Consider the following 132,891-nt stretch of genomic DNA (forward strand, 5'->3'; position numbering starts at 1 on the left):
CCTGTTTCATCCCCATCAGCCCCGGGCAGGTCCGAGGCCACGAGGAGCCCACAGGGTGCAGAGCAGAGCGCAGGGTTTTCAGGTCCTGGCCCCCGTGAGCCTGCACACCCCCAGCGAGAGCGGCCCCTCGTCTTCTCCCCCTTCCCCTCCTGCGCCCCCCCCGGCTTTGGCACCTTTCCACGCAAGGGAGTTTCCACTGCTCCTCTCAAACCGCAGCCCGGGAACGTGAAACCTGGGCTCGATGGAGAGAAGGAACCAGATTGTAGGAAACGCAGCACATGGATAAAAGGGGAGGGGAGGGGGGGGGGGACGGGGCCGAGAAGCCGGTTTTTATTGCTCCCAGAGTCTCTCGCCGTGGTTAGGAGCGTGCTTCTCATTCCAGCACACAGCGGGGCACCGCGCTGCACGGAGCAGCCTCTTCCCGACGCCTCGCAGAGGCTTCAGGGGCAGCACTGGGTTCGGCTGGCGGTGGCGGGGGGGCTTGTGTTCAGCTCCGGGGTCTTCCCCCCCACCTCCAGCCCTGCTCCTCTTTATTTACTTCCTGGGATATTTCCTAATCCCTCCCTTTTTCCATGGCTGTCACAGCCCCACTTCCATGGCCAAGACACGACGGAAAATATGCTTTATTTTTTTCCTGGCAAGTACCTGATTTTTATTAGGGAAAAAAAAAAAAAAAAAAAAGACGACCAGACGACCATCCCTCCCTGCCCCCAGAAGCACAGGGAAGGTCCCCGTCCTCCCTGCTCCCTTCCCAGTGCCGTGGTGCTGGGGTGCCCAGCGAAGCCCCGTCCCTGCCCCATGAATCCGGTCCCCGGGGCTCCCAATGCCCCTGGACCTCCGTGTCCATCTGCAGCACCAGCGCCCTCCCCTCTGCTTTGCATCCTCTTTTTCTTTTTTTTTTTTTTTTTTTTTTCTGCTGCCAAATGATTCAATACCCTAATTACAACACTTCAGCAGGCTGTAAAATTAGCAGGCATCCAGCAGTGCTCCGCTCCAGAGGCCAAAGGCAGAGGGGCCTAATCCTGTCCCTGCTGAGGGGCCTGCCCTGGCTCACAGGGGATGCTCTGCTCACCGAGGAGGGAAGGGGAAGGGTCTTCGTGCCAAAAAGGTGGGGGCCAGCACAGACACCCCATGGCCCCACACTCTGCAGGAGCTGGGGTCTGAGGATCCGGGCAGGATGGGCGCACCGGGGGCTCCCTGTGCCTTCCAAGGGGCCAAACCAGGTGGCCAAGACCCCCCCGAGTCCCAGCTGAAGGAGGCTGGACCATCCGGGGAGCCAAATTGGAAGAGACAAGCTGCGAAAGAGGTCTTTGAGGAGCCCGCAGCGGAGCGGCGCTATCGGATAGCAGCGGGGCGCAGGGGGAGGCTGCGGCTCCGGCAGAGGGGCCAGGGAGGGGAGCGCAGCTGTGGGGCTGAGCCGCAGGATCTGGCCCCAAGGCAAAGAGCTCCGGCTCCATCCCTGCAGGGCATCGCACCTCGCAGAGCACCTGCAGGTTCAGGAGTGTCCCCGGGGAGCGAGGGTGCCCTGGGCTGCAGAGCTGCCAGGAGGGGTTGGGGGAATTCTCCCAAAGCCACAAGCTTCAGCTGCGAATTCTGAAGAAAAAATATTCTCCATGGAAAGCAGCTGGCATTTCTGCTCATTTAACCCAAAGAGCTCCCACGTGGGGAGAGCTGGCATGGCCAGCCCCCCTTCCGAAACAAACATCAGGAGGAAGGAGATAAAATCAAAATAACAGATTATAAATTTGGGTTTTCCTCTCGTTTTGCCTTTTTTTTTTTTTCCTGCAGGGCAGCGCTGCATTTGCACACCTCGCGCTGGGAAATGCTGGCCTGGAAAACCTGGGGGCATTTGTGGGCTGAAGCCCACCCCAGCCACGCTCTGCAGCAGCCGTAGGCATGGATGGGTGACCCTCGTGTCGCTGCTGGTGCTCAAAGCCGAGCCGCACATCGGCGGAGGCTGCACAAAACCCAGGCGCAGGCTGCGTGCACGGACCCTCCCCGCAGCTCCCTCCTGCCCCCCGCCACCCCGCTGCGAGCCCCCGGCCTCCAGCACCACCCTGGCTTCTCACAGCCCTCCCTGGCCATGGCAGCGGGGTAGGAAGCAAAAGCTTTACTGTGCTTTTCCCACCGCGCACGCAGGGCCGGGGGCGACGCGGAGCCAACGCGGGGTCTGCGCCAAGCCGGCGCTCAGCAGCCCCGCTGCCGTCCAGCTGAGCTGGGTTGGGGTTTCAGCCGCAAGCCGCGTGAGGAGGAGAAGCAAAAGCAAGGGGCAGCGAGGCCACGACCTGAATTCAACTCCGGGCAGCGAGCGGGGGGCTCCCCAGCCCCGCATCCCCTCTGTTCCTGGGTTTTCTCCCCCATGGGGTGGCCGCCGCTGGCTGGCAGGAGGCGGTTGTGCTGGGGGCACTGGGGACCCCCATGTTCAGTGCCTTCCCCAGGCTGATGGCCCAGGAACTGCTTTCATTTTAAATAAATAGAGAGCCAGGGAGCGGTGGCCCCCTCGGAGACAGCTCCCTTCCCCGCTCCCACACTGCAGCAAGCTTTAGATCAATCTCAGCTTGGAATAAACCTCCTGCAGCTCACGCGGGCTTTTTTCTCCGTTTCCTTTCCCGCCAGGGCTGACAGCATCAGATCCGTATCTCCCCAGCAGACCGTCCTGCTCCTCGTCCTGGAGCCTGCCCCCAGCTCCCCGGTGCTCCTGGGGAAACTGCGCTGGTGCCTTCCCTGCCCCTTCCCTCACCTGGGGCTGCTGTAGGATGGGAGCAGGAGGAAATACCTGGCATTCCTGCTCCCTTCCCTCATCAACAGGCAGGGAAAGGAAAGGAAAGGAAAGGAAAGGAAAGGAAAGGAAAGAAAGGAAAGGAAAGGAAAGGAAAGGAAAGGAAAGGAAAGGAAAGGAAAGGAAAGGAAAGGAAAGGAAAGGAAAGGAAAGGAAAGGAAAGGAAAGGAAAGGAAAGGAAAGGAAAGGAAAGGAAAGGAAAGGAAAGGAAAGGAAAGGAAAGGAAAGGGTGTCAATTCTTTGTTTCTTTTTCCCCTCTGCTGGCAGGCAGCAGCTGTGCACAGCTCCTCCAACATCTGAGCTTCTTGGCCACCGGCTGGGGCTCTTGGAGGACGTGAGCGCTCGTGCACACTCTGGCTGGAGGCGGCACGCCGGGTGAGGGAGCGATGTGCCTTCGTGTGCCTTCGGCCGGGGCAGCAGGAGGGCCACCAGCTCCGGAGCATTTCCAGCCCCATCCCTCCCTCTCCTGGTTCACAGCCCCTGCGGGGTGCTCCCACAGCAGGAAGGGGGTGTTTAGGGGTCCCCATGGGCTGAGCCAGTGGGGCCAAGCCCAAATTTCCATCTCCGGCCCTGCTGCTCCTCTGGAGGTCTCCTCCCTCCCTCTGCCATCGCTGCGGGTGGCTGCCAGGTGAGGGGGCAGCAAGGGTGCGAGGAGCTTGGGGGAGCCCCCGGCACCCCCAGCCCAGCACCCTCGTCCCCAGCTGCTGGCGCTACGAGGATGATCGCAGGACCCCAGCACAGCATGGGCAGCTCCTGGGCAAACAGGAGAAACCCATTGGGTCTGCACCAGCGGGGCTGGCAGGGAGCTAGGCACTGAAATTTGGGGTATGGCCCCGGCCCCCACGCTGCCCAAGGGGTTCCCATCCTGTTCTCTGCCCAGGGCAGGAGCCAAGGGCAGGGAGCGTTACGGATCCGCCGCTCTGCTGGTGCCGGCCGAGCCAACCCTGCCTTGGCCGGGGCTGGAGACTATTTTTGGAAGCTCTCGAGACTTCCAGGGAGGGAAACGCCTTTTTCTTTCCCTTCATTCACAGACAGGCTCGGTTTGATTTGTTACGTGGGGGTTTTCGTTATTATTATTTATTTATCCTCGCTGCTGCTGACCCAGGATTTGGGCTGTTTGTCCCCTGCCCCCTGGTTTCTCAGCCCAGCCCCTGCCTCGCAGCCCCGCTGCTGGGGGCTGCCTCCTCCCCGGCCCACCTCCCATTTCTGGGAGCCCCCAATTCCACAGGAACCCCCCCAAAACACCACGCAGCTTTTCTTCCTTGCACGCGGCACAGGACCCAGAAAGCTCCCGAGCTTTTAGGAAAATTTGACCCTCTGCTACGTCGCCGCCTGGTTTGTGCCCCGTGGCCGAGGATCCCTCACGTCCCCAGCTCTGTCCCACCCAGCACAACAGGGGACACCACCACCACAGGGGGGGCAGCCCCCAGTGTGGGGACAGCCCGGGAGAGGAGCAGTGCCCCAAGGGGGGCACTGGAGGCCTAAATGCGCTCCCTTGTCCCCCTCCCCTCCTTCCCCTGGCTCACAGAGGGCAGGAGGGGCGCCGGGGGAGGATGGTTGGGGTCCCATGGCTCCAGAGGGGAGCAGGAAGCCCCGGGGGGGCCCCACACACTGAGGAGGCTGTGGGGAGCCCAGGGGGCAGTGGCCGAGCTCCTGAGCTCTGTCCAGAGGGCTTGGTGACACGTGAAAGCCTTCATTGCACTGATGGAGATGGAAAAAAAAAAAGGACCCAGCAGAGGCGGTGGAATAAAATCCCCCAAAACAGCCCCCGGCTGGGAGATGCCAGCTCCAATTCCTGCAGCGCTTTCCCTGCTTGGGACCCGGCTTCCAGCCTGGCCAAGGAAACAGCAAAAAGCAGGAAGGGCAGTAATGAGCCTGCGAGCAATTAGCACACATGGGGCCGGCTCTGCTCGGCTAACCTTGGCGTAAAGCTGGGGCTGGCGGTGTTCCTCCAGCCCGACGCCAGGGAGGCCGTGAGCAGGCTTTGGTCGCGAGGAGCACATGCAATAAAACAGCTGAAATCTGCCTAAAATAACGGTATGGGGTGGGCTGCAGGCAGGTAAATCCCACAAAACGACACAGCATCAACATCTGATAATGGGCAGCCTACATGGAGCATCCCCTTGTCCTCCTGAGCTGGGGGCGGGCTGGTGTGGGTGTAGGGACTGGACTGGATGGAGGAGCCCTGAGCAGGTTTGGGATCTCGCAGCTTTTTGGAGGAGCAGCTGTGGTGAGAAGCAGGCTTGGTGCAAGCGAGCACCCAGGCGTTGGAGCAGAGAGAGGCAGGAGGCAAGGCAGAGCTGAGCTGCCTCGGGGTGGTGATGGGTTCCCGGGCCAGGCACGTTTCTGTCCTGCCTGCTGCAGGTGGGAGCACGGACGGAGGCTCTGGGTGAGCAGTGCTGTCGGTTCCAGCCCTCCCGATGTGGTCCCACCGTGCTGCCCTGGAGAAAACCTCCTGGAGAGGCAGGGGAGCAGCGTGGGGAGACAGCGAGCATCTTCCTCGCCTCCCGAATCGCTGGCTGCTCCCTAGACACGTGGGTCAAGTGAACGCTGCCAAGGGGAGCGCGGGTGGTGCCTGGAGAGGGAAGGAGGCTGAGAACAGCCTTCGGTTCCCACTGCTGCAGAGCAGCAGCTCGACATGTAACGTGTCTGGAAGCTCGCGGGGAGATCCGGCCAGCGTGGCTCTGCATCCCTCCACCAGGCACCTTCCAAGGGGAGCTCTGCAGCAGCCTGGGATGAAACGGTGGCTCCCAGGCTGAGAAACATCTTCCAGCCCTCACTGGGCTCCCTGCTGAAGCCCAGGCTGCTGTGCCGTGCCCAGCTGGTGTGGTTCAGACCTGCCCTCCCTGCACAGCCTCACCCCAATGATGAGCCCAGCAGGAGAGCTACGGCGTGGATAGTTTTGTTTTCCTCTGTCCATCTGGAGGAAATCCATCCAGGCCACTAGACCTGCCAGGGTGCCCCATCTCGGCCCATGAAGCTTGGTGCTGACACAGAATTTTGCCTTTCTGGGTGCTGCAGCCATGGAGCAGAACCAAATCTGGGTCTTTCTGGCTTAACTCCAAGTATCCCAGCCCCCCCGTCCCTCCCTGTGCCAGGAGCACGATCCCTGCTCAGCTCGGGATGCTTCCCTGGGTGATGGGGGGGAGGAGGGTGGGAAGCGAGGTAGCTCCATTCCCCTCTTGATCCCTTGGCCGTGAGTCCTGCTCGGCTCCCCTGGGGCCACAGGGCTGGGCAGGGGAGGGCGGAGTCCTGGAAGCATCCCGGGGATGGACAGAAAGCCAAGAAATTCTCCAGGATGGAAGTCATCCAGCGTAAACACAAGGGTTGGGCATGTGTGTGGTCTCCATAAATTAAAGCTACTAATTGGCTTTAAAGTGCCGTTAAAAAGAACACGGTCAGGGCTCGTAACAGAAGCTGGGAAAAGTGAGCTGGGCAGGGCCCTACAACTGCGCCACGAGAGCCGTGCCGTGCCCCGCTGCCACCGCTCGCCGCCGGGCAGGCAGCCGGCAAAAATCCTCCCTGACACCTCCTCGGAGAGCTCCCTCCTCAACACCCTCGAGTGATGTCTGCCCCTGTCAGCACGCCCTGGCCGAAGAGAAAAATCCCCCAAAGTAGCAGGTGTGCTGAAGGCCTGTCAGAATGCATCAGCGCCGGCTCCGGAGCAGGGCTGGCCGGTGGAGCTCAGCCTGACCCCAGGGTCCCACCGGTCCCCGCAGCACCTCCGCAATTAGGGGTGGGGAAGGAGCAGCACCCGGATCGTGAGGTCCCGCTGCCTCCAGCACCTTGCTGGGTGCAGAGGACGGCACAGGGGTGCGGCTACGTGCAATGGGGAGAGCTGCAGGAACATAAATAGGAACCTGGTGTCCCACCAGGATGGGACCGGGGCACTCAGCCGGCGCCTGGTGCGTTCTCACCCTTATCTAAGGGGGCAGGACGTGCTGGGGAACATCCCTCACCCACAGCCCAACATAAATCTTCAGCCACTGGACTGCCAAAGAGATTGAAAAGGGGTTAAGCGCTCATTTCTCAGAGGCTGACAGATTTCGGCGCATGTAGCCTGGAGGTTCTCCAGGGGGCCTGATGTTTTATGTCTTTGGGATGTTTTTGCCTCCTTCCAGTTTTGTTCAGTGCTGGTATTGTGTTTATATCAGCAAAATTCTGGATTATTGCCTCTTCTCCTTTTTTTTTTTTTTTTCTTTTACATGCATCTGCTACTTCTGCTTGTACATTGCTGTACCACTGTGCCCTGCTGGTGGGGAGAAGCAGCCCCCAGCAGGACTGGGATGCCCAACGCGATGCTCCATGGCTTTTGGTGTGCCTCAGCAGGGCGCCCAGGGTCTGCCCCTGCTCTGGGTGATGCACAGCAAAGCATCTCCGTGCCAGCTGCTCCGAAAGGAAAGGCACAGCTGGCTCATTTAGGGAATTAGGTGAAGTTCCCTAAAGTGATGGAAGGTGAAGCCACAGGTCAGAGAGCTTGAGCAGGAACCACTCATGGGGACTGAAGCCCTGAGCCCCAAGCTGGCACCTCCAGCACCTCATCTGTGTGCAATGGATGCACACGGGGTGCAGGACCCATCGTATCTGGGGGCCTGCAGGACCTCAGCGAGGGCACTGCTCCCCGCTGCCTTTCAGGGGATGGCACAGCCCCTTTGGCACAGCCAGGGAGCGGGGACCCCAGCCCAGGCTCCTCTACTCCGTGGCACTGCCTCCCAGACCAGCATGAGCCAAGGGAGCGTGTGGCCCTGCAGGCACCTCCATCCCCTGCTTCCCCCAGTTTCTTCCATCCCGAAACTTCCCAAAGAGGAATGTGAGCAAACACGGACCCGCCGGGCCCCTCCTGCCCCAAATTCCTGTCTGCACCAAGCAGATGGAGCAGTTTCAGTCACACCAGGGGTTTGCTTATGACTTCCAGCCAAAGGGGTCTGGAGACCTCCCAGCCCAGGGCTTTGCACCTAGCATCTCCCTGGAGGGGAGAGGCTTCTCCTCCCCGGGGTACATCTCCCTTTGGCTCGTCACCTTCCCCTTCCCTCTGGTCTCCTGCCCTTCTCTCCCTTCCTTCCTCTCTGCATGTACTGGAAAAAAAAAAAAAAAAAAAGGGTTTCTGTAGGGGAAAATGTAATCAAATAAAAAGAGAAATGGAAAGAAGCGCCTCAAAACTTGCTAGACAGGCGTTTTCTTTGCGAGATCAAGGGCCAAATTCTGCTTTCATCACATTGGAGAAAAATCTGGCCTACCTCCCCTTGAATTAATGGCATTCCTTTGTAAGGGGAACAGAATTTCATTCATTCGCGCCTCGTACAGCAGCACCGGGGCCATCAATCCTCGCAGCTTCCAGTCACGTCTCAGCCCACAGCTCCAGCACGGCCTGCTTGGGAAGTCCCAGATCGTTTCCCTGCATCCTTCCTTGACTTGTCAGCTCATGATAAACAGCATCTCATCCCGATCCCAAGCGTACGAGCACACTGAGTGCTTACATCACCTCCGAACCCATTCCAATGAGATAAAATGTAGCTCAGATCCAGTTTGAATAGCTCGGTATTCCCAAATGGGCTCTCCCCGCTCATGCGCAGCGCTCAGGGGCCAAATCCTGGTGTCTGCTGCAAGGCATTCGACCTGGAGTCCCTCCTTGGAAGTGGGGGCTGTGAGCAAAGGCTCCCAGAGGGCAGCAGACCCATAAATCCACCCCCAGCATCACCACACAGGAGGGATCCCTGGGAGCCCTGACTTTCTTCTGTGCCGTGTGCCGTGTGCCAGGGAGGGGGAGATGGACACAAAAATGTTTGGTGCTTCTAAACCACCTGGGCTAGCCTCCCCCAGGTACATCGGTGCTGTACCTACATCCGCCAGGTGCCCTGAATGCTCCTTCAGATGCATCTTAATGACGTTAATTGTCTCGGCCAGCCTCACCTGGGCCCCGACCCACACCCCTGCCCTGGCCCCAAGCTCTATTTGAGCTCAGCCCCAGCTCTGAATCCTGCTTGGTGCTGTGCCCTGCTGGTGCTGGGACCCCTCGTGCGGGGTCACCTCTGGCCCTTGCCCCGTGGGGTAACGCAGTCGTGCTGCTCCCTGGTAGTGCTGTGACTTCTGCCTGCTCACACATCTTCCTCCTGGGCTTCACTACCGGTAGGACAAGAGAATATTTTGTTACTGCTGTGCTTTTTTTCTAAAAAAAATATATATATATATATATATATTACTTGCACCAAGAGCCCCCCAAGCAGTCACATCTCCAGCCCCTCTGGGATGGGCACAAATGACAGCCGTGACCTGGAGTCACTTGGACCAAGGAGCGTTGAAGGTTTTTTTTTTTTCTGAGCAAATGCTTAAAATACAAAATCAAATCTCAGCCCATCTGCACCGGATGGGCAGCAAGGTGCTGCCAGGGAGTGAGGAAATCACTCTTAACACCTCTGAAGAGCCTAGCATGGAAAACCAGAGGTCTTCCAGCAGGAAGGTGACTGCCGAAGCAATGCCCAGGCTGCTTTTTAGGACCTCCCTTCCCAGTGCATGGAGGGGAGCATGCATCAAAGTACCCCAGCCCCTGGGAGCAGGTATGGGGCTGAAGCAAGGGCAGGGGGATGTGGCAGGCTGTGATAAGCCTCGGAAAGGCAGTACAAAAAGTACTGGGTACGAAAAGGAGCTGTGAGAGGAGAGCTGCCTGCCAGCACTGCGGTGCAGATGGGGAGCAGGCAAGCAAGAGTGTTTGGTTGTGCTACACCTCTGGGGCTGCCACGGGGAAATAAACAGCTCCAGCTTCCTGCCAGGTCTCCAGCCTCTGCAAGAAGAGGCTTTTCAAAAGAAGTAAATCCAGGGAATTCCTGCTGTTCGCTGTCCTACTGTGGGACATGCTTGGCATAGAAAGGAGCCGTAACTGGTGCCAGGCCAAGCGCTGCTCCGGCGTGCATCCTTGATCGCGAGGGTGGAGATCCGCATCCCCTGAGCCTTGCAGCGTTTCCCTTCCAGAGCACAAACTCGGCTGCTTGCTGTGAGCTGGGACTCTGTGAGAAATGGGTTGAGAAAAGCCTGACCCGAGCTCCGGAGAGCCCAGCACCTCCCCACCAGGGCCAGCAGGGATGGGGCCGTGGGATCTCCGTGGCCCGTTGTCTGCTCTGGGTTTGGAGGTGATGGTTTTTCTGCCCTTCAGCAAGCACACCAGCCCAGAAAATGGCCATTTTCAGCGAAGCCCCTCGAAGCGCTTGAATATTTGAACAGCAAACGGGGTCTGGGAGGAGCCCTGACCCCAGCTGCAGACGGGTCCTTGGGCTCCCCTTGGTTTTTGTTTAACTTGATCGATTTGCACGTGAGACAGAGCAGCCTCCCACAGATGGAGTAACCCTGTTGATTTACACAAATTCCTCCAGACATATGCTAGGGTTTATGCTCTACTGGCATTTGCATTTCTACAGTCTGGACTGAGGCTGGGAACTTTTATTGGGTGGATTCTAGGAAAACAGAAGCCAAGGAATAAAAATAACCTTTTTTTTCTGGGCTGGGTTGATTGCTCTTGCACCGGCATGAATCCAGGCCAGCCCTATTGATTTTATTTTTCTTTTTTTAAAGGAGTAACTGGGTTTATGTTGGTGTAACTGTGTCCCAAGAGCTGCATGAAATGTTCACAACAAAACCTGGAATTATGTGAGACCAGCAGAACTTCACTGTTTGGGGGTTTCATTACAAATTTGAATCTCAGATCAAGCTCGTCAAAGGATTCCTTAAGGTTCGTGAACCTTTCAGTCAGGCCTTGGCCTCGAGTCAAGCCAAGGCTGAGCTGATTTATAGCTCGGTATTGAAATAATGTGAAATCGGTGGTTTTGTTTGGTCTTGAGACTGAAGCTCAACACTCACAGCCGAGCTTGGCTTTGGAGAGGTCAGTCCTCTTTGAAAGCCGAGCTCCAAACTCAATCAGCGGTGGGAGCTGGAGGAGAGGCTATCTGGATGAAAACCACGGGCCAGGTTTCTGAAGGTAACAAAAATGAAAAAATCATTTCCAAAGGCAATTTCTGCCCAGCCCCCGAGCACAAAATCAGCACGGCTCGGGCTGCGAGCGGCACCTTGCCGCTCTGCGCTCGCGGAGCGGGGCGAGGAACCAGACACAATTCGTTAGGACGTGAGGGCAAGTAAGGATCACTTGCTTCAGCTGGCTGCCGCAGCGAGCTAAGTGCTGTTAGCGCTAAGCTGACAGCCCCTGCGACCGCCCCGCGGCGAGGCAGGGGATGGGAGCACTCCTCTGATGTCCCGCTTGGCGCTCCAGAGACGGTGTTGTTCCCGCTGGTTATATATTGCCTGCGGGATTAGGATTCACAGGCAGCAGCAAAGCAGTTGACAATGTGGTTTGGCAGCGCCGAGACGGCAGCACATTGCCTCCTCCCCGGCCAGGGCTGGATGTGAAGCGCTCGCGGCAGCCCCGGGAGGAGAGGAATTTCACATGCGGCTCCTTCAGCCGCGCAGGGCCGTGCTCGGAGCTGGCCCGGCCCGCCTCTGTGTTTGGCTGCTTTTCTTGGCCAACTTGGGGCAAGGAAGGCCAGGAATGGGACGTTCCCCATCCTCTGTAGTAGGAATGGCCGTGGCAGGGCAGGGCCTGGCTCCACGTGCTGTGCCAAACCTGCTCCTGGCGTGGCCCCGTGGCAGCAAGGGCCCTGTGTAGGCTCGGGTTTGGCTGGAGAAGGTGCAAGGCCTCTTGACGGCAGGTGGGGAAGGGCTCAGTGGGGCAGTGGTGACAGCAGCCACCACGAAGCCCCTTCCTCAGGCTGCTGGGATGGGCAGCACGGCCTCCCCTGAGAAGCTCCTGCTCGGACGGTCAGGCTCCTGTTGTTGCTGTTCTTATTTTAACCTTCTGGCAGTAGTCAGGGCCTTGTGACGTCCCCAGCCCTTGCTGCAAAGGGCAGAGCGGCCTGGCCATGGCCCCACAGCAGAGCAGAGGCACTTCTCAGAGGGGTGTGAAGGCAGGAGACAGCTTCCCACTGCTGCTGGAGCAGCACCACCGGCCTTCCTCTAGGACTAGTTAGATGAGCATCTTGGAGAGCTCACGAGCAGCTTGCTGAGCTCTGCCTTTGAATACCGTGATTGCTGTGTCCCGGCTGATTAACAGCATTCTAGTCTGAGCATTTTGGGGGCTGGAAATCACCGGCCAAGCCGTGTTTACCTAATCTGAGACCAGAGAGAGCAGCATGTAATCTTGCTGGGCAATCACAGACAACAAGTGCTGCTCGAATGTTAACTTCTGGCCAGCCACGCGCAGAGCGAACCAGCCAAAAGGAGATTAATTGAAAATCAATTGGAGGGACTTGACGTGCTCACAGAGATGGCCCAAGCAAAACCAGGGGCTAAATTCAGTGGATAAATAACTCACTGCGAGTTATTTGCTCAGCTCTACTTAAGTGGCTGATTATGTGGGTCTTTGGTTAATTGACTTATTGAGTGGCTGGCGTGGGTTTTTGGCTGCTCGCTCACTCCCTGCACGTTTTTGCTATTAACTCAGCTGTTTGATGGAACAAGTGGTCTATTGTCTATTTTTTGCTGGCTAGGTTGGTGTTTGGTTGGATATTGGCTCTTGGGCTAATTGAATACATCTGCTGCTGGCTGTACGGTGGCTTTGCCAGGTTCATCACTGCCTCTTTGTTTCATTCCCTGCTTGACATCTTGGTGGCACAGTTTGTCACAGACCCGATGCTTGTCTGTCTAACTTCCTCCTCCTTCCCACTTGCAAACCAGGCTCTCATTTTTTCCCCTTTTTCATCGGGGTTTGCCATTGCTTCTTCCATGGTGCTTGGGCTCCCAGGCCATAGCAGGGCTCCTTGGCAAGCTGTGTTTGATGCTTCATCTCTGGGACATCTGAGGATGGTCCCCAGGAAGGATGGGCCGTTTTCTGGAAGTCTGCTCCCAGCTGTAGCTGCAGTCTGCAACCCTGGCACGGCTCCATCCTGACCTTGTACTTTTTCCATTGAATTCCTCGTCTCCTGTGCCACACTTCCCAGCAGAAGCTTTTGGTTTAGAAACAGGTGGGTCGCTGGCTCGGAGCAAGGCTCCAGCTCTGGGAGACAAGGGGAGGGAGACAAGGGGAGCAGGGGAGAAGAGACCTGGGCAGGAAATGATCCCTGAAAACTTAATAATCTCGGTCGATTTGACAAACACTTTTCATGCTTTTGGCCCTGATGTAACTTCAATTTGGGGGGTGAAAGCATATTTTTCTGCTGCGTTAAACACGACTCCTTAGAAACACATGCTGTGTAGGCTTGATATCAGCATCCCGTGGCGAAGGGTATGCAGGAGAGCAGAGCCAGGAGCCAGCTGAGAGAACTTTGCGAGGGATCTGGGTGGGAATGAGGGAGGGAGGGAGGGAGGGAGGGGGGGATGTTCTCCTTGCTTTTCTTCCACCTCTTGCTGAAGCACCTGACAGCAATTAGCACGAGGGTCCCCGAGGCAGCCTGGCCTTGCTGGTCTCTGGCTGACATGAGGTGTTGACCATAGCTGAGGCTGACTTGACAAGGCCCTGGGGAGATGCTCAAATTAGCTTGTTTACAGCTCTCCTGCCTTCATTCTTTTGCCATGCTTGTAAAATGCTTGGAGAGGACAGCAGTGCTCGTGTCCTGCTGGGCCTCCCCCGCTGCTGCAGGGGGCCCGGGGGAGCACCAGGTTCTGGGCAGCTGAGCCTTGTGGAGGGGACGCAGGAGCCCCAAGGTCCTGGGGGATCCTTTCACGGTGTACCCAGTGCCACTGAGGGCTTTGAGTCTGGATGTGATGTATGGAAGATGCTGGTGGTGCCTGCCATAAGGAGCCTTAACCCTGCCCTGGAGCATCCATCCCTTGGTGGCCCTGCCCTGGGCTCTGCAGCCCCCAGACCCCATCCCCAGCCAGAGCAGCGGTGGCTCAGGGAGTGTCTCCTTCACCATTTCAAGGCCCATCCCTAGGGATGCTTGTTTCTTCCCCCAGACCTATCTGGTCTAGGCTGGTTTTCTGCCCCGCAATACCCAGGTAGGTCTGGCTGCCCGCAGGGGAAGGTCTGTAGCCCGGAGTGATTCCTTGGCGGTGTGATGGAGGGAAGGAGCGGGACACAGAGGAACTGCTGGGGACGAGCCATCTGTTTCAGACCTTTCCTTGGATATCTCCATCCCTGCTGTGGCCCAGGTGAACACAGTGAATGCAAACCTAAAACTTGGGTGTCCCCGTGAGCAACCAGGCTCCCTCGGCAGCTTTGTGTGCCCAAAGAGCAAGAATTCATGGCCCTGTGAGCACAATGCTCCCGGCTCCCACCACAAACCAGGCAGCAGTGCCCACCCTGGCATCTCGGCTTCCCCATCCCGGGCTCCCCACTCTTTCTCTCTGCATTCCTTTGGCTTCTTCCCCAGCAGGCTCGGGGCTGGGGCTGGATGGGGAGCGAGGGAAGGTGCTGCCTGTCTACGGCTCCACGAAGGTCACTGAAAGGTAAGGGAAGAGAATAAGCTAAATTCTGTACATTTTTGCTGGTCTGAAGCTTCTCCTGTCTTGGAAAATGCCTGCAGGGGCATCCTGCTGCAATCCTGCAGGAGAACACAGGGCTTTGAGGGGGGCAGATGAAATGAGGTGGCTCGGGGCTTGGGGCATAGTTTGTCTTCTTTAGCTTATTAGAGGGGCAGTGAGGAAGAAGAGTGGGATGATTCCCTGCTAAAGCAAGGGGGAGAGAGACAGGAAGAAGTAGAGCAAGTGGGGAAAGAAGAGACTTAGACCAGCCTCGGATTTATTGCCTCCAGTTCTTGGATTTCAGTGGGCTGGGGTGGTGAGGGTACAGGGTGCTGCATGCCCTGGCACCATTATCAGTTTGGGAAACGAGGCAGTAAACAGGGATGCTGTGTCTATAAATACATATAAATATACATGCAACCATATATATATATATATGGGTAAAGGGGAAGCTGACAGGCTGGGTTCTCTCCTCGTGGGTAGCTTTGGTGGCTGCCCAGCCCTGCCTGCCTCCTGGCAGCTCCCTCCTGCCTGGCTGTGGCTGGCACTGCTTAGTTTTGACTTGCATTTGCAAATCTGTCCAGGTCTGTGCCCCGTTTCTGTAGCACCAAAGCACTCCCGGTGATGTTCCAGCTGCGGGGGGCTGCTCCGATTGAGTGATCGGTGAAGAAAACCAGAAGGATCTGCCCAGGGGGAGGGCTTGAATTCCCTTGCACGGTGCCAGCTGCCCCCAGCCGAGCAGGCAGCCCTGTGCGTGTGGCACCAGCTCTCTGCAGCCTGCTGGTGTCTGAGCAGCCCTGACCACATTTTGGGAGCCAGCTGGGGCCCCGTGGAGCTGCCAGGCTGCTCCTCGAGCTGCTGCATGGCCAGGTGCCTTGCTGTGGCAGGGACACGCAGCACCTCCAGCCCTTCAGCCCCTGCCAGGATCTGCTCCTTAGAAGTTTTCCCAAAGCAGCCCAGGCAGCAGCACCCCAGCTGGGTTGGGCTGAATTAGGAGCTGAGCTCCTTTACAGCACCACTTTCTCCCATCAAAAAATGTCCCCAACAGAAGCCTCTGGGTACACCTGAACTCCCCTGGGGAGCCTTTACACAACCCCACAGGACACAGAACTCTGCGTCTTTGCTCTTTCCAAGCAGCCCTAACCGTAACACTAAGCCTAACCCTACTTAGGACCCTAAAAAACATGTACGGTGCCTGTTTCTCCCATCCAAAAGTGCTCCCAAGGGCCATCCAAAAAGATGCTGTAAGGATGGAAGATGCAGAGTGGGAACAAAGGAGCTCCGAGGGGTCCAGAGATAAATGCCTGGATGGCTGCTGAGTGCTCAGCCTGATTTCACGGCGCAAATATTGGTTACCCTGGGCATCCGAACCGGCCTTAACCCCAGTGAGGTGAGGACAAGTATCATTGTATGGATTCCTGTTGGATAGCAAGGAAGAATTTTCTGCATGAAAGCTTTAATTAGATTTGTTTGGACCGTGTTCATGTGCCTCCTGGGTTCGCTTTCTGTGAATACTTTAAGTTTTGTTGGCAGGAACGCTTGTGCAAACTGCAAATTTGGGGTCAGCATCTCATCTGATATAAATCAGTGCAGGCAGCAGAAGTCCACCAATTTACACCCACGGAAAGGCAGACTCCCTAAATGAATAGTGAGAAATTAGCCTTGGAACATAAATTTGGAGTGAAAAACTCCCAGGACTTGTGCTGAAAGCGTTACCCTGAGGCTGCAGCAGCTTTCCAGTGGCAGCAGGGAGCATCAACCACTGGCCAGCAGGAATCCTGGTGCAAAGGTGGAGCCCATCACCCTCCTGCAGCCCCTCGCCTCCTCCCTCATGCCTGGCGCAGGGTCGGGAGGGCAGCTGCATCTCGTGGTTCCTCCCCAGGCTGCAGTGCTCTGCTCCCACCAGCCCTTCCCAGTCCTATTGCCACCACGTGGAACGAGCTCCGTGCTCTCTGGACTTGGTGATTCCTCCTCCCTCGGGGTACGTGCAGCCCTTGCCCCTCTAGGGCCTGATCCAGCCCTGCCTGGGGCTTTGGGGGTGTTGAGTTTGGATGGGAATTGTAGGGGATGGGGCTGAGCCTGAGGACAGCGGGAGGAAAAGGAGGAGAGGGGCCCTCTGATTGCTATCTCCTGGAGGAACTGGAGCGTGCCCAGAAACAATAAATGTCCAGCGATGATTTGATGTGAGTTAGGATGGAAAAGCATCACAGGGCGCGCCCGAGACGAGCTCTCCCTTCAGACTCCGGTGAACTCTTAAACAAACTCTTGTGCGCCTGCAAGGCTGGGCTCCAGATGGGCTGGGGCTGGGGGGGCTGCTCCTGGCCCCACGCCTGGAGGTGCCCAACCTGCCGGGGGGTAGGGGAGGACAGGGCTGGCTCTGCACAGACGCAGACGGAGCAGCAGGACTGGAGCCCCTTGGCACCCTGCCTCTCTCCCAGGAGCATCACAGCTCGCTTTTCTCAGCCCTTTTTAGGCAAATTCTGCCTGCCCAGAGCCCCTGGCTCAGAAACCCCCTCTGCAGGGCTGCAGGTGGATGGTTTAAAAGACCAGCAGAGGGTTTTAATCCCCCAGTGGTGTGAGCAGATTATCCTTGCTTCCCAGGCCAAGCGTTTTGGAAAGGTCGGGTGGCTCAGGTCTGCTCCCCGGCGGGGAGGGCAGCTGGTTATTCCTCCCCCCAGCACCTCCCTGCTGAGAGCTGGCAGCGCTGCGATGCAAGCATCATCTGGAGGTCACCTGGACTTCTCTCCCCTCCTGGCTTGGAGCACGGCAGCTCTGCAGGCTTCTGCAGCAAAGCATCAGCAAAAAAAGCATCAGCCACTGAAGCCAGCGAATTCTCCTGCTCGTCGCTTCGGTTCTGCACGTGGACAAGGGGAGCTGTGACCTCCCTTCCCCTCTGCTCTCCCCAGAAAATTGCAGGAGGCACCTGGAGGAGTCACCCCGTGAGGTTGGGGTGGCTGAGCAGGGCCCCAGGGATCCAGGCCAGGGCTTGTCCTTCATCACCCGTCCCGATTTGGGGGCAGGTAGGGGTCTGGGCGGTCAACAGGAATAAAAAGGAGAGGAATGCAGGGGGCTCGGCCCCAGAGGAGCAGGTTTGGGGTAACAGGAGCAAAGAGGAGGCTGAGCTCCTCACTAGGGTTTTATGAAGGAGCAGTGCTCCTCTGGGAGGAGGATTTCAGTCCATAAAATAATGAAGTGGAGGGAAGATGAAGCACCCCCTCCTCCGAGGCTTGCATGGCGCTGGGGGCCCCAAGTCCCATTTCCTTGGCCCTGCTTCCCTCATCTCTCTGTATGGGGCAGCTGTGGGGTTCCCTGCTCGTGTATACATGTGTACGCGTGGCCCCGTGTACGCTGCTAACCAGGAACATCCCCACAAGCAGCCAAAGGCCTCCGGTTCCACGCCGGCATCGTTTTGGGGTGAGCGCAGGGGAAGGCCGGATGCGTGGTAGCCCTGCCCTCACACCCCATAAAACGGCTCTGTCTCTGGTTTGTGTCTGAGGGGAAAAAAGGAGAGGAGGGGGGGCGGAAAAAAAGCCTCTCCGAAATGAGATTCCTGAAATGACAGCGTGCTGACACGCTGCGGGGTGATTTTGGCAAGGAATGAGAAAGCTCAGTGGGAGCGGGGGGCTTGCGGGGTTGTGCAGGCCCCCTGGGGGCTGGGACCCCCGGCACCAGCACCCTGCCTGCCTCTGACCTCGCTGCTGCCGCGCTCCGGCCCTGCTGAAAAGCAGATTCTGTAACTCGGGGTTGGATTTTTTTTTGCTTTTTCCCCTCTCCAGCACTGCTCTGTCTCCATCCCTGGATAAGCCATCAGAGAGGGGGTGGAGAGCAGCTGCAGCTCCCGCACGTAGGGCAAGCAGCTGTGCGTGGCCCCGGGGGGGGGAGAAATGCCACCCTACAGCAGGCACGAGACCCAGCCGGGTGGGTGAGCGCCCCTACCAAACGTGGTGGGGTGGAATGGGATCAGGGAACTGTCGGGGTCACCCTCAAAAAGCCCTTCTGCCTGCGTCCCGCTATGGGAATCCCTTCGGGTTTCGCTCTTGAATGGCGAGCAGACCCCTGGGGGGCACCTTCACCCCCATCGCCCTCTGAAAGCAGCAGCCGGGTGCGTGCGGGGACCGGGGGTGCTGAGCTCAGCCCTCTCCGAGCTGCTCCATCCCGGGCTCCTTCTGCTCGCGGGGCCGGAGGAGCCGTTTCAGCGCGGGGCTGCTTTACGAGCTGCCGGCCTTGGCCGCCTTCTCCCTCGGTCGGGGCTGGGGGCTGGGGGCTGCTCCGAGCCGCAGGCGGGGGCCAGGGGGGATTCACGGGCACGTTTTTTTTTTTTTTTTCCGAGCATCTGGCGCTTGAGTGTTGATGAAGGAGAGGAGCAAAGCGAGCTCGGGCAATCCGAGGTGACCCAACCTGACGCTTGCAGTCGCAGAAGGAGGCAGGAGCCGGCTGCTTCCGCGGCGGGGGGAGGCAGCAGGCAGTGCTCTCCCGGCCGGCGTCGTGCTGCTGTCACCTGGCCCCGCTCCAGCCATGGATTTACGCCCTGGCCCCAGCTCCTTCACCCCTCTTCAGTGAGATCCTGATCCTTTTTTCTTTTTTTTTTTTTTTTTTTTTTTGGAGAATGAAACGCTCTCGCTCCACACCGCAGGGAGCCTGGGGGGAGAAAATCGTCCCCACTGGGAATCCTTCGCCCTGCAGCCTTGGCACCAGGCCCCGGGGTTTGTCCCCAAATGCCATCCCGAGGGGGGCTGGAAAGCCCCAGGCAGCCCCCGGTGGGTGCTGTGACCCCGTCAGGGTTTTGGGAAGGGCCCTGCTGGCTCGGCAGGGCTGTCAGCATGGGCAGCGCAGGGGGCTGGAGCTTGCACAGCCGAGGTTTATTTCTCCAGTCTCTCTGTGTTTATTTATTGTTTTATTTTAATTATATTTAATAGTTTCTCTGAGTGCTCCCTGGGGCCTTATTCCTTATTTATGGGCTTGAGGAAAGCCGGAGCAGAAGGGAAACGCTATCAGCCAAGCTGGGATGTCGACCACATGCACGCAGAGGCAGGTCCTCCCCCGTGCCCGTCACTACCTCCGCCCACGCTCGGTGCTCCAGCAAAGCCAAAAAAAGGGCTTTCTGCAGGCACTCAGCCCCGGGGAGCCCCGTGGCAGTGACTTGCCTGTGTCCCGTCCCTGGGTCCATCAGGAGGAGACCTATTAAGGCCCCTCCGTGGGGGCAGAGGCAGTCTGTAGGGCAGTTTCTGGCAGCATCCCTGCTCAGGTGCTGCTCCAGGGGGAAATTTGGGGCAGGCGAGCCAAGGCGGGCCAGACCAGCGGGCTCATGGCTTTGCAACCATCCCAAAATAAGGCAAAAGGCAGCTTCGTGCGGCTCATCGTACCAGCCAGATGGGAAGCATTTGGGGCCTGGGGGGTGAGATACGTCCCCACCGAGCCCTCCCCGAGCGCAGGGGGCACACAGCTCCTCCCGGCACGCCTTGCCAAGCGCTCTCCCCCTGCTTTCCATCCAAACAAGCTGTCAAGCTTTCAGCAGCCACCCCTGCGCGGGGCCGGTCACACTCAGGCAGACGCGAGAGAAATGAGTCCCACCTTCCCAGGGGCCAGGTGGGTCGGGGTCACCCCGTCCCCAGCCCCACGTACCAAGATGGCCCCGCAGCCACCCGGGGCGACGTGTCCCGGATAACCGGGCTGGCGGGGCTCTGTGAGAGGTTGGCAAATGCAGAGCTTTCTGAGCTGGCACCGCATTTGCTGCAGAGCCCGCATATCTTTGCACACTCCTCTATCCACCCAAAAAAATGTCTGTGCCCCCCCAAACCTCTAAAGCAAACCCTGGGGCCCCCACGCTGCTCCCCACCAGAGCTGGGCTGCAAGGGGCCAGGCTGTTGCAGGGGGGCTGGGGGCTTTTGGGACCCCGTGACCACTGCAGTGGGGACAGAAGAGGTGGGAAAACCCATGGGCAAGGGGCACTTTTTCAAGAGGAAGACAGTTCACCTGTCTGTCCAGTGAGTCTGATGGGTGGAAGGGAAAGCAGGAGGTGGGTGCAGACAGAGAGGTGCCTGAGGGTGCCTGCAGTGGGATGCACATCCTCTCCGTCCCTCCAGGCCGCACTCAATCACATTTTCCTGCCAGCTCCTTCTGGTGGGTTTTTACCCACGGTGGGATCTGAAAAGCTGCCAGGAAAATGTCTGGTCTTGGTATGCCAGACAGGAACGGGAGCTGTGAAAAGCCGCGGGGGCGAGCCAACGGTGTTTAACCTGTCTGCGCATCCCTTTCATGTCTGGAGGCGAGCGGGGAACGCCAGGACCCCTGCTGCCCCGCAGCCTGCACCAAGCTGTGGCCGGCTTTTATTTGGGAGCAGGAAAAAAGGAAAGAGCCAAAGAGGAAAGAAATGAGGACACGGTGCCAGCCCCTGCCCACTGGCAGCATGCGACAGAGCGGCCGGCAGGGAGCTGTGCTGCCCTGGGGGTGTCCCCGCTGGGTCCTCCCCACCCCCAGCTCCGTGCTGCCTCCCCCAGCCCATTTCCCTGCTCGCTGCAGGAGGATCTGGCGGAGCAGCACGGCTCTGACATCATCCCAAGGAAAAGGGAGAGCTCCAACGTGTGACGGGAGCGGTGCAAACACAACCCAGCTGGTGCAGCCGCCGCATGGCACCCGTCCCGTGCCCGGCTCCCCCGATGTCCTCACGGGGGTGACCCACGCTGCAGCTTGTGGTGGGGGCAGGATTCGGCACGTCACTGCTGCTGGGGGGGTGCTGGAGGTGCTGCCACTGGAGGGACTGGGATAACTGGGAGAGCCCCCGCAGCAGTGGGACACCCAGGGGTGATGCCCAAGAAGAAAGGTTGGGTTCGGGTGCAGGCACCAACAGCCCTGCAGAAAATGCGTATAAAGAATTCAATGAGATTTTAAAAGGCCTCCCAGCTGGGATTCATCAGGGAGAGCTTTCCAGGAGTATGAATAAGGCGAGCAGAGCCCAGTCAGCACCGCAATACCTTCGTGCCAGCCGGGGCGAGGTGAGCTCCTGGGAAAGCAGCTTGAGCAGCACGGGCTCCCCGAGGGGCTGCGCCAGGAGGGGTCCCTGCACTGCCGGGGCCGGGGGCTGATGGTGCAGGGAAGGGCTGTCCTGAAAAGCCGTTTGCATGCAGCCTGGGAACGTGCTTTAGCCCCAGAAGCACAGCACAGGCTCAGAGGTTGCTTGGCAGCGGGTTCGGAGGGACCACGGCAGCAGCAGGGAGTGGGCTGGGGGAGCGGGGAGTGCTCCTTCCCAGGCTGGTGCTATTGACCCTAAAAAGGGAATTGTTGGAGTCTTTACCAAAGAAGGCAGGGTGGCTGCGGGGCAGAGCGGCATGGAGGAGCGCTGCACTGTAGCCTGCAGGTCTGGGGGCTCGCTGCTGTGCTTGTTGCAGGCTCCTCTTGAAGGCACAGGGGTCAGATCCACCCCAGCACTGCTGCCTCAGGGCCATGGCAGGGACTGAGCTGCCCAGGTCCTGTGAATCCTCATGCAGCAGGTGTGGGGAGGCATCCGGGGCATGAGGCCCATGGTCCTTTCCGTAAATTCCCCCCATAAATTCACCCCGTACCTTCCCTGCTTGCACCTGCACGTGTTTAAGCGAGGATCCCACAGGGGGAGAAGCAGAAGCCATCCCACCAGCTTGTCCCAGGGCCCTCCTCCATCCTGCATCCTCCCTGCTCCATCCTCCCTTGTTTACCCACAGCTCTCCATTACCCACCCTCTGTCCTCCATCTCCATCCTCCACCCTGCATCCTCGGAGCTCTTCTGCCCTCCATCCCCTCTCCTCCCTCCCCCAAACCACGTTGCCCCCAGCAGAGCTGCAGAGGAGGCTCCGTGCGGGGCCATGCTCAGCCCCTTGCCCACCCAAGCCCCAGGAGGGGATCCTGACACCGCCAAACGTTCAGATTTGTTCCACACCTCCCCATTTCTCTGCCTGGGTCACCATCTGAAAAGCACAACCGTGGAACCCCCTCCCCGGGCACTGGCCAGTATGGACCAGGCTGGTCCCAGTAAGGATCTGCCCGGGGCGAGGGCTTGAGACTGGTTTTGTAACGGGAGATTGCAGCTCTTGAAGGGACACGGGTCAGATGCTATTAGAACTCAGTAAATGTGGTTTTAACAACCATCTGGCACTTCTTTTATATGCAATAACCATCCCATTACATCGAAATAAAATCCACATTTAAGGCGCTTAATTGCACCAGTGGCCCTTAGCTCCTCTCCCATCCCATAAAATACTTCCCATTCCCAGCAGCCACAGCAGAGGAGCTCAGCTGCGGGTCTCCAGCCTCCCCTTCAGGCCGGGCAGGTGCACAGGGGGGTTTCGACCCCTGGGTTTTCAGCCCCCACGGGGATTTTGTGAGCATCCGATGTGGACTCGAGCCCATGCCGAGCTTGACCAGGAGACAAATGCCATTTCTTGGGGAATTTTAAGTCCTTCTGCTTGGCTTCGCCCCGATCCTGGACAAAACCTGCCCAGGAAGGGCAGCGGGATGGGGAGCGGCACCGCAGATTGCCAAAACGTGTCACTTGTTGAGCGCCAGCTGTGAGGTGACGCAAACCCAGGGTTTTGTGCAGAACACAAGCCCTTTCTGGGCCGAAATATCAAAGAATCAGACACCACGAGGCAGCACGGTTCTCCTTATATTTCTCCCAGTGAAGTTGTGGAGGCACCACGGGGCGTTATGGGGTGCTTGGGAGGGACCCCACCCCCAGGGGACCCCATCCCCGGGGATCTCCCTGCGGTGCCCGGGGGCTCCCAACACGACCGCCCAGTGCCCTCTGCAGGAGGCGGCCCAGCAGGAGGGCAGCCCGGCCCCGGCCTCAGCACCCCTCCGGGCAGCCCGCCTGGGGGATTTGCTGCTCGCCTCTGACCCAAATCTCCCCTTTTTTAGCTTAAAATAACCCCCCCCCCCCCCATCCTGTCATCGTGTGCTTGGGAAAAGGGGCACTTTGTCTTTTTTTTTTTTTTTTTACAAGCCCCCCCTTATAAAGGCAGGGCCTCGGGTGGCACGGCGCGACAGGGCATGTCGCGACACATCGCGGCATGTCGCGACACGTCTTGTGGCTTTGCCGCCGCGTCCCCTTTAAGGCGCCGTGGCGGTGCAGGGGCCGCGGGCGGCTCAGCCAATCAGCGGGGCCCACATCCCCGCCGGCCGCCAGGCGGCACGTACCACTGCGCTCCGCAGGGGGGGCACCTCTGCCTATACCATTCCCCCCTCACCCCCTCTCCGCCTCCCACCCCCCACCCACCCCAGCCGTCTCCGCTCCCTTTTCCACCCTCACAGCGTCCCCGTTCGCTCTCTCTGATGCAGGCAGAGCTCCGCGGCAGCAATCCCCATCCTCCCTCCCCCCCCCGCGATCAGCATGGGTGGTACGCTCCGAGCCGGAAGCGGCGCGGCGGCGCCGGAGGAGGGCCACAAGATGGCGGCGCCGTGCGGGGCGCGGGCCCTGCTGCTGCTGCTGCTGCTGCTCGGCGCCGCCCGCGGCCTGGCCCCCAGCCACCGCCTCACGGCCCGAGACCTGGCCCGGCTGCGCGCCGCGCTGGAGCGGCCCTTCGGCGATGTGCGGGCCGCCTACCACGCCGTGGTGGGGCTGAGCAGCCTGGGGCTGCGGCTGGAGGACGAGAAGGTGAGCGGGGGGCGAGGGGCGAGGCACGAAGCCCCCGCGGGGCAAGGAGGAGGCGCCTCGGGGCTGTGGGGCCGTGGGGAGGCCGCTGCCGGGCAGCGTTGCCCTGCCCTGCCCTGCCTTGCCCTGCCCGCCTGAGCTGAGGCTGGTTAAAAGGTAGAGGTAATAAAAAATAACAGCTAGGCATAACATTTGAACGTATATCGTTAGTTTAAAGCATTAAAAGTTTGGTTTAAAGCATTAAAATCCTGTCTTACTTGAAAGGCCTGTTCTTCCCATGCGCAAAGACCAGCGATTTATGTACCAGCAGTTAAATTCTTGGTTATTTTCTGGTCAGAAGGACATGTGGGTGATGCACGTATCATGGAGGCAGTCAGTAGTATTCTGGCTGCTTGTCAGTGAGTAATCTTCATCACTCGCCTTCGTAGTTTAGCTGCTTACCTGGTTTATCTTTCCTTATGCTTTGATATTCTGCATCCATAAATGTGCGTGTGTTTGTGACGTACAGCTGGGAAGCAAGATTCTTGTCTCTGGAAGATTTTGCCTATGAAATATACACGTGGGCCTTGGATGTTGATGAATGTCATACTCAAATTTGAGCTGGTTGCAGTAGAGTCAGTGTGAGAATCACTGATCGCTTTGAACAGGAACCATCTTTGTTACTGTGCACCATTTAGTAATGTAGGGTCTGGGGTTGTAGGTTCTGCTACATCATAATATTATTTGGATTTCTTTTGCCTTTTTAAATATATGCTGATGTGCGTTTTTATACTGAAATTGTCTTAGAGTATCATTTAAATCAAGTCAATCATTAAAGTCAAGGTTGTTGCATAATTTAACTTCTCTTTCCTTGCAGGCTGCGTGTAATTTCATCAAATCTCACGTAGACTCCAGCAGCGTCGACTCCCTGTTCTATGCTGCACAATCCATCCGCGTCCTGTCTGGTTGCGAGGTGAGTTTGGGGCCGTAACCTCTGAAGACAGATGCTGCGAAGTCAACATTTACCTTGATACGTGTATAAGCATAACTTCTATTTTACTTTCTCTTAGTACGTGTTATTCTGTTGTGTCTTAGGTAAATAGCTTACAAAGCATCTGGGAGTACTCCCAGACAAGGCAAAGTGAACAGGTATAAAGCCAGCATTTTCTTCACCACAACTCTGAGTACCTGATCCAATACTGGCTCCTCAGCCACATTCTGATTTTTTTTTTTTTAAGAGTAGAAACTTCCAGTTCTCTTCTTTGTTAACTTTCTGGTTTGAACAGCATCTCATCAGTAAATGACAGGTCTAGGCACAGTTGTAAAAAGCCTTTTTTGTTATAATGTCTAAAAATTGTTTTAAACCATGCTACTGTGCTGCATCTTAGACACGTGATATTCTCTCTCTGTCCTGACCGATGTGGGGATCTAGCAGAGAAGTTTTCTTGTACATACCTGATACCAAACGATTGAAATAGAACAAGTAAATACCCTCTTAAAATGTTCCTCTGCTGTATTTCACACACGGTATCCAGCAGCTGATCGTTTCCTACCCCAGCTGTTTCCCCTTTACCCACCAAGTTCAGGTATCCTCTGTCCTTCTCTGTGATGGTGCTGGCTCTTTCAGCCTATGCACAACAAATAAATTCTCTGAACAGTCACATATTTTCCTTCAAAAAAGTAGATCTTCACAGAGCTGATTGTCAGAAGACCCGTGGTTGTGAAGGCTGTCTCCTTCCACTCCCTTCCTTCCCCAGGTACCCCTCATGTTCAGTCATGATGTGAATGCAGAGCATTGTGTGGGGCAGAGCCAGCCTGTAGGTATGGGAGATGACAGAGGTTTGGATGTTTCGGTGCTTTCTTGATTGAAACATCAGTGGCTAAGAAAAAAGGGAGCCAGTGCATTTTAATAACTCCACAAAGCAGCATCAATCATGCATTCTCTGGACAGACAGCACACTGTATGGTTGAAAGCCCGGCAGTGAACACTGCAACAATGCACGTGCAGTCCATGCTTGCTAAGTTGTGGGTATCAGATGAAAAGCAGGTAGTATTACTAGCAGGCTTCCAGGATAAATCTGAATTGTGGATTATCCTGACTAATTGAGAGTTGACAGCAAATCTTAGGGACTTAATTGAACTGAAAGGTGATGAATTATAAATGCTTTTTCCCAGATATAGCTTACTGTTCACCAGTCACGCGTGCTGCTCCAGAAACAAGTCAGCAGTGACTAGGAAGCTATGTTCTTCGGTGTGAATTGGTGTTTTCTTTGTGCTCTTCCTCAGGTTACCATCTCAAATGAGACCAGGGAGCTGCTGCTTGCAGCTGTCAGTGAGGACTCCTCGATCACCCAGATCTTCCATGCTGTCGGGGCCCTGAGTGGCTTTGGCCTTCCTTTAGCTTCTCAGGAAGCACTTAGTGCCCTTACTGCTCGTCTTAGCAAAGAAGAAAGCGTGCTGGCGTAAGTCTTTCAGGCAGAAATGTTTCACTGTTGCACACTTATCTGATAGCATTTGGGTTGTAGAGTAAAGGCTCTTTTAACACTTGAGGTTTTGCAATGTAGTTCCAATAGATTGTGCTGTGTTTTCATTTGGAATATTTGTTTAGGTCATTATCGTCTCTCTGGGAGAATGTGGAAAATGTTTCTGAGCTGTTCTCTGTGATTTTAGCAAATGAGCTTGTGTGTTCAGTGTAGTTCAAGAATAATGGTCAATAAAGAGGATGCGTGCCAAAGAAGCCTCTTCTTTTAAAAAGATTCACAACAAATCTTTGACTTAAAATCCAGCCATGGTTCCGCATCATTCCAGCTTGTGGTATGCTGGATGCTCGTCCTCAGACCTTTTGTTTATGGGCTGGGATGTGTGTGCTATGAGGTGGAAAAAATGTGCCAGTAAGCAGAAGGAATCCTGGCACTAATCACCAAAGAATTGGTTAAGTAATTTTTACTGTGAAAGGAAAGAATAGAGCTTTTCTTTAAAGCTAAGAAAGAAAGGGAAACTTTTTAAAGGCTTGTTTTCTAGGCAAAAAAAATCCAGATTCCTAGAAGCATTAGTAGCATGTCTGGGGATCTGGGCAATGCAGAGATAAAAGTTTGGTTTCTTCTCCGCATTCGAATCTGAGCTTATTGCAAAGCTGATACAACTAAAGCAGTCTTCTCTAATGAATTCTAAGTTTCCACTAAATACCTTCAGATTCATTGCCTAGAGTCAACTAAATGCAGTAGTGGCTGCCTTACACCTCATTTGGAATAGAAACTGTAATTGCTTTGAAGGATGTTTGGCTTTTAAGGAACAAAATTCATACACTTGTTTTTTTGTTGTTTCAGAACCATCCAGGCGTTAGAAACAGCATCTTACTTGTCCCAGCAGGCAGATTTAAGTGCCATTGTTGAAGAGATAGAGGTAGGAACACGCTATGGTCTCTAATTATTCAGGATTATTTGTTAGATGTCTGTGATACTAAAAGATGTGTTAATAGGAAACGCAATGAAAAAACAATCTGGCAAATTCCTTGTCTGCATCAGGTGGGTTGGCTTGGCTCTTCCCTTCAAGCAGGTATTTCTCATGGAGTTCAACTGTTTCACAGTGGACTGTGACACAAAGTCCACTGATGTAAATAATATACTTAAATCCAGTAAAGGCTGAAGGGTTTTTTTTATTATTATTTCTAAATGATGTAGAAAATAATTCAGTGAATCCTGTACCAATTCTCATGACTAGAGGTCAAATTGTAGAGTTACCTTCCTTGGATCTACTAAAATGCAACCTAAATAGAATTTATTCTTTCTGTCAGGATCTTGTTGCTCGCCTGGATGACTTGGGAGGAGTATATCTGCAATTTGAAGAAGGAATTGAGACTACTGCACTGTTTGTTGCTGCTGCCTATAAGCTGTCTGACCATGTGGGTACAGAGCCAGCAATGAAAGAGGTCTGTATCTGCCTTGTCCTGTCTCGCACGATGTAACTTACAGAACGGATCTACCTGGTCATCATGGTGCACTGCAAGAGGCCAGTTTAATGAGGTGGAATTTCTTCTGGAAAAATGAATATGCTCAGTGAAAAAGGAGATCTCAGAGTGAATGTTAAATAACAGAACATAGGAGGAAATTCCACCTTTGAGATCACATGCTGAATTTTTTTTTTTTTTTTATGTACAGAAGGAAATTGCAAGTGAGGCCTAGGTTTTCTTTGTTTATTGAGACAAACTGCTGGAAAAAAAAAACTTGTTTCAGAGTTTGTTCTGGTATTTGGCACTTGCCTAGCACTTTACAGCATTTCAAAGTGTTTTGCAAGTGTTATTTACCTGTGAGGAAATACAGACACCCTAGTCAGGAGTATCCAAAAGGGAGACAACGTTAGTACTGTACTCCTACAGGAATTCAGGCACAGAAACTTGTCACTGTACTATAATGAAAGATCGTTTGAAAATTCCTTTAGAGCTTGATTAAGCTAGAAATCACTGCTGCAAGCTATCCATTTAGTATTTTTTCCATAACAGGTTAACCACAGTAGATGCACTTTTGATTGAGAATGGCATCTCCCTAGAGTACAAGGCAAAGTGACAGGGTTGAAACAGAAGCAAGTGTAAGACATCTGAGTTAATTCCTGGCTCTCTTCCATGCTGCTGCCAACAAACTAACTGCGAAGTAATTTTGGTGTCATTTTTGAGGTGGTGATTCTCCTACACACAATTCTAACTGTCAGCATCCAAGTGATGTAAGGAAAAAAGAAAAAGCCCAATTAAGGAAAATTGTTTAGTGTTGATTCAGAATTGTGCTGTCAGAAGTGCTATTGTCAGGGCTTTAATGCTCTATCTCCTGTGAATGGCAAAGGTGCCTCCTGAAAACAACAAAATTCACTTTAAAAATTAACAAATGAAGGATATGGAAAAATAGCTTTTTAATTTCTACAAGTTAAATGTGTGTGTAAGTTCTGGTTAAGGTCTAGAGCTATGCCATGCACTTCAGATGAAGGAAAACAGTTTGTACTATGCAGGAGTTCTGTAGCATCTGTCTGGATGCTTTCTATAATCACATGATGCATTAATGAGCACTGATGTACAAGCATGAGGTTGAACATCTGAGATGCTGTGGGTTTCATTTAGGGTACGTCATCTGCAAGTTACTAAATAGCATGCCCAGTGCTTTATTTGGGGTTGTCTTTGATTATTCTCGTTTCTGGTTAGAATTTAGCCCACAGTCCTTTTTTGGATCAAAGTACAGGTAGTGAAAACTGCCATTTTCCTGACTAGCAGGGGGTACTGGAAGAATCTGTATCAGATGGTGCAGTCTGCTCAGTGTGGTGCTGGTGCACCAACCCTACAAGGTCAGGTAGGAAAGCCAGCTGGGGAACTGTCCCATTCCTACTGCCAAGAGAAGAAATTAGTTTAGGCATGTCCCAGAGCTGGCTCGGCGTTCCTAGTGGCACTGCTTGGCAGTTAAGCCTCCTAGCCTGAAGATGCTGCTATGCCCCAGGGGCTAAGCCTTTGAGGGCCTAGGCTGGCTGCTTCCAGAGTCGTGAGGATGCTTGGCATCGCCTCTCTGTGGCCTTCCCACTTTGTTCGGTAGCCAGGACGTGTAGCCTAGGCCTTCTTCACAGTAAGAAGGCAGTTTAAATCCTGCTCCTGGAGCCAAGCTGTCTGTTTGCAACTGCACGCAGTGTGGACTGGTGAGCTAAAGGCACCTTCCCTTCTTAAACACATAGTTTAAAGAAGTAGATCCAAATCCTATTTTTGCATGATTTTAGCACAATTACAGTAATTGTGGTTGGAAACTCCCAGCCAAGAATAAAATGCTAACGTGAAAGGTAGCTAATTTTGGGTTACCTCATAACTTGAGTTATTTTTAAAGCAAATGGGGGAAATTAAACTGTCTGAATGAATGATATTTTTGTTAATACCACCGTACTGTTATGCAGTGTTGTGGTAAGCTGCTGGTGCTCATGTGTCGTTTGCCTTTCTTTTTCAGGACCAAATTATCCAGCTGATGAATGCCATTTTTAGCAAGAAAAATTTTGAGACACTCTCAGAGGCTTTCAGTATTGCTTGTGCCACGGGTGCTTTATCCCGCAACCGCTACCACTTGCCTGTCATTATTGTCCCTGAGGGGTCTGCAGCTGTGTCTCACCATCAGCCTGTGCTCAAGGTAAGTCCGTACCCTAAAATCTTAATTCATCTCTTGGCCTACTCTGTAGTCTCGTAGGTCTGGGTGAACTGGATGCCTAAGGTGATGCCTTTCATTTTAGGCTCCATGACATGCTCCGTTTTGCTAGGTCTGGGATTTTAGTGCTTTTATATCAAATAATTGTTCGAAACCTCTGCTTACCCAGGACTTAGACTCTGCCTTGACAAGGCGCCTTGTAGTAGTCAGCTCTTTTACAAACTTTACCTTTCCCCGTTATGTTAAGAAGAACTAGGTCAATCAGGGATTCTGGGCAGGAGAGAACTCCAGGTACATAATACAGAAGGGGTAGAAAGTTGTGCTTCTACATTCCTCCTGAGACAATGAGTTTCCCAGAAATTTCTCTTTTGCTTTTGTAGCTTCAAGTGACCAATGTTATGTCCCAGCCACTTACTCAAGCTTCTGTAAAGCTGGACTATGCCAAGTCTGCATCTACCAAAGCCACCGTCCTTCAACAGACACCATTTGTTCTGTCAGGGTAAGAATTTTATCTTATTTTAGGCTTTGTAAAGCAAACGGCTGTTATTTAGACAGTGTGGGATGTGCTTCCTATGCTCTTCCACCAGAAAAATGCCTGTGTGATGGAAGACTCAATGCTGTAGTTGCATTTTGTTGGCAACAGGTGACAGCATGTTCTGTACTGATGTTGAATTTGTTGCATGGGTCTTTTTCTTTTGGGAGTGGGGAGTTGCAACATTCTTCTGACTTCGAGGGAGCTTGAAGATATTTTTCACCCTGTGCTTAGTAGTAGTGTTAGTTTTGTGTCACATTTCTGCTTACCTGCTTAATCTAGCATATTTGGAGACATCTTGGTAGCAAGATATTACCTGCTTGTAGGTTGCTTTGTTAGTGTCCTAGAGGATGCTTAATACATTGCCTTTTTTTATTACAGAGATGTCTTTGAGCTGAACTTCATGAACGTCAAACCTGCGAGTGGATATTATGATTTCTCTATCAGTGTCGATGGAGATAACCGATTTATTGCTAACAAAGTTGAGGTGGGTGTGTTTGTCATTTCAGTTCTGTGGTATTTGGTGAAACAGCTTTTTATTTAAATATGCTAAGCACGTTGTACAGCATCTTTATCACGTTTTTCTATAAAGTATTGAATTTTGACTTGAGACTGTGACCAGTAACCAGATTAGTATATGATCAAAAAAAATTTGTATAAGTTTAAAAACTGACTTATTGCTTAGATGTTTACTAACTTGACAGCAAATGAACAAAGGCTAATGGTGGAAATGTTCATGTAGCAGCCAATATTTTGAATTAGCTGTGCAAAAATGATTACTAAGAATGATGTTCTTCAGAGCATTCAGAACTTGAGCCTGTAAATCTCAAAGCTTGGCTAGTGGATGACTGATTGGTGATTGCCTGATGCATGGAGGTTAAGCATTTGAGAGCTTTAGAAAAGAGCTTTAGAAAAGAGCTGTGGGGGTCCTTCTGGTTTCTAACTGGCTATGTGGTGATGTTTTTGTAGCGGAGAAACAGTGACCAAAGCAAGTAGAAATTAATTCTTCATTTCTTGTGTTCATAAACCCTTTTTGGTGGCAAAAGCTGTTACAGCACACCTCTCGGAAGAAGAGTTTTTTGTATAAAACACTCAGAGCTGTACTTTCCCAAGTTTGTTACTGTGAGAAGCGTGCGACCCGGCTGACTACCAGCATAGTCACTGCAGTGTCAACAGCTGAGAATGCTCTTCTCCAGTGATGTCTGTTCCCGGGTTAATTTTTGCCCTCAGTTGCCTATTTAAGGAAAAGCTTAGCTTTTTAAAGTCTTGCAACGTAGTCAGCTCGGAGCAGAGGAAGACACGTATTTACAACTGCTGACCTTTCCTGTATGTATCAAATTGATGTTGTCATTGTAGTAGTAATGGCACTTAGGAGTGTCAAAAGGGCAGTGATTGGTCCTGCTTCAGCTCGCTGCTGGCACACAGAGGTACCAGGGGGAATGCATTAACGCCGCGGTGGCTTTGTGTGAGCCGCTTCTAATAAGACACATTGTTATGGGGGAGGACTGCTGGGGGAACTGCTTTTTTTTTTTCCTTACTGTTATTAGCATTAATTGTCCTTAATGCACCATCGTTTTTGACAGTAATGAGCTAAACCAGTGGGTTATTATTCCAGGCAGAGCCTGCATTTCCTGGCATTAAAATATTTGAGGGATGTTTGTGTACTATGCAGTTGGAGGGGCTGTGTGCAGCAGCTCTGAGTTGCCTTCACATAACTCTTTTTTAATGATTATTTCATTAGTCCATCTTTCTTTGCTCCCATCTTGGAACAGAGAAAGATTTTGCTAAAGTTAGCCTAAAGAGTCTGCTAATGGATCCAGTTTCAGTAGTAACATCTATATCAAATCATGCTTTTTTTTTTGTAAAGGAGCTCTCAAGGTTATTGTGTTTGAAGTCTGACCTGAATAGTTTGTTTTCACGTATTCTTCCCACAGGTTTTGTGGGAATTATTTTTCAGGTTGAGGGGGTGGGGCTGTTTCACATCAGCAAACCTGCAGTAATAAATCGGAGTGTGTGTTGAAAAATGTCTTGGCAATGAAACTAATTCTCCAGGGGAGCGTTTGTAAGCTGTGAGAACAAATGTGCTAATTAAATCCTATGGACTGCAGTAACCGCTTGTGTTTGGGAGAAGGGCTGAAGTCAGTCAGACCCGCTGAGGTTCGCTGTCTGGGTTGGATGGTCTGAGGTTTGGGACAGGGGAGAGGGCAGGAAGTCATTCCTCTGCTCGTAGTTTGTAGGGCGCTTAGCACAAAGGAGCTGTGATAAATGGCAGGGCCTTAACGTCTGCAGTGCCCTAAATGATAAATAGCAAGCCTTCCTATAGCAAGCCTTCCTTCAGAGGCACAGTTAAAAAAAAAAAAAAAAGTGAAAGTGCAGACCTGCAGGAATGCTTTGGCTTTTGCCTGCTGGTAATAAAATCAGCAGAAACCTCCTAGGGTTCAGGAGCCAATGCAGGCATAACTGGCTGCTGTCTGGAGACATCTCTCATCTCAGATTGCTGTCCAGGGCACAGAAGTACAGTGCATGTGCAGTTTGAAGTCGTGTTTTATATGATGTCATATTTAATAGCAAGCTTCTACTAGTGTAAAAGGAAAACTAGTTGGATCTGGATATCTGGACTGTTTCATTAAAAACAGTTCTGCAAAGTGGAGCTAACTCCAGTGCAACTGAGGGATTGGTGTCTTTAGAGACAGCTGTTAGTGAAGGGGAAGGGGTTGGTTTGGGGCTAGTAATGGATGCAAGAGCTTTGCCAGAAGGCAAATTGGTGTAGACATGCTTGTTCAGGCTAGGTTCTGTCTTGGTGTAGAGGAAGATTCTCCGTGGGGAAGGGGACAGAAGAACGAAAGCTTCTGAAGTGAACATGACCATTGTTAGGAAATGTAGGAGTGGTCCCAGTAACTTTCTGTTGTGTTTTGTTGCAGCTGAAAGTCAAAGTTTCCACAGAAGTTGGGATTACTAATGTAGATCTTTCTACTGTGGATAAAGATCAGAGCATTGCACCAAAAACAACCAGGTAAAACGACTCACTCTGTGATCCTTTAAGGGGCAGTGCTGGTTCTAGACTAGAGGTCTTCGGAGCTTCACCTACTTGGATCTTGTATTGGAATGCCAACAAAATTGTACTAATGCTGTTTCTGTTACACCTGTGAGCTCTTTGCGAGAATAGATCTATTTCTTATAAGTGGTTTTCCTTATTACCAAAATAATTTCTAACAGAAAACAGGTGACCTTAGTCTTCTGTTCCTTTGGTACCTCTCTGTAGCAAAAGTGCGTTTAAAATGTTTATTTTAAGGTTTCTATTATTGTTGAACTTTGATAGGAACTAATGCAATCTGTACACTGTATTTTGAGGTTATGGCTTTATCACAGCCTGGTGTGCCTGATTCTCAGTTGCTCTTTAACTGACATCAATTAAAATGAAATGCTTGTAATTTAACTTCATTTGCATTGCTTCTCTGAGGTCCATCCCTGCGTATTGATAAAGCCTTTCTGTGCTGAAGTCTGATTGTGTTACATCTGTTATGCTGCCATCACACCTTTTTGTAGCAGAGCCTTGTGTAATGAAAGGTGGGGTGTAGTATTAGCCTTGTTCTTCTTGTTCCTCCAAAACCTGCAATGAACTAATGTTTTATATGAAAACGTATGTAGCTTGAAAACAAAATGAAGACTTTTGTTCCTCCTTTTTCTTGAATTATGGTGGAACAGAATGAATTAGGTCACCTGACTTCTTGTTAAAATAGACCACTTGAGTAGATAGCCGTGCTGTTAGTTAGGCTTGCTTGCCTCAGTTTCTTTGAATGCCAGGCCATCATTTGGAAGATAACCTCAACTCTGTTTTTTTTGTTTCCTAGGGTAGCTTACCCAGCCAAAGCCAAGGGCTCGTTCACTGCTGACAGCCATCAGAATTTTGCTCTATCCTTCCAGCTGATAGACGTGAACAGTGGAGCTGAACTCACCCCCCACCAGGTTAGGACAAATTCTTGTCATTCTGTGTCACCAAAACGTTCCATCTTGAAGCATCCAAGGTTACAGTTGCTTCTGAAAAGGTTTGGTAGGTTTTGAGAAGACTTACGTTTCTGACATGGACTGTGGAAAAAACACTAATCTTGGTAGGAGGGAAGTGGATTTGGCTCGTTCATGTTTAAAAAATAAAATGCATCCATCCCTGTTGTGTGTTGTTGCACATACCCTCTCCAGTAGCATTCAATATGTTGCCCTGTACCCCACGTGGGCATCTGAACAGAGTTGGTCCTGTGTTAATGTGGTTACTTGTAGAGGCATTGTACAGGGCTGGCTGTGTAGGGATCTAGAGAGCTGGCCTCTCAGTTTATTTTCTAGCTTCTGTTAAATGTTGCGCTTTTTGTTTGGGGGTAAATCTCTCATTTCAGTGGCATTTATAAACACATATATAAACATATTGTGAGATACTCCAGCAATTTCACAATCTTTCCTTTCAGACTTTTGTCCGACTTCACAACCAGAAGACTGGCCAGGAGGTGGTGTTTGTTGCAGAACCAGACAGCAAGAATGTGTACAAGTTTGAGCTGGATACCTCTGAAAGAAAGACTGAGTTCGATTCTGCCTCTGGTACCTATACTCTGTACTTGATAATTGGAGATGCCACTCTGGAAAATCCAATCCTGTGGAATGTGGTATGTAGCTGGAAGTGCGGGTGATATGGTTCTGAGATAATTGACAGTCTAGCAGGAGGGTGGTGTACAGGCTTGGAAGAAAAAAGCTCATTTTTTTCTTCGTAGTGAAGCAGAAAACTTTTGGCCATTTATGGGTTCTAAGGTTTGCTGTTCATTTCTAAGTTTTCAAACTCCATGTAAACATCAAAGTGGGATTGAAATGTTTATTTCATCACAGGGTGAAATAGAAACTTCAGTGTGTTTGTGGGTTCAATTGTAAATTCACAGCAAACACTTCAAGGTTTAGCTTTTCTGTGCTTGCTGCGCTGGAAATAAGTCCAACCTTTAGTGATGAATAAAGGGCGTTACTGCTTCTGTGTAGGAGAAATTTCTTTTAAGATGTGGAGGGTTTATTTTAGATTCCTTTAAAAAAATCTTTCAATCTGATAGGCATGATAAGCAAATTGGTCACAGTAATGTAATAAAACTTTTCATACATTACAGTTAAAGTTCATGAAGTTGTGGTATTTCATTTCAGGCTGATGTTGTGATCAAATTCCCAGAGGAGGATGCACCATCCACGGTCCAGTCCAAGAACCTTTTTGTTCCCAAACCTGAAATCCAGGTACAACCAAAACCATGCTCTGTAGATGGGGGGCTAGTCTTATTTTTGCTTATCTAGTCTTTGCTCTAATCGTAACTTTTTTTGATAAGTAATCTGTCATAAAAATAGTAACTGTGCAAGTAGTGTAATTAAAATAACACCAATTGTACTGCTTAATGGGAGGGAATTAATTGCAGTCCCCTGCAGTATGAATAAATAGGCAGTGTCCTACCTGTGAAAGAGCAACTGGTGTCAATGAGAAGACTCAAACAAGAAAATCTGACCAGGTAGGCACCACAGAATGCGCTCTGCTTTTGGAGATTTCTCTTGCATCATTCTAGCCATCTCTGCTGATGGCAAACTAACCAGTGCTTCTGTGAGTACAAATAAAAGTTAACTGAGCAAGAGACCAAATGTGCAGAGACTGGAATAGGTGTTACTTTAAAGAGGCATACTCTTCAGCCAGAGGAATGCCTAGAAACAGCAACAGGGCTGAAGTTGGTCCTGTGTGGAGCTGAGAAGCTGTTCTGTTGGAATGCTTTCTTACAAGCTGGGTTTGTGTGTTTGCAGCACCTCTTCAGGGAACCTGAGAAGAGGCCTCCCACTGTGGTATCTAACACGTTCACGGCATTGATTCTCTCACCACTGCTCTTGCTGCTCATTCTGGTGAGTGAACTGGGCCACAGAATGACATTTCTTTCCATTTCTTTTTTTTTTTTTCCATTTCTTCTACAGGAGAAAAGCAGTGATTCTGCTTCGCACTCAATCACAAAAATCTGTGTTACTTAATCCCATCAGACTGATTCCCATTTATGGACTTAATTGGCATTTGTGTGTCAGTAGTTGAAATGTCTAGCACTAGTTCAACTGTAGCATAAGCTCAGTGTTCTGAACTTAACGTGAAAGAAAAATCTCATCTAGTCAAGTTAAATTACCTTATTTAGAAGATGAAACTGATCCCTTACTGGCTTTGCAGTAATTTCCCATTAGCTATTCTTGCTGGAGGTTGACTTTCAGAAAGCTGTGTCCATTGGTCTCTGGAATTTGCAATATATTTGTGGATGAGAAACCACTTGGAGAAATTTCATTGCTCCTGGTTCCCATCCTTCATGCCTTTTTCTTCTGTATTCTAAAAACTGAGATTGTTTTTGTGAGTAAATATCATGTATCTGTAATTGGTCTTTTGCTGAGTCCAAAACTACATAACTGATTGTTACCTATTTCATCCTTTTAAATTAATTCAGCTGGAAATAAATAGCAATATTTTTCTGGAAAATGTAGATTTCAAGCAATATCCTCTCTTCACTTTAAAGTAATTGAGGAACTGCCTTTAGGGAATCAGAAGCAGTAGGAGAAATTTCCACTAAAGGAACTTAACAGCGCTGTCTTTGACAAAATTACTCTTCTGTCCTCTGTACTAGAAGACAATGTGCTTCTGTAGAGAATACACTGTGTTCATTGAAGAACTTAACTATCTTTCAACTCTTTTTCCTTTAAGTTTAAAATAAAAGCTTGTGTTTACAAGACCTTTTTTATTCAGGTTTTGTTTCTTTTCCTTTTAGTGGATAAAGATCGGTGCCAACATCTCCAACTTCAGCTTTGCTCCCAGCACCATTGTTTTTCACATGGGACATGCTGGTAAGTGTCAGAGGCTTTCTGCTTTGACCTTCTCACCTGGGAGTTACAGATGAGAGCCCTGGTGGTAAATGGGCTTGCAGCCTATTAACGATAATGACATAATAGCATAACATTTGTTCTCTTGTTTTCATCTGCCTTCCTGCTCTTCATGATTGTTAATATGGTGATAAACCTGTTTTGGCCATCAGCTTATAACAGCAGTCATTACCTGGGCTCCTCTCACACACAATTTATCTGTACTTGATAGAACTTCATATTTCCAGAGGTCACGCTTTTGTTATTGCATGTTTGTCCTCTTAAGCAGGGAGTTTCTGTGGGGACTGAAACATGCAGGGCTACCATCTACATCTTTTCCTTAAAACTCTTCCTGTGGAAGTCTTGTTCTTCAGTTGGACTAGACTTTGTCATCAATATTATCACACCTTTGATTGCATAGTTATTTACAGTCTTGGTAGACTTTCAGAAACACAGGAGATTGGGAGAACATTGGGTCTACTGTTTCCTGTATGACAGCATGTTGCTTATTCCAAACCAGTTTCCTTGGAGGCTTTATAAAGCTATAAGTTCTTAAAAGTGAGTAAAGGTTAATATCCTCTGTTGAAATCCAGAATATCCTCCTCTTTTTAAAAGCCTTCAATGTCTGTAATAGCTCCATAATTATGCCACAGGAGGATTGGTTGCATGTTGTCCATCATTCTTCTACAATATGAGGACCCAGATGTCGTCTTCCCTTGGCAATAATGTATAGTCTTTAAATCTGTCATTCTGGAGATTCAGAAATGAGTTAGAAACCAAGTGCTTAGGCCTGGCAGTACAACATAACAATTGTTCTGGGAATAGCTAATGGTCTGTCTTTGAAGTGTAGTTTGAACTGTGGGCTGTTTTTTTTCACAGCAATGTTGGGACTCATGTACGTCTACTGGACTCAGCTCAACATGTTCCAGACTCTGAAGTACTTGGCCATTTTGGGTGGTGTCACGTTCCTGGCAGGCAATAGGATGCTGGCTCATAAAGCAGTAAAACGGTAAGCCAGGCACGGATGCCTTGGTGGGAGCAGCTTTTGAAGATGTCAGGGAGGAGATCGTATTGATGCTATCGTATGTCAGTAACTGATACAGTGATGAATGTTGCTTTCAGTTCTTAAATCTTGGGAGGGGGGTCTGTTCTTTCCCCCTCTCATGCCTGTTTTCAGATTAAGTGCCTGAACTAGGGTGATGAGGCGCTGTCACTGAGGTGCAGCTAACTGCTGCTTCAGAGAGAATAGCCCATGTGGCCACTTGCTGAAGTGGTCAGGCACAAAGAGAAAATGAGTGGAAGCACGTCCATATTGGCATGGGGAGAGCCACTTTTGGCAAGATACATGCCCTGACAAAATTGCTTTACTATGTGGCGTATCAACATTTTATAATATTAGGTAATGAGAGCTGCTATAAACACAGAAGAAGCTGAACTTCTATGCAGCTGTGCTTGCGGGATAAGTTTTAAGAGGAAGAATGTTAAAGTGAGGGTTGCCTTACTGCTGTCTTCTACCCGAAGAAGGATTGCAATGAAAAAAAAAGGAGCAGCTGCTTTTTGAAAGAGGGCAGTCACAAACAAAAGGCAATACACACAAGCAACAACAGGTAAAATTCTGATAAATGTTAGGGACACAAAATTCAATGAAGATTGTTGGGCACTGTACAGGAGGATTCAAAGAGGTTGTGAAACCTTTATTTCTCTGGAGGTGTTCAGAACTTGGCTGGATATCACCTTGAGTGCTCTGCTCTGACCTCAAAGTTAGCTCTGTTTTGAGCTGGCGCTTGAGCCAGATCTCTGCAGGTGTGTTCCAACTCAAACTATTCTATGATTCTGTAATAAATACACCGAGGAATCTGTATTAGGCACTGTGAAACACAGGCAAGCCCTGAGCAAGTTTTCTCTCCAGCTAGAAGGTGTGCAGCCAGTGTGGTTTTGTTCCTAGACTGCTGCTGAGGCAGGGCTGTCAAACCTGACTGCAGTGCTGGTTCTGAACCTGTGCTGGAACAGCTCAGCAGCACTGGATCGTGCCCTGCCCAGCTGGGTGGGTGCCTCAAGCATGGCATAGCAGTGAGTTGCCCCATATGGGCATGGTTTTTGCATGGGTACATACCTCACCTGTACTTTCTGTACTGGCATAGGACTGATTCTTCACGTTCATGCCCCGTGCCACAGGGTCTCACATGTGTGCCATGGCTTAGGCAGCCCGCAGGCTGTTTGCTGACCCAAGCTTCCAATATCGTGCATCAATCCAAAGTCAGACCTTCACCCCTCCTTCACTACTGCCATTTCTGCCACGGAGTCTCCACATGAGATACAAATTTTAGCCCTTTTGTACTCTGCAAATGTGGAGTTTGGCTCTGAAGATGATCTCATGATCTGCTTTACCATCAGACCTGTGCTTTTTTTTAATTCCCCTTTTTGAGCCTTTAGAAGTTTATCCTTGCATGCCTATTTGCATAAATATTCCTGGGTTCTCACATTTTTGATCACACTATTAAAATGAAGACAAGCTGTAAAAAAATAAAACAGCAACAACAACAAAACCTCACAAACACAGAGTAGAATTTTCAGGGGTTTCACAGGGATTTGTTGCATTTAAAGCATTTCTATTTGCATGGGTATAGAAGGGGGCACAATTATTGTAATCAACCCTTTCCATGCTGTTCTTTCAAGTTCTTCAGACTTGCTCCCTTGGATGCCCAGCCGTCCCTGGTGTGGTACTTTACTTCGTTAGCATAACAGTTCCTACCAGGAGCTTGTTGCCAGAAGGGCTATGTTATGTCACTTTAATAGTGATTCATTTTTAACTTAAAGAGTAATAATAAATCATTATCAACAACATGTTTCCTAATGTACAGATGTGGGGAGGAAAGAATACAACAAACCTTATATTTTAAGTGTCTTAGCTCAACCAGGGCTTCTGCTAGCACAGAAATGCAGATGGTTGGTTCCTGCTTCAAAACACTGCAGGGGGTGTCTGTGTGCTTTCTCACTGTAAATGACACGAAGCTGCAACTACAATGGCAAATTTGAAAGTAAAACTTCTACCTCAGGCTAAAGTTAAACCCTTTGTACATGACTTTAAAGTTCAAAAAGATGTATCTTTTTGTTAACACGCAGCTAGTCCGTCTCAGATGTTGAAGTGCACTGGTAATTAACTAGATTGCACTTTGAGGCAAAGCTGCTGTTGCGCTGTGGAGAGCGCTGGTAGAGGCTGGGGGGGAACTGTATTTAAACCATGTTTTTACAGAAGTTACCAGAAGGCCTGGTTTTGCTTTTTGCGTTTCTATCGTTGGCTCTGGTTCTTGGAGCAGGGCTGCTTTCCTCTTTCCTATCTTCTCTGAACCTTTCTTCCTCTCTCCTTTTGGCAGGATCGCTGCAGAGCAGAGCAGTAGGTTGGCAAAGTATAGGACGCTGCGATAAAAGGGGGTTTTGCTAGTGACCAGCTCTTCTAGAAGTAAGGGTCTTTTTGGAATTTGCCTTTCTTGGGCTTGCTGCCTGCTTCATTTCTCTTCATCCCTCACTTCTTGCACAAAAAGATACGAGCTGAAGCTGCTTCCTTCCAACATTGTTTACTTGGCTTTCAATCAGTCCTTGGGTGTCCTTGGCTACCGCTGGGTTTGCATACTAGCAGTACATGTCCTCTGAGACTAAATTGCCTTCTTGTGATTCCTTAATCATCTTGAGTCTGTGTGGTGATACGCGCACATGTTAATACTGTCTGAGGTGTAGAAATCAACCTAGTCTAAGCAATATTGTTCCTGTAAATGATTAACAGTGTTAGCTAGAGGAGAACATAATAAAGATGCCCCGTATCCCATCCTGCTGTTGATATTCCCTTTCCCATGTGCAGTATTCTGGTTATTCAGCTGCTAGACACTCTTTACTGCTGGTGAAACTGAATTATGTCCTTGCTTGGATTGACAAGAGCTCTGTATGCAGCAGAAACCAGGTCAGCACCACCTCATTCAGCTGAGAACATGACCTTACCCAGGGTTCACCCTTGGTTTAGACTGAACCGGTCATGATGGCACAGTCAGCAGCAGCAGCAGCAAGCTCCCCTTGATTGAATACAACTATCTGAGAGGTCTCCATTATCACTTGCTGGTGTAAAGCCCATCATTTCCTTTGATTCTGAGCAGGAAAGGTCCCAGTTTGCTATGTCTGCAGTGGTGTGGGAGGCAAGACTACCTGCTAACGCTGTGTTACCCAATTCGCTGTGCGTGGCTTCATTTCTTAGCAGCACATTATTTTATAAAGTAGAAGGGAGAAAGAATCTGGGACGAGTCCTGCGATGGGACTGAAATTGCTGAAGAATGTGCAGCACTGCTGTCTCATGAGCATCTGCTTTCTCTCATGTTCGTAGCCAGTGCTGCAGGCACACATGCAGTGTGCTCGGCAGAGCTCAGTTCTGCAGCGCAAAACAAACCAGCGTGGCTGGCTGCGTCTCAGAAACCACGTGTGCTGTGCTCTGAGCTTCTGTTTGCACATCTAAAACCGTCCTCCGTGCTATCTGAAAAATCACCTATGGAGAACTCGGCATTGTGTTCCATAGGAAAAACACCCTGGTACTGCCTCATCCCTCCCTGGGGTGCAGGAGGGATGTTAGCACAGCACAAGCTCTGACAAGGAACTGGAGAGGAACAGGAGGTGGCTGTCACTCGTGCTGGTGGAGTGGTGCTGACTGTAGCCTGGCTGTTTGCTGGTGCTGTGCTGGTTGCTGGATGCTTCACTTTTGACCAAAACTTTGAGCCACTGGTTTTCAGCTTTAGTGGTCAGTTGCCAAATACCCAGGAAGTGTGTTCTCCACAGCTTGCGAGCTTTTTGCTTCTTAGCCTGGTATTTTAATTCCTGAATTCCCTGTAGGCTGTGAGTATAATCCTGGAAGATGTTAAGATGTTAATATCCATGGTCCATATGTTAGGTTTTCCTAATCCGTAAGTGCCGTCACAAGCATTTTTCCTTATTGCTGGATTCTCTGATGCCCCAGATGTCATTTAAGACTGTATTGATACCACTATCTGGGGAATGGCCTGTGAAGTGCACCCAGCTATGCTTGTATCTGGCATCTTGGGAGAGAGAAGGACCCCAGAAAGATGGACCTGCTGTGCCAGCTTTTTTGGAGGTCTCTCCTTTGTGTTTACATGGACCACCTGATTCCAGTTGGATAAATTGTCCCTGTTTAAAGTAGAAGAATGGTGGAGTAGCTGCAGGCTTTGCATTCAGCCCTGCTTTTTTTGTCCAGTTTTGTTTCATAAGGCTCGTCCATCCCTTTGTGCCAGACCTTCATGTTGTCTGAACATTTCCATGCTACTTGAGTTCATTCCTCAGTTACATTGCAGTACTGGTTTTATTACTCTCCTGTCAGATGAACTTCCTTTGAGAGAGAATGAGGGTTCGGGGGACACTTTTACTCTTCGAGGAAGTACTTTGTTGTGTGGAAGAGTTAATTGTTTGGATTTTCCTTTCCAGGACACACTAGCACCAGAAGAATGGAAGAAATGGGGAAAAAACAAAGCAAATGCCTTCAGAACAGAAGTGAATAACTGAAAGAGCAGAAGAAGGAAGGCAGAAGATTTTTTTTATATATAAATTAAGTCAAGAGGGTTCCAGTTATACTTTTTTTAAAAAAAGTTTTGATTTTCACTGTTGTGTTCATGCTACCTGAGTGGTTTTCATATGAATCTCAAAAATCCTTTCTTCCCTGGATCCATGCCCCACTCCACTCTTCCCTTTTCTTCTCCTGGGATATTTGAATTTCTTTTAGAAAAAGAAGAAAAAGGAAAACATAATTCTACCTTTCCCCAGGCGCCCTCTCCTCGTACTAAGTGATTTGTGAATAAAGAGGAAAGAATGGTCCTGAATCTTGTTTTGGCTGTTTCAGTCTCGGACTGGAAGTTGAGCTCACATGAAAATGAAATGAGCTTTCTGGCTGGGCAATTTTTCTGTGTTAGTCATTGTGGTGCAAAGGTTCCTCTTCTTTCATGTCCTTTCCCAGAGGTACGTGTTTATTTGGGGGCGTTTCCCACTTCTGCCCATCGTTTGTGATGCTGTCATCTGCATTTCTCTGCAAATTGCTGTTCTCTCAACTCAGGATGGCGCCAGGCTCTGCAGAGCTGCCACGGGTGCTCAGAGCTCAAAGAGGAGGGGTCCTTGGGCTCTGGCCCTTGTAGGCCTCGTGCCTGGCGTGTCTGCCCCGGCAGGTTTGGGGTGCCCTTCTGGTGGGTTTGTTTTCATGGCAGCCTCTGGAAGTGACCTCCAAATATGAGTTTGATGCCTTTTAATTCTATGTCATTGGCTGGTGTCTTCAGGCTAATGGCACATGCACTGCTTCTCGCTCACCATCCTCCTTATAACCCTGAACTTTGTATTTAATAATTTTGTATCATCAACAAATTAATGAGCTGGGGAGGGGGAAAGATGAATGCTTGGAGGAACAACTGATTTCTGGGGAGTTCTCCTGATGAACAACTTGCATGTGGTAAACTTAACGGTTGCTCCTGGCTCCCTCCCCTGTGTCTGTGTGTTGGCTCCTGTTTGTCCCGTGTCAGATGGGTTTCTTTAAAGACCTCTTGGCAAAGGAACTTTACAAACTGTCTTTTGGAAATCCAAGGAAATTATATCAACCAGCAAGCATGTGGATAAAGGGTGTGGAGCTAATTCCTCCGAAGAACCTCACATGTGTGAGGCATGACTCCGCTTTATAAAAGCCATCTTGCCTCTTCCCCGCTGCAGTTGTTCACACTTAGCTCACTGGTTCTGTTCTTTGTAACACCAGTTCCTACCAGTTTGTTCGTGGTGAACACTGTACTGAACACCATGCAGGCTTGATGAACTAGTCCCTTGACCTCCTCTGCACTCCTTCAAAGAACTGATCTCGTGCTAAATTCGAGCCTTCTGGGAATAAAGGGGTTGTAAGCAAGAAATAGTTAAGCCACTATTTACACTATTTTACCCTGCAATTCCTTTTCACTCTTGAGTTTTTGAGCTTTTTTTTGTGTTGTTACTGCACACCTATCCGCTTTGATTTATAACTTTGTTTTATAACTAATCTGCTGATACTCACACTGTGACAGATGCTCCGGTACACCCCCTGTAGCAGATCTCTGGCATGTTCTCCAATGACAGTACAGATGCAAAAAGAAAATCATGCAGTTCCGTGATTCATTTTCTCTGAGCTCTGCTTGTTGCTGTTGTGTTTTTTTTTTTTCTTTTTTGGCTATATTTAGGAAAGGATGTTTTTTCTTCCAGTGGCCCTTTATTCTTAAGACACTTTCTGATTTGCTTTTTTTTAAACATTTCATCTCCCAGAGTTTGAGCGTTTGCTTCTTCATTTTTATGCAAACCAAGCTTTCAAAGGAATCCCTCTTATTCCAGATTGGTACACTCACTCAGCTGTTTAATCATACAGACTTAGGTATTTCCAAAGTATTTTATGATACGTCTTTTGATTTAAAACTATTGAATGTAGTATAGTGTTTGAGTATGGCTTTCATGTCGCTTGTAATTTTTTTTGCTACCTTGTTTACTTTCTAATTTATGAATATGTTTTTGGATAGGGGGGTTCCTTTCCTTGGAGCAATTTGTAATGGCTTCAGGCACGTTGGCTGGTGTTAGACAACAGCTTTACAAGCCCACTTTGAAGCAGTCCCGTTCAGGTTTCTTTTGTTCCAGCTGTACTGCGAAGCAGAAGGATGACGTGTCTCACCGTGACAGTTCTCTGCCTGCGTAAGGGTAACGGATCGCCCATTAGTGGGCTGCTGCTGTCGCAGCTTTACTGATGGACCTCAGCATCCCCCTGTTGCTTCCCCCCCTGCTGGGCAGTCGATAATGTTTTTGTAGTGCTACAGTTCTAAAACTTCAATAGGGAGAATGTAATCTGTCGGGATTTGGTGCAAGTATGAACTCATTTCCACGTGTGCTGGAGCCTACTGCACTAAGACATGATCACCTGAGGAAAAAGGAGATGGTAAATAGTGTGAATTACCAGGGAATTATTTGGGTGCAACGAGGGATACTTTAAGACGCCCTCATATGTTTGTTTGCAGGTGTACTTCCAGCCTGGTCTGAAGTGGTTGGCACTGGATGCAGTGCCTTTGTAAGCACAGCTCTGAGTTGCCCTCTGTGCTCTTGCTGCTGTCTTTGAGCAACATCTCCCATTTCCATTCTGTGCCTGGAATCAAGAAACTAACATCTCGATAGACACAGAGCCATCTTGACCTGCTGTTGGACAGGTTTATTTAGAACAACTTTTATTCCCTGCTAATGATGGGAAAGCGTACCCCATCCTGACACTATTTACATTTCTGAAGACATAAATATTACATGAACGATGGGATAATTGGGGTGACAGAGAAGGAAGTAGTTACGTGAGAGATCACTGGGTTAATAACTTCTTGTAAGTGGCAGTGGGAACATTTACAGCTGTAGCCCTGGCCGTGGTGGTGTTCAGAGCCTCTGGCTGGCACCCTGAATTAAAGCAGTGTCAGCCCCATCTGATGCACAGGGCTCTCCTTTTGCTCTTGCAGAGCAGAGCTGTAGCCTCAGCATAAACACCTCGAGGCTGAACAGTAACTGCTTGTCACCAGGCTTCTTAGAGACCAGGTTTGCTGCCAGGGCTCTGTGCAGGGGCTGGGCAGTGAGAGCCCCCAGCGGTGTTTGGGTGGTGGGCTGGTGGAGTCATGCGTTGCCTCGCCCTGCTCTGTGTGTGGCTGTGCCATCAGCAGCTTTTTGGAGGAGGCTGTAATCAGTTCACTAAACTGCCAAAAGGTGCCTTTTGGTGGCCTCAGATTTATTAATCAGGCCCTCAAACAGAATGATGACTTGGCAGAAATTTTGCTGCACTTCGTGATTTGAAAGTCTTAATTAGTAGACAATATGTCTCCAGGATTACAAGTGTACTCGTTGTTTTAGCCTTTATATGCAAAGCAGCCTGAGGTTAAACCACAGAGGTTTGTTGTTTTTTTTCCTGGTTCAGTACACAAACCAATGTTTAGAGAGGGGAATTAAATTGTAATGACTGAAGTAAATTAAGTAGTGCATCAGAATTGCATTCCTTTAAACGGGTTTGAGGACTATGCTTCAGTTCCAGCTGGTCACCTCCAGGAATGTCTTCATGGCTGTGAGTGGCTTACTGTACAGTTAGATCCGTGAGCTCTGAGTTATTCTGTACAGAAGCAGGAGGAAAAGAGAATTATGAAAAAGCTATTGGTGAGTGCGCACTCTTTTCTTTTTTTGAGGCTTTTCCTGGCTGACCTCATTTGTGAAAAGAACTGCACGTAACCAACTCAAACACGGCAAGAGATGCTTAAATGCCATGCTTTCCTAGCTGAATCCACACGTATGATTTATGTACGGTTCTGGTCTTTCTTCCCTCCTCCCCCCCTTTTTTATTTAATATTCTCACAGATCTCTCCACACCGCTTCATATTGTGCTGACTAGGGCTAGACAAGCTTAATTTCTGAGACAGGAGTAAGATGGAATTGCTTCATGGAGGAAAACACATTTGTATGAATGAAGGGATTACCAAGGATGGCCTGTGTGCTGGCTCTGAATCCCCCAGAGCTGGCAAGGCTTAGAGCATATTTCAAGTTCCAGGCGACTAATTTTAGGACTGAGGGGAACAGAAAAATAAGGTTTCATTTCCTATCCAGTGCAGTGAGGGAAAACCTGAAATGTACTGGGCATCTAGAGGAACTTTCTGCGCCCTGGGAGAAGATTTTTGTCTGCATTTAGGTTAGCTTCAGCCATGGTGTCTGTCAGCTTTATGAGGATGTTTTGGTTGCTACCAGCCTGGTCCCACATATCCAAAAGGGTGCCTGAGTCCTGCTGGATTTGCTGATAGATCTGAGAGCTGTGGTTGTGGTCAGGCTCAGGCCAGAGCAGTTAGACCAGGGGGCGTTCTGTGGAGACACGTGCCTAGGTGTCTGCTCTGACTAACAGGTCTGAGTGGTACTAATGTCAAGTACCTAAATAAGATACTTGACATTAAAAAAAATCGGTTGGGAGCTTTTTTTCCCTAAATTGCAGCCTACACCCTTTTCTCATGGGCAGTGGTGGGAGTTGGCTTTGCTAAGGGAAAGCCTCCAAACCACTTGTTGGGTGCAGCGTCACAGACATGGTTGTGCAGGGAATGGTACTCACCAGAGCACAGGGAGGTGGAAAAGGGAGAAATATTTACATGAGCTTAGCCAGGGTGTTGGGAAACCCTTCTAACTGGCTGCTGTTTACGTCCCGAGGCCTGTGAAAGAAGAGAATAGGACAGTGATGATATAACTGGGATTGAGATTTGTTTTTTCTGCTGCTGTTTTACTGAATTATGGGGGTGAGGAGGCAGCACAGTGATGTGCTGCTGTGTGCTCCGGGCTCAGGACAGGCTGATCCTTCTGTGCACCCTCCTTGCCCATGAAAGGGAAGGGGTGGGTTATGGGGTCAGGTAGGAGCTTTATTTTTTTTCCCTGGGTGTATCTGAAAGGTAGTACTTAATCCAATAGCTTCACAACTTAAGGCCAGGTCCTTTCTGCTGTCTGGCTTTATTCCTGCGGAGAGCAGGCTCCGGACCGATTCCCACCTACCTCTGATTCTGCAGGATGGCTCCCAGGAAGTCCCTCAGCACCATCCGCTGGTGGTAGCGGCTGTCCATCAGGATGCTGTCGGACTGGCGCCTTGTCAGAAGCTCGGGCACCCCTTCTTCTGGGCTGCCTTCACTGTTCCTGTGATGTGAAGACGGGAACCGTCTTGGTTTCAGAGGTAGGTTTTAGTCCCTCAGGCTGAGCAGCAAGGAGCCTGCTGGGCCTGGGGCTGTTCTGCCTCATTTCAGGAGGAAATTGGGCAGCTGTTTGTTCCTGTGATAGGAGTGGGGTCAGAGCTGGCTTGCATATGACTAGCTGGTCGTATTTAGTGGCAATAATTGATGTGTCTAACCACAGGTGCCCAAGGTGTAGCAGAGAGGCTGTGTTCTGTGCTCAGACCAGGCGTAACAGTGGGTGTTTCCTAACGGGGAACGATCATTGCAGCTATTAATCTGCAAAGACTGTTGCTCGTTGCTAGCATGGTACAGCTCGCAGCTGATCTGACACTGATAGCCTCCGAGGGATGGATTAATTAGGCCGTTTAATAATTGTTGTGATTAGAGGGATCTTAGAAGTGGGGATATAGGATGCCCTTTGGGGTGTGGAGCAGCAGGAGATTGCTTCTGTTGCAGCGGAAGGCAGCTGTTCCTGCTACATGCATTAAAAAAAAAAAAAAAAGCAGTACCAAAGCATCGTCTCTGGGACAGCAAACCCCCAGGGCTTACCTGAGCCGCTTGCCAATGATGGTCTGTAAGAATTTGCGGGCAGAAATCTGCCCCAGGAATTTCCGGTAGTTGTCGGTGAATATGGCATCTGCGTGGCGCTGCATCCTAGGGGTGAAAGACAAGCACGAGGTGTGCTCACTGAGCTAGCAGAGAGTTTTCTAGGTAAGAAGTGGACGTTTCAGGTGTCAAAATACACCAGATATAACTGCTGAGATCAGGGGTGTAAAGGTACCAAAGGCTTCTTAGTATTGGACTTGAGTTAGTGTTGGAGGGTGAAAAGATTTGAGGGATTTGGGGTTCTGAGAGGGAGGCAGCCAGGAAAACAAAATGTATCTGTTAATCAGTATTTGTACTGAAATGGCTAATGAGAAGTGCCTGCAGAGCAGCAGCGAGGTCAAACCTTTTCTCTGTAGGGTCTGTTAACAAACCCTCCTCGTCCTGTTCCTCTGTTGAGGGGTTATGGCCCTGCAGTGGGCCACGGTCCTGTAGCTGGAAGTTCACGGCCTTGCCAGTAACGGGCCCTGGGCTGTACCTGCAAAAAATAAAAAGGAAAAAGGCATATTGCAAAACGTGGTCAAATGCTGCTCAGGGTTCTTGACTGCTCCTCCTTGTTCTGCTTTTTCCTTTCTCTGTCCCTTTCCATCCCTCCCTCACCACTAACACAAGCTCTGTCTATCACTCTCCCCTGCCAGAAACTGCCCCGAAGCTGTCCCAGCAGTTAAAGGGCAGGTAGTGAAGCTGCCCCAAATGTGTTTTCCCCTCACTGAGCTCCCAGCAATGTCAAGCAAAGCTCCAGTGCTTGCAGTATCATCATGCCCTGGCTTTGGCACAAGGCCTGAAGCATTTTCTGTGGGGTGTTGTGAATCCACTTTAGAGAACCCTATGCCCAATTTTGTACATCCATCAATTTGTAATAGTGAGGAGTAATATTAACTTCAAACAGTTGGCAATATTAATATTAAAATATTAATATGCAGCTGTTGAGTTCATGTAATGATATATCTGTGGGTTCAATTTCAATGCAGGTAGCCTGCAGGCACAAACTTTAATCAGTGATGGTGCTGGTGGTGCTGGCTGCTCTGGAGTTTGCCAGATTCCCCTTCATAGGATCCAGCAGTCAATTCCACAGCCAACTGTTTGGGCTGAAATATCCCATGTTAGGTGTCTGCCTTCTTTGGAAACCACTCCTAAGCTAGTGGCATTCCCAAAAAAAAATAAGCCAGGGTAAAGAAACAGGTTCACCAGAGCGCACACAGTTTATCTGGCTTTCAAAAAGGCTGGCAAACTGAATTTGGCACGTGCTCATTTTGCAGAAGGTCAGAGCTGAGGCAGAGAGTTCCAGCATGGATGAAGCATTCAGTATCTTACCTGAGAGCTGGGTAGAGAGGAGAGGAGATGGAGCATGCAACCAAATGCAGGAACAGGAGCAGGGTGGCCTTATCCAGCATCTTCCACCCTCTGGACTCACCTGAAATGCAGAACTGAGTCAGTGGCGGTGTCTGCCTAAAAAGCTCCTCACCAGCCCAGCATCGCTGCACAGGACCTTTGCAATCTCCATCTGCAGCTGTCCCCCAGGACCTCTCCTGCCCTGCTGTGTCAAGAGGAGCCCCTTCTCCACCGATCAGAAATGCCTTTGGAGCTCTCAGGACTTTGGTGCAGGTGGGATGGATTTCACCAGCAGTGTGTCTGCCCAGAGACAAACACTGCAGTGTTTTGTACCCTGGGGCTGGCTGAAGGGCTGTGCATCCACCACCCCAGATGGATGAGTCAGGGCAGAGAATCACCCGAGGTCACACACCATCGGGAGCTGAATGCAATGCTTTTGTCACTGGAAGCGAGAGATGGTAGGAGAATATTCCAGTTAACGCTCTTCCTCACTTTTGATCAAAAGCAATTGATCTTCAGCTCAGAAAAGGTTCTTTAAGAAAGTAGAATGTGGATGGAAATCTTTAAAAACATCAAGTTTCCTTGTTCTGCTATGTTATTTTACACAAGAAAAGAGCAGAAAGATGTTTGATCTCCGTAACAGAAAAACGTTCATTTTTTAAGGAGAAAAAAACCTTCCAAACATTTAACAATACTTAGTTGAAAAAAAGAAAAGAAAAAAAAAAGAAAAAAACACCCCCACATTTCCAAATGGAAAGGTTTTGGCTGGGCTTCTCATTTCCCCAGTGAACTTCCAAAGCAGTGAATTTTACTGACGGTGGTGGCAGGAGGGGGCCCGTTCTGGTGGAAAACAGCAGCAGTGGGGACTGCTTCGCTGCTCGGATATAGCTGAATGTAGATGGCTAATTAAGGGAGAATGTCTAATTAAGAACTTGTGTGGTACCCACGCAAGTGGTGTGATGGTTTGATGTCCCACATGCCTGGACAGACATGGGCAAGGGGACTACGAATTCGGGTTTCTTGCCACAAGCCTGTGCTCAGCCAGCTCCCTCTTGCCAGCTGCTCACGCTCTGAGCCCGCTTCCCACCCGCTCCCTGGGAGCTGAGCCGATGATCCCGACCCAAGCAGAGCTGACTTCTGGCAGCTGCAGGAGGAGCTCCCCTTCCCTCCGAAACCTGGTCTGCTACAGAGCTGCTCTTGCCCCTCGGAGAGCTGAGGAATGCCCAGAAGCAGCAAAGGAGTGACAGAGGCACGCTTACAGAGCTCCTGGTCCTGCTGCTGCTTTTCCCCTCTTGCATTTGAACTTGGGAAAGCATGCCCCTTCTGTGCCTCTCTCCCCTAAACATCTCTGAGACAAATCCCAAACCAGATCTTGTTCTAGATAAAGGAGATGATCTAAAGCACATGTTGGAGGGTACCAGGAGGCCACGGCACCAACATCTGAAGAAAGTGCCAGTCAGGAGACTTATTCAGCACCAGGAGAAGCTGTTACGTGAGCTGTGAAGTGAAATGCCACTAAGTGAAAAGAAAACCTAGCCCAATGTTGGCTGCTTCCCTTTTTAATTCCTAGGATACAGCCCTGATTATCTGAGTGCTGGGTTTTCCTCCAGGAATAAAAACGTTTTCCTCCTCACATTTTGTCCCTTTGAAATTTTTCCTTTCTCTGCTTTTAGTTTTTGTGATTACTTTTTTTTTTTTTTTTTTTTTTGGTTTTGCCTTTCGTCTCCTGACTTGCTTTGTCTTCTCTTCCTTTGCTACAGCCTGCTTCTCATCCCTTCAGCTTTTGGGATATTTGTCTCCATTTCTCCCTTGTGAAGGAGCCTAAAATGAAAGTCCTTCTCCCCTTTCTAGAAGCGCTTGCTATTTCAGAAAAGAGCCTGGAGAATTTAAGCGTCACCCTGCGTGCAGGCAGCTTGACAGCTCTGCAAAAACCTTGTCACCTTCAAAATTCTCCAGGGGCGAGAGATGCCTTCTTTTCTATTCTGGCAGCATGTGAAAGAAAATGATTAATAATTTCCCCTTAAGATGAAGAGCTCTTACACCATTCCAGCAGATAAAGCACAGTAGCTTCGTTCCAGCCTGTGCAACGTTAACACGGCAGCGTTTGTGGAAACGACGTTGGAGAGATTGGGTGACTGCTTCTGAAACCTCACCTGAACGGTCTCAAAAATACCTCTACAGAGATGAAATGGAGCTTTTACTGTGCCGGCAGGTTTATGAAGTTCAGACTTTCATACTAGGATTTCTGCTTTTCTCATGCCCTGTTTCAATTTCAGTGGCTTTCTCTGCGCCGTTGGGGCTGGCTTCGCGTTACCCGTAACACAGCTGCCTTTCTCCTCACACTTGGGGATGGTGCAAACACAGTTTTACCGCTGGGTGAGTAAAGCAGCATTCATTTTCCAGGGTAAAAGGAATTTGCATGGGTACGGCAAGTGAGGAAATCTCTGCTTCCTCTAGTAAATGCCTAAGAGTTTTACAAGGCTCACCTCCGGCACAGCTCCATTGATGTGCACGTAGCCACAGCCCAGCTCCTGTTTCATTCTCTAACTTGGTACAAAAAAAAAAATCCCGTTTGCTACGAAGGGCACTGTATCTGGCAAAGCTAATTACTGATGCCAGCTTTGATTGCATCTCGCTGTAGTTTAATTGCCTCCGGTTTCCAAACAGACATTATCCTGTTAAACCCACGCGCAGAGACCCGCTCTTACCGTTCCCTCAGACCACAGCTCGTCCTGGATCGGCTCCTGCTGAGATGTCCCCTGCCCCTCTTGTGGACACAACTTCTCTGGTGCTGCTTCTGAGAGCCCCGCTGGCTGCGTCCCCTCCACCGATGCCCGGGCAGGACCCCACGAAGCCGCTGAGCAGGGACAGGCGGCTGTGCCCCCAGCTGTCCTCTAGCTGCCAGGGAGAGGTGCAGCTCCTCCTTTTATACCTGTGCTCCCTCGGGAGCCCTGTGGTCTCCTACGCGTCAGAGAGGCAATTATCCTCCTGGATTTCAAAGGCTGCGCTGAGCAGCCCCTTTTTTGTGTGAGCAAGGACGCAGGCAGGAGGCTGTGGGGAGGGGGCTGTGGCTGTAGTTGAGGGGTGTTTGCGTGTTTTCTCGGCATTGTTCACAGAGTGAAGAGCAAATAACAACAACGATAATCTGCCGGGGTGAATGACAAATTTGCTTTGCAGGGTAAACTTCTTTCCCTTTGCGCTTGCATTTTTTCCTCCTACCCCACAATAAGGAAGTTAACCATTAATACTTTTTCACGCTGCCTGCTCAGGAGGGTTTATCTCTTTGCTATTTTCTTTTTCTTTGATTATCAGCGTTTTCCTCCTTCCCCTTTGTTGCACACACCTGCTAGCGTTAGCGGGGCACTTCATGCTTCAGTCCCTCACAAACATCACAGCTTCGCATCGAGCTCACAGAGCAGCTGGGGAGCCCTGCTCCGCTCGTCTGCTCTGGAAAAAGGCAAGCAAGGGTCTCCCCTGGGGTGCTCCGTGCACCAGCAGCTGTTTTCATTCTTGGAACAAGGAATGAAACCCCCCATTAAAAAGAACACACCGCTATGATGCCAGGAAGACCGGGACAGTTCAGAGGAGTTAATAAAAAATTAAAAATGAGGTGCCAGCACGAGTTCCACCTGCCAGATTGCTAGCGTTGGTTTTATAATGCCCAGAACTGCTGGGGACCCAGAGCTTCCCAGCTCGGGGCTTGTGTGACTTGGTGCTGGAGGGAAGTTTCAGCAGGTGAGATGACTCAGAGCCGCCTGCTGCAGAATGCCTTCACCTTGCACCAGGGAGCTCGTCACAGCTCCGGCTGGCAGAGGCGGGATGCGGGGCAGGACGCCGCATCTGGTGTGTGCAGGGGGCCAGAGCGTTCAGCACGGGTCTCTCTGCCATTGCTCAGGTGAGGGATCAGCACTGGGATTAGGGCTTGCTTCTCACCAGAACAGTGTCCCTCCAAACCGTGTGGCCTTGGCAAGCAGCAAGCCAACGGTCAGAAAGTCTCGAAGGAGCTCAGCACGCCAAATAACGCCGTGAAATTAAAGAGCAGCCGCTCCATGCCTAGGCAGATGTGCACCGTCACCTCTGGCTCTGCCTGCTTTGAATGCTCCAGGGGCCTCACCTTCCCTTTGGTATCACATCAGTGCCAGGCCACTTCCCAGGGAAATCAAGAAAAAGGGCTGCATGGTCCAAAGCAGGAGCTGGAGCTGGCCCTGAAGTGAGCAGCTGACCAGGGGACTTCTGATATGATCCCGAAACAGCCACGTGAAGAGAGAGCAAGAGCTGCTGCCTGCTTCGCAGCCATAAGAAGTGACACCAGCCAGACAACGGGGAGAGGAGCTGCTGCACAAGCCAGGTGATAGATGTGTCTCATCCTTACTCACAAACCCCAGAGAAGACTATTTCTAGGCAGTACAGAGCAGGCTTTCCAAAACCACTGGTGCACACGGCTGTGCGCTCTCTGCAACTGGAAAGGGATTTTTGTCTGTATTTTTGAAACAATCTGTTCATGTTCTCTCATGTGTGAGGCTGGCTGCATCAATTTTTCAGCATGACTTATTTTTCTGCCGGTCTTGGTGCTACACTGGCTGAACAGATGAATCAGACCACGTTGTGAAACCAGTTGAGAGCCAATGCTATTCCAAGATATTATCCTATAGCTTGTTTTTGAGCTAATTCTCTATCTGCCTGGCCCATTGCCTTACACAGAGCTGCTCTAAGACCTGGGGCAATCTCTCTCAGATCAAGAGGAATCGGTCTATAATTGATTTGTTTATAGCTGCCTGCTGCCCAGCTTGGATTATGAGGGCTGTGCTCTGCATTCGTATCTCAAGTGAGCTGCTGTCAAAGAAGGCTATGTAAAACCCCATGGTCCTAGGGGTTTCCTTGTTCTGCCCAGGCTGGGTTCCTGTTGTGTACATCTGGACCAAGGAGACCTACACAACAAAAAGCTCTCTTTATGACCAGATTAAATGTGGGAGGCAGCAGAACTTTCTGAAACCCCTTCAGGCTCCATTGGGTGGATACTGCTTAGGAGTTCTTAAATAGCATAGAAAGAGCAGCTTTTCTTTCCACAGAATTTTGCTGTTCTAGCTTTACTCGTAGCCTTGGTGTCTTCTCAGGGCCGATAGGGGTCAATTCTGGAGCTCCTCCAACAGGCTCCTTCAGCTCTCCCTTGGCTAGCGAGGCCGCTCCTGGGGCAGCAGCGGTGGCTGTGATCCCTGCTGCCGGCAGCTCGAGTCCTGCCACGGGGGCTCCAGCTGCTGACACCTCAGGACAAAGCTGCTACAGGCTGCGATAGGATCCAGTGCTGTTTGGAGCCAGTTCTGCACCCATCTGTTTCCCAGCAGGGTGGTCACCCAGGTGGATCCGTGCCCCGTGCAGGTACACGTGCAAGCAGCGTGAAAGCTCTCTTCATGGGAGCTTCATTTTAGGAGTAGCAGCAATTATAATTTGGCACAACAAACGACAAATTTACCTTGTAAAGGGAGCAAACGGCTTTTTCCCTCTAGGGCATCTCTTGATTTGTTCCTAGAACCTTCCAGCTCTTTCCCACCTCTCCTTCCTCCTGCGGCTGGTTCTGTGGGCATTCTGCTGGCCCCCAGAACACAGGGTACGTGACTTTGGGATTGCCCCCACAGGTCATCACTTGGGGTCAGCAATGCCCACTGAATAGCTCTCTATTTGCCTAAGCCTACATCATTGCTGTCTGTGGCCAGGTACAGGGCACCACAGGTACCTTCTCCAGCTGGAGCTGCCGCATTTTGGAGTCCCACGCATGTAAACCAAACCTCCCTGGGTGAAGCACACACCAGGTAGAGTTATATTTCACTGCTGGTCCTTCGCTGATGAAGGACACGGTGTTAGGATCCTGCAGCAATTTCCCAGGTATTGATTTCCTCTTAGCTTTACCTCCTCCAGTCCCTGTGCCATGCTTTAAAAAATCGCCCCTGTCTGTTCCAGGTGCAGAACGGGTAGCTCCAGATAAGCTGAGCAGCATGTGAAATGGTCCTGCTCTCCCTGGGAGGCTGAAACTAATGACAGGAAGAAGTAACCCATCAAATGACAAAAACATCGCTTCCTATTCTCAGCTGTCAAGAGCTTTTCTGCACTCCTCCAGAATGGCACAGACGGGGACTGTTGGCCTCCAGTTTCTCTAAGCCCCAGTACTCCTGATGGAGCCACACACAACTGTTTCCTGTGGGTTTCTTTTACTCGAGAAATGTGGTGGTGGCCCACTTATCACAAGTGTCCTAATGGTACATTACACAGAACTAAGAAGATTAGGAGCTTTATTTTCTGCCTAAGTTTGCCACCTTAGAGATAGGCTGGGACATATCTGAGTTCAAATTTCTTATCCCGCATAGCAGACTGATGACATGTTATAAATAAATTGACCATTACTACATTGTCTGTTGCCGGTACATACCCAGTATTTTTAATTCCAAAGGTTTTTTGCAAAGATGCAATAATTTCTGTGGAAAGCAAACAAAATGAGAGGAGAAAGACAAGGCTTGACTTGTGCTATCAGTTACTTCTAAGGAAGAAATGGAGAAGCCAAATCTCAAACACAGCAGGTGTGGTAAGACTTGCCTTTAGAAAATTATACGAGACTGGGTTTTTCCACCTTGGAAAGATAAAGTGCTGGGATTTGGATCTTCAGAGCCTCCCGAGTCGATCCTTTGAACAATAGGTATCCTGGGGAGAAATTTCCCTTGAAGAATTCAGATTGGTAGGAACCTGAATACAAACAATTATCAAAATAATCTCTCGGAAAAGGTCCCTCCGGATGGGAGCACAGTTTGCTCCGTGAGAATGAGTCTGAAGCAAGGGATCCGATTAAAAATAGCCAAAATAAATCGGTAATTCAAAACGTACAAGGAAGTGCCATTAGAAAAGGCTGTCTCAGAGAGTTAAAAGCTTGCTTGAAAAGCCTACTTAATCTTCAAACATTACCGTATCACTGACACTACAATAGAACAAATGGCACCAGCCAGCAAGATACGTATGTGTCAGGAGGCCTGATGTGCTCTGCGGGTGAGAGCCATTTATAGAGCTGCTACCTGTCTGGCTCTGTTTATCTCCTGGTGGAGCGACAGCAGCATTTCAGCATCACCCAAGTGAACTGCCAGGAGTTTCAGCCAGATGTCAGCATCCTACAGTCACCTGAGAGTCACCGGTTCCTGAATTTCGAGCTAAATACCAGCTCCTTCCTCTTCCTACCCAGGCAGACAGGGCTCAGATGCCAGCAGTGAATTCATCTTTGGTCTTCCACTCTCATTTCAGTTTGGAAAGGAGCTTTGGCTAGAAAGTTACACAGCACAATACAGCCACGCTCTGGGAACAAGGAGAGCTGGTGTTAAAATCCTAACCCTGTCCCTGGCTCACAAAAGTCCTTCATCTGCCAGTACCCCTCCTGAGGAAACACTGCTTTAAAAGCTTCTGATGAAAAATCAGAGTTTAAGTAAGATGTGTTAGTTTATGGAGAGGGTGTGAGGAAATCCGTGTTTCCATTAAGGACCTAAAAACAAAGCAGTTATACTTATTTTTTTCTGGCTTGATAATAATAACCTGAGGATGAAAAGATCATGGTGAGCAAGGATGTATGTGGTGTAGTGTATGGTAATAAACAGGTCTCACGGCAAAGACTTGCAGGGAATACTGCAGTGCAAACCAAACACGAAATTTAGAAAGAAATAAAAAAGCTAAGGATGAGTTGGGTTTGGAAAAAGACTTCATATCTGAGCTCTGTCTCTGTTCAGAATTGGGTGCTGACAAGATTGCCATTTCTGCCTGTTGAATCAATGCTAGCTTTGAAACCCACACAAATCTCACAGGCTTTGGAAAGTCATCCACCCAGCATACACCTACAAACAGCTTCCTTTTTCATCGTTTCAAAATCAGGGAAATGAATGGGTCAGCGCGGTGCAGGTGGAAGGCGCACAGCCAGGGCGGGCTGATGGCACCACCTGCTTGCAGCTCAAAGGCCACTGCCCTTGTGCAGAGCCTGGCACTGCCACCAAGGCGTTTGATGGTCTGCCAGGGGGTAGAAGGGATGGGTGGGAGCTGTATAAAAGCTGCAATTTTGGTCTGCCTATTTCTCCTGTCCATAGCTAGTGCCAGTTTTGTCGGCAGAGGAAATGGAGGGGCTTTAACCTGGAAGGCGGACGGTACTGATGTGAGCCCTGTGTGTGCTCTGCCCTCTGCCCGCAACCCTCAGACCCTGAGGATCAGTGCCATGAGGGTGTACGTGGATGGCAGCACCCCCAGCTCAGCGTGCTGGTAGCATGGAAATAATTTAACCTGGTCGTTTAAGCCGCACTGACAGGGGCTCTCCTTTCACAGGAGTTATTTCTCCATCCTCAGGGGTTTTGTATCCTCGATGCTGTGTTCAGACCTTAAAGGCCAGGGTTTATTGCTGTTCCTGAGCTCTGGGTTTATCCCTTGGCCGTCACAGGTAGTGAAAGCTCTGATCGTTATTTAAGAGTAATTTTTTCTTAATTTTTAAGCCAGAAAAAATGCTTTGTAAAGTGTCTTTGTCCTCTGCAACTCACAGCTGTGCACATTCCCTAGTTGTCCGTAAAGTCTTATGCACTAAAATAAAAAGGTTTTAAATCCAATTGCTCAAAACCTTTGAAATTGTTGTTGTTAATACCTATGTAACCGAAATGCTTGGTAGCAGCCTGAGAAATCCTTTTACTACAAATGCCGCACCTTACGCCCTCTGTGCAGAACTGATTCTTTATCAGCAAACCAATAAGGGTTCCTCAAAGCATTTAGACTCCTGGACCTGCAGCAAAACCAAGCTGGCGCTACGGACACGTTAGGGCTAGGAGAAGGGCCAAGAAAATCTGAGTTTTAATACCACAGAGAAACAAAGCGCAGCACGCGCTGCTTTCCCCTTTACAGATCACATTGAGGCGTCTCCATTTGGGAGCTGGGCAGGGGGGAAATAAACAACCAAAGAACCAAAGAATCAAACAAATAAAGCCGGGCAGCAGCAGAGGGCTTTAATTAGGGCCGCTCGGGCGCTTCGGGGAAGCAGGGCCAGCCCCGGGTGAGGGGCGGCCTAGGGGGGGGGCGGTTCGGGGTAGGCCGCCCTTAGCAACCGGGCGGCCGCGGGCGGTTGCTAGGGGCGGGCGGAGGCGGGAAGCGCTTCCGGGGCGGCGCGGCCTGGCGGAGAGCGGCCGGTGAGGGGTGGTGGGGACTGGGGGGGTTCGGGGGGTTTTGGGGGGCCTGAGGGGACCCGGGGAGACCCTGAGGATCCGGGGGGTCCGGGCAGAGCGGGTGGGCCCGGGCCTCGTCCAGCCCGGCCTGCAGCGCCCCCAGGGCCGAGGCGCCCGCAGGCTCCCCGGGCAGGCTGTGGCAGGGCCCTGAGGGAAGGATTCTCCTACCCGCTAACCTGGACATCCCCTCCTCCAGCTCGGAACCGCTCCCCCTCGTCCTGTCGATATCTGGTTGAGGAAGGAGCCGCTCTCCTTTTTTATCAGCCCCCTCCAGGTACTGGAGGGCTGCGGTGGGGTCCTCCCAGAGCCTTCTGCAGGCCCTCAGCCTCCCGTGCTCTGTGCTGAGCGGCCTTGGCGCCTCGAGAGGAGCCCGGTGTGTGCCACCTGAAATGCTCCTGCAGCCCTGCCTGTGTTAGTTATTGTACGTGGAGATGGGGCTTGGGGGTGCCAGCTGGGAAGCACGGGGCAGCAAAAGGAGAGGTTTTATCTGCCCCTGTTGGGGTGGCTTGTGTATGGCCCTGAGCCTGAAAGCACGAGGTTCTTTATGGTGGGGCCTGTTTCTGTCCCCAGGAGGACAGCTACATCGGCTTCCCCTGGTGGCACTGAGCAAAGCCTCGAGCCAGAGCCCTGCAGCCCCACGCTGACTCCATGGTGTGGCTCTGTGGTTCTGCTGGGTGGCAGCAGCTAGCTTGCTGTAAAACCCTAAGAGTAGTTTTAAACCAATAATCAGGTCAGTTCTTTTAGTGTGGTTGAGCTGTGTTTTTACCTGCTTCCACCAGAGTGTTCTAGTGAGCCAGCAAGGCCTGGGGGGAGAGGCAATACCTGCTGGTAAACCAAATGGGAGAGCTGGGGAGGGCTGTGCTGTCATATACTTAGGTCTTCTGCCAGAGTATAAACCTTTAAATACAGCCTAAGAACATTTATTTTAGGTGTAGGTAACAGGCTACGTCTGGGGAAAAAGGTGGCTGAGCCTGTGGAGAAGAAGAGATATTAGCATGGGAAGGGATGGTGAAATTGTAGCTTCTCTGGAAGAGGGAGGAAGACCCGACTGTCACTCAGGGCCCTGTTGCATTGGCACCAGGCAGAGTGTGATGAGGTAGCTCCCTGGGTGGGAAAACTCACTTCTCGTTTGGTGTGTGCTGCAGGAGGCAGCGTGCCTGGTATTGAGCATGGCTCCCTGCTGCTCGTTGAGCCTCCTGACACATCTACCTCAGAGGTTTAGCCTCCTTCGGCGTGCAGGTCTGGGAGTCTTTTCAAAGCAGGGAATTTTTTTTTGCCTTGTATTAGTTCAGCTCCGCTGATAGCAGCAAAATGAGAGGCTCTCCCGTGGGGTGCCGGCTGTGACTGCTGCGATAGCTGGAGCGTGGTGTCAGCGCGGGGCGTGCTGTGTGGGTTGTGTTCGCCACCTGGGCGCTCGGTGCTGCTCACGTCACTGGGGATATTTACACAATTAATAACGCCCTAACGAGAGGTGAAGTAGGAAAGGGAAGGGTGACTGGCGGAATACGAGGACGGGGATTTTTGGTGTTGTTGTCTATGTGTCAGTTCCCTTTTCTGATTTGTGTTGGTGTTTCAGGTGTGTGAATCAGGACTGTCGGTAGCAGCTTGTGCCAAGAAAACCCCAGGTGAGGAGAGAAGCAACGTGCCTGCCTGCTTTGTTTACAAAGACTGGGAGCAAGAGTGAAGTTTTCTAAAAGTGTCCCAATAAGTAAAAATCCAGACAAAATACAACTCAAGGCTGAAGTTTTCTGTGATTCTTGCTTAGGAACTGCTGCCTTGATAGATTAGAGGAAGGGGAATTTTAAAAGCTGAGGGTAGTTAGGAGTGCATTACATTTATGCATGCTTTACTCGTGCTGTCCTAAACCCAGTCCCAGCATTGGGTCTGCACTGGGACTCTGTGAGCCTGCATGGCCCAGTCCAGCTTCATGCACAGATCACGAATTCAGTCAGAATTTGAAGTGTTGTTTTTTTCTTTTCACTGAAGTATAGACTGAAGGAGGTCACCTGTTCCTATCTCCTGATTCAAAGGAGATATTAAATTGTATCCTGATTCAAAGGAGATACTAAATGCAGTTGGGAATACTTTTGCTGTCTTCTTCAATCCAAAATTAGATCCCATACTTCAGCTGAATTAAAAGAAAAGAATTATTATTGCTTGTGATTTATATACCATGTCTTTTAGTTTGTACCCAGATTTGCCTCTGTCTGTGACAGCACAGAGTTGTGTGGTTTTCTCTTCAATGTATCAATTATAACTTTATTCAAGTTAGCCTCTATGTTTACCATCTTTCTGGATGCGGTCACATCTGCAGACTGTAGAAATCTCCTAGCATAAGAAATGCAAAGCTTGTTTGGGTGATAGAGGAATTGTAGGAGACAGGTTACTGCCCTCCAAGTGAAACGTGCGTGCAGCACCATCTTGCACCCAGCCTAGTCATGCGAAAGGCAAACGAAAGCCAAGAGAGAACTGTGTATAAACAAGGAGTGCTGATTCAATAAGCACACAACTGAATCATGCAGATCAGGAAAACCGAGTAAGACAATAATCACAGCTGAGTTCTGGTGGCATCTCGCAAGAATTGAATTTCCCTTTTGTGACTTGCTGTGGCGTACTTGAGCAATTCTGGAGGGAGAGTTCTCAGTCATTATAGTGAGCCATTAGTCATTTGTAGAATGAAGCGATAACTCCATTAGGAAAAGGAAGGGAGGGAGTGGCTGAAAATCTAGCTGGGGACCCAGGAGATCAATATTTAACTCTGACACAAACTTCCTGTGTGAGCACTGCGAGGTATGTGGGGCTTCCTGTAGCCATCCACTAACTCACTGTTTGTAAACATTGAACTCATCCCACTGTCTTCAGCAAATCTACTCTCTGTGTGCTTTATTTAAAACGTTGGGTTTTGTACATCTAAAACAACAAGGCTGTGATTACATGTACAGTGTAAGTGAAAATGAATAATTGGCATTCATCTTGCATGCACAATCAGCCTCAGGGAGAGGTATCTTCTTGCTTTTTAAGCTTTCCTTTAGTGTGTTATGGCCATCTGTCATATTTTGCTTGTTTTCCCCTCACCTGCAAACGTACTAAAACTCATATTTGAGGGCTGCTTTCTTAGGCAAGTTAAGGAAAAGACAAGCATACAAAAGAATGCGAGTTTCATTTCCCTCTTTGTGTTTGGGTCTGTATCTGTACCAGTGTATTGTGAAGATATCCAAAGGTTATCTTCAGAAAACCCCATAAAGTAGCCTGTAATTTTCTGCTGCTGGAAAGTAACGCCAGAGCACACGATGTAAATAATTACTCTTTTTTCTTCCCTGTAGAAACCAGTCTTCCTGAGAGCACTAGAGGAGAAAGGTGTTTCCACTATGGCTGCTGAATTGGATTTCTCCCCACCTGAGATCCCCGAGCCCACATTCATGGAGAACGTGCTACGCTACGGACTCTTCTTTGGAGCCATTTTCCAGCTTATCTGCGTGTTAGCCATAATCCTGCCAGTTTCAAAGTCCCATAAGACGGTAAGTGGTGTTCTTTAATGTTGTAGATACACAGAATCACAGAAAATCGGGTGGGAGGGAACATTTCAGAGCTGGTGGAGACACAATAGTCTGCCCCAGAACTGATGATCCATAGCTCATTCTCTTTCCTTCCTTCTAGCTTTCCCACCTCCCGCTGGGTGTGCGTGCTGTTCCTGATCGCACGCAAGAATACTTCAGTCCCAAGCCCACATTATCATCCTACTGCTGATTTGCTCTATTAATTGCCAGGCAGGGCGCCCCCTTTGCAGGGATTGCCTGTCAGAAAATGGTGTAGGGCTCTTGTTTGTGTATGATTTTTGGAAACAAGGTGAAATGTTGAGTGTATTTGATTGCCAAGAAGGCAGTTTTCAGTCCTGGTGCCCAATCCTGTGCCAGCATGTAGAGAGCCCTTTGCTGTTTGTAGAAGAGAATGTTGAAGTCAAAGGTTGAGGTGAGCTACAGAGCTCTGATTCTATCTTCTGTTTACTTTTAAACTGGGCCACAGTGGGGTGACCCACATCCACCCAGCTGTTGTGATACAAGAGCCCCAGGTGCTCGGTAACGCTCGTGTTGGTGGAGCTGGCAATATTTCAGGCTGCAAGTTTGTTGGTTTGATGTAGGTTTTCTCTAAACATGCATGGTATTTGGTATTATTTTCAGTAACAACTCAGAATGGAAAGCTTTGATTTCAGGCTCTATTGCCATGTTTGCACCCTCTTGTGCAGAGGAAGCATGGAGATTTTCAGCAGCACGTGGAATTGATGTTACCTGCCTTGTAAAGGAGCTTGTAGGACACAAAGTATGCCTAGGGTAGCTGGGGAAGGGAACGCCTGAGGGTGAGGCACAGTGCAAAGGAAAAAGGCTCTGGCAGATGTGTTCTGATAACAGCAGTCTGGGGGGTTAAAACCATACAACAGAGAGGGCAGAGCGAGATTTTCCTTTCTAGCTCAGGTAGGACAGTTCGTGGTCCAACTTTCACCTTTAACTGTCAGTGGGATGTGGAGGTGCGTTGATGCACTGGATTCCTGATGCCCTGGCCTGGGTGCATGCTCCCTTCTGATAGTCCTGCTGCAGCCACCAGAGCCCACCCATCTGCGTCCGTCGTTTCCCTTTATATATTTATGGCTGTTCTTGAAAGCTGGGAAGAGTGACAGTTTTAGTTTGAAGTGGGAAGCTGAAGACCAAGCCTCCAATTAAAGTGATAAAGCTCAAGGACCTGTTCCTGTTTAAGGTCATCCTTTGTTATTTGCATGCTCTTTTTTTTTTTTTTTCCTCCATGCTGTCCTATTGACGTTCTGCCCTTGTGATTAATTTCCGAGACAATAAACAAGAAAGACCATCCCTCCAAACCTTGGGAATGGTGCTCGAGTCCAGGTAGGGTACAGATCGGCTTCTCTGTTTTGGAGGCTTCAGGTTTTGGAGACTACCTTGGTTTGAACATTAGAAGGCAGCAGTGTTCGCTTTATGGCAGCACCACGCTGCATCCTTGAGTAATAACTGCGTGTTGCTCCATTTCTCCGGAGCCTGCCAGCTCCCTGTGCGCTGATTACAGCCTTTGGAAAGTCAGCCAAATCTCCTTCCTTGGAAAGCCACGCAGATGTGAACTGTAATAGCCCAGTGACTTGAGAGGTGTTTGAACAGAGCTCCTTGATTAAAAGGATCCTGTCAGATACTTGCCTTCCCCTCTGTTATCTGGAGCTCTGTCTTGGAAGCTTGAAACTAGCACGTCTTGCTCTGCCATTTTTTGTGTGTCCTTTTCCAGTTGGCAAGCTCTGACTGATAGAAACCAAGATGCTAAAGCAATATTTGTACTCAAATGCATTTAATGGAAGCAGGCAATCTGCGTGTGTGTGCTTTCTCAGATGAGACTGGCGCTGCTCCCTTATGTTTTTACAAGATAAGTAGACTTTATTTCCCATGGCTGAAGTATTATCTGTCATCTCCCCTGAAGGAAACAAGCTGGATGCCTAAGGACTCCTTGTTAGGCCAGGTGAAGAAAGCTTTGCCTTTGGTTCCCTCCCTGAATTTCAGGCTTGACTTAGTGGCTCTGAACTTGACATTCGTACTGCTGTTTTGAGGATTACCTTTTGTCTTGCACAGGATGAGGCTTAACATTTTGCAGAAATACCTATGGCATGTTACCATGCATACTGGTGATTTTTATGGTGTCTTTTCATTTTCCTAGTTTGAATAGTTCTCATTTAGTGTTGATTTTCTTTCTGCCGTTAAAATTGGAGTACTGTGTTTCTCCAAAGCCTGATTTAGACACTTACACTTACAACAGCTTCTCTGGTAACAAGCTGTTTCTGGGCATGAACTTGCACTCCTCAAAAAGCACACGCAGAAGAAGCAGACACGGTGCTGCTCAAGTCTCATTAAATGTCGGCTCGGTTTGATAAAGACGTGTTCCAACAGAGATACCCAGCACTTGTTCCTTCGGCTTGCACACAAATTCCCAAAGTGAGCTGTCAGCAAACTGTTAAAAAGTTGCTGTTTCTTGATTGATTCCTGCAGGACTCGGACAGTTTTGAGCCGAAGACGTCAGAGACAGTGAAGAAGCCAAAGGCAACTGCTCCGCAGATAAGCAAGAAACCCAAGAAAGAAACAAAGAAGAAACGATAAAGGCTTGACCGATGAACCTCAAAAGACAAAACAATCACCTGTAATCATGCTTCCTCAGAGATGACATCAAAGGCAACTAACTATATTAAATGGTTTTCTGGCATTGCTTTCATAGCTTTCAGGGACAAGGGAGAGGAACTTATAAAAGTGGAAGGGAAGGGCTTCTGCCTTAGATTTATTTTTTTTTTAAAGCAAAGAGGACTTCACATATCCAGGACTTCATTTGACATGATTAATTTATCAGTCACCATCAAAGTGACTTCTGTCATTTTTGATGGGTGGAGAGGCTTGTCCTATCTACTCAATGCTGGCCAGGATTTGTAGAACAGTCCCCGTGGAAGGTGGAGCATGGGTTTGCTACTTTGGATACCGGTTTGTGTTGTGTTTTTTGAAGGCAGAAGGATCAAATGGATCAAGGATACCACACTACATAGCTTTGCATTCATCTCTGTTGTCATCTAGTCTGAAATACATAGCTGCGTTTTATGGCTCAATAATAATGGCTTTGTCATATTCTTTAATTCTTTAGGTAATAACTCATCAGATGCCAGACTGCTGTAGATGAAAGCTTTCATTTCCTCAGCGTCGCTACCTCTTTCTTATTCCCCACCCATGTACTCTTCCTTTCTATTCCCTTTCTTGAAAGCAGGAGTCTTTCAGGGAATTGAGATTGTGGTGGAGACTGCAGTGACTACAGGAATCACCATTCTGGAAGGTGCTTAACGCCTAGAGTAATGGGATGTGCTTGGGAGCTTGGAAGGACCAGATACTGCCTGGTGGAGAAAAGCTGCTCTGAGGTGGGGGACTTGAAGCGCTGCATTTGTCGTGCATCAGCCAGCACTGCCTCGCCGTGCTGTGTATAAACCTTCCTGTGAGCTAGCTGAGCCTTAACCGTGTGCTCCATTTCAACACAGCTGGGGTTTGTTGAATTTGCAAACACCCTCCCAGCCATACCTGCTACACAGTGCGCTGCGTCTCCTCCTGTTGATTTTTTTCCTGAAGTTAAATAGGATCTCAGCCTGAGGAGATGCGGTAAGCTGGCTGTGTAGCATGACTCTATGGCAAGAGACATGTACGCTATGTTCCTTCAGGCTCTGGCTCTCCAGGGCCAGGGACAATCTAGTATTAGATTTAAATATGGCTAGACAGGACTGGAAAGAGATAGGTGGTGACGTAGCCACGGAGTCTCTGTAGGGCAGCTCAAGCTTCCTGATGCCAGCTCACATCTTGGTTTGTTTGATCACGAATGAGTCAATGGGAGGAGAACCTGCTGTTTTAGGCGCACCCAGGGTTCAGAGCGGCTTTGAAGGAATGGCTTCTCTGGCGGGGCTGCAAGTCTGCGATCCTTTTTGCATACGTAGACTCCCGTCCTCGATTCACAAATGCCTTGTGAGCCTGGGTACGGCAGCAGCGCTGTGCTGCGTGCGGGCTCTAACAGAAGCCTAGCAGCACGTCTGCAGAAGCCATCGGTTTGCAAAAGGGCGCATTTTCTGCTCCTTCCTACTTTTGGTGGGTGAGCCAGGTGGATCCCAGTGCCAGTTTGATTCCAGCCCCTTCCTGCTTCCCTGCTCCACGTTCTCTGCTTCTCTGAACCGGAATGCTGATGCCATTGCGCTCCTTAAAATCCAGCTTAGAGTGCTGCTTGAAACTCAGCCCTTTTTCTTTTTTTTTTTTTTGAACTACTTAAAGGCAATACTAGGAGAACAGAACTAAGCATGTGAGACACAAGCACTCTAAAGATGCTTTGAGTTCTCAGTACAAAGAAACATTACAAAAATTTCCCACGCAAATAACAAAGAACAATATTGTGCTATGAGTTTCCATTATGGGCTTGTGCTCCTGTCTGTGATCTGCAGGGGAAAGAAAAGTGTTGCCCTTCCCTGGATAGGTACTGTAAATCACTTCCTTTTTAGTAGATGAGGATGGTGGTTGTTTTATCTAACAACTCGGTCTTTCTGCAGGTTACCTAAAGGTGGGTTCTATTGCTTTGTTCTCACAGAACTGTAAATATTGAAAGAGTAGTGCACACATTACCCAAAATACAGAAGTGCTTCCACAGCCGAGAACCAGTTAGGGATGAGCCCTGTGTGGTTACCCTGGAATGGCGGGCTACTACATCAACATCTTTGTCTAGCTGTCTAGAGGCTTAACTGCTCATTGCTAAGTGGAAATCATGGACATTGGGGGTTCATTTTGTCAAGGGGAAGTGGGATTGTGTTGTATTTTCACTTTGTTTCTAACAGCTTGATACCTATTTCAATGTATTTGTTAATTGAACTTACCCTATGTCTTTAGAAATTACCAGTGTCCTGTGTATTTTAGTTTTTGTTGAAATGTGTAATTAATACAACCTGAATATCTTTCTTTACAAAAAACTCTTTCAAATTTTGCTGCCTCTTTCTGTGTGTTTTCTGTGAAAGCTGCCAGAGCTCTCAGAATGTAGGAACACAGAGACATAAATAACCTATTCATAAAAAGCGATCCATTAAGGGAAAGCCTTTGAGATCCTTTAATCTGCGAGAAATTGGTTAGTTAATACTTTCAGGCATGCGTCTATTTGTGTTTGACTTGGAGGTAGCGAGCTATCTCCCAGAACACCTTCACCTTCCTGGCAGGAGGAAATGGTGCAATGGCTAAATTAATTTGCCTCTCATGAGAGAGTTTGGCTCCAAGAGCCCACCTGAAGGTTCCAAAATAAAGGCAGCATTTGTTAGTAATATGAGCAGGGGATTAGGTGGGGATTCAGGAGATTGATAATGGGGATTTTCACAAGCTCCGTGGTAGCTCAGGTTTCTGTGGCTGGAGCAAGGAGCTGCCCGGTGGCCGCTCTTGGGCTGTGGGAAGAGCAGGCGAGCTCTGGCAAGTGCCACTGTTGGTTCCCTCACCAGGAAAGGAAAGGACTAGTGTGGTAAGTCCTTTAATTCCCAAGCACTTTTCTCCAGGCTGTTTTGTAATTAACATCCCAAAGGGAGCTGAAGACTTCATTAAGTCCCTTTTATTGAAGGGGAGGCTTTCAGATGTCTGCCTCCAGATACCAGGCAGCCAGCAGCGCCTCTGTGAGCTGCGCCTTGTGCTCCTGGCCAGAGCCGGGCTGAGAGCTGGGCTTCCTCTGCTGATGGGCAGTACCACCTTCCTTTCCCTCAACAGGCCAAGAAGAAACATGGCTGGGATTTGAGACATCTTTTTGCTTCGTTTCTGGTTGCATTCAGGCAGCTCTCCTTTTCTGGCCACCCATCTCGAGAGCTGTGGCCATCGCTGTCCCCGTGAGCTGTCTCATTCACAAAGCATCCTTGTGCTCCTCCGGTGCAAGCAGCACAATCCCCCGAGACAGCCTAATAAGTAGCTCGTGACTGGAGTTCCAGTTCACATAGTTCAATTAAATCCCTGTTAATCTTGTTCAGACCTAATTTACTTTCCTTCTCATACACACGTTTCTGCTTCAGAGGTACTCCGGTGAGGTTCCCTGCTGACAGGAGCTGAAGAGCCCGAGGCCGTATTTGAAGAGGACTGATGTTTGCCAGTCGGCCCGTGAAGAGGCTATCAGCTAAGATGATTTCCCTGTCATCAAGAATGCGAAAACATCCCTTCGGTGCCTGGATTTCAGGGGGCAGCGAGGCTGTATGTGATACTTGAGGAGAAAACGAGGCTGTAGGAGAGGAGCTGCTGGGTACCTCTGTTTCCCAGGGCAGTGCTGAACACGCACATGTTAATTTTTGGCCAGCCTAGGTGGAGATGTCCGAAGAGCTGGGGTGCTGGCCTTCCCTCTCGGGAGCCCCCCTACCAGGCAGACAGTTTTTCCAGGCAGACATTCTGTTGTTCACAGCCCGCGGCCTGTGGGGATCAAGATGAGCGTATTGATTTAGTTAGTTTGCTCATTAAACTCATGAGGCATCAGGGACTGACTACAGTGAGAAAATGGGATGATGAATGGCGAGTGATGGCGTAGGGAGAACGCGTGCTTGTTTGGTGATTAGGTTGACTGCCAGATTTGGCAGTTTGGAGGGATCTGACCCTCCTCATCCTCCCCAGACCAGGAGGGATTATTTGGCTGGGGTTGTCTTGCAGGAGATGCCGGTGCTAGCCAGTGTTTGCTTGGGCGTTTCTTCTGAAATTGCCAGTTACTGCAGGTGAAAGCTCCTGCTCTTCTCTGGTACCTGGTAGTTTGTAACTGTTGTTGGGGCTGTTCTGTGGCATTTGCTGTATGGACTAGTGCAGTAGCTGGTCTGTCTAAAATGGCTCTTGCTTGGGCTGGCAAGTGCAGGGCGATGAGCTGGGCTTCCCGTCCCTCCCTTGAAATTCAGCTCACGGTCCCATCTTTCAAGTTGTTCTCCCCAGTCTGTGGCCTTTCTGTCACTTCATTTCACCCCCAAGCACCCCCTTGGTGTTTCCACCCTGTAGGCTGATGTCCATTGCAGTTCTTCAGTCCTTGCAGCCCAATTTCAACTGCCAGTGACAGACTGTGAGAATCGCCTCGCTTTGCAAGGACTGATACAAAGAACGTGGAGAGAAAGCAGCCCAGGAGGAAGAAGGGTGTCACCTGTGATCAGCCCCTTGAGCTTGTTCCCCCTTCCCTGACTATTTTTTCAGCATAACAGGGGAAAAGGCAGCTCTCGGCCCTGGGAACCCCAGGTGCACCCAGGGAGCCGTGCCACGCACCTCAGCCTACCCTTGAGCTACGAGGAGTTACAGCAATTAAACATTACGCTGCCGAGCTCTTGCGCTACACCAGCGCGATGCTGTGCTGCTCAGATCCGTTCCTCCAGCACGCACGCATCGGCGTTGTGCAACCCCAAACCTCTCGCCGTGTTTGCTTCCCTCCTCTGAGCTTGCCCAGTTCCATTTGGCGCCCGGAGGCCTCTGTGTGGCTTTGATGCTCTTTGCACCCTGCGCGCCGGAGGCGTGAGCAGCCACGCAGCAGACGCCCGCAGCCCCTCGGCGCGGCGCAGCGGGTGGTTGGAGCGGAGGCTGACAGGTTCCCCCGTGGCTCGGGGCCAGCCTGCCTCCCACCCACGTCACCACGCTGCTGGCTGAGGCGCGATCAGCCAGCCCGGAGAGAAGGAGCCTGGTTTTAATTCTGGTTTCTCTGCTTCATGGTAGCTTGTGCCCCGTGCGCTCTGGCGTCTTTTTTGGCAGGTAGGTACGAGGCAAGCCCGCTTTGGACCACATCGGTTTTGCTTCCTTTGTAAGGACCTCTCCTGCCTGGCTGACCGCTCTGCAGCACCTGAAGAGCTCAGCTCCCAGGTGTGGGCAGAGGGGCTGAGGGTCTCTCAGTTCCTCATGCCTTTTCAAGTCGAGGGGCCGTCATCCCCAGTGCTAGGCTTTCCTGATGTCCTATTTCCGTGCTAAATGCAGCACTCCTTATTTGTGGGGCCTGACCCTGAACTGTTCCCTCCTTCCTAACCAAAAGGCCCCGGGGGTCTCTGTGTGCCAGCTCTGCACCAGCACTGGCCTGATGTCGTGCATCTTGTCCGAGCTGAGGCTACAGCCCAGGTGCCCTTGGCTCCAAAGCCAGTTCCCACCACCTTTCCTCTGGCCGCTGCTTCTGCAAAAGCCACCCCGAGCCCATAAATGCCTCTCACACAAAGCCAAAGTCCAGAGTGCAGCAGGCGGCGCGGGCCGGGCGAGCTGCTGCAGGGCACAGGCGCTCCCCTCGCTCGGGGACCCGGCGGCTGTGTCAGTGCCAGGCTCCGGCCACTTCCCAGAGGTGGCTGCGCCCTGCTGGGGCCAGGAGCCGGCCTGGTCACCTCCCCCCGGCTTTGTCCCTGGGTGCCCGGGGCTGTGGGCTCCACGGGTGGGTGCTCCTGGCACTGCAGCTGCTGCCTTGGGTGGCTGGAGGAGATGTCCAAGCATCCCTGGGGGTCTACTGCAGGGGAACAGGTTTTGAGAGACGCGGGGGAGCTGCCAACTGCTCCCCGGCCTCCCTCCTTGCTTAGTTCACCATAAACCGAGCGCGGATCCGAACGTCATGTGGTTTAAATCTGTCAGACTCAGACTTTGGCCTCCTCGGCCCGTCCCTCGCTCAAAGGACCAGCGCTGGGCGATTCGGGGGAAACTCCCTCGTGTCTGCGCCGGCTCCGCTTCACGCAGCTCGCAGCCGCTTGCCGGACCTCGAGCAGCCCAGACGGGTGCCCCGGGGGCTCCTCTGCCCCCCGGGGGTGTCCCAGCACCATGTCCCCACACACGCCCTTGGCTCCGGGGATTGTTGCGCCAGGGTGGCTGCAAGAGCTTTGAACCGCCCGGCAGCTGGGAGCGTTCCCCAGCTGCTCCGCTCGCAAGGTGGCTGGAAAGAGGGCCGTAAATCTCATCCGGACGCTCCTCCCCAGGCTCCTCTGAGCCGCTCTCTGCTGTTGATGCCGAGGCTGGCCAAAAAGCAGAATTTCCACCGCTGGGAAATGCTAACGTTTCGTGGGCGGCTTTTCTCCTGGACTGAGGCGAGACGTGGAAAGTGCTGGAGTTCGGCCTGAGCGAGCTGTTCCAAGATGCTTGGTTCAGCTCTTGGTGAAACGTTGTGCGTTATCAGCCCGAAGCCCGACGGGGAATGTTGTGGCTGCCCTGGGCACGCGGAGCTGCTGAACTTGGTGCCTTCTTATCAGACAGCAACAAGCCAGTGGCTTCCAGCGGTCCTGGTCCCCGGGGCACTCTGCAGGGAGGTTTCCTGGCTCGTGCAGTTCGGTGCCAGGGTTGAGGGTCCCCAGCGCAGCAGATTGTCACCGTGCCAAGGGACAGGACGGGTCCTGAGCCCTCCTGGTGACTTCTCCTCCACTGCCCCCTTCATCACGCAGCCGGCCAGACACCGGCTCTTGCTGCCCCAGTGCTTGGTGCAGGGCAGAATGGCCAGAATTCGTATTTCTGCCATGAAATATTGCCAAGTAGCTCGTGCCTTGACAGTCCTTCTGCTCAATCCCCCTCGGTACGCCTAAGTCAGCCCCTGAGCTCGTCACTGCAGCTCTCCTGCTGCTGGCCGGCTGCTGCCACGCACACTCACTCTTTGCAAGACTGGAAAGCTCGGGGACGCAGCCGTGGCTGCTTCTGCGCCTGTCCAGCATCTCGAACGCAGCCATTGTATTATTAATAGTAATAATTCATGCAAATATATTAGGGATTTGCAGCGTGCAAAATGCAGCTAGCCTCAGGAACGGAATCCATGAAACAAAACTTATCCGTGCTTGCCAAAGGGATGCTTAAAAATAAACCTGGCTGGAGATGAATGGCTGTTCTGTTGTAAATCCCCGGCTACGCTGGGGAGGGCAGGACTCGGATCAGTGATGGGACCCCAGCGGCACCCTTTTGCCTTGATTTTAGGAGCCCTGTGGAAGGTTTGGATGGGGCTCAGGTCGTTCTGGGAGCTCGGTGGCTTCTGCAGCCCCGGGCAGCCTGCGTGTCCCCAGCAGTGGGGCCGAGCCTCGGAGCTCGCTGGGGAGGAACATGGCAGCACCGGGTGCTGCAACGCGCCCTCCGTGCACAGCACGCCTAAAGGGGGAAAAAACCACGTGCAGTTATTTCTCCTGCTGAAACTTGCTTAAAGGTCAGGAAAAAAAAAAAAAGTGCAAGCAAACCTGTGCTTGTCTCAAGGTGGAATTCTAACAGGGAACCAAGATGTGCAGCGAAGTGAGCCACCAGAAATACTCGGTGATAGGTACAAGGAGTGTTTTGATTTGAAAGAACCCGCTTTTCTCCTAGTTTCGGTCCCTATAACCTTCCTCCCCTCTCCCATGTGTTATTTTCTGGTGGTGTTTAAAGGTGAGAAGGAGGAGAATAGTTTCAGGAAAGAGGCTGGAGTCCCGAGCTGGGTAAAACACCAATTGTGGCTCGGGCTTTTTGAAGACAAATATTTGGAGTGCGGCAGAAGGAGCAGGAGAGCAGCAGGGCTGCAGGTGAGCACCGTCAGGCTCAGGGCTTCAGCTGGGAGCCAGGAAGGCACCGGGGCGTGCTGAGTTGCTTAAACCCAAATGTTTTAAATCGCGTTATCGCCAGCGCTGCATGCTTAATGTCAGAGTCCTGCGAGGGCACATTCCTGAACGGGAGCCCAAAAGATAAGAGGCTGGTTTTCAAGAGTGTCTGTTTGCCACGTGAAATTTGCACGTTGGCATCTTCCTGCGGGAGGCTGCGGCGCGGACCCGGTGCAGCGTTGAAGGCGCTGCCGCCTCGCGCTGCCTCCGAGCCACGGCCCGGCGCTGCCAGAGATGGAAACGCGATTGCAGGGCCGCGGGTGGAAAAGGGGCCGATTGCAAAAGAGGAAAACAAAATTCAAATATTTATAAGTCATAATTGCATCTTGGGCTCGGGTCTGGATCCGGCAGAGGCTGAGTCACCCCCAGCAGCTCCCCGGGGCTGGGGCTGAGCCGCCCGTGGGGCTGCCCCTGGGCTCCCCCAAGGGAGGTGGCGCTGGGCGGCTGGCGGGGGGCGCACAGCCCTGTCCCCTTGGGGTAGGGACAGTGGGGACACGGCCAGGATACATCCCCCTGGGAGACAGCACGGGGGGCCCATGGTGTGATTTATGTCCTGACATGTGGCACGCGCAGTGCCCCCTCCATCAGGTGGAGGAATCCCTCCCTAACACCTCCCTGTGCCTGCCGGGCTGCCCAGTGGCACCCCAAAAAGCCTCGGGGGAAACCCAGGCCACATTTCGGGATGGTCTCAAGGGCTGCTGCCCCAAAACCAGCTGGCACGGGGTGCGCTGGCCCTCGCCAGCTTTATCAGCGGCGGCTCCTCCCAGGTAGGGCCCCTCGGCGCTGCGCTGGCCGGCGGAGATGGATCAGTGCGTGCGTGACTCCTCACTCCGGGTGACTCATGGACTCGCTGGCCTTCGGCTGTGTCATAGGAAATATTTTTTTAATAACTCAAACGAACGAGGGGGGAGGATTGGAAACAGAAAGGAAAGCTCCGCCGCATGGTTCCCTGAACCTCCTTAACTTCCCAAATTGCTTCTGAAGTGCCAGGGCTCGCTCAGCCAGGGGGGGGCTTTCCAAAATCCCCGCTCGGGTGGATGTGAGGTTCCCTGGGGTGGGCAGGGGTGGCGGGCGAGGTGTGGATGTGGAAATATGGCCTGCGGATTGCCACGGCCTCATAAAACAGGGCAACGGGTACGCAGGGCTTACGGAGCGGGCTGCTTCGCCCCGCTGGTTTGCGGAGCACCAGGAGACGCCGTGGGTGGCTGATGGGGGCCGTGGGGGGGCTGCCAGCTGCCCCACGGGTCGGGCAGCACGGGGGCAGCCGTGGGGGTGACACGGCCAGACCCCACTCATGTTTGTTATGGCATGGGACACGGCACGGCCAGCGCTGCGCCCACAGGGCCTCCCCGCTGAGGTTTTGCCTCCTCCTGGAGATGGGGGGCCGGTGGATCGCAGCCCTCCGGGACAGCCCGGGGACGGAGGTGCCCGGTCTCGGTTCCAAGCACAAAATCTGCGCCCAAACAGCCGTTTGCTCCGGGGCCGTACACCAAAACGCACAACGGCCTGGCTCTGACCTCCCCAAAAAATCACCGCTCTCTTCTGGTGCCACCTCCGGCTGCCAGGTCAGCACCACCACCACCAGCTCCGTGCTGCGCCCAGCCCGAGACCCCTCGGCCCCGAGCCCCCCGGGCCCCAGGACCCCCTGACCCTGAACCCCCCTCGGCCCCGAGCCCCCCAAATCCGGGGCCGCGGCTCCCACGGCCGGGGCGCGCCCCCAAAGCCGCAGGCGGGGGAGGCTCCGCACCCCGCTCCGCACCCCGCGGAGCCCGGCTGCCCGGAGCCTTCTCCCTTAAAAAAAAAAAAAAAAAATACAGGGGAGGGGCTGCATTTTTATTTTTTTTCCTATAGCCGTTTCCGGTTTGCTGCCATATTCCTATTTTATTTTTTATTTTTTTTTCCTCCCTGTGGGTTGCCCCCCCCCAAACACACCCCGGAGAAGGTGGCGGGGGGGGGGGGGGGAAGGTTGGAAAGCGAAGCGGGGGCGGGAGCGAAGCGGCGGCGCTGCGCGATGCTGCCGGCGGCGCAGCCCTGAGCGCCCGGCCCGGCCCGGCTCGGCTCGGCTCGGGGCTGCGGGGGGGGGCACCGGGGCTGCCACGGCTCGGGGGGGGGCGGCGGCCGCGCCCCCGGCACGGAGACAAAGCCGCGATCGAGCCCCGGAGGGCGCGCACGGGGGAGGTGAGCGGGGGGCGCACGGTTTTGGAGAGGGGGGGGGTCCCCATGGGGCACGGGGGGGTCCCCATGAGGTACGGGGGGGTTGGGGAGGAGCCCCCCCGAGCTGCTGGGGGTGTCCCCGCCGTGCGGTGGGGTCGGTCCGGGCGGCGGTGCCCGCGGGCGGGTTGTGGGGTCTGTGGGGTTTGTGGGGTTTGTGGGGTCGGGGGGCGTCCAGCGGAGGATGCGCGGGGTTTTGGGGGTCGGGGTCTGCCGGGGGATGCCGAGGGTGGGGGTTTGGGGCGGTTCTGAGCCCGGCTGGGGGTGCTGAGGGTGCAGCGGGGTCCGGCGGGGCGGCACCGCCTGCCTGCGCTCCCCTTTGTTGTGCTCAGGGGCTGCGGGGGGACCCCCGGGAGCGCAGGGCGGGGAGAGCGGGGCCGAATGTAGGCCAGGACATGAAATATTCATCGCCCCCCCGCTCCTCGCTTTGATGTCTCCCCATCCCTTTCCCTCCTAGGGTTCGCTCGCCGCTGATTTTTGGGGGGCTCGCGTCCAGCCCCGGGGGGGGCCGCGTGGGGCCGGGGCGATGCTGCGGGGAGCAGCCCGGCGGGAGGCTGCGGTGCCCAGGGTGGCCCCACCGAGGGCTTTATCCCTTTATCCACCCGCCGAGTTCCCCCATGGCCACCCAGGCGACACGGTCGCCACGCGTGGCTGGGAGCCATCGTGCTGGCGCGTCCCCACTGTCCCCACCGTCCCCGTCGCAGCAGCACGGGGTTCAGCAGAGCCAAAGCTGAAGGGCTGGGCTCCTCTGGCCGTATCGGGGTGCCGACCCGGTGTGGTGTGCAGCGTCACCCCAAAGAGCTGCAAAACCCACCGGGGGGTCCGCAGCATCCAACGTGTTCGGTCCCCGTCTGGAGCCGGGCGGTGACCTCGGTCCCCTCCCCGCGCTGCCCTAGGGGCTCGGGGTGCTGTTCCCATGGGGTGTTGGTGCGTTGCTGTGGCCACCCCAGAGCTTATAGGGCCACGGGGCTGTCGCGGCTTGTTCCGGACACGACACGAGGGAAGGGGACGTGGTGGGGCCGCTCGGTGCAGGGGGGTCCCCAGGACAGGTCCCAGCGCCCGGTGCCATTTGGGGCCGGGGTGCGGTGCTGGCATCGCGGGGACGGGACAGCGCGCGCCAGCAGTGCCGTCCGCCAGCCGAGCTGCACGAGGGTGGCAACAAAAGGCTTGGTTTATTTATTTTTTTTCCCTCCTCCCAGGCTGGTGCTCCCCGCAGGAGGAGGAGGTGTGCGGCAGGCAGGAAGCTGGAGGGTTTTGTCCCTCCTCTCCGACCTGCTGAGGCGCCCACCGCCAGCGGTGACGAGCGCGCGGGCGTGGGACCGAGCCACGGCCACCTCCCCCGAGGTCTGGCCTTTGGGGCTGGGGGCCGTTTGTCCCGGGGAACCCCATCAGCACCTCAGTGTGTGCCTGGGCTCCCGTGCGGCACCAAAATGTCACCGCCAGTCCCTGGGGAGGTGCGATGGGGACGCAGGGGGGGACGTCGCCAACGTTGCAGGGCAGCTCCCAGCACTTCTGCTGATGGGGAGCCCGATCCTGCGCTGCTCCCCGTGCTGCCACCCGTTGTTCTGTGCCACCCTGTGCCAGCTCAGGATCTGGACAGACCTCGGCTGTTTGGGGTCTCCGAGATGAGGCTGCTCCACAGGGAGCCGCGTCTCCAATCATTATCCAGTCGGTGCTGGCTTCTCACAGGAGGGCACCTCTGTTTCAGCTCATGGGCTGGCTCCCAGGGCCAGGCTTTGAGCCCCGAGCAGTGGGGCAGGGGCTTGTCCAGGGAGCTTCACCAAGCCCCAGCCCGAGGATTTTGGGGACGGGGTTATTTATGGGGACGGGGTTATCCTTGGGCTGACACGGCGGTGACGGGAAGTCCGCTGTTCCCTGTCTGGGTCTTCAGCAGCCTCACAGAGCGCTGGAGATGCCCTAACGATATCTCTGCCCTTTAATGACTTTGTCCCACGTGAAGGCAGATCACCTCGGTGCTGTGGGGAGGCAGCGAGGGCTGGGAAGGGGAAGGAGCTGTGTGTGGCTCACGGTGGCCGAGAACCGCAGAGGCTCCACTCATGGACAGGAAACTCCGTGGTGGCACAGAGGGGACATCGGCGCTCCCCAGGGCAGGCTGGCCCGGGGTGAGCAGCAGCATTTTGCCGGGCTCATGGAGGCGAGGAGGGAGCAGAGGGGATGGAGCTGGGGGCTCCTGTGCCCCCCTGAGACCTCTGCCCCTCCTGCACTCCCCAAGCTGGGGTTGTGCCTGGCTGGTGAAGCCGCTCACACATGAAATTGGTATTTGGTAGGGGCAGGGAGGACTTGGCCACTCCTTATAGCCACCAGCGAGTGCGTGTAACGCCTCGACAGGGGAACAGCTGGAGCGAGCCCAGCTGAAGCAACAGCCCCCGCTTCCTCCCGGCGTGTTCAGGGGGGAAGAGCACGAGAGCATCGCTTCCACCAAGCGCTGCCCGCTCGGCCTCGCGGGGGGAAGCGCACAGGGCTATCTGAGGCACTATTGTTTCCTGCGCTGCCTATTCTGCTGCTCGGCTTCTAACTCGTTCCTTTATCTCCTGGAACAATTTCCCGTCTGACCTCGCTTCCTCAGCACTTTGCCTCTCAGCCCCGAGCCCTCGAAACCCCGCCGGAGCAGCGCGTGTGCGCCTGGCACGGGCAGGCTCCCTGCGGCGCGGTGCTCACCAGCCAGCTCCAACCTCTTGGCGTGGAAATTGCCCTCCTGGCCGTGCCGGCCGTGTGACTGCAGCGCGGGTTGTCACCCTTTCCATTCTGCCACCCTTCTGTTTTCCACCTCCTCTGACTTGGGGGCACTCGGAGCTGTTCCCCCGGGGCTCGCGTTGTGCCGGAGCCTCCGTCCGGGAGCAGAAACCTGCGTGCCTCGGAGGGGGGGAGGAAAAAGTGATGATTCTGGCCCTTGATGTTTTAAACTGGCAGTGAGCCATGAGATAGTCCACCCTGAGGTCCAGTCGGGAGGGCTGGAAAAAGGGGAGGGGTGTTTTTTTGTTTGGCTGAGCACAGCTGGACCCGCGTGGGCTGCGGTGCAGCTCAGGTGCGCCCAGGTCCTGTTGTGGCACGGGCGGCCTCGCTGCGAGGCCCTCGGCGGCGCTTTGCACATGCCTCTGCCGTGCACGGCTCGGAAAAGAAAGCGCCGAAACAGATTTCGGGAACGAATGTGGTTTGAACCTGGGCCAGGAACCAGGACCTGTAAATCTGCGTCTCGCGCTGACTTCCCTCGAGGCTACGGATCTCCTCGCTGCCCTCTGCCTCCCCGGGAGCTGAGCTGGGGAGCGCTTGGGACTCTCTGGGGGCTGCTGGGGCTGCTGCAGGGCACGGGGGGCACCTGTGGAGGCAGCGCCCGAAAACCAGCAAAGGGACCCTTGGGTCTTGGGGAGGATGAGAGCGGTGCACGGAGCGAGGAGGAGAAACCCTGGGGAAGGGGGATCCGGGTGGAGGTTTTGCCTCAGACCCTACAGAAGCCTGCCCCAGCCCCGCAGCTCCAGGCTGCCTTGGTGTTGCGTGGAGATGTGGTGGAGTAGCCGAAATCCCCGTGGTGTAACCCGAGGGTCAGCAGGCTCGTCTCGGTGCCTGGCTGCGTGGGAGAGGGCTTTGGGGAGGAAAATGAGGAAGCGCAGCTCTCAGCAGCGGGGCGGTCTCGTGAGCCTGTGCTCTGCGCCCATCCCCTGCCTCTCCCTGGCACCAAACCCCTGCTGTCACCCTGCTGCCATCGCCGGATGGTGACAGCCGTCCTGCCGTGCCTGTCCCCGGGCGGGGGCACAGCAGGGCTGCCCTGCGTGACTCGGGGACACTTGTGTCACTTTCCCTCGGTGCTGCCACAAGGCACCGAAACACCACGGGGCAGCCGGGCTCAGCTCAGCCTCGCGCCCTCCTCCCCGTGGGGTCCCCATGGGTGCCCCAGCTCGGGGACAGGGAGCTGTTGGGAAGGGCAGGGTTTGGGGTGCTGAGGTGGGAGAGGACGGCTCGGGGCAGCCTCGGGTGGGCTGAGCTGGGTGGTGTCCGCTCGGCCGTGCGGGGGGGATGGCAGCGGGGTTGGCACCGCGTAGCCCCTGGCACAGCGACGTTGCCCGGCCCCAGCAGCTCCCCGTGCCTGCGGGCTGCCGTGTGTCTGAGCAGCCACATCCTAAAAGTTTCCCCCTCGCAGCCTGCTCGGCAGAAGCTGGGGGCTGCAGGGCTGCCCGAGTTTCGCTGCTCCGCCTCGCTTCCCCAGCCGCCTGCCTCAGTTTCCCCATCCAGACCCATTGCAGCTGGGCAAACGCGACCTTACGCACGCGGCGTGCCGCTGCTTCCCCGCCAGCAGCCCCCCGGGTGGGACTTTTAAGGGTTTCCCTCCCCAGCTCAGCTGGTTTTGTGCTCGGCTTCTCCCTCCCCAGCTCTGTCCCCGCGGCCGCAGGCTTGGGCTGCGCCTTCTGGGGTCTGGATGCTCCTGGGGTGGAGCCGTGTGGTGGGGAACTTCCCCAAAATGAAACAAAACAGGGGAAAAAAAAAGCAAACGTAACAGCTTTCGGAGTCACTCCCTGCTCTGCCGTGCCCTTTCCTTTCCCCGGCTGCCTCCAGCGTGAGATAAGGGCAGCCCCAGCGGCCCGGGGGGGCTCGGGAAGCTCTGCGTGGGGCTGGGCCCTGCCACCACGGCAGGGTGAGAGGCCAGGGGACGAGAGGCCAGGGGACAAGAGGCCAGGGGACGAGAGGCCACGTCTCATGAGTTGGGGACACTGAGCAGTGGCCGGGCTGCTGCCTGGGGTGAGTGCCTGCGGTGCCGAGGGGGGGCCAGATCGGATGGGAAAGCCCAAATCCCACCAGATCGGGTGGGGAGGACACGTGTGTGACCCCAGAGACCCCGCGGTGAGGATCGGTTTGGTGCTCCCAGCTCACTGCTGGGTCTGAAAGCCCGCGGGGAGGACGGGCTCAGGGTGCCAGGAGCGTGTGCGCACACGTCCGTGCGTGCTGCAGCTCCTGGGAGCCTTTCTCGCCTTCCAGGGGTGCTGACGGCCGCAGGGCTCAGGGGGTCCCGGTGCTGTGCTGTGGCCGCGCCGTGTCCAAGCTGCCGGGGACAGGAGGCGATGGAAAGCAGGAGGTGCTCGAGGTGCCCGTGTGCCCGCGGCTCGTCCCGTGCCAGCAGCCCCGGGCTGGTCCCTGCCACTCGCCCAGCACCCAGCCGGGCTCTGGGCACCCAAGTGAGCGGTGCGGGGCCGGGACGTGCACGGGGCCTGGCTCTCCCCTCCCGGAGCGGCAGGATGAAAGACACCAGCTCAGCGTTTTCCTTTGTTTTGCATCTGTTTGCGGCGAGCACCGGCTGGGCTGCACCTCGCGGCTGGCTCCGAGCATCCCCGCTCACCCCGGGAGCAGCTGGGGCACACCTGGGGAGCCCGGCACGGGGTTTTTTGGCACAGAAACACCGTGTGGGTCTGGCTGATCTCAGCTCACCCCGAGACCCTTCCAGTAGCTGTGCCGAGCTTCCTCTGGTGCCCCCAAAGGTGGTCACCTCGTCCTGGTGACGAATGGTGCCGGAGATTGGAGTGGCCGTGGGGGCTGCTGCCCCACCGGAGAGGTCCAGGCTCCCCGGGCACGTCTCGGGGCAGAGCGTGGTGGTGCTGAGAGCTGCGCTGTGCTCCCAGGCTGTGCCCGCTGCCCTGGGCACCCGCAGCCACCGTTCCGCTTCTTGTTCCACCTCGGAGCCTTTTGTGCCGCCGGGGTCCCGCGGGGGCTGCGTGGGGCAGGGGCCGTGCGCCCCGAGCAGCGGCCCCCAGGGGTTTGGGGGGGCCCCGGGAGCTCGGCTGCCGGCCGGACTGGCCAGGCTGGTTCTGCTCAGCGGGGAAATGTTTTGGCGGTGACGCCAGCATGGCCGGGGTGGTTGCAGCTTGCTCGGATCTGGAGCTTTTCAGCCTGAAAAAGCGTCCTCAGCCTGGGGCGCCGGCCACACAATGGGGACGCCGGTGCGGCACCCCCTGAGCCACGGCACCCGCAGGCAGCGCCGTTTGGGGCCGATCCGTGCCGTTTGCTGCCTGCCTGCCCCTTCCCTTCCCCAGCAGCCGGGCTGGGCGCTGGGTGTCCCACGGGGAGCCCCGGGCTCTCTCCTCGCAGAAAGCAGAAGCGAGCTCCGTTCTCTGCAGCCATCCTGGAGCCGGCAGCTGGGAGGCAGCAATGGGGAACTGAGCTCCCCGGCCTCGTGCTCCTCCTCCAGAGGCCAGCCCGGGTCACCCCGCTGCCACCCGGCCTCTTTTCCCCCGGGGAGGCTCGGGGGGAGGATGGGAACAACGTGCATTTAGGGGGGCTGCGGGAAACGGGAGCTGGGGGGGAGCCCCTGGGGCTGGCACTGGCAAGAAGCGTTCTGGGGGTCTCTTTGGAGGGTGGTTTTGGGAAGATTTGCCCCATGGCTCCATCAGTCCTGGTGCTGGTCCCGGCTCCCTGACAATGCTGCCTGGCCCCGCAGGCGTTCGGTGCACTTGGGATCATTCCCTCTGCTTCTCCCGGCCTTGGCAGGAGGAGAGGGGTGCCCTCATCACCTGTCTGGGAGAAGCACGCTTCAGGTGAACGCACGCCAAGGGCTTTGGAAAGCATTTCTTGGAGCTGGTTTGGCAATCGCTGCTTCTGGCTCGTGCCCCGACGGGGATCCTGGAAGCACGGGGTGAGCTGGGCTGGGAGGCACCGGGAGGCGATGCGGGGCCGTGCCCAGCCCCAAACGCTTCCTAACAGTGCCCTGAACCCTGGGACCTCCTCTGGGACATGGGCACGGGGCTGGTGGAGCCCTGGAACCTGGGCTGGCACCTTCCTGGCTCCAGGTCGGTGGTGGCCTCAGCTCTTAGCCCCGGGGCTGGACTTGTTGCCCGGTTTGAAGCTTTGGAGACGTGGCTCTGTCGTGCCCGGGTCTGCTACAGGTGGTGTCCGAACCTCTCCCAGCACAGAAATCCCCCGAGCGCCTCGTAACCGCGCCCGAGGTGCTGCGGTGCTGGGATTACGCCCAGATCCCGCTTTTCTTTAAGGAAAGCCGCTGCTCTGCCCTTGCTGGGGAGGAGCCCTTGGGGCAGCAAAAGGCTTAAAACACCAGAAAACACAAGGTGCTGGCACCCTGCTCGCCCCGGGGAGCTGGCAGGGAGTTTGGGAGGTCAGACGTGTGATTTTTTTCTTGCCAGCCTTAAGCAAGATGGAGCTTGCAGGGCACCTGCAGTCAGGGTTTCCCTGCCCTCGCCTGGCTTTGGGGTGCTCTGGGGGACACCGGGGGGCACCGAGCTGTGTGCGGAGCCATCCCCTGAAACCCTGCCTGCCTGGGCAACTTGCTTCACATCGCCTCGAAGAAACAAAACCCAAATCTGACTGTCGAGGGCTGGCCCTGCCGCTGTAGTGGGGGCGGCACAGTGTGTCCCTGCCTCCCTGCACACCTCTGTGTTGTTTTTTTTTAAGTTTCTGAGTTTCTTGGCCAGATAAACATCCAGCACCTGCTTTGTGCCTCTCAGGGCTTTGGTCTGGTCTCTCACTCGTGTTTTGACACGTTCCCAAATTGCTCCCGAACGTGACTCTCCCCCGTGCGTGGAGTGTGGAGGGGGAGGGGGGGTGAATTTGTATGGCTGATTTAATTATCCTTCGCCCTGTCACGACCCGCTGGCCCCTGCTAGGTTGGGCTGTGCAGCTTTAATTAAGATAGCTCTAAATTTAACGGGAGCTGACAGGGTGCTAAGGGAGGGGCCGCTCCTCGCGTTGGGCGGCTGCGCGGGGCCGGGCGCTGTGACCCCCCCGCGTGCATCCCTCCCTGCTGTGCCACGGCCCCGACCTGCTCTGTCCTGGAGGATTCCTCCTGGGGGAGGCAGGGGAGGGTGGCCGGGGTGCTGTGGTGGGGAGGGATGAGCTGGGATGAGCTGGGGGAGCAGCCCCCCCTTTTTTCACCAGCGCGTGGGACTCGGAGATGTGCTGCTGTGCCGGGGCCTCGAGCTCCAGGCAGGGCAGCGAGGAGCTCCCGAGTGCACCAGGGGCTGTGCTGCTGTTTGCTGGCCCCCAGCTGCGTGCCCTGCTGCCGTCCTGGTGCCCTACAAGGTGTCCGTATCCCAGGATTCATCCCCAGCACTGGGATGCCCTACAAGGTGTCCGTGTCCCAGGATTCTTCCCCATCCCCTCCGTCCCAGTGCCACCGCTCACGGCCGGGCTGGCGAGGCTCTGGTGCCGCCTCTGCAGCGGGAGGAAGCAAAATTTCGGGGGCATCCCTGGCACCGAGCCCCCCATTTGGGGGCAGCAGCTGCGTGTGCGCGTCTGGGGCTGCGTCTCCTGCCAAAATCAGGGAGGGGGCTGCTGGAGGACGGGCACGGGAGGCTCACAGCAACTCATCGGCCGCCTCCAGCCGCGGCGCTCCCTGCCTGGTGGCACACCCAGCAGGCGATTTTTCTGTGCCGTGCGTGAGCCCATCCCTGCTCCTGGCGTGGGCAAGGGGCGTGAGGTGGGCTGGGGGCCGTGTCCAGGGATTTTTGCTCCTTCCCTCAGGTTCTGCTCGCCCCCGGTGGGCTCGGTGCTGCGCCACGAGGCGGCTTTGTCTCGCGCTGTGTCCCCGCCGCCCTGCGCGCTTCATTTTTCAGTCTGGCAGCAGACAGGTGCCGTTACTCATCCCTCGGGGGCTCTGCAGGGCGCTGAAGCGGGCGGGTGTGAGGGGGGAACCTGCCTGGGGCTGCTGGCGGCCCCCTGCCCGCCGCCCCCCGCCTGTACCTGCGGTGATTGCTCCGATTTCGGTTTGTTTGAGCTGGGTTTCAGGCAGTGCTTCATGCGCAGCTCTCCCAGGCAGGGCTGGCAGAAGCCTCCCTGCAACCGTGCTGCAGGGAAGGGAAGCATCACCTCTTTAGGGGGGGCGTTAAAGCCTTTGGGGGGGTCACTGCGCAGATGTCCCTGCCCGACGTGGTGTCCCCATGCCTGGAGCACCGTGTCCTGCTGGGCACCCACCCGGCCCTCCAGCAGCCCCAAGGCCAGAGCCTGTTTTGCCGGAGATTTCTCCCTCCCCAAGGCTCCCTGTCTGGCCCCGGCCCCCAGCGTGTCGCAGAATTTCCCAAGGTTTCTGCTCCTGCTACACAGAAGCCGGCAAACGTCGGTATTTCTGTGTTTTGTCTGCTCCCAATCAGTGCCTTTTGTTAGTGTCTTCGGGAAAAAAAAAAAAAAAAAGAAAGATCGCTTCGCCCTGCGTCGCCAAGCCTGCTCTCGGCGTGGCTTTTACAACTTGTGCTGTATCCTGCAGCCATCCGGGTGCAGCCCCCTGGCTGCAGGAGACGCCTTGGCCCCCGAGCTTCCCCCCCTGCTGCTTCTCCAAGAGCATCCCTGCGAGGTAGGGCGGAGGAGGCAGCCTTTTCTTGCGTCCCACCTCGCCGTTTAATTTTTTGGGGGGGGAGCAAAACCCTGGGGATGCGGGTATGGGAGGGCTGGGGGTGTCGGGCAGGTCAGGCGGTGTTCCCAACCCCGGCTGTGCTGCGTGGGGGCTCTGCTGCCCCCGGCACGAGGGGAGGGGGAAGCCACGGCCGCGATGGGATCCGAGCTGAGCGGGGCAGCTCAGGGCGCTTCCTTCAACTGCGGAGCTCGGTGCTGAGCACCCCTTTTGGGATCCAGGAGGGCTGCTGTGCCTGCTGCAGGGCAGAGCGCCTCGCCACCCGAGGGATGCTCCCACGGGGCCACCGTGGGAACGTGGCAGTGCTTGGGGACACGGCGCGGGGCGGTGGGGACGCCACGTGCGTGCGCGTCGCAGCCTTATTTGTATGTGCTGCAGCCTGGAGTTGAGACTGCAGCTTCCCCCAGCTCCCATCCCGCTGTGCAATTATTGGCGGCGAATATTAGTCAAGCACAAATTACAAACCATTCAAGTCGTAAAAGGGCTGTCAATCAGCCGCTGCTCGTTACCCTCATCAAATGCACTAAAAATAGCCACAAAACTTACTGGCACGGGGGGGAAGGGGCGCAAAATAAACCCAGAGCGTGGCACATCCTCGGCACGGCGCCCGGCGGCTGGGGGGGACACGGCGGGCTGCGGCTCCTGTGCGGGTTTGTGCCTCGTGCTGCAAATTTGGAGCATAAGGAGCCCGGAGCAGCTGCCGTGGAGCTGCGTGGTGTGATGCTGCCAACACCCGGGGATCCTGCGTGAAGGCAGGAGGCCATGGCTGGGCAGGGTGGCGTGGGGAAAAGCTCGGTGCTTGCTCCGTCTGCACCCGTCTGCAGTGCGCGGTGTCCCTGGAGGCAAAGGGAAGCTTGGGGTCTGGCTTTTGGGCACGGCAGCGTCCCTCTGCTGGGGGCCGTGGCCCATCTGGGGGTGCCGCAGGGGCTGCCTTGCAGCTGAGCCCTGCGTGTTTGGCACGTGGGGAGCCCCCGGCTGCGGGGAGCCCTTCCTTGCTCAGACCCGAAGCTGTGCCCTGGGCTGCTGCTGCCAGACAGCAGCGTGTTTTGCACGTCCCCTCAGCACCCACACTTGCAATCTGTGCCTTTTGAGAATTTGGGTGAAAACACGCTTTTCTTGCTGAGTCAGGGCCTGAGCAGCGTGAGGTGCTCCAGGACTGTGTGCGGGCTCCACGCCGCGGTTTGGCTGTGCTGCTGGGGGCGGGGAGGGCCACCCGTGTCCCCGGGGACAAGGTCCCCGTTTGGTGGCCCAGTGCCCCTGTGGCTGGTCCCAGCCATCCGAGACAAATCAATGGGTCTGGAAGCGCCCCGTGGTGCCCACTTTGCTTCTCCTCCTTCGGGGAACGACCAAAAAAAAACCCCCAGCGGGTCGGGGCGCCCTGGGAGCCGCGCGTCCCTGCTGCCCTCTCGCCGCCGTGCATGGCCCGGGGCTGCCCCCGCCGCCTCCTCGCCCTTCCCTGGGTGGGTGCGATGAAGTGGAGCAGAGAATCGTCCCCTCTTCACACATGAGAGAGCAGAGCGGGCGGGGGCGAGCTGGCTGCCCCGCGCTGGGGGCACCCGCCGAGGTGGGCGGGTGGCGAGGAGGAGGAGGAGGAGGAGGGTGGGCGCAGCAGCCCACGCAGCGGGGACAGGGCCACTAACGTCCCTCTGTCTGCAGCAGGAGCTGAGCTGAGGCCACTGGCAGCCCCCCACAACCCCACGGCCAGGCTGTAGCTGGAAAACGCAGGTAAGGAATCGCCCCGGGGGGGTCTCCCCATCTCCGGGTGCCCCCAGGAGCCGGTCCCGCGGGGACCGGAGCTGAAACCTCGCAGCTCAGCACCGCGGTGGTTCGCAATTTGTCAGCGGTGCCGAGCCCCCGGAGAGGAAAGGAGAGGAGTCCCTGCAGGCTGCGACGTGCCTGGGGTGCTAATCCTGCCCGCAGGAGAGCTGCCGCCTCCGATCTGTGATCCGTCGGAGGCGAGCGCGAGGAATGCTGGCAGCTCTCCAGCCCGCCGCCTGCACCTCGGGGGGAAGCCCTGCCCCAAATCCTGCCCGGCTGAGGACAGGAGCGGTGCTGAGCTCCAGGGGAATTGCTGCGGGTGGTGGGCAGCTTCTTGCAACCCGATTGCTTTAACCCCGCTGCCCGGCAGTGCTGCTTGGGGCCAGGAGCCCCCCCCTTGTCCCCACAGCCACCCCCATGGGTGCGCTCGGGGGCCGCGCTCCGTCCGCTGCCCATCCCGGCCGTGTCCCGGTTGTGTCCCCGCCGTGTCCCTGCTGGGGGAAGTGCCGCGGCCAGGGGAAGCTGTGAGCACGCCTTGCTCAGAGGCGCGTGGGCTGTCACGAGCCCCGTGGTCACAGCCCTGCTGGCCCCGGGCAGCCCACGGGGCCCCGGGAGTGCCAGCGGGTGCCCGAGCCCCGCACGGAGGTGAGCGGAGGGAGGAGAGCACCGGGGGGTGGCTCTTGGTACGGGAGGGGGCTTTGCTGCTTTTTTTCTCAAGACCCACTTTCTCCTGCACCTCTGCTCAAGCATTTCTGATTTATTATAAGCATATTTATTTATGGGGCAGCCTCTCCCCTCGTCTCCACCACCAGTGTGCCAGCAGTGACAATTTGCCAGTGCGGGGTTTGTATCCGACCTTCTCGTCCTGCTCTGCTCCAAACTCCCCAAAGCGTGGGCTGAGGCCCTGCTAGGAGCTGGCTCTCTTGGAAAACGAGCCCTGACGGCCAAACCAAGCCCTGAGCACGGGGAGGGAGCTGGAGGAGGGAGCAGCCCCAGCTCTGGCGTGGAAAGTCCTCCATGGGGCACAGCCCGGCAGGGAGCTGCAGCCGCTCGCCCTCTGCTCCGTGCCCCACGGGCGCCAGTGCCTCCTCTGCTCCTCACCTGCTCGGTTTTTCCCTGTCGAGAGGTTTCTCCGCCTCCCTTTTCCATCCTGCCTGCGTGCCCTAGCCTAAATCTTTCCTTCCATAGCTGCAGGACACTGCTGTGCATCCTGCCATCTTGGGAGGCTGCGAATAATTCCCTTCCTTCATTTCTATCATTACCTTGGAGGTATTTATAGAGCCGGATCCGAAGTGGCAGGGAAGGCAGGGCCATATATAAAGCAGAGATCCCTTGTGCGTGAGGGAGCATGGCCCTACAGACTGCCCCGCTGTGCAGGGCGGGCGCTGGGGCACCAGGAGATTTGGCAAGATTTCTTTTTTTTTGTTTTTTGATGAGCTTTAGACGAGTGCTGAGCAGAGCCGTGGCCCCGCAGCATCCCCATGCGGGTGGCCCTGGGGCTGCTGCTCGCCCCGGTGTCCAGGAGCCTTTTCCTTCGAGCAGGGCTGGCCCTGGCGTTCCTCGGTGGCTGTGCTGTTATCCCATCTCCCCACCTCCCGCTGTGTGACTTTTCCCCACCCGCTTCATCTGGGGGCTGCGGGGGTGTTGGGGGGGCAGCGATGCCGCCCCGGGGCAGGGGCAGGAGGGCCGGGCTTCGCGGCAGCTGGTGCTTGGAAACCCTCGGGGGGTTTTGTTTCTTTTCCTAGAGGGCAGGCAGCTTGCAAAACCCCTGGGAAGCGGCTTAATGATGGCGATGCTAATAAATAAAAGCCCTCTGCCTTGTTTTGCCTCCTCCAGCCCGGGACCATGGGGAGCAGCAAGAGCAAACCCAAAGACCCCAGCCAGCGCCGGCGCAGCCTGGAGCCGGCCGACAGCACCCACCACGGGGGGTACCCGGCCTCGCAGACACCCAGCAAAGCGGCTGCCCCCGATGCCCATCGCACCCCCAGCCGCTCCTTCGGGACCATGGCAGCCGAGTCCAAGCTCTTTGGAGGCTTCAACACCTCCGACACCGTCACGTCGCCGCAGCGCTCCGGGGCGCTGGCCGGTCAGTGCGGCCCCGGCACCCTCGGGTGCTGGCGGTTGGGTCTGGCTGGGTTTGGTTCCAGCTCCTCCTGGTGGTGGTGGGGTCCCCTCCTCTGGAAGGAGGTTTTTTTTTGTTTTGGGCTAGGTTGGCGGAGGTGTTTTGTCTGGTGGTGGGAGGGTGGTGGGACGGGAGGGTTCCCCGGTGCCGTGCTGCGGGGCGGCGGCGCTCACCCCGAGCGGTTCCCGTGGCAGGCGGAGTCACCACCTTCGTGGCCCTCTATGACTACGAGTCCCGGACCGAAACGGACCTGTCCTTCAAGAAAGGAGAACGCCTCCAAATTGTCAACAACACGTGAGTGTCCCTGTGCCCCTGTGGCCAAGCTTCACCCCCTCGAGAGGGCTCCAGAGGGGTCACCGAGCCCAGCCTCGGGCAGGCCGGCTGTCCCCGGGGACACTCTAAGGGGCATTTCGGAGCCGTGTGTGGGAGCAGTGACGTGCCCGAGGCCACTGGCATCAGAGGCCATCACTTGGGGGATGCTCGATGCTCCCCTATCCTCCTGCCCCCGCTGCTGGGCACCACTGCCTCGCAGCCCTGCCACCAAGCCACCTCCGCGTCCCAGAGCCGGTCCCCAGCTCGGGGCCACGTCCCTGCCTGCCCCCCGTCCCCGTCAGCGCTCGGCTGCCTCTCGTCTGCCTGGACTCCCCCCCTCCAGTCCCCCGATGCTTTTCTCGTGCTTCCGCGGTGCCTGTGGCCTCAGCTTCCCTCTTGACTGTTTTTCTTCTCTCCTGCCCGCCACGCTTTCGTTAGGAGGAAAGTGGACGTCAGGTGTGTACCGAGGGTTGGTGCTGCTGCTGCTGCTGCCGACCTGCCTGGTGAAAGACTGGGGGTGGGAGCAGGAGGGAGCAGAGGCTGCCTGGGGGGGCCGTGCCTGGCCACGTTTGACCTCCCTGGGTGAGCGGGGCAGCACGCAGAGCCCCCTCCGTGCCGGCAGCTCTGCACCAGGGAGGTCTGAGCTGGCCCTGAACCCCTTGTCTGTGTCTGGCACCCCTCATCAGTCCTGTTTCGTTTGGGTTTCTGCTCCTTCCTGGTCTTTTTTTTTTTTTCTTTCCCTTTATTTTTGCATTTTTTAATTTATTTCTTTATTTTTTGTGAGTCGCTCCGGGGACTGGCACAGTCCTCAAGTTGCTGCGTGCTCGGTCCTGATGCGCAGCGCGCTCAGCTCGCTGTCCCCGCTGCTGCCACCTTGAAACCTGGGGGCCAAAACCAGCCCCACAAAGGCAGAAGGATGATCTCCTGCCCCGCGGGGATCCACACAGATGGGTTTTCAGTTCGGTCCTTGGTCTCCTCCTTCCCACGCTCATCGTTTATTAATGGGGATTCGCTCAGTCCGTGCAGCCTGGGCTGTGCTGCATGAAGGGCTTCAGTGGTGCACAGAAAGCCCCAGTTTGGGGTGTTTGGTGCTCCTCCGCCTCCCAGCCCCAGCAGGGAGCTGCCCCAGGCTCCTGCTCTGCTTCGTGGTGCTGCTGTGGCCAAGACCTCGGAAGGGAGCCAGGCCCCGGGCAGCACCACGCTGCTCGGCATGGCTGGGAGACCGTGGTTTTGCTGCCTGGTGGCTGCTGCACTGGGGCTGGGTTTGCAGCCCATCGCCCCCCTCCCTGCTCCTGCGTCCTGCAGAACCCCAGCAGGGACCCTTGGCCTCCCCAAGGGCCAAATCCACTCACCCCATCACCGAAAGAAGGCCCCCTCCCAGCCCGCTGGCAGACAGCGGGGGTGTAACGGGGTATTTTGGGTAAAACCGAGCAGGGAATTGTTGAAATGCTTTGTTTTGATGATGGTGATGATTATTTTTTTTTCCCCTTCCGCTGAGACATTTTTGGAATAGTTTGCTTTTGCCGAATTCCCAGATTGCAGCCTTCCAGCCCGAGCTGGAATAAAGCCCCGAGCCGAAATCCGGGCGCTTCTCAGGCAGATGTTTGCTCCGGCCCCGTGGGAAAGGAGCCGAAGCAGCCCCCGACCCTGGCCCGGGGAAGGTGGGGGCAGCAGCTCCGTGCCCCCTGCCACGAGGAGCGAGGGGACAGCACCAAGGGGACAGCACCGAGGGGACAGCACGCCCCGTGCCGTGGGCACGCAGGGCTGGGGCGAGGTGGAGGTGTGCAGGGGTCGGGACAGGGGGGCTGAACTCCCCGGGGTCAGGCTTACGGGGTCTGTGCCTGCACTAGTTGAGGTCCAGCACCTCGAGACCTTCCTGGGGCCACCTCCTCTCATCCTCATCATGGCTGCTTGGGGCCAGCACTGGGACACTCGGGGATGAGCCGGGCAGAGCGCACCCCGCAGCACCCCGGGGCTGGTTTCCCCCCATCGCCCAAATTCCAGCCACATCCCGGCCTGGGGTGCCCGATTTGGAGATGCTCGGCGAGCTGTGGACCACGGCTGAGCCCCAGCACCACCAGCCCTCGGCAGAGGCTGCAGGGGGACCCCCGGGGCTGCAGCAGGGACCCCTGTGCCCAGCTCTGAGCCCGGCTGCCCCGTGCCTGCTGGATCCGGCCCGAGGGCACCACAGCAGCCTAAAGAGCACCTCACGCTGTTCCAGCCTGCTCCAGTCCTTATTTATTTGATCCCTTTTGTTGCTTTGAGTAGCCTGTGTTTAACAAATTCTGCCTTTTTTTTTTCTGGTGCTTTATTTAATCGCTGCCATTCTGTTGCTTTTTTCCCCCATTTCCCCTCCCTCCCCCTTTGCCTGTTGCTCCCCGCTTACCTGCTCGCTGGGGTTTCCGTCGCGTCTCATCTCCAGCCAGACCCAGCTCAAATTCAGAGGGCTCCAAAGGGATTTTTTGGCTCTCCGGCCTTTTTTTCCAGGCAGGAGACCCCCTCATTTCACAGCATCCCACATGCTGTGAACATGGGTGACCCCGGTACCGTGGCGATGCTGCTTGTCCTGGGGGTGTCAGCGGGGCCCCCCCGGTGCCAGCAGGCTCCCAGGGCTGATTTGGGGCAGGTTGGGCTCTGCTGCCACCCTCCTGCCCCATGCCCTGGGGTCTCCGTGGGGTCTTTCTGCGTGCCAGGGTCCTGCTGCGGGGCTGGGTGCGGGTGCTGCTCGCTGCTGTCCCCCCCGGGCTGGGCTCTGCTTGCTCGTCCCGTGCCTCTAGGGACATGGGGACGCTGCCCGGAGGTAGGAGAGGGCACGGCCCGAGGGGGCTTGGGGGCTTTTTGGCTTCACACTGAGTGTGTTTTGGTTCTCTTGCAGGGAAGGTGACTGGTGGCTGGCTCATTCCCTCACTACAGGACAGACGGGCTACATCCCCAGTAACTATGTCGCGCCCTCAGACTCCATCCAGGCTGAAGAGTAATTGCCATCTTTTAGACAGTTTTTTTTATTAAAAAAAAAAAAAAAAAGCAATAAGAAAAAGAAAAACCACCACCCACCGAGCGCTTTTCCCTCTCTCCTATCCCTCTCCTCCTGGGCAAAACCTGCAGGGGCTCTCTTGTATTTCTTGGGGCCTTTTTTGGGTTTGGTTTGGTTTCCAATCCACGTATGTCTCCGCAGACTGTCCCCACCCGGTGGCAGAGCCCACAGTGGGGGAATTCCACCCCCAGCTCCTGCCTGGGGTGCCCCAGGGGCTGCCCCTCTTTTGGGGGGGCTTTTGGAGCCCAGGCGCTGAGCGGTGCCCGCGGTCGGTGGCGCAGGATGGCTGCTCGCCAATCCAAGGGGCGCGCGGGGGCCCCGCGCTGAGCCTGTGCCTTCCCTCCCGCAGGTGGTATTTCGGCAAGATCACTCGCCGGGAGTCCGAGCGGCTGCTGCTCAACCCCGAAAACCCCCGGGGGACTTTCCTGGTGCGGGAGAGTGAGACCACGAAAGGTGAGCCCCGGCTGCGGGGAAACGGGGTGCCCACCCCGCTGCGCTGCGTGCCGGCCCCAGCCTGGTGCTGGCCCCTCTGTGCTCAGTGTCTGCCGCCAGGATTTGTGCCTCCGGGGTTTGTTCCCTGTGCAGCACCCAGCTGCTGCTTTGCTTTGCTTTTTTTTTTTTTCCTTTTTTTCCTTTTTTGTCCTCTTTCTGCCACACTCTCCTCCCGGCATCCAAGCTGGAGGCAGATATTCCCTGTTTTTACCCACCCCAGCCCTAATGGTTTGCTCACTCATGTACCCACGGGCTTCCAAAACACTGGAATGGAACCAGCAGCACGTCCTCTCCCTGGCTTTTTTCTGGTTTTGTTCTTTTTTTTTTTTGTCCCACAAACACTTTTTTTTTTTCCTACCACCCATGTAATGTCAAATTTTTGCTTGTGAGCAACCAGACAAAGGCAATGATTAATTTTTAGGCCCTCCTTTCAGGTCTAACGATTCTTGATCCTTATTTTGTGCTTCCTGATTGTGCGAGTTTGCTCTCCGGGGTTTGGCTGGCCGAGGATGCCGTTTCTTACCTGGAAACGTGCTTTAGTCTGGCTCCAAATGCACCGTTGGGAAAAGCTCCTTGATGTTTATTTTTTTTTTCTGCTTTGGTGCTTTGAACATGGTGCCATTTGCCTTATTCCAATGGAAACAGCTCATGCAGGCAGCAGCGTGAACCTTCCCTTTTGCTCCTCACGGCCCCATCCTTCCCCCGTGCCCCTGCCCCTTTATTGCTGCATTCACCCCTGCGCCTCGTGGTGCCTCTCGGCTGTTGCACCACTTGTGAATGACAGATAAAGGGGCTTTTTGGGGTAAAACCAGCAGCCTGCGTGCACCGTCTTGCTCCCCCGGCGGGGGTCCGGTGCCCGCACAGCCCCTGAGCCGCTGGGTTTTGCCTGCAGGCGCCTACTGCCTCTCGGTCTCTGACTTCGACAACGCCAAGGGGCTCAACGTGAAGCACTACAAGATCCGCAAGCTGGACAGCGGCGGCTTCTACATCACCTCTCGCACGCAGTTCGGCAGCCTGCAGCAGCTGGTGGCCTACTACTCCAGTGCGTACCCGGGGCCGTGGCCAGACCCCCCCCACCCCACGTCCCAGGGGTCTGGGTGATGCCCAGAGCGCTGTGCCTGCGCCATGGGGAGGTTTGGGTTGGGTGTCGGGAGGAATCTCGTCGTGTAGGGGGTGGTCAGGCTCTGGAACGGGCTGCCCAGGGAGGTGGTGGCGTCCCCATCCCCGGAGGTGTTTAAGGGATGCATGGATGTGGCTCTGAGGGATGTGGTTTAGTGATGGGATGCTCGGACTTGGTGGCCCTGGGTGTCTTTTCCAAGATGGATGTGCCCCTGCTGCAGGGGGTCCCCAAACCAGGCTGGGGGCACCTGGTGAAAACACAGCTTGGGTTTCAGAAAGGGGAAGGGGTCTGGGTGCGGGTCCCCGAGGTGTTTTGCAAGGAAGCCATCGCGTGCCTGAATGCCAGAGCATCACCCACACGTTGTCCCCTGCTAGAACACGCCGACGGCCTGTGCCACCGTCTGACCACCGTCTGCCCCACCTCCAAGCCCCAGACCCAGGGGCTCGCCAAGGACGCCTGGGAAATCCCCCGGGAGTCGCTGCGGCTCGAGGTGAAGCTGGGGCAGGGCTGCTTCGGAGAGGTCTGGATGGGTAAGGACCGCGTCGGCCCCGTGTCCCCAGCACAGTGTCCCCTCCACATCTCCCAGCTGAGGGGAGCAGGCAGGGGACACGGCCCCATAAACGTGTCCCGTCCTCCAGGGACCTGGAACGGCACCACCAGGGTGGCAATAAAGACGCTGAAACCCGGCACCATGTCCCCGGAGGCCTTCCTGCAGGAAGCCCAGGTGATGAAGAAGCTGCGGCACGAGAAGCTGGTCCAGCTCTACGCCGTGGTTTCGGAGGAGCCCATTTACATCGTCACCGAGTACATGAGCAAAGGTGAGCGCAGGAGGGACGCCGGCTGGCCCGGGCGGGTGGCTCGGCTCTGCCGAAGGATGCTGAGCGCTGTCTTCCTCGCAGGGAGCCTCCTGGACTTCCTCAAGGGTGAGATGGGCAAGTACCTGCGGCTGCCGCAGCTCGTGGATATGGCAGCTCAGGTGGGTTCGTGGTTCCCCCTCCCAGTCCCACGTCCCAGTTCCCTCCAGCTGGGTCGGGCCCAGCTGTGGATCTGTCCCCCCTCGGGGGGCTCCTCGTGTCCCCCCCACGAGCCTCAGGCCCCGTGCCCTGCCCCGCAGATCGCGTCCGGCATGGCCTATGTGGAGAGGATGAACTACGTGCACCGAGACCTCCGGGCGGCCAACATCCTGGTGGGGGAGAACCTGGTGTGCAAGGTGGCCGACTTCGGGCTGGCGCGCCTCATCGAGGACAACGAGTACACGGCCCGGCAAGGTGCGGCCACACCACAGCCCCCAGTCCCCGCAGGGCGTGCTGTGCTGTCCCCTTGTCCCCTGGGGTGGTCCCTCGGTGCCTGGCGTCCCTTGGGGAGGGCCGGGGGGGGCTGTGCCGGGGTGGGGGAGCACCCCCTGACTCTCCCTCCTCGCCCAGGTGCCAAGTTCCCCATCAAGTGGACGGCCCCCGAGGCGGCGCTGTACGGCAGGTTCACCATCAAGTCGGACGTCTGGTCCTTCGGCATCCTGCTGACTGAGCTGACCACCAAGGGCAGAGTGCCCTACCCAGGTGAGAGCTGGCACCGGGGGGGCACCGAGCCCTGAGCCCCCCCCCTGTGGTGGCGGGCACGATGCGGGGTCCTGCCCGGCCCCCCCATGCTCAGCACCACGACCCCTCTCTCCTCAGGGATGGTGAACAGGGAGGTGCTGGACCAGGTGGAGCGGGGCTACCGCATGCCCTGCCCGCCCGAGTGCCCCGAATCGCTGCACGACCTCATGTGCCAGTGCTGGAGGAAGGACCCCGAGGAGCGGCCCACCTTCGAGTACTTGCAGGCCTTCCTGGAGGACTACTTCACCTCCACAGAGCCCCAGTACCAGCCCGGCGAGAACCTATAGACCTGGAGCTCCTCCTGGCACCGGACACCTCGCCGCGGGGCGCGGAGGGCCGGCCTCCCCGCCGAGGGGGCCGTTTTTGGGGAGCCCCATCGCTCGTTAAGACTGCTGGCCCCTGAGTAACGACGGGGCGAGAGGAGCCCAAGGGTGCTGGCACCGGCTCAGGAGGGAGAGCGGGGCAGCGGGCTGGCGGGGCATCACCCCCACACACACACACACCCCAAGAGGCTTGGCTTTCGGGAGGCTTTTTCCCCGGAGAAATTGGGAGACAGCACCTCCTGCCTCGGACACGTGGCCACGGCTTCTTGCACCCTCCCTGGTTTAAAATCACCACGATTTTCCCTTTCCCTGCCCCTCCGCCCACCCTTTTTGCTCTCGTTTGCCCAAAGGTGTTCACAGAGACGTTTTGCTGTGGGGAGGGCGCACGCCAGCGCTGGTTTGGACTGGGATGCAGCTGGGGAGCAGACGTTGCGAGGCACCAGGCCCCAGGATCCTGCAGGCCCGTGGTGCCAACGGGACGCTGGCCTTGGGGCTCCTTCCTCCAGTGCCTGCCCGTCCTCGCGCCGGGAGGGGGACCCGGCCCTGCTCGGGGCCCTGCTGCCCGCCCCATCCCGTGGGACCCCCTGGGCACACAGTCGAGTCTTCCAGCCGTGCCTGTCCCCAGGGCCGTGCCTCGTCGCTTCTGGGATCGGCATCGAGGGGGGGGGAACCCCACAGAGCCCTCGCCTGCCCCGTGCAGCCCACCCGGGGCGTCTCCACCCAACGCTATGCCTCTGCCGGCCGCCAACCCCAAATCGAGACCACGGGGCTGGGGAACACAACAGAGGAGCATTTTGGGGGAAATACTCGTTTTTTTTGCAATGTGGTTGTCCACTGGTACGTTTCCAGCTGCCCCCCCCCGGGGCTGGGCTGCTGGGGAGCGTTGTGCCAGGCGGGTGTCTGCGGGCTCCCCACGCCCTTGGCTGTGTTTCGGAGGTCTCTGCGTCCCCGTGCCCAGCTTCGCCCCCCCATTGTCCCCCCCAGGCTGAACCCCAGGGGCCGTGCACAGCCCCGGCGCCCCCCTTGTACATAGCCCCCGCGCGCCCCCCACCAGCCCCACAGGTTGCATGTGGGTTTGTTTTCCCCCTGCCGTCACGCCGCCGTCTCTGTCTGCGTTTGTCCCTGAGCAGAACCCCTCACTGCTGGCCCAGCACCCGTGGAAAACCAGGCGGGGAAGGTGCTGGGGCCACACCGGGGGGGGGCTGCTCCTGCCCCTCGCCCAGCAGGAGCAGGGCAGAGCCCCCCGCTCGCTCCCGCAGCTCCCCAGCGTCTTATTTATTGAACGAGTCCTGGCTTGGTGGCTCCTTTTTAATCGTAAAGCCTTCGAACGTGGCACAAACGGAGAGATCCTGCCTTTGGCTTGGAGAACAGCGACTGTTTTAATGGATTATTTTTTTTTAAAACCACCTTGGGACTTGGAGCCTCTCCTTCCCCCAGCACCTTTGCATTCGTGCAGGGACCGTCACACCCTGAGGTCTTTTAGTTCTGGTCTCATGGCCATTTGGCTGATGGGTCCCGGAGAAGCCCCTCAGTGCTACGAGGGGCAGCCTGTGCCGAAACCACGGGAGGGACACAGAATCCCCATCCCTGGGAGAAGGCTCCTAAAGCTCTAAATCCATGTGCAGAAGACGGATCGGACCCCCGAGCTGGGGAGAGAGAAGGCGAATGCATGTGTTAGCGTGTGACCTTTTGTTTTCCTTAGCACGGACAGGTTCTCGTGAGCGAACAGCCGGGCCGGGGTGCTCCCAGCCCAGGTGTTTCATTCCCTGGCACAGGAGCAAGAACGGCCCGGCAGCATCAGCACCGCCCTGGGCTCTCTGCCCTGCCCCGGGGGTTTGAGGCCAGGGAGAGGCTGGGGACTGCTGGTGGCAGGAGGCAGGGAAACGACCCAGGAGGAGCACGGCGCAGGGCTGGAGATGTGTCTGTGTGTCTGTCTGCGTGTCCGTCCGTCTGTGTGTGCAGGGTGGGACCTGGGGTCCCTGCAGTCCCTGCTGCTGCTGGCCCCAACAGAGGCCACACAGGCTCAGAGCCTCCCCGTCGCCACCCTCCTGGTCTGCCAATTTGTTTTCAAAGCCGGTCATTTAGAGGGGAGTCCCCCCTACCCCACGATGCTCCTCGGCACGGACGCGCTGGGCCGATAACCCCGTATGAGAGATTTTCTGCTGGTGTAATATTTTTTTTTTTTTTAAACAGCATTTTTGTAAGATCTCCAGACGACTATGCAGAGAACGTGTGGCTCTGGTTCTCTCTCCCCAGCTCCCCCTCCTCCCCACCTGCCTTTTTCAGTGTCAAAGTAAAATATTTAGCTTTTTTTTTTTTTTTTTTTTTTTTTTTTGGATAATAATAAAACTTTGGAAAAACCTGAAAATGTCCAGCTTTGTGGGTGGTGGGGGGCGGAGATGCTTCGGGACTCTGATGTTGTTGTAAATACTTTGCAATTTGATAATTAAATACAAACAGACCTCACAAAAACAAACAAAAAAAAAGTGTAGCTCGTGTATGAGAGGGCTTCTTGGCATCCCTGCTAGGGGGTCGGTGGTTACCGGAGTGAGTGCAGCTTCTCTGTGTGGCTCCTGGGGTTTTGGGGGGGCCTTTTCCATGCGATGTGCCCCAGATTCGGTGCGCAGCCCTGCAGGATGCTGTGCGCCTCTTGGGGTTGGGATTGGGCTCGGGGGGACCAGAGCTGCCTCCAGCAAGGGGAATCTTTTCCATCACATCCCTCCTGCTCTGCCAGAGCTCCAAATCCACCCCTGGGTAGTGGCCAGCACGAAATACACCTTTATATTCACTTACAGCCCCCTGATTTATATAAGCTGCATGGAATTGCGCACAGCAAGCCTGGCTGCTGGTGCTGGGTGAGCTCCCAGGGGAGGCAGGGGCTGTACTGGGATGGCAGCCGGCTCCTGGCCCGCATCCATCCATCCCAAATCCTTTTCTGCATGGGGCCGTGCGGGTGGCAAAGCCCAGGCTGGGGAGGGAAGGCTCCTCTCTGCAGCCTGCTGGATCAGTGGGCTGGCAAGGAGCAGGCTCGCTTCATTAGGGTAATTAGTGGGTGCTGATTGGGATCCCTCAGCTGGTGATTAAGTAATTGATTTGTACCAGCGGTGCGGTGGGAATGGGCTCTTGGAAAGCAGGGCTGTGGCTGAGCCTCAGCGGTGTGGGGTGGTTTTGGTGCCCTGCAATCCACGTGCTGCGCTGCTGTGGTGCTCTCCTGGGGCCGGTGAGTGAGCCATGTGTGGTCCTTGGTGCTCAACGCTTCGGGTTTTACTTCTCCTTAAAGCACTTAAGCGATTGAGGGAGGATCTGCTGTTGGTGAGCCCCCTGTGTGCTGGGGGGGGGCTGAAGCTGCTGCAGCCATGGGGTTTGTCCCTGGAGGCGCAGAGTTTTGCTGGGCTGCTGGGTGAGGAGGAGCCCCCACCGCATGTCCCCATCCTGAGCCGTGCAGATGTGCCTGGGGATTACACCACTCGCCTCCTCTAACAGGCTTAATCTCGCTGTTTGTGCTCTCGCCTTGCCTTGTGAACTGGGGAGAGGGCTCGGGCGCTGGTAGGGGGCTGCTCCTGCTGGGGGGGCTGCTGGAGAAGATGCGCTCTGCTTGGCCTGAGCACACCCTTAATCTTCTTCAAAGCGTATCGAGCCCCAGCTCTTGATCCAGGCTGCCGGAGGGTGAAGGTGGAAAACATTGTGGGTTTGTCCCGGCGCTGGGGTCCTCCCTCATCCCCCTGCCTGTTTGCTGGGAGGCACAGCGCAGCCCTCTTGCTGAGGGTTAATCTCTGGGCTCCTGAGACAGGCTGAAGTCCTCACCCGCTGCACTTAGCTCCTGCCAGCCGCCGAGGGCGAGGAAAATGCCCCTTTCGTGCAAGGAGCGGGAGCAAAGGGCGCAGGCAGGGGAAGGGCTGGCCCGGAGCGATGCTGGTGGCTCCCCGGGTCCAGCAGGGTTTGGGCCAGCCCCAGGCTGGTGGGAGCAGGAGAGAGGTGTGGAAGGGGGCGCAGGGAGAGAAGCCCCCGGTCCCGAAGCTGCAGTGGGGAGCCCGAGGTGTGGCCGGCCCCGCTGCGGCTCTGATCGCTGGGCTCTGAGCTTGGCTTGGTGTTTTTTTTTTTCTTTTCTCCTTGCCCTGACCCTGCAGTGCCACCGATCTGTTCCGTGACCTAGAAAAGAAAACCATCTCCTTGCGATGGAAAGGCAGAGGAGTAGCTTAAGGCTCCTGCTCCCCGTAGCCGGGGAGCGCGAGGCAGATGGGCAATTTGCAAAGCCAGGTGCCGAGGCGTGCTCTGAGCCAGATCCCTCCCGGCCAGTGCCTGGGCTGGGCAGGACGTGGTGCCACGCAGCAGGGACCCCCCGGGTGACAGGGACACCCCGCTGGGGGACAAAAGCCACTGCGGAGGAGCTGCAACCGCGCCCGTGTGGGCTCAGCCCGGCCCGTGGCGCACAGGCAGGGAAGCCGTGGTGCTGCTCTCCAAAAGCTGTCGGGTTTGACCTGTTCTGCAGTTGCAGGCTGGTTTTTCACGGCCTCGATGAGCTGGGGATCAGGGCATAAGCATGGGATGTGAGCCCCGGTTGGCTTCCTCGCCCTGCCCGAGGCTTTCTGTCTGACCGTGATGAAGTGACTTTAATTTTGTATCTTGGAGATGAAGATTGCATCTCGGCGCGCTGAGAGGTGGCAGGTAGTGCCCCGGTGAGGGCGATGTGCACATCAAAGGGTGCCCTTAACTGCGTTTGGGGTGGGAGTGCTGTAAAAAGCAGATTTCCTACGCATCAGTTTGGGATCTCTCCGGTCGCTGCACCGGCAGCTTCCCCCTTTTGAAGTGCTTCTCTCCCCAGGTCAGGTCTGGCAGAAGGGGAAGCCCAAAGCCCTGTCCTGGGCTGGGCTGGGCTGGGTGTACGAAGCCAGGGCTCGCTCTCACCCAGGGCTGTCTGGCTTTGTGGCTAGGACTTATTTAAATTGCAGTAGAGCGCATCTTGGCTCATTAGCAACTAAAATATAGCTTTAAACCGACTGCATTAGCTTAAATTAAAAAAAAAAAAATCCTTTTAGCTTAAATAAATAAAAGTTGCTCAGAGTGCAGACAACCGTGTTGTCACAGCTTGCCAATGAGAGGACTTCCTTTTTCCCTTCTATTTTTATTTACACTGTAGCTAGCACAGCAGCTCCTGGGATTCCCCTCAGCCTGACAGGTGACGGGGCTGCCACCTCTATTCCTGAGGATGTGTCACGCTTGTTTTTTTGGACGGGCAAACACTGATATGCCTTGAACGCCTTCCAATTCGGGCTTGGTGTCCTCAGGAGCGAGGCTGGACGTGCAGCAGCTGGGTCCCAGCCCTGTCTCTGCCCACAGCGAGGGGACAGCACTGGGGGGACCCCGCGGGGCAGCCTCGGGTGCACGTCTGGCGCTGGGATCAGCGGGATTTGGGGTCAGCAGGACTGCAGGACACAGCTCTGGGGTTGGGTTTCTTAGTGAGTAAGGGAACGGTGAGGATCTGTCACACCAATATGGACGCAGCCAGAAGCTGCTGCCTGCATTGTGTGCAAAATGGGCTTGTTTTTGGGGTTGCCTGTAGGTTTCCCAGCCTGAGTTAGGTTACCCTGTTAGTGCAGCCGGTGTTGGGAGCTGCAGGGCTGACAGGCTCTGCCTCCTGCTAGAGGCTGGGATTACAGCGCCGGGAACAAAACAATGTAGAGACGCGTGATTGCTGGGCTGAGGCATCTGCAATGAGCAGCGAACGCATCACGCTGGGCAGGAGTCCATAGACCAAAGTTTATAAAGCTTTATTAAACATTTTGAACAGCTGTGCAATGAACAAACAATACTCGGGAAGTTTCACAACCTCATAGCTCGAACTTCCTCGGGACAGCAGCAGCCGCTTGTGCTGCTCTCCCCTACGGGACTCGTAGACTGAAGTGAAGATGAACAGATGGCAAACGAGAGGGAACCCTTGGCCAGTGCAGAGACAGAGCTTTGTGTTAACCCCCGAAGTTGCTCATCAGCAAACCCTTGCCCCAGGGAAGGCTGCCCCGAGAGCCGCTGCTGCAGGCAGCAGTGAGCGCAGAGCTCTCAGCAGCGGCTGTGTAAGAGCATCCCGCTGCCAGCCAGCCCTGACATCCTCCTGCCAGGGGAGGTGGAGGCAGCGGGCGCCCCTCTGGCCTCTCTCCTTCCCCAGCGCACAGCACCAGCACCCTCTGTCACCCCTGGCCTGAGAACAGTCACCCAAAGCAGCTGAAGCAGCCGCTGCTCCAAGCTGTGCCTCCTCCTCGGGACCCTCTCCTGCCCTGCCCACACGCAGCCTGCCGGGCTAGCGGCGAGCGTTGTGGGGTGAGGCTCGTGGCAGCTGTGAAAACCCCACGTCTTGCAGCATAGCAGTTTTTTTTTTTTTATCCCAACAGTCAATACCTCAGTAAACCCTGGAAATCTAGCAGGGGAAGCGGCAGTCTCCGCTGCCTGTGAGGCTTTATAAAAGCAGCAGCACAACTGAGGCTTTCAGGCTATGACCTCGGAGCGTAAGTAGTTCAGAAAGCACTTGGGCAGTGCGCGCATCTCTTTGGCAGGCGGAGCGGGAGGAGATGACTCAACTGCCTCTGGCTCCAGCAGCTTTTGGCCAAGTGCATCTGCGAGCTGCCGAGCTTTCCCTTGATCAGCAAGGCGGGAAGGCTGGCTCCCCGCAAACAGAAAGATGGAGAGGCTCCTGTAGCTACTTGGGCAGAATCAGAGGGCCGGGAGCCCTGAGTTAGACCACCGTGGCCTAATGCAGACAAGAGCCCCGCAGCTCCACCACCACGCAACAGCTGGGCAGAGGCCAGCAGCTCTTTCCTCCACCAGTTCTCAGTTAGGAGGGCTGGTGTCCGTTCCCAGTGATATGGGAAGGGAAAAAAGAAAAAAAGACTTCTGCTTCTAAAAAAGCAGGTGGTGCTGCCAGAGTTCACACAGTAAACAAGTCAAATTTCACAGGCAGAGTGGGAGGGCTGGTCAGGAATTTACCACTCAGGTCCACACACACATTACAGGAAACAGGCTGGTTTTACTCCAGTCACATGCCTAGCACCCCCTCCCCTCCTCCCTAGCCCCCCCTTTTTTTTAAAAAGCAAAACCAGAGCTGTCAGCAGACTGGAAGATTATCGTTCTCTAGGTGCCCACGATGCTGGGATCATGAGCTGATTCCGGCAACTGGGATCCTGTGCAGTGATACAAGAAGCAGTTCCCCCAGCAGCTGTAGCAGATGAGGAACAGAGCTGCCAGGAAGACCAAGGCACAAATCGTGCAAGGTTTCCGTTCCAGGAGGAAACTGAGCAGGTAGAAGCCCATGAACATTGAGTGACTGAACCACAGCGCTGGGTTGAGGGGCTTGGGTATGAGCAGGACAGGCAGCAACCACTGCAGGCAGTACATGGTGTCCGGCTGGCGGGGGCCCTGCGGCAGCAGCAGGCAGGTGTGCTCCCAGCGGTCTTCAGCAGCTCCTCGGGTGGGCTGGTCTGTAGGGATGTGAAATGTCAGACTGTCAGAGGCACTCAGCAAACAGAACAGCAGTTCTTGCACAGTTCACGCGTTCCCAAGCATCACACGCTGATGCTCAAACCCCTGATGTGAAATTCTGGTGTCACCCTCCCTGCTTCCTGAGGGAGGAGCTGGGGACACGATTACCTCTTGCTGACACAGCAGCGTAGCCCCTGCGTGCTTTGTCTCTCGGGCTCTTACCCTGGCGAACAGTCCTGAGACCCTTTTCTTTATAGTACAGGGGAAGAAAGGTGGAGGGGGGAGCAACAGAAGAGGAAACAAGCTGCCTCCCTACACCTGTATTTCTACAAGGCTGTCCAAAGCCTTTAGTGATGGTACAAATGTGCAACCGAGAGGTAAACTCATAGGTGGCGCAAAGGAAGAAGCAAAAAGGGCTGGTTTGGTGTTCAGCCACGCTTCTGGGGAGTGTTAAGCACACAAATGCTTCATCCCCAGGCACAGCCCCACTGCAGCCTGCCAGGGGGACAGCAGAAAATCTGAACTCGGCACGTAGCTGCCCGGGGGAGCCCCGACAGCGTCAGTGCTGCTAAACAAAGGAGAGGACAGTCCCTGCTTAAGGGATTTACAACCCTTGCCAATCAGCTAAAGGCAGATAAGACAAAGCATGCGAATGGATCAAAGGGGAGGGGACAGTCTCAAAATGGCAATTTTCATAAGTGCTGTAAACACAGGATTTCCTTTCTTGGATTATTACAAAACCCTGTGGAAGCAGCGAGTTTCAAGGGCTTCTCTGAGCAGGGATGGCAGCACACTAGCGGTCCAGAAAATGCACTTCTATCTTTAGCAACTGGATCAACTACACTGTGTTGTTTTTTTTCTTTCTAAGCCAAACATCTTCAAGTATTTTAGAGGGTTTTAAAAATAATAAATGCCTTACAGGTGTTCTTACAGAGCCAGAGCTGTTGAAAGAGGGCGGAAGAATGGAGTTGAGCAGTGTGGGACAGCAGCAGCCGGTCGGGTTAGCAGATGTCAGGATCGCTGGGGAGAGTAACTGATAAGATTTCCCTCAGTTTGTGGAACAACTCCTAGCTCACTGCCCCTAAAAGGCAAAAGCACACAGGGGAATGCTGCAAGAGGGCCCAGCTTGGGAAGCCTGCTCTTCTTCCCTGCTGTCCTGCAGCACATCATGGGGACACGCAGGCAAGACGCAGGAAGATGGGCAGGACAGCCCCGGCCTCACCCCAACTAACCAGAGCCTGGCCAGAACAGCTTTTTTGGCAGCAATCCTTTTATCTGAACATACTCATCTGCGAGGTATGCTGTCAGAGGGATGAAGGGCTGAGCCGAGCCTGTTCGGATTAGGGCTGGGGGGCGGGAAGGTTGGTAGGATGAAGGAGTGAGAAAGTAAACAAACAGCACAGTCCTCTGGCTCCTGCTGGCAGGAAAAGGGATTTCCTGGCGAAGGGAGAGAGAATGAGGGACTGAACAGAAAAGCCAAGAGAAAACCACAAATGGGTCTCTTCCAAAAAAACCACTGAGGTCAGGCCCGTGCCTCACAGCTCGGGAAGCTCCCTGGTACTGACCAGCTCCGGTGTGGGGAGCAGGGTGCACGCTGCCATCGCCCTGTTCCTAGCAGCAGGATTGATGCTAATGGCAGTGAGAGAGAATGCAGGCCAAAGGCCCCACCAGGGCAAACAGATTAAGAGTATTTGGGGGGAGAACGTTGTGTTGGCTGTCCTGCAAGAGGGTGTTCTCCAGCAGAGAGGCCAGCTGGGGTTCCGTTAGGCAGCCAGAGGAATAAGGAAGTTATTTTACACGGCAATATGGCTGGAGTTAAAGGAATAAAATCCCAGTGTTAATCCCATCTCGTGCGGCTCACATCTTTAAGGGCAAGTCTTGAGTTCCCTCATCTGTGAGCAGATGATCTGGGAATGCTGATCGCTTATTCCACAGCCAAACATGCTCTCTGCGAGCCTCTGTACATCACCGAGCTCTTTCTGGAGTACGAGTGCTGCTGGAGCATTGGGTAACTTCTCCAAGGGGAAGTGCTCAGAGAGCAGATTTAACAGATTCGTAATTGAACCACACTGCCCAATCTCTCAGTTCCTGTCCTGCCAGGATGACGCTGCGCTGAACACAACCAAGTTGTGCTAAATCAGTGATGTGGCCAGCTTAATCCTCCTGAGTGCTCTCCACTTGACGTTTCCCGTAGCCTCCCTCCCAAGTGCCTTAAACACTGTACAGGGCAAAGCACTGCATAAATACCATGTAATGCTGCGGCCAAATCCAGCCCTGAAATCACGTCAGCTCTACTTCTCTTGCTGGACTTGTGCTGCAGTCTTCAGGTCACCCGTTCCTAAAGCCTTAGCGTTGTGCCTACAGATAACTGCTCCGGGCTGTCTCCGCAGCAAAGGATGGATAAGAAAATCAGCCTAGGACAACGTGTCTATCATAGTACAAACTCCAGAATCATCTAGGCTTGTTGTCATAAATACCTCGGATGTAACCATGCTACAACCACCAAGCCTTTGGCTCTCAAACTGCACTTGATTACATTTCATGAGTATAATTAAAACTCGTGACAGCTGCATTGAACTCCAGGGCCTGGCCTTCTCATCGTGGCAGGCTCCTTCCTACACATGCCACTCTCGGAGCAGGTTACCCGTTCTTAAATATTGATATTTTCTGGAGGAGCCAGTTGCTCGTAGCAATCAATAACAGCACTCTGCAGAATAAAGAAGCATTTAATGGTGGTTATTTTTACTGTGAAGTTTCTATGGCAGTGCCCTTCAATCTGCAAAGCTCTCAGACTTCTAACAAACGCAGGTGTTTCAGCAGCTGAGCCTTGTATCTGCAGTAAGCTTTATTTTCCTCTGCCCCTTAGCTACCCACCAGTTAAAGGCTGAAAACCTGCAGTCTGTGTGATCTGGCAGATCTTAGATAAGGTAACCTTTGCTTGAGAATCCTGCAGCTCTATTCCTCAAGACGCACACTCTTCCTCGTTCTTTGCTGGAGGTTCCTGTACGCAGCTGGCAATGAGCGTTCTCTTCCCAAGCTCTCGCTCCTCACGCTGCAGAGGCCTTCCTAGGGAGACACCACGTCTCCCACTGCCAGCTCGTTAGGGAAATGGCACTCTCCTTAGTGCCCAGGATAGGAAGTCCCTTCTTGAAGCTGTCATAGCAGTTTTGCCTAGATGCTCACCTAGATCTGCAGGTGAAACTTGCAAATGAGACATTCCTCCCTTGTTTTCTTTGTCCCCTCCTCATGATCCAAGCAAAAGATTACCGCGTGTCCCCGAGCCAATAATTACCTGTCACCCAGCAGCACCTCTGCGAGCTCCATTTCACAACCGCATCCTGCTTTTCCTCAACCAGTTGCTCCTGTTCTCCCCTGCCTGCCTGACTCATCTGGTTCCTCAGCCGGCCTGGTGTCCTGCTCCCCTCAGGAGGGCTCGAGTCATCTGACTTGGCAGCCGCTCGTGTTTACCAGCCAGTTCCTCTCCGTCGCACCACCACTGCCTCCTCTCGCTCCTCCGCAGCTCCTCCGCCACTCAGACTTGCTCGGAGCCCCTCGGCAGCACAGCACGTGCTGCTGCTGCCGTCCTGCCCGCAGCCAGCGCTCTGCGGTTCCCCTCTGATCTCCCCGTGCTGCCGGAGCCTCCCTGCCAGCTCCCGCAGGCAGAGGAGCAGCGTGGGGAGTTCCCCGCACGCCTCGGCAGCCGGCGCACACCAATACTTGTCCACACACCTATTAATCAGTCTCCACCGTGCTCACGGTCCTTCCTCCGCCCTCCCGAGACCATTCAAAACCAGCAGGTGGGACTGGCATGTGATCGTGGGGAGGGTTTGCAAATTCCCAGGCAAGCCCGGCACACCTTTCCCACCCAGAAACAAAACTTTAATTAGGACAAGTCCAAAGCGAGCAGCCCAGCACAAGCCTCGTGTTTTGCAATGGATCATTCACCTTTACAATAAATCCATCCGAGGAGCTCGCAAGCTGCTCCTTGGTATTCTCCGAGCTAATTCAGCACTCAGAAGGATGAGAAGTGCTCGCACACCACAGACACGCCGCATCAGGAGGCCAATACCAAGTTTACGTGTTTGTCAAGAACGCCTTGAGTCCTTAACAAGCCATTTACCCTGCCGGGACAGAATAATCAGCTGGCTTTCACTAATCACTCGAGGTACTTAAAAGGTAAGCGTGTTCAGACCTCACTGAGGCAGCTGCTAAGCCAGTGGTGTCCACAAGGAAGGCAAAACTTGCCCATGCTACACAAACCAGTCACCCAGAGTCGCAACAAAAGGCTGAACAACTCCTTTTTGTGTGTGGCGATGCCAATCTCCCCCTCTCCCAGGAGCCCAAGTTCCTGCTTGGGAGTTAAAAGCCACACGGCTAGATACAAATCTCTCCAGCTAAATAGCGTGGTGTACTTACAGCATGCCTCGGGGCCTCGCACCTGAGTTTCTTATGGATAAGGCTTGCCTGTACCATAGTTTGCTTAAAAGAGTTTAAATCAAGGACCTTGTCAGAGCCACGCAGCTTGCTGTGTGGGCAGAGCTTCCTGCTGCCTGCGCGTGTTTGAAGCCAGCTCTCAAATACTGCATGGTGTCCAAAACAGCTGCTAAGCACACAACATCCAAAGCGCTGGGGAAAAAAATAGGTGAAAGAGCTATCAAGTGACAAGGGTGTTTGTTTGGTTTTTGCCTTTTTATCTACAAAAAATATCGGTGCACCAGCTTTCGAGATGTCAGCCCTCCCAAAAAAAAACAAAACTACAAATGAAACAACTCAGGGCCATAACTGTTCAAACTGTTAAGTCTGATTTGTAGCAACAGGGTTTTAACTTCTGCTTTTATTTTAGTCATTGCCACTATTTTTCTATGCTTTTTTTTTTTTTCTTTTAAATGCTTGTTCTGCCAGAGTGACTCAGCTGGAAAAAGTGAGTCTTCAACTTTTGGCCAAGGCTTTGTGCCACTCTTTGATAAGTTCAAGCCTTGGAACACCCGAGGGAGGCTCGGCAATGGTGCGAGACGGTTTGCGAACACTTCCCAAAAGGGCAGCGCCTCCTTGACGAACCAAGCCTCGGGGGTTACAAAGCGCTCTGGTTTCTCAAGCTGGGGACGATCCGGAGCAGCGTGCGTTTCGTGAGGAGCGGGGACGCTCCATGCAGCCCCTCTGTACCATCTCCACAGCCGCTCCCTGGGCTCTGTCCCCCTGGGGAAGCGCTCAGCTGGTGTGCAGCCAGCACAGCGCCCTGCCCCGTGGGGGTCACTGCACAGTGGGCAGCAGAGGCGACAAACCTGTGGCCGTGAGCAGTCGGGCAGCAGTGGGCAGCAGCAGGGCAGCAGCAGGGCAGCAGCAGGGCAGCAGCAGGGCAGCAGTTTCCCAGCGGCAGCTGACAGGATCAGGGCCCGCTGTGCCCTGCACCCGCTGCCAGCCCCGTTCCCCTTTGTGCCCATTTCTCACCCCTCAGCGGCCCTGCAGGGATCTTGACCTGCAGGCCCGGCCCGGCCCCTCTGCCCCAACCCCGCCTTGGCGGCTCCGGGCCGGGTTTCAGCGCCCCCCCCTCAGCCCCCCCCGGTACCCCCCTGCCCCACACGGCCCCCCCCAGCCCCGTACTCACGGCGCGGCGCCTCCTCCTTCCTCCTCCTCCTCGTCCCGCTGCCCCTCAGGCCGCCATCCGGGGCCTCCCTCCGCGCCGCGGAGGCCCCGAGGAGCGCCCGGAGCCGCCTCAGAGCCCGAGCCCCCCCCCGGGCCCCGCCGCCCCCCCCCGCCCTGCCCGGCCCCCGGCAGCGGGGCCGCTCCGTCCGCCGGGGCGCGCACTGCGCCTGCGCGGGCACGGGCGGAGGGGAAGGGGAGGGGAGCGCGCATGCGCGGCCCCGGGGGTGGGGGGGGAAGGGGCAGTGCGCGTGCGCGGGGCGGGCGGGAGCGCGCCTGGGCTGGGGGGGGGTGTAGGGGATATGGGGGGGGGGTATGGGGGCGCTGCGGCTGTTCCTAGAGCCTGGGGGGGCCTGGAGGGGTCCTGGGGGGCCCTAGGGGCTGTGCCCGCAGCTCCTGCTCGGGGTCACCCCCCCCAGGTGTCCCCTTCCCTCCACCGCCCGCTGACCCCGTCCCCAAACACCTGCCCCAGGGCACCCCCAGGGATGGCGACGCCACCACCACCCTGGGCAACCCGTCCCAGCGCCTGGCTGCTCCTTCTGAGCAGAAATGGCTCCTCATTGCCAGCCTGAGCCTCCCCTGGTGCCATCTGGTTCCCTCTGGTCCCATCACTGGTTACCTGTGAGCAGGGGCCGACCCCCAGCCCCCACACCCTCCTTTCGGGCAGTTGCTGTGAGCAATTCACGGCAGTGTTTTCATGTCAATGAAATTCAATGCAATTTCAATGGAATTCATTGCACTGCTGAGGTTCTTGTGCTTTGTTTCCCTGCCCACACTCAGCTCTGTTCCTATCACCGAATCTAAGGTGCGAAGGGCGTACCCCTGGAACTGAGCCCACCCTGCAACCAGCAGCAAAACCACCCTGGGGAGGGTGTTAAACTGGGACCCTGCTCTGTGCTCCCAGCCCAGGGCTGCAGGGTGCTGAGCCCAGGCTCCTCAAGGCTTTGGGGACACCGTGTGGCACAGACAGGCAGAGATATATGGCAGAGCTTCAGGGGAAGGGATGGAGGATCGTGAGTTGCTGCTCAGGGGAAGCAGGTGGAGGGGTTTCAAAACACTGCGAGTGAAAGCTCTGCTCCTGGCTTCTTTAAAAAAGGAAATAACCTCCTGGTATGAAAGAGGGGATGAGCAGATAGTTCATAGACCCAGTCTGGAGGTTCATTTGCAAACTGGCTCAGATGTGCTAGAGGCTGGAAGGAGGGGAGTGAAATGTGGCAACCAGAACTGTGCAGGCAGAGCACTGCAGCCATTCCTGCAGTGCAGGTCATGTCCCTGACCCCCCGACAGTCTGCATCTTCCCCTAGCCGACCACAGCAGTCTGCTGGACACTTAGCAGTGTCTTCTGGGGTCAGCTCTGCCTGTGGGGTCAGGAAAGCAAAAACAACAAGCAGCACAAATGTACAAAACAGCTCAAGTTTACTTCCAGCATTGTTCCTGGTAAATAAGTTACTCCTCACCCAAACAGACAGCTTGCACATTTCCTAATCCAGTGTGAGTGCAGCTCAGTGGTTACTGCGCTCAGGGCCCTTTTCCATCTTAATTCTGGAAGCAAGCTCTCAGCTTGTAGGACCCAGGAGAGATGTAGGCAGCAAAGACAGGAGGCAGCAGCACGTTGCTGCTGTGCCCTGCTCCAGCGGCCCCGGCTGCTCTCAGAGGGGCGGCACGCCCCTGAACTTACGGATGACGTTAGCCAGCCGCTTGGCCAGCCCTCCCCGGCTCGGCTCTTCCACGTGAAAGGTTCTGGTCAGCAGGTTGTAGAAGGAGCCGTAGCACACTGCCACCACGGTGCAGGTCAGGCAGATGACGTTATAGGGCATGCTGAAGTCCGGCGTCGGCAAGTTCACCAGCAGCGGCTCCGTGTAGAGGCGCACGAAATAGCTGGAGCCATCGGAGGAAGGGAAGCTGGAGAGGGGGAGCAGGAAAGTCAGTGCCACCCTGCACAGGACCGCCACTTCGTGCTGACCAGCGCTGGAGCTGGGTGGCCTCTGGAGGTGCTCACAGCCCCTTACAGGCCAGGCTCTCCCCAGGACCTCCAAATCTCAGGGATGACCACAGAAGAGGCTGCGGGGACTCACACCACCAGCCGTCCCTTGTAGTCACCCCCCTGCCAGCAGCCCCCCTCGGAAGGGCTCCTGGGCTGCTGTTCTGACACATCAAGAACGTCCCGCAGCAGCTCCCCAAGGAGCCACGAGTCTTTGTAGGCTGGTGAAGACCAGATAGGGTAACTGCAACCAGCCCACGTGCTGCAACACAGCCCCCTGGGGACAGGAACACTCACAGTGAGGTGAAGAGCGGGCTCTCCTCCACATCCACGTCCTTCATTGCAATGACGCTGGGCACCAGGGCACTAAGCACGGAGGGACTAAGGAGACAAAGGACGCACTAGTGTCAGTCCTGCCAGCAAGATGACAGCACGAGTTCTTCCCAGCCCCAGAGACCTGGGTAGCCAGCCCTACACAAAGCCCAGAAGGGGACAAGGACCTGAGCGATGTTTTTACCTGACGTAAAATCCGTGATTTGGGTCAGGCGTGTACTCTGTCCACTTCAGCAAGGCTCTCTCAAACTGGATTGTGACCTTGGTGACAGAGTTGGCTGGAAGCTGGATCAGCATTTCCAGCAGGTGAGGCCGTTTGCGGTCCTGCGCTGGCTGGTAGTGGATATAACCTAGCCCCAAAGACACCCGTCAGTGGCACTGGAGTGGCACTTGTGCAGCCTCACGTTGCCTAGAGATCTCACTAGGTGGGTGCTCTTGCTTCTACTGTCCTGGGAAAAGTTTTCGGGGCAAGTGAAGACGTAACAAGTAACAAAAAGCATGGGTTAAAGCTAAATCTGGCTGATCTTTAGTGCTGATGACCCACAAAAGTTAGGTGTTCGTAAGAAAAGGTTAAAAATGTAAAATGTCATCCACTCATCAGTTTTACATCGAGGTTCCTTAACTGCAAAAAAATCATTGTCCTTTGCTTTAGATTCTTGCTGGGTTATGAAACACTGCCCAAGGGACTCTTAGAGAACGGACTTAATAAAGCCTCATCTGCGGCGAGTGCTGAACCGAAGGCTGGGAAAACATCCTAAGATGTTTTATTTCCCAGTCCTGTTCCCCAGTTATAGCTGAGGCTCAAGGGAGGGGCTAAACCATCTCTGGAATGAGCTGCTCGTGCCAAGGGCCTCGGATGCCATGTGCTGCTGGGAGCATCTACTCACTTGGCTTGTTTTCCTTCCCCTTCGTGATGATAGTCAGGGTGTGCACGTAGAGCCGCAGATACCACGGCACAGTCTCCAGCAGGATCACGGGGAAGGCCCGGTAGGGGTGAGTGTTGTGGATCAGAGTGCTGATTTCACCAGTCTGCAGCCCGTACCCGCTCACGTAGCGCTGAGCGTGGAGCACGGGTGTTGACAGCTCCTCTGCAAAAGGGAAAAAGAAACAGGAATCAGGGGCTGAGGCCAGGTGCTTTTGGGCCCGGAGCCTGGAGAGACAGCGCAGGGGGAACAGCGCCCTGGTCACTCACGGCTGTCTTGGGGCCGCTTCCACTTCAGCTGCACGTTGAGGCTGCGGGATGAATTGAAGAGTGAGGGGCTGAGCAGGTCATAGACCGCGTAGGTTCTCTTGTCTCCCTGCACAACAGCTTCATGTAAAGATGTTGGAGTGGGGGTCACTTCCAGTAACTCTTTTTCCTGAGAAAGCAAGTTGGCCATGAAAAGGGACGTGCCTCTTGTAGTAACTGGCAAAGCCCCTCTCAGAAGTGGCCAGCTCAGCACGCTTGCTGACACCGCCACGCTCCTCCTGAGCGCTTCTGAGCAGCCCTGCTCAGAGGCAGGAGAGCACTGCAGCCCTTCAGCAGCCCTGGAGGTCTCCAGTCTATGCGGAGTGTGGAGGCAACGATGCTCCACAGCCACGTGAAGTGGCTGAGCAGAGAGCAGGGTGCCTGTAAGTCCAGGAGTGTTACCTTGTTCTTAGGGGAGATGTCAACGTAGACCTTGCTCTCTGATGCCAGAGGACACGCGTCAGTAAGGGTGCGAGAGAACATCTTAAACAAGGACCAGTCTGTGGGAAGCAAAGTCAGTGAGAGCAGTGTGAGGCAGGCTTGGGGCAGGTTGGGGGCACAGCACGCTGGTGCTGACCTTACCTTTCTTTCCTTGGCCACTGGTAAAGCTGTCAAAGACCACAGTGAGGGTCTGCCTGAGCTCCCAGGAAACAGCCAGGCAGGAAGCATCCTGGGGAAGAGAAAAAGGTGGCTCTGATCACACCTTCCGCAAGGGCAGGGCAGCAGGAGAGAGCTCGAGCTACAGCAGGACTGCAGAAGTCCCAGTGGGGCACAGGTGAGCCACCGAACCCACTGCACGGGAGCTGGGCAAAGCAGGGTCACCTTGAAGTCACAGCAAGGAGGGTTCTGGTGTGCTCTTGGGGGCGTTAAAACTGTCTAGAACAGAGCCCTGGGGAAAGCTCCCAAACATCGAGCCTCTCCTCAGTGCCTGAAGCCCTGGGCTGCCAGGAGAGGCCCAGCTGCTGCAGGAGGGAGGCACAGGAGGGAGCCACTGAGCCCGACACTCACCCGGCAGATGGGGCGGATGTGCACGGCCTGCGAGTGGTAACTGCTGTGGAACAGCCGCTCAGCCTTCAGCAGCACGGCCAGACCGGCCTGCGGGGAAGAGGAAGCAAAACTTTGGTTGCAAATCGCTCTCTGCAAGGCCAGGAGACTTCCCGGTGTACGCTGCTGGACTGCCCCCAGCTCCCCGGAGCAGGACTCGCCGTTACCTTTGAGCCACACGGCAGCAGCTTCTTCCAGGGCGTGAGGTTCTCTGTGCAGACGACCTCCCGGGGCAGGACAGCGTAGCGCAGCAGGCGATGATCCGTCCCTGGGCGGGCAGGCAGGGGGTTAACAGCAGGCACGACACGCTCTGAATACGCCCAAAATGCCACAAACTCCTTCAGGAATAGATCCTACTCTGTTCAGGGTGATTTGGACAGACTAGGTGAGGGTATCTCTTGGCAGTTTTTTTTTTTTCTGAGGGCCTTAAATCCTGCAGTTCTCACTCCCTGTTTTGTAAAATGCTTTTCAGAGAGACAGCCGAGGGCCTGGGAGCCACGTGCTGCTCGTGGCTTTCCTCTGTTCAAGCTCATCAGCATGGAGAAGAACTGCTTCCAACAGGTTAACCCCTGCTGTCTGTGCCCTCGTGCTCCAATACCTTCTGCTGCAGCTGGCAGCAGTGCTAGCTGGCAGGGAACCAAATGGAAACACTTGTTCTCCCACCCCTCCTGGGCGAGCTAGCAGAGCAGCAGCCTGTGCGGTGTTTATTCTGGGACACCGGATTTCCCCTTCTGGGGCTACCTCATCGCAGTGACTTGTGAGCTCGGGAACAAACGCTGCCAGAGCAAGAGTCCTGGCAGGCCCCGCACATGGGCTCCCGCAGTGCCACGGGGCAGAACTCAAGCCGGGGACAAAGAGCACCAAGCCAGCCCCCAGGCACGCGCGGGTCGGGCTCACCATTGGCTAAGCCCAGGGGTTTGAAGGACGCTGTCGGTGTGACCGTGTTGGTGGAGTCGATGAAGTTCAGAGAAGCGCAGAAGATTCCCGAGAGGATGTTACTCAGCTCTTTCCAGGCTTTGTCAACACTGTGAGAACAAACATCAGTTTACTCAGCAGCTTGGGATAACAGGTGGTAAATCAACACCGTTCAACAGCCCTTGCGGGGTGGAGGCAGCTCTGCAAACCCACAGCAAGCTGCTGGGCTGAGCCAGAGGAAACGTGCGACAGGGAACGGTGGCAGATATGGGACGGGAGTCAAAGGAAGCGAGTCATGGATGAGAGCTCAAGACGTAACCCCACAGCACAGCGAGGGGGTTGTCAGCACAGAGCCCCGTGAGGGAATTGCTTGTTCCTTTAGTGAACTAGAGCTTTCTCTCTGCACCGCTCTGCCCTTTGTGCCTTTTCTGCCACGGCCCCTGCTGTTACAGGCTCATTATTCCACCAAGACACTGCCAAACCCCTTCCAGCTCCAGGCAAGCCCCAGTGCATGAGGTCTTTGGTGAGAAAGGCCCCAGGGAGAGGACAGCAGTGCTGCCGCCCGCCCTGCCCTGCCTCCCGCAGCCCCCGCTTCCCACCCAGCACGGGCTGCGACCCCAAACGCCCAGCGGTGCCGTGGTTGCGGTGTCGCCGTGCGGGTACCTACTCAGGGACGGAGTCCTGGAACCAGACCCAGAGCTCGGCGCCTGCGGGGGCGCCCAGGGGCGGCTGCCCCCAGCTCTGCGTGCGCCAGAAGCCCTGCGTCAGGGCGAGGTGCAGCTCCCGCACGCCCTGCGCTGCCACCAGCTGCCCCAGCGCCTTCGGGAAGAGCCTGTAGTGAGAGACTGCGCGCAGCGTCAGTGCCAGCCAGCACAACCCGGCCTGCTCGCGTCACCGTCCCCTAGTCTGCTTACGTCATCGTGGCTCATCCTGCTTATGTCATCGTGGCTAGTCCTGCTCACGTCATCATCCCCATCCTGCTTGCATCATCGTGGCTCGGCCTGCTTACATCATAGTCCTTGGCCTGCTTACGTCACCGTGCCCTGCTCTGCTTACGTCATTGTGGCTCGTCCTGCTTATGTCATCACGGCTAGTCCTGCTCACGTCATTGTCCCTGGCCTGCTCACATCATCGTGGCTTGGCCTGCTTATGTCATTGTGGCTCGTCTTGCTTATGTCATCGTCCCCTGCTCTGCTTACGTCATTGTGGCTAGTCCTGCTCATGTCATCATCCCCGGCCTGCTTGCATCATTGTGGCTCAGCCTGTTTGTGTCATTGTACCCGGCCTGCTTACGTCATCGTGCCCTGGTCTGCTTACGTCATTGTGGCTCGTCCTGCTTATGTCATCACGGCTAGTCCTGCTCACGTCATTGTCCCCGGCCTGCTCACATCATCGTGGCTTGGCCTGCTTACGTCATCGTGGCTCGTCTTACTTATGTCACCAACCCCTGGCCTGCCTATGTCATCATGGCTTGTCCTGCTCACGTCATCGTCCCCAGCCTGCTCGTGTCATCGTGGCTCGGCCTGTTTGCGTCATCATCCCCGGCCTGCTTACATCATCGTGCCCAGGTCTGCTTACATCATAGGGCTCAGCCTGCTTATGTCCCCATCCCACCCACGTCCCCGTGTCCCCACACCTCACGGTGCCCCCTCCCTGTCCCCACCAGCTGTCCCCTCCTGGCGCCGTGACGTCACGCGGCCTCCCCCCGCCATGACGTCATCACACCCCCGCCGACCTCCCCCCCCCTCCTCTCCCATGACGTCACGGCCCCTACCTGCCCCCCGCCGCAGGTCGGCGTCCCACCGCGTGCGGAACTGGAAGGCGGCGGCCACGTCCCCCGCGGGCAGCGGCCTCAGCAGCAGCTCCTCCCGCAGCGCCGCCCCCGAGCCCGAGCCCGATCCCCCCAGCCCCGGCCCCGCCGCCCCCAGCAGCAGCAGCAGCAGCAGCAGCGGCCCCGCCGCCATCATGGCGGCCCCGGCCTCAGCGCTTCCGCTTCCGGTCCGTTGCCATGGAGACGCGGCGGGGCCATGGCGGCCTCGGGCCTAGTGGGGGTGGGGGCTGGGGCCGGCCCCTGAGGGGCGAGGGATGGGGCAGTGCTGTGGGACAGGGATGGCCTTGTGTCACGGGGGTGGCTTCGTGTCACAGCGCCTGTCCCCGTCACGGCTGTGCCACACAGGGGGGTGGTGGAGTCACCGTCCCTGGGGGTCTTTAAAGGCCGTGTGGGTGCAGAGCTGGGTGCTGGGGGTTAGCGGAGGAATGGGCAGGGTGGGGTCAGGGGCTGGACAGGGTGACCTCGGGGGTCTCCTCCAGCCTGGGTGATTCTGTGCCCTAACACCGTCCTCATCCTCATGGCTCACATTGCCCTCATGTCCCAGCACTGTCCCCGTGTCCCAGCCATGTCCCCACATCACCCTCCTCTTCCCAGCCTGCCCCTCCATTTCCCAGTCCCCCTCACCCCTTGACGAGCTCTTTCCAGAGGCAGCGGCTGTCTTCAGGCAGGGACCCGGCTGGATGCACGCTGCCTTCACCAGCCACCAGCAAGATGGGGGCACCCCAAGGAAGGTCACACCGGGACAGCGTTGGGACGAGGACGCGATCGAGCTCACCGCTCCTCTTACCCCAGAGACCCAGCAGCCTCCACACACGGCTGCCTGGTGCAGGAGGGATCATGGCAAGCAGCTCAGAGCTCCCCTGGGAAGCAGCTGGGGTGCGTGGCACTGCCGCTATCCAGTTGCTTATCTCTCAGGCTCCTTCCCCCCTCAGGGTGACTGCGGTTGTGCTGACACAGCTGGAGCAGCGACAGCACTTTCCTGGCCTGCAGCCACTGATAGAGGCAGCAGCTCTGCGATGGTTCTTCCTGCGCTCCTCAAAGCAGCCTCCAACCAGGACAATGCTCCCTGCACTGGGTTTGGGGAGCAACAGCTGCTGGTGCTGCGTGTGCTGAAGTACTCCTCTCAGCTGGTTGGCACGGGATAGCTCCCTGCAGTCCCCACCTAACCCTCATCTTCCCTCCTGCAGCCCGCACCTAACCCTCATCCCCAGCGCTCTTTTCTCCCAATAAGACACGCACCCGCTGCTGGGTTAGACAGGAGTGTTATTGTTGTGTCTGCTGTTGTTAAATGCTTGTCCGGAAAGGATCCTTGTCAGTGCGACCGGGGGAGCTGGGATCCCAAGGGATGGCTTTCTGGGAACGGTGTGGGAGGGACTGTGGGATACTGAGCGTTTTGGGGGGGGGGGGGGGAATGAAGCAGGGAGTGTTAGCAGCAAAGCCTGAAGAGTTAATTCTGGGAGAACTAACAACACCCCTTTCCTTCTCCCTTGGCTGCCAGGAGAACCTGTGGAGGGAGAGGGGGGAAAATCTCCCCTCTCCTGCAGGGCAGCAGTCCAGGATGGGGTTTAGAGTGCCAGCAGCCTTCCTTCCTCCAGGCTGGCAGGTCCGTACAGAGGAGGCTGGGAGCGGGGCAGAGCTGGCTGCTAGCTCCTGGCCGCCTGCTCTTTAGGACTGTCCTCCTGCAGGTCCTCCTCGTCCGACTGCACCACGGGGGTCTCGGCCCCCTCCTCGCTGGTGTCCAAACTGTTGGGATCCGTGGAGACGGACGACGTGGAGGAGATGCGTGACTTGGTCTCGGCTGCGCTGGGCACCGGCAGGGTGATTTCCTCTGGGCACTGGCTGGCGTCTGCCCCTGGAGCAGAGAGAGGTAAGAGAAGGAAGAAAAAGGCTTCTGGAGGCTTCTTGCCCCCCGAACTTCATGGGTATCCCCACAAAAGCACCTGGCTCCTCTGTGGGCTGCACTGCCCTCCCACACGCCGCTTTCAGGTGCAGCGGGAGCCACGCGTTGGCCCTTCCCCATCTCACCCCCCCGGCTTGGCGCGAGGCCGTGCCTCGCATTCCTTCCCCATTTTTGGCAGCGGAGCCGTTTCTGTCTCGCGTGAGGCGCGGCTCGGAGCCATGCTGCGTGAGGCTGTGAGCAGGATGTGCAGGGAGATGTTTGGGTTGGCCTCGGTGGCTCGCTGCAGCGCCTGTGCGTGGGGTGCTGGCACCCCAGGCTTTGCTTGTGGGACCTCAGCACAGCTCTGCTGCTGGAGTATGGGAACTGGCTGGGGAAGGGAGGGCTCCTGCAGCCTCCCCGCTGAGTGCAGCGAGCTCTGCAGCGTGGTGGGGACCTAGAGAATCATGGCAAGACGAGGGCTGCTCTGGAGGAGCTTCAGGACAAGAGAATTTGCCCCGCAGACTCTGGGAAGTGTCTGAGCTCTCTGGTCTCTCTGGTCTTCTGCAGTGAAATACATTTACGGGCTCCGTACCTCTGGGCTGTGGAGGTGGGTAGGGGCAGGGACCAGCCCAGGGTGAAGTCTGGCCAGCCTCACAGTTGGCCAGACACCACGGGGCTGTCTTTGTACAGGGGGTGTGCGTGTACGCAGGCACACTGAGCGCTGGGACGGGCGACTGAAAGAGCAGGGCGGCCAGGGCTGAAGAATGAGCTGCTGGGTGGATGCTGGGGGCAGGAACAGCTCCCGTGCTGCACCGCAAAGCGCTCGGGCTGCCTGTACCTGGCCCAGAACTGCTGCTCTCCTCCGTCCCGCAGCCCAGAAACACGTCCACGGTGTCCTGGTCTGTCAGGTCCATCATGTCCATCTGCTCCAGCACGTCCACGTTCACCTCCATGGAGGAAATGCTGCCCAAGGGGGCTGCGGAGAGAGAGGCCAGCAAAAACGTGAGTGCAAGTGCCAGGCAAAGGGCACTGATAGCCTGTGGGGCGAGGTCTGTCTGTCCCACAGACGCCGGGCAGGACCCCAAAGTGGGAGGCCAGCCTTGCAGTGGGAAACTGAATTCCACCTGCTGGTAAGAGGTCCCCAGGGGAATCCTTTTCTTTAAAACATCCCTCTGGAAAACCTTGCTGTTTCGCTGCGCCCCCTGCTCCTGTCCCAAGCTGCTGTCTGGAGGAGCCTGTCTCAAGCAGTAACTACGCAGGGAGCCAGCCAGGGTACAGGGCACCCAAGTTCAGTGCCTTTGGTGAAGTGGTGTGAGTAATCCGCACGTACACCCCCACGCAGTGTGTGTGGTCTTGTGTCCGTGCGGGACAGGCACGTCCCCAGCTGCCTTTGGACTGGGGACACCCAACCCCTCTCTAGCAGCTGTGCCAGTTCCCTGAAACACCCCCGGCCCCGTGCCGGTGCCCACAGCACTCACGTCTCCGGTGCTCTATCTGCAGGTGAGACACGGGGAAGAAGAAATCTACTTCGTGCTGGAAAACCTCCTCAAAGAACTTCTGCCGCTCCCGGAGCTTCAGCTGCTGCTGCTGCATCTGCTCCGTGTCCAGGCTGCGCTGCCCCTGCTCCATGTCGGCTGGGGAGGAAGGCGAGGAGGGTCAGGCCAGGAGGGGCTGTCCGAGCCCTCCTGCCCGCCCCAGCTCACACGGCGCTGCTGTGCTGGAGCTTGGGTGATTCCCCTCTGCTCTGCTTTGGTTTTTTTTTCAGAGCACAGTGATCCGATTGCCCTGAGTGGATGTGACAGGCTGGAGTGGCAGCACCACCAGCACTTGCTGTGCCGGAGCCTCAGACCTCACTTCTGAGAGTCAGGGCACCTAGGAGCTGGGGGACCGCGTGCTGCTTGCACTGCTGCTGAAGTAAATTATCGAGGGGGGAAAGGGTGTTGGTGTGAGGTCAGCCCCGGTTTGCACATGTTCGGAATTTATCTTCCTTGCGACAAAACAGAGGGCTGCCTGTGAACATCAACAGGCAGGGGAAACTCCCTGGAACAAGAATTGGCGTTAGTGCTGCAGGCTTGCTGGGCTGAGGAATGCATAAGGAACAAAAGGGATTAGGAACCTCGTTAGCCCTGCACACGCTCACCCCTGCTGCCACCCCTGCCGCCACCGGCGCTATAAATACAGCCGCACCCACGCTCGCAGTGCTCCCGCGCTCACATCCCCTGCTTGCACAGCCAGCTTGGCTTCTGCCTGCACAAACATTTTCATTCCTGTAATTCCTCCTGCAGTTCAGCGCCGGTGCTTGAGTCCCTGGCTCGCACGGGAACGACGGAGCCCTTGGGCAGTTGCTGAAGGAAAGCAGGAGTGAGCCTGTTGCTGCATCCCAGGAGCTGGTGCATCCCTCGGGGGCTGGGTACGCGCAGCAGGTAGGACCCAGCCGCCACGGAGGGGCCGTGGCTGGTGACCCGGGCTGTTCCCAGGCTGGTGTTTGGCCTCAGTTGTTCCACATTTCCTCTCTGCAGCTCTTGGCCCGGCCGGCACAAGGAAAATGTGATTACTGGAGCAGGCAGTGCAGTAACCAAGGGAACCAAACAAACATCCCCTGCTTTGCCTGAGCACAGCCCAAACCTTCCACTCCTCCAAGCTAGGGAGGGAGCCGAGCAGCAGCCAGCGCTCAGCATCCCCACCCTGTCTGGCAGGAGCAGGGGCGAGGGCAGCGGGGGGCTGTCAGCAACATTCAGTGGGGTAGGACCCCAACGGGAGAGAGGCGGCGGGCCTGGGGAGATGTCCTGGAGGTAAATGTCACATCCCGAGAGCCCCTTCGGTGCTCTTCTGCCCTCTGCACCCCATTCTCAGGGACATCCTTCAGCTGAACCCCAAAGCATGGTCCAGGATAAGCTTTGCTTAACCAGCAGCTGATGGGTGCTGCTGCCCCCCAGCACAGGGCACAGGGGAGGTTTTTGCCTTGCCACCTGCAGCTGGGCTCAGCCAGGGACAAGGAGGGGCTGCACTGGGACAGGGACGGAGGTGACCAGGGCACTGATTACAGAGCTGGTGCTTTGCTGCTGCTGGAGCCAGCCCTGTCCCGTCAAAGCTCTGCCCCCCAGCCCAGCTGTGCCAAATCTGTGGCAAACAGCCCACGCTTCATCACGCTCCTCAGGGCTGAGGAGAGCTCATTGGGCTGGGCTCAGAGCGCACTGTGCCGGCTTTTTATCAGCAGGAGGACGTGACCCCTCGCCTGTCGCCTCGTCTCAGCTCAGGCTCCCGGATTTCGGGGGGATGGAGCAGCTCTCTGTGCAGCCTCTTCTCAAAGGGGCCCTAATCTCAAGGTGAGGTGGAGAGTCTCCAAATTATGCAAAATAAACTAAAACACTGGCATGTGCTGCCTGTAGTGCTGTGAGTGTGGCTGACCCTCGCCGTTCACGTTCTCACTGTCCATCCCCATCAGAAGGGCGCGATGGGGACAGTGCTGGTGGCAGCATTCCTGTGGGTGCACGGGGAGGGCAGGCCGGGATTCCTCTTGCGGGAGAAATGAGCAGGACCTGTTTGTGAACTTGTTTGTGAGCTCTGGCCGGGGCGCTGGGCACGAGCACTGAGATGCCATTGTGGCCGTCACACCGGCAGCTGCGCCGCTGGGCTCGGCCTGAGACCCGTGACCGTGGTGAGAGTCGGGGACGGAGCCTTCCCCCTCCTCCCAGGCCTTTCCGGGCACAGGAGGAGCAAACAGCCCCGCTAGTGTGTGGCTGCTACTCAGCAACCCTGGCTGGGGACATAAAGGAGAGCGGCGTTCCCTGCCGCTGCCCTTCCCCATGTGACGGCCGGTCACGCTCCCTGCCTGTCAGCGGCGGGGATTGTCTCATCCGGCTGGCATGTTCCCACCAAGGGACACGTTCGGCCGCACAATGCGGCCCCTGTGCACCGCGGGGGATTTGTCAGTACCTGCTGGTGGCCTGCCTTTTATTACTATTGTCATGGTTATTACTCCAGCCAGCTCAGCCAAGGGGCCGGAGGCTTATCTGCATTCAGAGCCAGGCCCTCCCCGCTGGTGGCTGAACCTCCCCGCGCGCCTGGGCCGGCCCCGAGCACCCCGCTGCCTGCAGATCCTTCCGGCTCTCACGGCTGGCTGGGCAGCGAGGCGCTGCCAGCTGCCCCGTCCTCATCCTCCCTGCCGTGGGAGGGAAGGGGAGCAGCTCCTGGGATGTGGCTGGCACGGGGCGAGGGCAGAACGGAGCTCGAGGGAGCAGCGGTGGAAAGGTGTTCAGGCGGCGCTCACGCTGGGAGCTGAGCGCATTTCACTTGTCTGGCTGCGTTTCCCCGGGGAGGAGATGAGTTTTCCATTCCTCCTTGTCCCCGGGATCCCAGCACAAACCCCCCTCTGTGCTGGTGAATGGGAGGGGTGTGCTTGGGGGTGGGAGAAGCCTCGTTAGCGGAGGCACCATGCCAAGAGGGGATGGGGACGGCCTTTTCTTCAGCCCGCAGCTCTTTGATACCTCGTGGAAGTTTCAAGGCAGTTGAGTTTTGTTTTTCAGGACCTTCTTTGAAGAGGGGCGATGGCGAGGGGTGCAGATTAAATGAGAGGCTGTGCCGAGCGTGGGCTCGGTCCCTACAGAGCTGGGGCAGCCTCGCTCAGCCTCCTTTGCCCCTCTCCCTGCACTTTCCTGGAGCCAACCCCATGTCCGTGCACCTCTGGAGCGGTCAGGGGCACCCCGCTGCCGCTGGCTGGGATGCACCTCATGCTCCCTGCCTCTGCAAGGAGATGGGAGCAGAGCAAGAAGCAGCTCCTCGACTGCCTCAGCATCCTCTGGGACACCCCACAGAGCTCACAAGTGTTTCCCTATCAACCCTGCCCCAGCAAAACCACGGTGGCACGAGGGAGTCCCAAGGGCTCTTGGCTCCCTCAGCCTCGGGAGAAGCAGCCGGAGGGGAGAGCTGGGAACGGCGGTGGGGAGGGGATGCCCGAGCGTGAATTCCCTGCGCTGGCCCTTCCCAAACAGCACGCCTGACCTCGTGCCACAGCCAAGCAAAAAATAACCCCGGCCCCGGTGAGAGGAAACGCAGCGGGCGAGCGCGAGGGAGGCGGTGGTTTTGGCAGAGCCATTCGCTAGGAAAAGCAGGGGGTGAGGAGCCGGGGAGGACGCGGCACCGCGCAGCCCCTGCCTGAGCAGCGGTCTCATTGCCTGCGCTCCTCTGAGCGATCTCCAAATCCCCTGCGTCTCGGCACTAAAAATATCCCCGCCGCCCAGAGCTCTTTCCCCAGCAGAGGCTGTGTCATAAGACCCTGCTATTTACGGGGCCCTGATTCAATTCCTGCCGAAGGAGGACGGGGAACCAGGAGGGACCGGACGCAAGGCAGGGCTACAGCACCCTGTCCCCCGACACCTTTGCACTTGCTGTCGCTCTGCCCGGCCTCCTCTGACCCCAACCCTTACCGCAGGGGGGGCACCCACTCCTCCGGGTGCTCAGGGGGGATCCGGGGGGTGCCCCAAACCCGTGGCCCAACAGGTGCCCGAGCTCGGGCTCTCTCCGTGCAGGTGCCCCCGCAGCGCATCCCCCTCCGGGGCACGGAGCTTTCCGGGCAGCCCCTCACCGAGCAGCCGGGCTGCAGGGGGGTCAGCACCGGGGCTCGGGGGCTGTGGGGCGGCGTTTTTAGGGCCAGGCTTCGAGGCGAGCAGCGCTGCGGGGCAAGGAGCACCCACGGGCTGCGCTGCGGGACGGGGAGACGGGGAGACGGGGAGAGGGGGGGGGGGGGACCGCGTTGCCAGACCTCTCCCATCCCACCCCTCCGAGCTCCCCCCGCCGTTTAGCGGCCGGTACTTACCGGGCAGCCGCCGGTTGCGGCTGCGAGCCCCGGAGCCCGACATGCGGCTTGTGCTGCTGCTGCCGGGCCGGCTCAGATCGGGGCCGCCGCGGCTCGCCGCTCGCCCATGCCGCGCTGCGGGGCGGTGCTGGGCGCTGCGCGGGGCGGCGCCGCCGAGCCCGGCCCCGGCGGGCGGGGACCGGCAGCGGGGAGACCCCCCCCGGGACCCCCGAAATGAGGATGGGGACGCTGGGGTGAAGGGGCGAGGGGAAAAAGGGGGGCGGCGCGCAGCAGCCGGTGCTCATGGAGAGGAGAGGTCCCGGGCGGTGGGAGGGGGGGTCCGCGGTGCTGGTGCCCCCGGAGGGTCGCTGCTCCCCGGGGTGGGGTGGGGGGCACGGCTGGGGCAGTGTCAGCCCCTCTGCAGCCCGCTGGCAGCCGGCCGGGGAGCTGGGGGCTCTGCCCCACGCGTGGAGCAGCCCCTGTGGCAGGGCAGGGAGTGTGCCTGTGATTCACGCTCCCTGTGCTTTGTTTTTTTTTTTGCTTTTCTTCCCCAAACGGGCAGCTGACGCAGCTCGGGCAGCTCACTCTGTGGCCGGGCCGTGGACTCCTTCCGCAGCTCTCCCTGACTTCCCTCAGCAGCACCTCCAAAAATCCCTTTTTGGGGTGTTTTGCCCACTTTCAGCTGTGCTGCTCCCCGCGGGGTGACTCAGTGCCCAGTGCCAGCCCTGCTCGCAGGCTGCTCCGGGCCTCTGCCTCCTTTCCTCCGGCTCCAGGGGAGTTCCCAGTGTCTGTGGCATGTCCTGCCAGCCCCTCTCAGCCTGTTTATCTCACTGTCTGCATGGCTGGAGATAACTGGGTATTGTTTGCATCCCAGCTCTGCTTTGGCTACCGTCCCTTTGCTGTCCCCAAATCGCCTCCTGCTGCTGAAAGCGCCTTTGAGCTGGGGACCTGCTCCCGCACCCCCTGCTCTTGCCCACGGCTGCTGGCTTCAGCTCCCCTGGGTGCCGCTGGGTGCGAGGGGCGAGCTTTGCTCACAGGATGGTGGCAGGAAGGGGGAGGCTCTCGGGGCAGCCGCCAGCCCTCCCTTGCCCCAGCTCCGAACCCTGGCACACGTCCAGGCAGTGTCCTCCAGCATCAGCTCTCCCTGCTGCTGACCCCTTGGCCCTGCCCAGCCCTGCCGGCGGGGAGGCGAGAGGCAGGGCCAGGGAATTAGCTCAGGTCTCTGCTATGTGAGATGTCTGCGCCGATTGGCACCGCTTTCCCCTGCGAGGCGTTGAGGCCGTTTCTGTGCTCGCCAGCTCCCTGCGGCTCCCCAAATCCCCACGGTGGTGACGGCACCGGCAGCGCCAAGAGACCCCGCACACGGGCACCCCGCTGCTGCATCCCCTCCGTCCCGCCGGGCGGGGAGGGGGCTGGAGAAGCTCTGATATCACCCGCACGGAGACTGACTCATCCCAGCTCTTCAGCACAAGCCGTGCTGCGCAGCGGGGCACCCATTTTAGTCCCATTATACGCACGCAGCCAAGCCAGCCCCACGTAATGAGTGTTGCTCCCAGCCAGGCGTGCCTGCCCCCGGCCAAAAGGCAGGAGGGGACGGAGGGGACGCTGAAGGTGGTGGAGAGTCTCCACTTGTTCCCCGGGCTCCCTGCTGCGAGCCTCGGCGGCCCCAGGGAGATACCCGCAGGGTCTGCCCCTACCCGCAGCAGCATCCTGCCTCGCTTGTGCCGCGGGTGCAGGCTCATGGCATCGCCGTGTGTCACCAGCACTCGCCCTCACTGCAATCCCAGGTCCCTGGGAGGTGTCCCCTGGAGATGCGGGTCACCAGCACAGGTAGGAAATGACACATCTTCTTTCCAGGACACAGAGCTCAGCTCCTGCCAAAGGTCCCCGGGGAAGCCAGCATCAAAGCGTGCCCGTCACCAGGAGAAAACGCAACGTGACTCGTTCCTCCTGCCGCTCCCGGTCAGGTTTCTCCCTTCGATTACAGGGCTGTAGAAAACAGGAGGTGAGTCAGGGTGCTGCGGGGCGGGAGGCGAGGATGGAGCTGCGCGGGGAGACAGCTGCTAAGGGAAAGGTGAGCTAGTGCCAGGCAGGTGAATCACTGGGAGGAGAAAATAGATCTTATTCGTTACACGCAGCGCTGGGAATGAGACGCAGCTTGACTCGCTCAGTACATCATGGAGCAAAGAGAAAAACAAGGCTTTTTTTTTAATTTATTTTTTTTTTTCCCGAGGCAATGAATTGCGAGGGAGCAGCCTGCGAAACTCCAGCGACCGAGTTCCCGAGGCTCCCTTAAAAGGGGAGATTTGAGTCCAGGACAGCGGGGAGACAGCAAAGCCATAAACACCCTGGGAGGAATGTGGCTGCTGAGAAACGAGCATCCCCGCAGCGCGGGGGCCAGCTCGGCGGGGGGAGCGGGGCTGCACCGCCCGGCCCTGCAGGATCCTTGCCCGTGCTCCTTGGGGGCACGCGGTGGCCACCAGGGCTAGCGGTCCCCAGGAGGCTCACGCTGAGCCCCGTGGGTGTCGTGTCCCTGCCTCCTGGGGCTCCACACCATGCAGATGTCCCCGACGGCCAGCTGCTGGCACGGGAGCTGGTAGAGCTGGCAGGTCCTGTGCGGGCAGCAGGACACCCAGCCCCGGTGCCGGGCGAAGAAGGGGAACTCCTGGAGCACCTCCACGGAGACCTGGGCAGGGCGAGGAGAGGGCCCGCGTCAGGAGCAGCCCCAATGCCCCCAGCACCCCCTGCTTGCCCCACAGCTGAAGGGCAGCCTCCTGAGGCTGCGAGGCTCCCCAAGCTGCCCTCCACAAACCCCGCAGCCCCAGCACACCCCACAGCTCCTTCTTTGCTTCCCACATCAGGAGAGGTGACCAAGGCCATGCAGCAGCTTGGTGGTGGAGCTGGAGTTCACCCGTTTCAGCCCGCCCTGGCCTCTGACCCTCTCCTCTGTAGGGCTGGGGCCAGCCTGGCATTGAGGAAAGCCACCGATTCCATGGTTAGGGTGCCAGGGCTGGCTGGTCCCTCTCTGTGCTCTCAGCTCTCTGGAGCTGATGCTTGGAAAGACCCCCTAAGGATGAGGCTGGGGACATGTAGGTGGCACCAGGCAGCCTGGCCTGCCTCTCCCCGTGCCCCCACTCCCTCCACGCAGAGCAGGACAGAGCCTTGCCCGCTTCCCTGCACCTGGCAGCCCTCACTGCCAGCCCCTGGAGGCGCAGAGCTTTTGGGGAAAAATATTCGCAAAGCCCAGGCGGCTCCTTTGGGTGATGAGCACAGGGAATGGCCCTGTGAGTTTGGGGACATGGGGATCCCCGTCCCAGGGGACAGCCCCTCACCTGCCCGTCCTGCTCCCCGAGGCAGACCCGCAGGGAGGCGAAGCCGGCGTGCGAGCTCCTCTGGATGCCCCGCACCACGCACGAGCTGATGCACAGCTCGCTGCCGGCCGCCGCGCACCGCAGGAAATCCTCCTCCCGCAGCTCCTCCACCTTCCTCTGCTCGCCGCCGGGCAGCAGCGCCAGGGAGCCCCTCTGGAAGTGGGGCAGCACCACGGGCGTGCTGGCGGTGGGCAGCAGCATGGCCCAGAGCCCCCCGGTGCCGGCTGGGTTTTGGCACCGCCGGTACGAGACCGCGGGGCAGAGCGGCCGGGAGTAGAGCAACGCGTGGGACGGTGCCGTGGGGGGCAGCCCTGGGGAGGTGGGAATGTGGGCAGGCAGCGGGGTGGGTGTCATGGGGACGGTCCCTGTGCCAGTGGGGGGCTGCTCCTCGCCTGTCCCCTGTGGGGAAGTCGCCCTGGGAGGGGGCTGCGGAGGGGCAGCGCTGGTGGAAGGTGGAGGTGAGGGGTTGGGGGGCTCCGAGGGGTTTGGGGTGTTGGGGGGGACGCTGGCATCGTGCAGGCTGGCAGCTGCCCTGCTCGGCTCGCCCGTGCCCACTGCCAGTCCGTAATACAGCCGTGCCCTTGGGACACTGCCTGTGGGCAATGGGGTTACCGAGGGGAGCCCCCTGCCCGGCTCTGTGCCCCCAGCTGGTGCCACCGGGCTGGCAGCAGGCCAGAGCCCTGGCAGGGCCCCCACTGTCCCCATCCCCATGTCCTGCCTGTCCCCGTGCTGCCCGCTGGGGGACATCCAGGCTGGGGCGTGCAGGCAGCTCCTGGCCCCAGGACAGCCTCGGGGGGTGCCCCAGCCCCTTCCGCAGGTGGTGGCGATGCCCAGGGGCTGCGGGCAGCCCCCTGCTGCCCCATCAGCCGTGCCCATCATGGAACCAGGGTCCCTCCTGTGCCCAGGGGGGGCGCATCGTGCCCACGGCTGCTGGGTGCCTGCAGGAGCCACCGGCCTCACGCAGTGGGGTGGATGCTGGGGCGAGGGGCGGGCAGCCCTGGGCCCCCCCGGCAGCACCCAGGCTCCTGGAGCTGCTGTGGACCCCCAGGGTCTGGGGCTGCCCGGGGCCGGCAGTGCCTTCCTCGCCGTCATCTCCCTCTTCTTCGGGGGCAGGCTGAGCCCCCCCGTGACGGTCCTGCTTTCGGCACCCTCCGGCAGCTCCGATTCTTGGGGCATTTTGTGGGGCTGCTGCGGGCAGGTCCCGGAGGCACCGCGTCACCCGTGGGGCTCGGAGAGCAGGAGCATCTAGGAGAGCACCAGGAGCGGGGTTACGGGGCTGGGAAGTGGCACAGCATCCGGGAGGCTGGCAGTAATCCCCTGCTGGGGACATCGGTCACATAGCAGGGGAGCATCAGGCCCTGGGGCTGGGCTGGGCTGGCTCCGTCCCCATCTCACCGTGACAGCTCAGGGCTCCCGTGGGGGGCTTGGGGAGGGGTGGCGGGGGGCAAGGGAAGCTCCTCGTAGGGCTTGGGGCCGATGTGACCCCTAGAGGGTCAGGCAGCGGCACCAGGAGGCAAGAGCAAGGCTGAGCCCCTTTGAAGCTGGGCAGGGGCTGCCAGAAAGCAGCAGGTTCAGCTGGTGCTGAGTGATTTCTCTGATTTTCTGAATGCCAGCCGCAGCCCCACAGCCCCACCGCCCCCACGGCTCTCCCCTTGCGCTCGGCTCCCAGCCCTGGCTGGCTGCCCACCAGGGAAACCACCCCGGCTCCTTTTACTTTCACAGGGGCTACACAAGCAGCAAGGGTTCGTGACAGAGCCCGGCCACTCAGGGGTGCTCTTTTCTGCCATAATCATGATTTTTTTAATTATTATTTTTTTCTCCTGCAGAACATCAGCTTCAAAACTCAGCTGGCTTAACAGAAATGCAGCACAGCTGGCCCCAGGCGGGTGACATCTCCGAGCTGGACGTGCCCGCGGCAGCCCCCAGCCAGCACCAGGTGGGTGCTGTGCCCTCTGCAGCTGCTCTGCACGGCTGCAGGGTGAGGGCATGGCCTGGACAGGGGCCGGGGGGAGCAGGATCTCTCTGCCCTGGTGCCTGGGTCCAGCCCCGTTAGCCCTTGGAGCAGAGCTGTGCCAGAGCACCGTGAGGGCTGGGCAAAATGGGAAGGGGTCTGTGACCTCCCTGCTGTCTGTGGGGTTGGGGGAGGACAGGAGCTTGGCAGGGACAGCCACCCTGGGTGCCCAGATGGGTGCAAAACCACCCCCCCCCCAAACCAGGCGATGCTCCCTCACCCTCCTGCTCACCTCAGCACGGCGCTGCCGAGCTCCAGGCTCTCCCCCAAAGCACAAAGCTCCCCCAAACAGCTCGGACACCCCATCACCTCCTGCCTGGAGACCCCCGCTCCCCATTCCCTGCCCCAAACCAGAGCCCCCCGCCTTGGCCAGGAGCCTGAGCAGCCCTTACCTGCTGGGGGGAGCCCAGTGGGAGCCAGAGGGTGCACGAGCCGCCCTGTCTGCCGGGGCACCGGGGCGCACTGCGTGCGGCGGAGAAGGTCACCACGGGCCGCGTGGGAGGCTGCCTCGTGCAGCGCTCCTGCTCTCACCGCCTCCTCCCGAGGCAGCCGCAGGAGGGGTCGTGGGACCCTCCAGGTATGGGCTTCGGGGCCGTGGCCCCCCCGAGCTGAGCCCTCAGGGTGGGAAAGGGGCCGGGGATGGAGGCGGATGGGGACGCTGGGGGGCTGCACCCGCGGCACGGTGACCCCGTGGATGCTGCCATGTGGGGACCCTTGAGGAGAGGAGGTGGCCCTGGGGACTCCTGCAAACAGCCCGTGGAGCTGGTGCTGCACCAGGGCTGGGCATCCCGGGGTGTGTCCTCGTTCCCAAAATCATCCCAGCAGCTCGGGGTCCTGACACCCACCCGGGCCCTGCTCAGCCGGCAGGGAAAGTGGGAGGAGGAGCAGCCGAAACAGCCTCCTCCAGCAGTGACATTTAAGCCACCTTCTCTGTGGCTGTGTTGTGGTTACACACGGCTGGGTGAAAACACCTTCCCCGGCCTGGCAAGGCGCTGCTCACACTCATCTGGGTACCGAGAGCCGGGGACGGCGGCGGGGAATCACACGGAGATGCTGATTTTGGGTGGGCGGCAGGGCCGGGGGGAAGCGGGGCTCACCGTGGGTGCCTGCCCCGTCACCGCAGTGGGGTCAGGCAGCCCCGGCCCCAAGGAGCTGAGGGCACCGTGGGGCTGGGAGGGATGCTCGCAGCCGGGATTGCAGAGGAGGATCGCTGTGCAAGGTAGGGACAGCTGCTTGCTTCTGCCCTGCTGCTTCCCACCAGCCTCTTGGTCCCTGCACGGCTCGGTTTTCCCCCTCTCTAGGCAGGAGGGGACAAAGGGACAGCTTCCAATGGGAAGATGCCATCGGGGATCGAAGAGCGTGAAGCGTGCACGCGTGCTCACGTATGGACACAAACGCGATGAGGTCTCAGTTCAGCCACGACAAGGTTTTATAGCTCACCCCCCCACAAGGCAGCCTCCAAAGCTGCTGGTGGCAGCGGTGTCGTGCTCTCCTCGGCAGGTCTCCGGGTGCACTCTGCTCAGCTCCTCGCCTGAATGAAGCCCGTGGCGGTGCAGCCGTGTCCTGCTGCACACAAAACAGTGGGGCACGGGTAAATGTGGGCAAATCACCCCCAGCGCTGTACCCGGACTGCTGGCATTGGCCCTACTCAGGTTCTCTTGCTTTGGGATGACGGGAGAAGGAACGGGATGACCCTCGACCTGCAGACCCAGCCCTGTGCCCTGTCCCTTCTGCCCTTTGGAGCTGCTCCGTGCACCCGCGCTGTCCCCAGGATCTGCTCGAGGACATCCACGGGCAGGTTGGCAGCTCCCCTGTCCCCACCCCGGTGTCCCGGGCTGTCCCTGCCCAATTCCCTGGGCCCAGCCGGAGCAGGGGGGTCCTGCAGCTTTCCCATACCCCATGAAGGGAAGGGGGCCCCAATCCCAGCCACGTCTTGAGCTGTGTCACCCAAGCTGACTGCCCATTAAGCTGTGTCCCCCATTATAGGATTGTCCCCGGTCCTCTTTGTTCAGCTGGGCGCTGAGACTGGGGCTCTGGTGTCACAGAGGCGTGAGGTCACAGCCCTTGTCCTCGCTGCCACCACCAGCTCCAAGCACAACCCAGCCCTCGTCCCCCACTGCCGCTGCCCCAGCACCTCACCCTGCGGCCCTACACTGCCATCCGAGGCCCCCAAAAAGGAGCCAGCTGCCCCACAGGAGGTACAGCCCCCTGGCATGGCACTGTGCCCCCCTGGCCACCATCGTGGGGACATTCCTGGGCAATGCCATGGGCTGGGAGAAGCCCCTGCTGGGTTACCCAAATTACACACCTCTGCCTTGTGGGGACACGTCCCCGCGTCCCCAGGGAGTGCAAGCCTGCGGTGCTGCTTGCCGGGACGAGCTCGATACCACCCTAACCCTAACCCCAGTCCTAACCCTAACCCCTCGCCCTAACCCTAACCTTGTCTTGTCCTTGACTTTCCCTCTCCCAGGCTGGAGACATGGGGGACCAGCCCCGTCCACTGGGCAGCAGGGATCCAAAAAGCCACCTCCGCAAGGTGAGGGTCCCCACGGCGGGGCTGCGCGGGGGGCTGCGGTGCTCGGGGGGGTGCTCACCCTGCCCGCCCCGCTCTGCAGGTGCTGAAGGAGCTGTCGCTGCTCAGGCTGCTGAAGCGCACGAACCGCAGGATCCTGCGGCTGCACGCCGTGGCCGTGCAGTGCTGGCACTCGCTGGCGGCGCAGGGGGTGCCCGGCCTCCTGCTGCTCCCTCCCAGGTAGGTCGGGGGGTAGAGGGGGCCCTGCGCCCCCAGCCCTGCTTGGCTGCCACGTGAAGGCACAGATTTGGAGGGGTGAGGAAGAGCTAAAGGGGGATAAACTGCGGGGATGTGAATCAGAGGTGGGTTTGGGGTGGGCAGGGAGGGTGCCAGGTTCAGCCGTACTGGATGTCTGGGCTCAGGGCCAGCCTGGGGTGCACCAAAACACCCCGCTCCCTGCACCCCATGGACACTGCAGCCCAGCACAGGCACTTCCCTGTGCTCCAGAGCCCCTCTCTCTGTGCTCCCCGCTGTGGGCTGTTTGATGGGACCGCGCTGAGCCATGCCCTGGGGCTGTCTGGGTTGCCCAGGGCAGGACAAACGCGCCCTTCTTCTTCTTGGATTTGGGCGCAGGATGTGCCACCTCACACCAAAGCCACAGGAGGTCACGGAGGAGGCCGTCGGCAGCCCAGCGACCAACACCACCAGCAGCAAGGATGTGCCCATGGACCCCGAGACAGGGACCCCGCCGGGGGACCCCCAGCCGCTCGCCAAGGACCAGGGGGCTGGCGAGGCCAAGAAGGACTTGCTGGGGACCCTGCCCCAGCGCTTCCACTTGCCGGCCCCCAAAGTGCTCTGCCGGCCGTCGGCCCAGCGCTGGGTCAAACCCTGCTGCACCCGCTCCTGCGGCGAGAGCCTGGAGCACACGCTCACCATCCGCTACCCGCAGTGAGGGCGAGGCGCCGCTGCCATCGGTACGAACCCCAAGGTGCAGCATGCCCTGCTGGCTGGGCTGGGGTCTTTCCACCCAGGGGACCCCCATTAAGGCCCAGCTCGTTAGCAAGGTGGTTGTGCTGCTGGCTTTCCTTCCAGGGCTGCCGGAGGTTCGGGGCTGGGAGGAGCAGGAGGTGAGCTCCCGAGAGGAGATCCGTGGGGTGAGCCCTTGTGCTG

The 132,891-nt window shown here is 55.9% G+C and overlaps 8 protein-coding genes and 2 long non-coding RNA genes across 25 annotated transcripts in view; 6 read left to right on the forward strand and 4 right to left on the reverse strand.

Moving 5' to 3' along the window:
• The first annotated feature begins 8,755 nt into the window (after positions 1 to 8,755).
• LOC137865535 (uncharacterized) lies at positions 8,756 to 17,894 on the forward strand. 4 transcript variants are annotated; one of them, XR_011101969.1, is made up of 4 exons: positions 8,756 to 8,905; positions 10,343 to 10,499; positions 14,131 to 14,203; positions 14,803 to 17,894. It is a non-coding gene; the product is annotated as an uncharacterized lncRNA (long non-coding RNA). The 4 variants fall into 4 exon arrangements; XR_011101968.1 differs by lacking the exon at positions 10,343 to 10,499 and adding an exon at positions 12,561 to 12,780; XR_011101966.1 differs by lacking the exon at positions 10,343 to 10,499 and having other exon boundaries at positions 14,128 to 14,203.
• Positions 17,895 to 23,610: 5,716 nt separating this feature from the next.
• Positions 23,611 to 43,261, forward strand: RPN2 (ribophorin II). 2 transcript variants are annotated; one of them, XM_068700700.1, is made up of 17 exons: positions 23,611 to 23,840; positions 24,694 to 24,789; positions 26,103 to 26,278; positions 27,143 to 27,218; positions 27,610 to 27,744; positions 29,783 to 29,959; positions 30,355 to 30,473; positions 30,888 to 30,993; positions 33,428 to 33,519; positions 34,358 to 34,472; positions 34,964 to 35,158; positions 35,676 to 35,762; positions 36,312 to 36,407; positions 37,304 to 37,379; positions 38,274 to 38,403; positions 40,769 to 40,854; positions 42,870 to 43,261. In XM_068700700.1, exons 1-16 carry the CDS (start codon positions 23,634 to 23,636, stop codon positions 40,818 to 40,820), a joined length of 1,935 nt encoding a protein of 644 aa, XP_068556801.1. In that variant the 5' UTR covers positions 23,611 to 23,633; the 3' UTR covers positions 40,821 to 40,854; positions 42,870 to 43,261. The 2 variants fall into 2 exon arrangements, with proteins under 2 accessions (XP_068556801.1, XP_068556802.1); XM_068700701.1 differs by lacking the exon at positions 40,769 to 40,854.
• Positions 43,262 to 46,111: 2,850 nt separating this feature from the next.
• GHRH (growth hormone releasing hormone) lies at positions 46,112 to 53,164 on the reverse strand. The gene is made up of 7 exons (XM_068700710.1): positions 52,789 to 53,164; positions 50,063 to 50,162; positions 49,095 to 49,226; positions 48,695 to 48,799; positions 47,973 to 48,110; positions 47,542 to 47,638; positions 46,112 to 46,563 (listed from the first exon to the last, which is right to left on the reverse strand). The coding sequence occupies exons 2-6, from the start codon at positions 50,140 to 50,142 to the stop codon at positions 47,575 to 47,577; spliced, it is 519 nt and encodes a 172-aa protein (XP_068556811.1). The 5' UTR covers positions 50,143 to 50,162; positions 52,789 to 53,164; the 3' UTR covers positions 46,112 to 46,563; positions 47,542 to 47,574.
• Positions 53,165 to 59,182: 6,018 nt separating this feature from the next.
• On the forward strand, positions 59,183 to 67,111 carry MANBAL (mannosidase beta like). Of its 5 annotated transcripts, none has more exons than XM_068700713.1 (4): positions 59,183 to 59,262; positions 60,875 to 60,923; positions 62,622 to 62,816; positions 65,331 to 67,111. In XM_068700713.1, exons 3-4 carry the CDS (start codon positions 62,667 to 62,669, stop codon positions 65,436 to 65,438), a joined length of 258 nt encoding a protein of 85 aa, XP_068556814.1. In that variant the 5' UTR covers positions 59,183 to 59,262; positions 60,875 to 60,923; positions 62,622 to 62,666; the 3' UTR covers positions 65,439 to 67,111. The 5 variants fall into 5 exon arrangements, with proteins under 5 accessions (XP_068556814.1, XP_068556819.1, XP_068556816.1 ...); XM_068700715.1 differs by lacking the exon at positions 59,183 to 59,262 and adding an exon at positions 59,295 to 59,572; XM_068700717.1 differs by lacking the exon at positions 59,183 to 59,262 and adding an exon at positions 59,295 to 59,529.
• A 3,229-nt stretch (positions 67,112 to 70,340) lies between these two features.
• Positions 70,341 to 97,899, forward strand: SRC (SRC proto-oncogene, non-receptor tyrosine kinase). Of its 7 annotated transcripts, none has more exons than XM_068700704.1 (14): positions 70,341 to 70,571; positions 86,616 to 86,684; positions 88,554 to 88,803; positions 89,034 to 89,133; positions 89,590 to 89,607; positions 92,027 to 92,125; positions 92,535 to 92,638; positions 93,570 to 93,719; positions 94,172 to 94,327; positions 94,436 to 94,615; positions 94,697 to 94,773; positions 94,912 to 95,065; positions 95,222 to 95,353; positions 95,471 to 97,899. In XM_068700704.1, the coding sequence occupies exons 3-14, from the start codon at positions 88,563 to 88,565 to the stop codon at positions 95,677 to 95,679; spliced, it is 1,620 nt and encodes a 539-aa protein (XP_068556805.1). In that variant the 5' UTR covers positions 70,341 to 70,571; positions 86,616 to 86,684; positions 88,554 to 88,562; the 3' UTR covers positions 95,680 to 97,899. The 7 variants fall into 7 exon arrangements, with proteins under 7 accessions (XP_068556805.1, XP_068556809.1, XP_068556803.1 ...); XM_068700708.1 differs by having other exon boundaries at positions 86,619 to 86,684; XM_068700702.1 differs by lacking the exon at positions 70,341 to 70,571 and adding an exon at positions 75,328 to 75,565.
• A 3,565-nt stretch (positions 97,900 to 101,464) lies between these two features.
• Positions 101,465 to 108,955, reverse strand: BLCAP (BLCAP apoptosis inducing factor). 2 transcript variants are annotated; one of them, XM_068700712.1, is made up of 2 exons: positions 108,788 to 108,955; positions 101,465 to 103,181 (listed from the first exon to the last, which is right to left on the reverse strand). In XM_068700712.1, the coding sequence occupies exon 2, from the start codon at positions 103,096 to 103,098 to the stop codon at positions 102,835 to 102,837; it is 264 nt and encodes an 87-aa protein (XP_068556813.1). In that variant the 5' UTR covers positions 103,099 to 103,181; positions 108,788 to 108,955; the 3' UTR covers positions 101,465 to 102,834. The 2 variants fall into 2 exon arrangements, with proteins under 2 accessions (XP_068556813.1, XP_068556812.1); XM_068700711.1 differs by lacking the exon at positions 108,788 to 108,955 and adding an exon at positions 106,475 to 107,506.
• Positions 108,956 to 110,221: 1,266 nt separating this feature from the next.
• On the reverse strand, positions 110,222 to 116,305 carry PIGT (phosphatidylinositol glycan anchor biosynthesis class T). The gene is made up of 12 exons (XM_068700317.1): positions 116,098 to 116,305; positions 114,991 to 115,168; positions 114,306 to 114,433; positions 113,576 to 113,676; positions 113,373 to 113,459; positions 112,947 to 113,034; positions 112,767 to 112,864; positions 112,329 to 112,494; positions 112,024 to 112,224; positions 111,321 to 111,486; positions 111,101 to 111,184; positions 110,222 to 110,724 (listed from the first exon to the last, which is right to left on the reverse strand). The coding sequence occupies exons 1-12, from the start codon at positions 116,288 to 116,290 to the stop codon at positions 110,472 to 110,474; spliced, it is 1,743 nt and encodes a 580-aa protein (XP_068556418.1). The 5' UTR covers positions 116,291 to 116,305; the 3' UTR covers positions 110,222 to 110,471.
• Positions 116,306 to 117,400: 1,095 nt separating this feature from the next.
• Positions 117,401 to 124,008, reverse strand: DBNDD2 (dysbindin domain containing 2). Its single transcript, XM_068700319.1, has 4 exons — positions 123,849 to 124,008; positions 119,512 to 119,667; positions 118,872 to 119,009; positions 117,401 to 118,006 (listed from the first exon to the last, which is right to left on the reverse strand). The coding sequence occupies exons 1-4, from the start codon at positions 123,889 to 123,891 to the stop codon at positions 117,798 to 117,800; spliced, it is 546 nt and encodes a 181-aa protein (XP_068556420.1). The 5' UTR covers positions 123,892 to 124,008; the 3' UTR covers positions 117,401 to 117,797.
• Positions 119,740 to 127,496, forward strand: LOC137865331 (uncharacterized). The gene is made up of 3 exons (XR_011101866.1): positions 119,740 to 121,359; positions 125,685 to 125,832; positions 126,061 to 127,496. It is a non-coding gene; the product is annotated as an uncharacterized lncRNA (long non-coding RNA).
• Positions 127,497 to 129,090: 1,594 nt separating this feature from the next.
• The window catches only part of TP53TG5 (TP53 target 5), a 4,003-nt gene continuing 202 nt past the window's right edge, over positions 129,091 to 132,891 (forward strand). The window contains exons 1-6 of the mRNA XM_068700322.1: positions 129,091 to 129,134; positions 130,710 to 130,800; positions 130,891 to 131,007; positions 131,680 to 131,745; positions 131,825 to 131,961; positions 132,355 to 132,891. The exon at positions 132,355 to 132,891 is cut by the window's right edge and continues 202 nt beyond it. Of these exons, the coding sequence (XP_068556423.1) occupies positions 131,689 to 131,745; positions 131,825 to 131,961; positions 132,355 to 132,673 (513 nt within the window). The 5' untranslated portion in view covers positions 129,091 to 129,134; positions 130,710 to 130,800; positions 130,891 to 131,007; positions 131,680 to 131,688 and the 3' untranslated portion in view covers positions 132,674 to 132,891. The remainder of the gene's footprint in view (positions 129,135 to 130,709; positions 130,801 to 130,890; positions 131,008 to 131,679; positions 131,746 to 131,824; positions 131,962 to 132,354) is intronic.

This window comes from Anas acuta, chromosome 16 (assembly GCF_963932015.1).
Source record: "Anas acuta chromosome 16, bAnaAcu1.1, whole genome shotgun sequence".
Classification (NCBI taxonomy): Eukaryota; Metazoa; Chordata; class Aves; order Anseriformes; family Anatidae; genus Anas; species Anas acuta.

What these genes read in the sequence shown, in the direction of transcription:
- RPN2 (XM_068700700.1), top strand. Translation starts at nt 23,634, where the DNA reads ATGGCGGCGCCGTGCGGGGCGCGGGCCCTGCTGCTGCTGCTGCTGCTG. An exon ending in CTGAACTCACCCCCCACCAG is followed by an intron (nt 34,473 to 34,963) that starts GTTAGGACAAAT and finishes CTTTCCTTTCAG; the next exon opens with ACTTTTGTCCGACTTCACAA. An exon ending in GCTCATAAAGCAGTAAAACG is followed by an intron (nt 38,404 to 40,768) that starts GTAAGCCAGGCA and finishes TCCTTTTGGCAG; the next exon opens with GATCGCTGCAGAGCAGAGCA.
- GHRH (XM_068700710.1), bottom strand. Translation starts at nt 50,142, where the DNA reads ATGCTGGATAAGGCCACCCTGCTCCTGTTCCTGCATTTGGTTGCATGC. An exon ending in CCTCTCTACCCAGCTCTCAG is followed by an intron (nt 49,227 to 50,062) that starts GTAAGATACTGA and finishes TATTTTTTGCAG; the next exon opens with GTACAGCCCAGGGCCCGTTA. An exon ending in ACAGACCCTACAGAGAAAAG is followed by an intron (nt 48,800 to 49,094) that starts GTTTGACCTCGC and finishes TTTCACCCCTAG; the next exon opens with GATGCAGCGCCACGCAGATG.
- MANBAL (XM_068700713.1), top strand. Translation starts at nt 62,667, where the DNA reads ATGGCTGCTGAATTGGATTTCTCCCCACCTGAGATCCCCGAGCCCACA. An exon ending in TTTCAAAGTCCCATAAGACG is followed by an intron (nt 62,817 to 65,330) that starts GTAAGTGGTGTT and finishes TGATTCCTGCAG; the next exon opens with GACTCGGACAGTTTTGAGCC.
- SRC (XM_068700704.1), top strand. Translation starts at nt 88,563, where the DNA reads ATGGGGAGCAGCAAGAGCAAACCCAAAGACCCCAGCCAGCGCCGGCGC. An exon ending in CACCGAGTACATGAGCAAAG is followed by an intron (nt 94,616 to 94,696) that starts GTGAGCGCAGGA and finishes TCTTCCTCGCAG; the next exon opens with GGAGCCTCCTGGACTTCCTC. An exon ending in CGAGTACACGGCCCGGCAAG is followed by an intron (nt 95,066 to 95,221) that starts GTGCGGCCACAC and finishes CTCCTCGCCCAG; the next exon opens with GTGCCAAGTTCCCCATCAAG.
- BLCAP (XM_068700711.1), bottom strand. Translation starts at nt 106,571, where the DNA reads ATGAGTCAGGCAGGCAGGGGAGAACAGGAGCAACTGGTTGAGGAAAAG. An exon ending in GAGGTGCTGCTGGGTGACAG is followed by an intron (nt 103,182 to 106,474) that starts GTAATTATTGGC and finishes ACATCCCTACAG; the next exon opens with ACCAGCCCACCCGAGGAGCT.
- PIGT (XM_068700317.1), bottom strand. Translation starts at nt 116,290, where the DNA reads ATGATGGCGGCGGGGCCGCTGCTGCTGCTGCTGCTGCTGCTGGGGGCG. An exon ending in TTCCAGGACTCCGTCCCTGA is followed by an intron (nt 114,434 to 114,990) that starts GTAGGTACCCGC and finishes TTGTTCTCACAG; the next exon opens with TGTTGACAAAGCCTGGAAAG. An exon ending in GGGGAAGGAAAACAAGCCAA is followed by an intron (nt 111,487 to 112,023) that starts GTGAGTAGATGC and finishes CTTTGGGGCTAG; the next exon opens with GTTATATCCACTACCAGCCA.
- DBNDD2 (XM_068700319.1), bottom strand. Translation starts at nt 123,891, where the DNA reads ATGTCGGGCTCCGGGGCTCGCAGCCGCAACCGGCGGCTGCCCG. An exon ending in CCGCAACCGGCGGCTGCCCG is followed by an intron (nt 119,668 to 123,848) that starts GTAAGTACCGGC and finishes CTTCCTCCCCAG; the next exon opens with CCGACATGGAGCAGGGGCAG. An exon ending in GCAGATAGAGCACCGGAGAC is followed by an intron (nt 119,010 to 119,511) that starts GTGAGTGCTGTG and finishes CTCTCTCCGCAG; the next exon opens with CCCCCTTGGGCAGCATTTCC.